At 42.1% G+C, this 144,179-nt stretch overlaps 1 protein-coding gene across 4 annotated transcripts; it reads left to right on the forward strand.

Moving 5' to 3' along the window:
* Positions 1-14,900: 14,900 nt before the first annotated feature.
* On the forward strand, positions 14,901-99,265 carry LOC126088274 (E3 ubiquitin-protein ligase RNF34). 4 transcript variants are annotated; one of them, XM_049906428.1, is made up of 6 exons: positions 14,901-15,015; positions 47,751-47,859; positions 48,453-48,684; positions 77,579-77,991; positions 91,630-91,810; positions 98,880-99,265. In XM_049906428.1, the coding sequence occupies exons 2-6, from the start codon at positions 47,812-47,814 to the stop codon at positions 99,053-99,055; spliced, it is 1,050 nt and encodes a 349-aa protein (XP_049762385.1). In that variant the 5' UTR covers positions 14,901-15,015; positions 47,751-47,811; the 3' UTR covers positions 99,056-99,265. The 4 variants fall into 4 exon arrangements, with proteins under 4 accessions (XP_049762385.1, XP_049762364.1, XP_049762379.1 ...); XM_049906407.1 differs by having other exon boundaries at positions 14,956-15,110; XM_049906422.1 differs by having other exon boundaries at positions 14,968-15,161.
* Positions 99,266-144,179: the final 44,914 nt, after the last annotated feature.

Genomic DNA, 144,179 nt, shown 5'->3' on the forward strand with positions numbered 1-144,179 from the left:
TATCTCTGTCCTCAATAAAAAGTGGACGCATTTATATGGAATTTTTTTATGCATTTCGTCTGTACTACCACCTGCTAAAATATCTACTATTCCTCCTGAAACACCCTGTATATGGATATATGTGTGATGTTTGTTCTTTCGGACATGTCCGAAAGAAAATGTTTCATGGCATTCTGCAACGACCTTCGATCTAGTTGTACGGGCTGATAGAGATTTCAGAGCTGCTTGGCTGTCTGAATAAAAGTGGATGCTACGATTTTTGTAGGGTCTACTCTAATTCTCCTCCGTGCACTTGCTGATAGAAGATGTCATGTAATACTGTGGCCATCTTCCCTAAAGAGATTCTAGGCAGTACGCCAGACCCGGTACATTCATCTGTTCTCGACCTCTCAGCAAACCACTATATTATGTCTCCTGCACGGTTTAGTGGTTCGTTCTTCCACTGCTCCCTGCCTCCAACTGTTACATGGCAGGGTTTATTGAAACAGCTACAAGTTATTGTATAGTTAGTCGGCATTTCCCGAGCCAGCGCCATACTAATTTGGGATTCCGTATATTCTAACTATATCCAGCTATTTCCAATTTTTAGCCTTTATGTCCCTGCCGCTGTCTCCATTTTAAGCCACAGGTGTAAGGCTGGCATGTCTAGCGTAATATCAATCCCAAGAGTGGATGTCCTGCTAATTCCATCTGTTTGTGAAAGCAGATCAGTCTCTGCACTTTGCCAGACTCCCTAGCAGCCACCTTCTGTTCGACTTTGTTCATATTATAGGCCTATAAATTACCAATGGTCTTTTTACAGAGGTGTATATCCAGTAAGTACTGGGTTTAGACCCAATTGTACCCTACAGCAGCTTCTAGTGCTTATAAGATTGTCTTTCGCAGTGGAACAAATTATTTATGTGAGGTGTTCATAATATTTTTCCATCTAGGGCTACCTCTAGATACATTACAACCCAGCTATATGTATGTTCAATAAAAATTGGACACATGTTATATGTCATTGTTTCTGTAATTTGTCTATACTACCATCTCCTACAATAATTACTATTTCTCCTGAAACATCCTGTATAATTATTTGGCTCTCGACGGGTCATCTAAAGTTTTCAGTGCTAGACGCACGGCATCGTCCGAACCCTGACGCACGACATCGTCCGAACCCTCGCGGGAATACAGTGTGGCCGCGAGCGAGTGGAATAATGGCCGGTGAGGAGGGGGGGAGGGGGAGGGAGGGGGGAGTACCGCACATGTGGTATACGGCAAAGATGGGAATTCGCGTCTGATGAGGAGCGTGTGTAGATATGTGCTGCAGAGATGTTGGTTGCTGCGTCCCGACAGTGCCCACCGTCGGAGCTTCGAGTCCTCCCTCCGGCATTGTCCATAGTTTAAGTTAGATTAAGTAGTGTGTAAGCTTACTTGGTCCCATACGTTCTCACCACAAATTTACAAAATTTTAAATCCAAAATACTGCATCTCGGTTCCTACAGTAGTGCAATAAGTGCGCACTGGTTAGATGTAACTGAAGTGAGTCTCCATCTCGGATTGTGGTTAAGGGCGAACCCCAAGCGAATGGCCACGAACAGTTGGGAGCGGAAACTTAATGTCATCGGAACCGTGTTGAAGGACCATGATATGCGATCGTTAGAGTGACTGCAGAAAGTTCAGTTTATAAATACATACATACGTAGCAAAATTTATCATGTCACAGCTGTCTTACCGATACTGCAGGTCACTGCACATAAAATATTAGCTGTAGCCTCTTGGTATGTGTGGAAACAAAATATCTTCAAAGTACCCTTCCACACGGCGACTTTGCACAGGCAAAACAGAGGACTTGGAATTAAAGACGTGCCTTTAAACTAATACATGCCACTAAGACAAGCATCACGAAACTTCTGTTCCTCTCGCTAGATCCTGGAGATAGGAACGCTCCTGTTAATGTAGCACGCCAGCCTAGATTACGTCCGAAAGTACTATGGCGATTGGAGCTGTATAAGACTTCCACCAGCACAAACCAACACTAGAACCGTCTATGATTATATTACCAGACATCGTCTACACAAACCAAATCCGGTGAATTAACCTACAAAAAACTGGAGAAACGTCTGGAAAAATATCAACAATAAAATTATACCAACTAGAGTCAGTGCCGTATGGTGCGACGTTGTAAACGAAACCATACCCTCAGCGGAACGATTATGAAAAATCAAATTGAGACCATCTTCATACTGCGACAAATGTGGGCTTCTAGAAACTGTAGCGCACATCTTCTTATGTGAAAATAGAATCAGAATTTGGAACTGAACTACGAAGAAATTAGCACTATCCACAGAACCGCAGAAAGTCATATACCGATAACTGAAGCTTTAAACCTGACTGGAAATGTTACCCGTCCGCAAAGAATAACAGTTACTCGTGGCTTCTGGGACAGTTTGTGTTGTACGTCGTAATAAACAAAACTTAGAACTTAGAAGAGTGCATGTTTTATATTGCAGAAGAACATTTTAAGCTGAAGAAGAATAACAAATATAAGGAATGTTTTAAAAAAATTTTATCTATTGCTTTATGTGGGCTACAAAGAGATGGACCGTTTTATTGATTAGAAGCAGAATACTATTCTTTCACTTTTTTTTATTCCTGGAATATTCTTTTACGTCGGTTCTTAAATCACAACTGTTCTAATTTGGCAAACCCCCTCCGGCTCCGAAACTTCTTCCATTTGTTGAAAAATATATGGCTTCCTTACAGACTTCATATGCATCCAGTGCATAATAACTTAAATTGTTAATATATTTCTGAATGAATGGTTGTTATTTATTTTTCCGTCACCCTGTTCACTGTTATAAGTTATGTTCCACAAGGATCGCACGCGATTGGAGGCGACAATCTGTAATTTATTTTACCTTAATTACTACTTCAATTTTGTTCAACAATTTAAAGGAATATATGAGTGCAAACATGGAATACATGTGAATAGTGCAGCTGCTCAGTGACAGGTATGGGGGAGGCACTGTGGCCAGGCCTCGGATTTTCGACCCCTGCCCTCTTTGCCTCCGCCTACCTGGTGCTGAAATTCTTCTCAAACTTTAATAAAAAGTAATAGTGCAGTGGTCAGAACGTCTGTCTAGTAAGCAGCAGGTCTAGGTTCGAAGCTCAGTCGGTCACAAATTTTCATCTGCTGTCGTTGCTGTATTTCAACGCGCTGTGACAGTGCGGACGTCGGTCCTTCGATATTTAAGATGCAATTGTTTTTTGAGGCAATAGAGGTGATTTGCGAACATTAGTCTTGCCATCAAAATAACGGGACTCCAACGGAAACCAATCCTTAGTCATACCTTCGTGCCGGAGCTAACCCATGCCATATACATGCGAATTAGATTGTAGTTCATATTTAGTCAAATAACGAGTGGTCAGTATACAAGTATGCGGGCCAGGGTGGCCGAGCGGTTCTAGGCGCTACAGTCTGGAACCGCGCGAGAGCTACGGTCTCAGGTTCGACTCCAGTCTCCGACATGGATGTGTCTGATGTCCTTAGGTTAGTTAGGTTTAAGTAGTTCTAAGTTCTAGCGGACTGACCACCTCAGATGTTAAGTCCCATAGCACTCAGAACCATTTGAACCATTTTTGACGTATACAAGCATTTACAAACAGAAGAAGCAGGATTGCAGCGAACTGATCACTTAACCAAGTGCAACATAGAGTACCTGTGTAATGAGTCATTCCAGCTGCATAGCTGAGGGTAACATTTTTTAAGCAATTCATTGCAGAATTAATGTAATACCCGCACGATGATCTCTGTGGTCATACTGTATCATTAGCAGCCCGCGAATGTAGTACTATGTTCGTTAAATCGGATTACTCAAGCTGAGGCCAAATAAAGACAAGCGACGACGCCACAACACTATCTTTACTTAGGTAGGTAGTCAGTGCTAAATTATGTGCGCCACCATTAACGTTGCCGTAAGCAGTTTGACAGCATAACACCACCACAACTACTGACAACCTGAACCATTATCATCACGCAGTTGTAACTCGCAGTGATTACAAGTTTCTCATGTTTGTCAAGAATAGCGGAAAGCGCCTCTGAAGTTCCGTTTCCATTACGCCTAGGCAGGTGAGAATCCTAAATATCAGTAATAGGTCACCTAGCGAAGAGAAGAGTCCACGTATTGTCTCAAGTTCTTGCAGTTTGATGTTAATGCAGTTCCAGATGGTTTCGCACTAACGGGTTCTTTTGGCTATCTGAATACTCATATTGGAATTATATAAGTGTAATTGCTAGAACGTTCAACTACCTTAATAACACCTCATTCTGGGTTGAATACGACTCGGAAAGAAACGTTAATTTGACGTTTCCATCCATCTCCTGACGTCTTACTGAATGAAGTCTGAAGTGCACGCACAGTTGTGTTGCCCGCCGCAAGGGTTCTGTGAAGTGTTGTGGCAGCTGGCGGTCATTGCTGAATACAGACATGTGCTCCAGGGGAACTCGTCTTTGTTGCATTTTTTCCATACCGTAATTAGCACAATAACATAAGGCTTGTTCTGCTGAAGAACTTGATGCCCACAAGTCCTTAAATAAGAATCTCCTAACGTGAGTAATGCATGAAAGGAAACAGACTTTTGGACAAAACAATGGACAGCTCCCTGCTTTTTGCGTTTCCGATAGCGCCTACGATAAGAATCTGGTGTCATATTATGTTTCAGAACCCTAAACTGTTTATTTTTTTACCTCATACTAAAACAAAAGTTATGATATGAGAAGAGGAAATGACTTATATGCTTCTCAGGAAATTGAGTTTTTCGTGTTTATTTTCCCACTTCATACTAAAACAAGGGCGTTAAAATGAGAAGAGGAAATGAAATATAAGCTTCCAAGACATAATATTTCCTTGTGTGCTACTACTGCATACATGAAAGCCCTGCAGTTAATTTTTGTATGTTGGATAAATTTTGATATCACCTCACATTCCTTTGTGAGAAGGTTCCTATTTTCTTGGGATTCATATAGAGTGGACATTTCATCACTGGTTAATATTCTGATGACTAATGACATGATACCCATTGCAATTGCTCCATGGCTCCTGTGAGTAGAGTCTCACGTTGGTTACTATAAGAACACGCAGGCAGTGATATCCGCTCACTGCGGTCAGAGACAAGGTGATTTCTTTCTGTTTATGGCGAAGCGTCTGCTGCAGTGTCCACGCTCAGCCAACATAAACAAATCGCGGCGGCATTGGGCACTGCTGATCGCTGCGCTTGTCGCGAGCCTCGACAACAAGAGCGCACTGTCTCTGCTAACGATACTATGGAGTTAATACATCTTACTTAACGTAATATGCAGGACGTGGGTTGGGTGAAAATTCAGTTAGTAATTTCCCATCGCATTAAAATACTTTACAGTCATATTTGATGAATTATTTATTGTTGGTTTTCTCTCTAATGTTAATAGTATTGATTCAGATTGTGCATGAAAACGAAAACACCCACCCACACACACACACACACACACACACACACACACACACACACACACGCACGCACACACACACACAGACAAACAGTCATTGATTCTAGTGAGGCTGACAACTACTGTGTGTTGAACAACACATGCACCAGTCAGTTCCTCAGTTGGCGTCGAGTGGATGGGATTTTTCAATTACCTTGCATTGCAAGAATTGTAAGGAGGGGCCTGAAAGTAAATGGACTTGTATGCTAAAGAGCTGCGACAAAGCGAAGCCTGACCGATTATCAGATAATTGTCCACATGGGTTTTGTGGACGAGTATACTTTTAGTAGCCGCGCGGGATTAGCCGAGCGGTCTGGGGCACTCCTGTCATGGGCTGTGTGGCTGATCCCGGCGGAGGTTCGAGTCCTCCCTCAGGCATGAGTTTGTGTGTTTGTCCTTAGGATAATTTAGGTTAAGTAGTGTGTAAGCTTAGGTACTATGCTCCTTCAGAGCCCCAGTAAAAAATATACACTCATCAATGCACGTGTCCCCACCAACATCGAAAATAAGAAAAACACCGAAAATGTCGAAAAATTCTGGTTCAAAATGGTTCAAATGGCTCTGAGCACTATGCGACTTAACTTCTGAGGTCATCAGTCGCCTAGAACTTAGAAGTAATTAAACCTAACTAACCTCAGGACACCACACTCATCCATACCCGAGGCAGGATTCGAACCTGCGACCGTAGCGGTCGCTCGGTTCCAGACTGTAGCGCTTAGAAGTGCATGGGAAAAATTCTGGAACCAAGTCGAAAATACTATGAGCAAAATTCACCAGGATGACGTGAAAATACTAATGGGAAACTTCAACTCTCTATTTGGGCAGAAAAAACATGTAGAAAAATCTTTGGTACAAATTCAACACACCGAAACGCTTAGACCAACGGCACACGTCTGACTGACATTTGCCAACAATTCAACCACAAATGGACGTCTTCCCAGTTTAGGAAAAAACCAGTTCCCAGGTAACATGCTTAGCTAACAGGTGCAAGCTGCTTTCGGTCGCCATTCGCGACTCGCTGAAAGCCAGATTTTTAATTCTTTTGTAGCACAGCTACAAGCAGGCTGATAAAAACTCAATAAGGGAATCGTAAGACAACGCTCGAGCAAAATTCGTCTTGCTACTTTCAGTAACTCTTAGTGTCAGAGCGAAAACCTTACGGTACTGCCAAATTCATAATGCCACTTTTGTTTTCTACCGACATATTTTTTGTTGTTGTGAATACATAATTTTACCTATGAAATGTCACATTTTCATAATACTTGCGAATGGTACAGGAAATGAAGTAAATACAGATCTTTTGGAAGTCACAAGTTGGTAATATCCTACTAATTCGTGTTAAAATAGGTTCAATCGTCTCACAGACACTTCAGGCTTTATTAAGATAGACTGCCGTCGTGATGTTTCTGTAGTAAGCTGAATTTAATTTGTATTAGTACAGTGAATATTTTAATTGCATTTTCCATTAGTTTACTAAACGCAACAGTAATTATCAAAGAGAAATTAATCAGCAGCAGAATTTTCTTTCACGATATCTAAAACGATCTGACAATGCTAAAGTTGTTTACAAATTCTACGCCTGTAGAAACCTACTGGTTCTAACGATGTCATTAAACCAGAGTAGTTTTAAGAGTATTTCCGTCTAGAAATGAATTGCCTTGACGGTTGATCGATCAAGAGCGGGAAAGGTAAAATTTTACAAATATATGACGACAGGTACAAGTGCTTGAGAGAGGACTTCCCTATCAATACAAGTGCCTGACAGACGACTTTTCTATCAATCTCCTGGATTGTTTTGTTTCTCAAATCAACATAGTGCGTTATCATACAGTAGCACAGGTGATGTAGTTTTGTTGCTCGATTTTCTTACACTTCGACCGAAAGGAATGCTCGATGAGTGACCTGATGACGTTCAATAATAGTCACTCCGTTGATTTTTGTTGTTTCGAATTAGAGCATGCAGTACTCCTACACCAGGCTTCTGAACTTTGCCTGTTGAATGCAAATGTCGCATGATGGTTAAATGGTAATCTATCACATATATCAGTAGTCGAGACTTCCTTAATGTGGAAAATCATTCATGCCAGAACGATCTTTGTTGAAACACGAATATCTTTTTCTGGCGTATTTTTACCAAAAGCACTCGCTCTAAACATAGTTCAAATCTTTCTAGCTGCCTCCTCTGCATTCACCCCTCTGTTATACCAAAAATAAACGTTGTGTTTCAGGTATTACACCTTTTTCCACTTGCGACTCAGTTTTACAATGCTTAACTGTAGTTCATGATTTTCAAGTATGCAAAATCGAATGTTTAACTCCAAGATGATAACTAGAACTTCAAATTCGAAAATGACGGTTGATACATACACTGACAGCGTGGCGCCGCGTTCACATGGGCGGCGCCGGATTTCAGGCGGCGGGTGGCGTCTGGCCGGTGGCCGGTAGCCGCTGCAGTGTGAGGAAACGCTCGAGCGTAAGCTGTTATGATCGCGGCGCAGCCACGAGCTGTTCTGCGGAATTGTTTCTGGAATACTTGTCGTTGCTGGTGGGTAGAACGTTAAGCGAATTATCTTCGATGCTCAATCAGAATCATAACTTTAGACCGAAATGTGGTAAAAAAAATAGTTGGACACGAACAGGCGACCATAAGCTTAGAATGCATGACGATTACCATTTTTTCTTTTCTTTTTTTTCTTATTGTTCATTATTGATCGTTGTGTTTGGTCTTTGCGGACGTCGCAGGACATCCTGTTCAAGTTCGGTGGTTGATCCTTCCACTCAGTTTTTTTATTACAGAGGCCAACCGGCTCTCTGACCGAACACGCTGAGCTACCGTGCCGGCTAGCACTGGACCACGGGCTCACACAATCCGAGAACATCTCGGAAGTAGACAACACTTCCTCCTAACGCTTCCGCATCTTACAGTGTTGCCAGATTGTGCAGATGGCCGGTCAGTTTTATTGGCTACGTTAAGTGAATAGACTCGGACTTAGTCTCTGTGGCAGGCGGCCGGCGGTCAGTTTTTATGTCTAAAACTGTACTCCAATGTGTTTCATTCACGTATCTGTGTGGCGCTAAAGTGTGGTTATGGATAATACGTATGCTCAGATTGCGAATGTAACATCATAAGTAAAAAGAGGGAAATGAATTAGGCGTCCTTCGTCTTCCGTAACATCAAATATATTTTAGTTATTCTATCTTAAATGAACTGCGCAGAAAATCATTCACCAGAAGTAAATAACTTGTTAGCAACATCAGATGATATTAACAGCTTTCCGGCGCGGGTTAGCCGTGCTTTCAACGGCGTCATATCGCGGATCGCACGTCTGCTTGCGCCGTCAGTTCGAATCCTTCCCCGGGCATGGATGTGTGTTAAGTTAGGTTGGTTTAAGTAGTTATAGGGCTAGGGACTGATGACGTAAGCAGTTTGGTCGCATAGTTCTTGGAGCCATGTTTTGACCTTTCACGTAATTTTTTTTTCATAAACGGCCGTATCTTTAGATTGCGTTGATATAGAAGCTCACTTTTTTACACCACCAAGGGACCGGTTACCACAAGAAGTGCGATACATTTCCGCTTATTATGTCTACCCGTTCTGGAGGTAAACGGGTTTTAAAGTTTGGGTAGACCGATAGACGGTCAAGAAAGTGAGACTTGTAGGGTTCCGTTTTTACCGGTTTAGGTGACGAAATCCTAACAACGAAAACAGCTACGACAGATACTGAAGATGAGGGCTGCATAAATAACACCCCCTACTCTTTATTCGAAATGTTCTAGTTGCAGTCGATACATCAGCATATTAATCGTAGCTACGCTTTCGATCCAAATCACGTTTACAGGAATGCAAATAGAATCCATTTGCCTATACACGTGGTAGTTCACATCCCAGTATTAATGCTACCACGTTTTAGAAGTGCCAACATTCCCATTGCTAGCTAGCTTAAGAAACACTTAGGCTAATGAACGTTTTCTGGCTGTGGCGAGTCTAGTGGAGAATTCGAAACAGTGTAGAATATGTTTGGCAGCTATGTAGCCGTTTATTTCCTGAGGTGGTGCAGAATTATCCCACTAAATTTACCTTCTAATAAGAGTTTTTTGTTATTTCGATAAACATCCCGAATGATTATCACATAAGCGGTGACATAAAGGAAGAAAATTCATGTTTTTGAGCCCAGAAAGCTCTATGGAACAGAATCTGTAGATCATTTTACCATTTTCATTGCGAAATTGCCGGCTTATTCATGTCTGGGGTAATAATAGAGGGCTGTTTGCCTGGGTTGTCTGCTAGCGTAGTGAAAGGAAGGTCTGGTTTGTTTTCGGTTCTAATCTCGATGGAGGAGGAGGAGGAGGAGGAGATTAGTGTTTAACGTCCCGTCGACAACGAGGTCATTAGAGACGGAGCACAAGCTCGGATTAGGGAAGGATGGGGAAGGAAATCGGCCGTGCCCTTTCGAAGGAACCATCCCGGCATTTGCCTGAAGTGATCTAGGGAAATCACGGAAAACCTAAATCAGGATGGCCGGACGCGGGATTGAACCGTCGTCCTCCCGAATGCGAGTCCAGTGTGCTAACCACTGCGCCACCTCGCTCGGTTAATCTCGATGGAGGCAGGTAGAATATCAGTAAAGCAATTTTAAGAAATTCTCGCGCCCTCAATACTTTTTATCGCTACCTTTATTCTGTACTGCCGCCCTGTGCATGTCAATATGACACTCTTGTAGAATTTCATACATGTTACTGCCTACTTTTTCCGCTTCTGTCAATAATGGAATTGACTTAAGTGTGGCACTGAATGATTTTTAACTGAATTTCGTTATGAATCTTCACGCATTGCTAAATTTGCACACTTTCATGGTAGGTCAGCAACAGTAATCCAGTAGGACTGGTCTGAACGTTGACACAGACCGTTTCGCGGCCGAAAGCGGATAATATTTTGCTAATTCGTAACGATCCGGCGTTCTTTGTCTTACTAAAACAGTTATGTTATCTCGATAAGTTGAAATTCATTTTTATTGGTACAGGTCATACCAATTAGCGTTTCTTCCTTCATTATGTCTTATATTTACGTGTTGTATTTAACACACTAATCAGCATTAATATAGTCTTACAAATTATTGAAAACAGCCTAAAAAAGTTCAGTTAGTTTGTCAATTTCACGCCTGTGCATAGTATGTTGGTAGCACTTCGTCGCCTTGCCGGTTATGCTGTGTAGCAGACTTTAAAGCCGTGCGGATCAGCATAACGAAAAGGCGAGGGGTCTCGCTCGTTTTGTCCACGACTGTACATCCAAAAACTTAGTATGCTCTACCCTGACTATTGATATGTTATATTTATTGAAGGAACTGTACTCTTTGCAGCAGAAAATTTGATGTAGTGTGATTTGTGTAATTTTCTAGCGGAGTTTCTTTCACTGGATTAATAATGATGCTTGTATCATCGCAACCTATGTCAGTTAAGCTTCTTGTTTCGATAAGAAGGGATGTCATTCATGTATATCAAGATCACAAGGAGATACCTGATTGAACCCTGTGGAACACCTAATGGAATTTCACCCCAGTTAGATGAAGTGGCAAACTTCCTTAAATCAACTAAACCACACAAACAAACTTTTTTCCTTCCTGTTCTGCAGATATGACACAAACCACTCACATGCTGTACCATTTGTACCATAGAATTGCAATTTCTGTAACATAATGTCATGGTTTGCACAATCAAATCCTCTGGATAAGTCACAGAAAATTCCTATTGGTGACATTTTACTATTTAAAGACTCTATTAAGTGGGCATTGAAATTGTATATTGTCTCAGTGCAGCAGCAGTTTTGAAATCCAGACTGTGATTTACTAAGTATCTCATTACTGTTGAGAAGGCTAACCACTCTTGGATACATTATTTTCTCAGGGCAGTAATTATTGACATTTGTGGTGTACCATTTTTGTAGAGAGGCTTGACAATGACATATTTTAACCTGTCTGGGTTAAATATCTTGAGTTAAGTGATGCATTACATAGCTGACTCCTAACATCAGCTGTAACTGCTCCACATTCTTCTAATATCTTGTTAGATATGTCATCTACTCAAAAGAGCATTTATTTTTCAAAGATTTGATGATTTCTTCTTATTTCACAAGAGGTTGTTAGGCGAAAATTAATCTGATTAAGATTTCTCAAAACTGACTCTTCCATGTGCTGCTTGGCCTTTTCTTTTGAACTATTCTCACCAATTTTTTACCTACATTTAAAAATGGTTGTTAAATACATTATGTACTTGTGTACTGTTGGTTAAGATAGTCTCATTCTCTTTAATAGTAATACTACATACCCCAGGAGTCACTTTTCCTGTCTCCCTTCTAACAACATACCTTATTTCGTGATTTCCTGACACATTTTCTCAGTATGTTACAATAATTTTTATAATGTAAAATTACTTCTGGTGTTTTATTAATTCTTGCTGTCTCATGCAGTTTTCTTTTTGTTTCTGAAGAGACTGTAATACCTTTGGTAATCCAATGTGTCTTTGAAAACTGTTTGTTGTTGCAGTTAGTAATTTTTTTGGGCAACAATGTTCAGAAAGCGATATAAATTTACCAAGAAATTTGTGTCATTTTTCATTAGCTTTTGACTCATTATATACATCTTCCCAATTAACATTTCTTAAACGTTCTCTGAAGTGCTCTATAGATATCAGATTGAGCAACTTTACACTTTTACTTAGCGGTTTCTGAACTGTACACCCAGCTAGATTTTATAAGTTTATCAGTTGTGCATCATGGTCTGACAATCCATATATCACAGGGAAAGTGTGGGTCAGTTTTACATCCTATTGCTGTGCAAATACATCTATTAGAGTGCTACTATCTTTAGATGTACGTGTAGGGAAAACGATTACTAATTCTGTCATTAATAACACTTCTGGTTCACCACAGATTAATAACTTCTTCTTTCTGTCTGACAGAGAGCATAATGTGTAGTAAGACTTTTTTATGAATAGGTCTGAATCTCCTAATGGGGACATGTATACTATTGCTAATATCAACACTACATTATATAACTGTAGTTCACATGCACGAATTTTAAAGTGCTGATCGACACAGAATTTGCTTACTTTTACAATTTCTTATTTAAATCCTTGTTTTGTGTTACTGGCAACTCCTCCTCTATCCACATTAGATCTGCAAGTGTAAGTTGCTAAATTACACCTATTTTTACTGACAATTTGTATCCCCACAGTCACTACTACTTTATTTTTCATTCCCCACATATTTTAGATGAAGTAAATTGATACTACCCTTAGCTTTATCTCTAATTACTGTACATAAAGCTTCTTTTATACTATTTTTCTTGATTGTTGTCTGTCTGGAGTTTCACTTTAACCTAAAAGACCTACCTGCCTGGTCCCCACTAACCACAGGGATCCTCACTTATGTGACTGTGGCCCTCCCTACAATGGACCACTTGCAACTATGTTACGTTTTGGTCTCTCCTTTTGTCTCTTCATCTCTCTAGCTTGAGTGGATTTTGAGAAAATGTTCCTTATATTCGAAAAATTCTAATTTACGGGAAATGGCTATCAAAGTTTCTCAATACATTCCTGCACTATAGGATGGATTATCAGGGTCTTCATCCTCCAAAAGCTTCCTCTTCTGTCTTCTTTTCTGGCCTATTGTTCAATCATACTACATATGCCTTTCTCTTCTTTCTGCTCCTCTTATCCTTTCTCTGTCAATATTTCTTAGTGCTCATACAGTGTTCACCCCAGTTGTAAATCCTAATGCCTTCAGAACTTCACACTTCACACTGTTCCCTTGGTTGTTGGTTGCTATTGCATCATAAATGCCAAAGTGCAGTGTTTTTATGCTTACAAATGCCCTTTTAGGAATCACTTTCCAAATCAAATTGTTTGCGTTCTCACTAGGATTCTGCGTCTTTCTGTGTAGACATTTGTGTAACAATTCTGGCTGTGAAAAATTGGTTTTATTGCATTTATCACAGCTGCTGGCAAACCACGTTTGTGATCATAGTCCTTTTTTGCCTTATATTTGCACCAGGAATATTTTGGGCGCAGGCTGAGGGTATTCATTGGAAGAGGCAGTATGAAGGAACAATGCCCACACTTCTTTTCGCATGTCACTAACATTACTAGTATTTTGCCTTATAGCATACCCATAGTATCTCTGTAGACGTTCAATCATCTCGTCAGTAAGCCTGCCTCTCCCTCCTATTGTCTTTCCATCACTGAGCTTACTTGAACCCAAAGTTTGTTTGAGCCTTCGAAGCCGTGCACCCATACGCTATTGCACATGCCCAATGCATTCCAACTTTTCAACTACAAATTCATTTCCATATGGTTTCAGTTCCTCTATAGTCTTGAAACCTTTGGAGTCACCATCCCCAAGGTAGTATTTGCTAGAAGATGTCACAGGGCTATGGCCGGCCATTTGTTGTTTAGCAGAAGAACGCACTGTTTCAGTAATTGTAGCATCGCAACTTGGTATTAGTGTTAATTTTCTTTTCCTTACGTTCTTCCTCTTCTTATATACACGGTTACTAAAACGTGGCATCGTAACCAGAACAACGCTTTACACAAGACGTATAATACTACCAACAACAGGCGCAACACTGAACTAATTCGAAACGGTAAACAGCAAAGAGACGATGTTCCGCGCTCTTAGCGCTTCATTTGTCACAGAAAACAATGTATCCAACCCTTGCACACTCGCTGTATGCGTAACATAAGGCGCTGTATGCGTAACAGGCCGAGAAAATCCCAAGCAGTTCGCCAGGAAGTCACGAGAGGATGTTAGATGTATTCAACGGCCGCCCATTTCCTCTGCAGGCGTGGAGGAAAATGGTAATAACTCCACTTCTAGGGCGAGTAGAACAATAATTCAAAGTTTACATTAAAGAGGAATGTTCCAATTAATTTTCGGTAGCAAAAAAAAAAAAAAACGTAATTTTTTGGATTTGACCACCTCCGGCTCCCCTTAATTCAGTTAATGTCAAAGTGGTTCATGTTTCCCCACTGTCCAATTTTACCCCGTTTTACAGGAGGCTTTTAAAATAAACGTTAAAATAAATGTCTTAAATGAATGTTAAAAGGAGGCTTAAAAAGATTAGCTTTTTGCTCTGATACTTTCAGGAATTTCAAAATATCGCTATATAATTATACAATATTATATAATATTAAAATATCGAAATATAATGAGATTTTTGCACCTTTTAGTTACATATGTAGAGACGATTCCATCTTCTGAACAGCATAACACTAAAAGTTAAATTAATAAATATTAAATTAGAGAGTACTCTCAGTTGTTAGTCTTATTGCTGTAACCCAGATAGTATTTAGCATACAATATGTGTCTAATTAGAAATAATGTGGCAGGTGTCAGTAACTAATTTCTCTAGTACTGTGAAACAGCGAAAGTAGTGCAGCTGACCTTTTATATTATGTCGTTGCTTCTTCACTGGCAAGCTATGAGCGCATTATCAGGCATGCTGACAAGTCACGTACGATTTATCAGGAAATATTCATTTTCCTTCTTTATTGTGACGATAGTCTTAATCTTGAAACAAAGTAGTGCTTGGTCTGACGGCTGATTGGGGTATGTTGCCAGAGATGCAAAATGTCATATCAGAACATAAACATTTGACCAGTGAGTTGTGTTGTATGATTGTCATGTGTACTGTACATTTACATTATTCTGCAAGACAGAGTGGTTCTATAGAGAAATGGTGGGTGGAGGGTTTGGGCCGTCGTTAAGTAAAAGAGAAGCGGTACGTTTGAAGGGAGTGAGAACGGGCGGGTTTCTGCCTTAGTATAGCGCTAATATCCTCTCACTGAGTTAACCATTTTTTTATGGACTGTGGAATATTAGACATGGTTTTGTGCTATATTTTTGTGGTCATGTACAGTGTAACCGACTCAAAAAAGCTTGAAGTAACGGTTTCGGAAACAAAACGGATGTTAAGTGGTACTAGCAGCCCAAGATTCATGTCTCACAAAAACCTTTCACATGCCCCGTACATTTTTAATCTATATCTGTTAAATATTGCGCCTTTCCATCATGCGAAATTTATTGTAAGTTGCTTTGACTGTGTTAAGTTCCTGAAACCAATTTTAAGAACTTTCGACCAACTACGAAAACAGTAATTACAAGATCTAAACACGTTTTACTGTGTTAGCGGAATGTGTTTCTCTTTCATATCGGTGTTAGGATGTGGATCAATTGACTTTAAAAATTATGATTTTTGCATACGTTGTATTAAATACGCCCCCCCCCCCCCAAAACTTTTTCAGTTGGAATTTCATGAATTATGGAGGGTTATTGGTTAAACTTATCGAAATATAGTGTCTGCTTGCGGTATTAAGAGTTTTTTATTGTACTTGGCATTATAAATTGTTTCTCTGAGTTGAGAAAGAGTGCCTTTTTTTCCCGCTGTGTATAAATTCAACTTCTTCATTGTACATTTAGGAATTCATTGAGAAGAGTTCATTATTGCGTCTTTCACCCAGTGTTTTGTACTCAATCAATCGATCTCTTATTCATCCGTTAACACTATACATTGAATGAATGTAGTCAATTACAATATAGTTTCTTATCTTTAATGTGTTTCAAAAACTTGGATAATAAATACATTTTTTGTCAGTATATATAAATATTATTTTTCCATATTCAGATATTCTTCAATGCTATAAAAACTATGTGTTACTAAAAATTGTTAAAGATCTACCTTGAATTTAAGAAATCCTTTAATTTTCTTTATTATAGAAGGCAATGCACTAAAAAGTATTTTGAGCTGGTAATTGATGTAAGCATAATAGGCGCACAGCAATGATTCAGTGCAACCTTCCTGAAGCATTCTTAGCACATAGCAGCATTTACTTAATTTTTTACTCAAAACTTCTAGGTGCTTTTCAAGTGCTCATCCACCCATATAAAGAGGAATTTGTGAATGGAGCTTGTGCAATAACATAGTTTGCTAACTCAGCTTCTTCTTCTAGCTTTACTTTTAATATTACTGAAATTCATCGATACTGTTTTATCCTTATTTATGATCTAAGCATTATCGCTAAACCATTTTCCTGTCTCATTTATTGTCCTAGAGACACTGCTATAGATTATCCTCAGCGTATCCTTTTATAAAAATGCTAGTGTCATCAGTGAACATAAATTTCTGCAACTGTCAGATGGTTTGGCAAATAGTTTGCGTACACAAAGGACAACAGAGGGCCTAACACGGAACCCTGGGGCACTCCATATCTAGTTTTCTGAAATCTGAAAGACACTCTTTGCCTTCATGACATATTTGTATTTTCTGCTGTCTATCAGAGAGAGAAGACTTGAAGCATTTGAAGCAAAGTCCCCAGACCCCATTACATTCTAGTTTCATGAGAGTCATGGCTGATTAAATCAAACACTTTAGATAAATCTAAGACTATTTCACATCTTAATTTGTTCTTGTACAAGGCATTTAGAACCATTTTCATGAATTGGAAGACTGACGTTTCTGTGGATCTGTTTTTTCTAAACCCATTTTGAGCGTTAGTCAGTATTTTATTTTCATTCAGGAAGTGAGCTATCCTTTCATACATTACTCTTTGAATTACTTTAGAGAAACCTGACAATAATGGCATTGGCCTGTACTTATTTATGTCAGCTGTACTATCCTTTTTGTGAAGTGGCTTTATCATGGAGAGTTTTAGTTTTGATGTGAACACCCTTGTCCTGAAACAAGTATTAGTAATGTCCGCTAGGTGAGTATCTACACTGGTAGAACTATGTTTGATTACCTTGTCTGGAATTCCGTTAATACCACATGACATTTTCTTTTTTAGTTTATTAGTAGCATTTGTAACTTCACATTGTGTTACTGGGTACAGAAACATTGTCTTTTCAAAAGTTGGTACTTTTATGTTATTGTTGTTTGAATTGCACAGACTTTTAATTAGGTTCGGTGCTATGTTCACATAATGTTTATTGAATATATTGGCTACCTGTTGATCATCTTCTATCACTTTATCCTCACTTTTAATTTTGAAATTATGAGTCTTGGTTTTACGTTTTCCTATTGTTTATAACATTCCAAATCGATTTTGATTGATTGCTTCCCTTATTAATGTATGTATCATTGCTTAGCCATTTTGCTGCCTTTAAAACTTTCCTATAGACCCTTCTATATTTCCTGTAATATGGTTTTATTTTTGTATTTATTTTAGCATGTTTGCTTAGGTTTCTAAGGGTGGTTGCTGATATATATATTAAATCCCTTGTGTTACCCATGTGTTTGTCTTCTCGCTGACTTTAATTTGTTGTGACAGGAATGCTACATTGTAGCAGTATTTATAATCAGTGAGAAAACTGTCATACTTTTTGTCTGCAATATCAGTTTGTTCTATGCCCCACTGCACCCTTTTTAGCATACAATTAAATACCCTTACGTTGTTTGTATTAATATGTCTTCTTTGTACGTATTTTTCAGTGACTGTGTATTTCTTATTGTTCTCATTCCTTACCATTTTTAAAACCATATTGTCAGAAAAGCCTGTATCTGTTACTTCAATGTTGTACTCGCAGCTTTGTTTGTTGGTAAATATCTGATAGTGTTGTTTCAGACCCATCCCCATATCTGGTAATTTCCTGCACTGTAGGTTGCATGTTGTATGTGTTAAACAGATTTAATAATTGTATCTTGTTCTTATTACTTTTGTTATAATTAATGTTAAAGCCACCAAGAACTACTGTGCGTTTTGACCTGGCTCTCAATTCATTTAAGGAACCTATAGATGCAAGCAATGATAGTTTGACAGTCTGTAAGTTCGCAAATACAACATTCAAAATATTTTTCTGCGCACTTCACCTTGGTAAGTTTTACCTCCGTGGATCACATAATGTAGGAGAAACTGCAGTGTTCTCAAACAAGTTAATGAATAGGTTAGTTAAAAAACGTGAAATATGTAGCTTTTAGATGCTTTGTTAATTGGTATAATTGTTGTTGGTCTGCATGAACTCTTACTTTGTACTTGAAATGTCTGAAAAATAACATGTTGTGTCGATATAAAGGAAGGCAACTTTATCACTAATCAACAGTTGTTTTACGTGCTACCATGTTATCTTTATTTAATTAAAATGGGAAATGGGTGGTATTTTACTAGTAATTGAAATAGGAACAACAACAACAACAGCTTTAACACACAAATGTATCAACCCTGTTAAAACTGCCTCTCCATAAGTGGTTAACAATTAGGTGCAGTTTTTCTTATAATTTCATCCTTTGTATTGTATATTGGTCTGAAACTGTATGGATAACATATTCAGCCAAAGAACATATATTAAAATACTGTTGAACTGCTATTGGACCATTTATTTATACTTGAAAGTAGGCCCTACTTGCACAAGTTGTAACTGGAGTTACGAACTATTTTACTTTGAATCATCTTTGAATTTCAATGGATTCGTGATATCCACTGTTATACTGTAAGCTACTTGTGGAGGACTTTTGTAACAGGAAGCTAAGTTGGAAGAAACACAATCACTTAAGAGGTAGTTTGGTCTTTTCAGTCATTCCAATATTTAAATTTCCCAAACAGTCAGAAGCATCAGTGTAAAGGTCATTCTGGTTTTGAAAATGTCTTGAAGGTATGTGATGTTCCTTCAGAATTCTTCTGGTGAACTGCTATCAGATGTTTTTGCCCAGTCCAAGCTGCATGCAGTCGTTTCATGTTACACATTTGACTAAGGGTCATCCATGGCCGGAGGGAAATTTTACTGGAAGTTGTAAAGTAGTAAAATTATTTTTAATTTATTCTTGCACTGTTGTCTACACTACATTCTTCTTGCCAACAATGAAATTTTTGGTGAAAATGGATTTTGTATAAGGTTATAACTCCAAGAAGATAGTGCTACTTCTTGTGATTATTCCATCATTTTCTTTGTTTTCAAGGCATGGTTTTGACAATTTAATAGTAGTGTTTTAATGAAAATGTATAAGAATTATTTTACTTACATTTTAATGTACAAAATAAAATGAGAAGAATGCACTGTGGTACTAATAGTCAAACTATAGGAGCTTTAGAAAAATATTATCGTGATCGTCTTGTGTCTAAAGACAGGTTTGATGCATCCTTCAAGGCTGCTATATCCTGTGCAAGACTCTTTATCTCTGAGTAAGGAATCCTGCTGAATCTGCCTGCTGTATTCGTCTCTTGGTCTCCCTCTACCTTCTACAGTTTTTGCCCTTCTCCATCGTCCACCCTTTTCCCATTTCTCTGAAATGTGATCCCTTGATGTCTCAGAATGTGTCCTATCAACCAATGCCTCCTCATCAGGTTGTGTCACAAATTCCTTTCCTCCCCAGTTCTTTTCAGTGCCTCCTAATTAGTTACAGGGTCTATCTGCCCATCTACTTATCTAATTGTGAGCCTATTTCTGTAGCACCAGATTTAGAAAGTGTTGATTCTCTCCTTGCCTAAACTGTTTATTGTCCATGTTTCATTTTCGTACATGGCTACGCTCCATACAAAGAAAGGTGACAAAAAGAGAGATGTCAGTAAGCACTGACCTGTTTCACTGCTGACATCATTTTCTAAATTTTTGAGAATGTGATGTACTCTAGGATAGTATCTCACCTTCCAACAATAATATCTTCAGCAAATTGCAGTCTGGGTTTCGGAAGGATAGTTCTACTGAGAAAGAGATATTTGTGTACACTCGCCGGATTTTATGATTGCATTAAATAATACAACAGCACTGGTTGGTATTTTCTACCGCTGGGTCAATGGAAGCAACAGATTCCACACAGTAGCTTCAACCTGTGACGTAATGGTAGTGGTGTGTGTGGTATCACTATGGCACGGTGTTTTTGAGTTGGTTATGTTTGTAGACGTTGTTGAATTTCATGATGCACCTCTGGTGTTGGATGTGGACGTGCAGAGTTTAACGTGTGGTATTCGGTTCATTTGATTTGAATTTTGGTTGTTGTTGTGCTGAAGTCATTTTGAGTTTAGGTAACGTTTTGTTATTTGTTTTGGTTTTATTCTATAGTAATTGTGATGTTATGTCTGTTGTATATTTATGGTAGGTTAGTTGTGTTTTAATTCATGAAGTGAATATGGAGTATTTGGGATCTCTAAATTGTTTGAGTTTTTGTTTCCACTTTCTGGAGTTGTCGGTGTTGGTTTTTTGGTATCGATAGCTGTGGTTAAGCTATAAAGGTAAGGAGAATTTCAGATTCCACCTTTCAGCGACGTAGGTGTTGGGGTTGAGTGATATAGGTAAAGGGAAATGTCAGATTGCTGTGGTTTTGTTGGTGTAACGGAATGTTGTAATTTAATTTTTTTATATCATTTGTTTTAGGATGGTGTGGTGGTCTTTTTTATTATTACATCTTTAGCAATTTCCACGGTTGTCCCATTAGCTTCATTTTACTTTTGGTGTGAGACATTGTTTCATTTTTATTTTTGTTAGTGTGTGAATGTAGTGATGCCATCATCACAGTTTTGTATATCCTGCAACTAGCCATTTCTGCCATATTGGTGACATCATGTGTCACAGCAGATAAATAGAATTGGACACTTTTGTAATGCCCTGTGGCCTATCTTGTGTGAATTACAGTATTCTCGCAGATAAATTGAAGTTTCATGGGACTGATGATACATAGCCAACCAATGGATAATATCATCTAAAAAAAAATAAAAAATAAAAAAATAAAAAAATAATGCAGGAAGTTGTACTTAGTAATTCAACCAAGTCTGGGGTCATAATGCTGACTGGGGAGAAGAAATATCGCTGCGGTTCCCTGATGCTCAGTCTTAGGTGAGCTATTGGTCTTCATATCTACACCTACATCTATACTCCACAAACCACAGTGAGGTGCTTGGCATAGCGTATATCCCATTGTACCAGTTATTAGGGCTGCTTCCCATTCCATTCAAGTATGGAGTGCAAGAAGAATGATTGTTTTAATGCCTCTGTGCATGCTGTAGGTATTCTTATCTTATTCTCATGATCCCTGTGTGAGATAAATGTAGGGTACTGTAATGTATTAATAGAGTTGTCATTTAAAGTGGGTTGTTGAAACTTTGTGAATAGATTTTCTTGGGGTTTTTGAGTCCTGCAGTTTACTTCCTTCAGAATCTGTGACAGTCCGCCACAGATGAAACATATATGTGACCATTCATAAGGCCCTTCTTTGTATGTGTTAAATATCCCCTGTTCGTCTTATGTTGTATGGGCCCCACACACTTCAACAATATTCTAGAACCAATCACAAGAGTTATTTGTAAGTAATGTTTTTTGTAGACTGATTGCGTTTCCCCAGTATTCTACCAATAAACTGAAGTTTACTGCTTGTTTTATCCATGACTGAAGCTGTGTGATCATTCTGTTTCATATCCCAATTGTATGAGTTGGCTAATTCCAACAATGACTATTGTCACCGAATACTAGGTTTTTTTTTGTTTTGTGAAGTGCACAATTTTAAAAGTCTGAACATTGAAAACAAGTTGTCAGCCTCTGCATCACTTCGAAATCTTTCAAAGATCTGACTGAATTTTTTTGTACTTTCTTTCTGATAGTACTTCATTATAGATAACTGCATCATCTGCAAAAAGTCAGAGGTTACTATTAATGTTGTCCGCAAGGTCCTTAATATACAACATGAACAGCAAGAATGTCGACACACTTCCCTGGGGCACATCTGAAGTTAATTCTACATATGACGAAGACTGTCCATCCAAGATAACGTGCTGCGTCCTCCCTGTCAAAAGGTCCTCAGTCCAAGTACAAAATTCGTTTGAAACCCCATATGATGGTACTTCAACAATAAGCACAGATGTGCCACTGAGTCAAGTGTTTTTCGGAAATAGAGACATACTGCATCTACCTGACTGGCTTGATCCAGAGCTATCAGTGTATCATGTGACACAAGTGCGAGTTGGGTTTCACATTGTTAATGCTTTCTGAATCCTTGCTGGTTGGCACTGAGGAGGTATATGTAAACGATCTTCCATGTAACCCATGAAAGCAGAATAAGTTCTTTTTGGAGACTACATTAGTATTGTAATGAATCCAAGCATAGATACAGAAACAGAATAAATGATTAGCAAAATTCTTAATAGTACCGTTGACTTGTTTCTGCGAATGGTCTTGCCCTCAATTTTAAAAAGACACAACATACTCAGTTCTGCACATCTAGAGGTGCTACACCAGAGATAAGTGTAAGACATGGTGAGGAAATTATAAATAGGGTGTAAACTTCAGAATTATTGGGTGTCAATACTGACGAGAATTTAAATAGGAAAAATGCGTTTTGGATCTCCTAAAACCACTTAGTTCAGCCACATTTGCACTTGGTCATTGCAAATCGTGGGGAGAGACAAATCATTAAGATGACGTGTTTTGTGTATTTCCATTCAATAATGTCATAGTGAATAATGTTCCGGGGAAACTCGGATAAGAAAGAATCTTTATTGCACAAAAAGATGCAGAAAGAATAATGTGTGATGCTCACCCACGATCGTCTTGTAGACATCTGTTTAAGGAGTTGGACATTCTGACTACTGCTTCATAGTATATTTGTATTTCCTCACAAAGTTTGTTTTAAATAATTCACTACAGTTCAAAAAGAGTAATGATGTACATAATTACAATACCTGAAGGAAAAACAGCATTCATTACTCCACTTTAAGGTTGTCCTTAGCACAATAAGGGGTGCACAATGCTGCAACAAAAATTTGTGATCTTTCCAAGTGACATAAAATGTCTGACAGACAGCAGGGTAAATTTGGAAACAAGCTGAGAAAGTTTCTCCTTGACAGATCCATCTATTCTGTAGAAGCATTTCTGTTACTGTAATGTGTAAAAGGTGGTGGGTAGGAATTACTGTCTCACATCATATGATATCTTTTTGTTCTTTTTGGAAAAAGAATTAGAAACTCAGAATGTAAACTTGTGTACAAATTAATTTGTGATGTAAATGTAAAATAACTCGTTCCTCATCAGTACATCCTATTGTGCAAAATGAAAGTGACTTACTAATTAATTTCCTTCCTAATAGTCAAATCTATATTTGATAAATAATTTCATGCCCAAATTGCAAAACTCATCTACTACTTTGTGTCTCATTTCCTCACCAAATTTTCTCAACATCACCTGATATAATTAGACTGCCTTCAGTTATCCTTGTTTAGCATTTGTTGATGTTCATATCATATCCCCATTTCAGGATTAGATTAGATACAGAATTCGTTCTATAGACCAAGAAAGAAAATGATTCTTGTGGTTGTGCAAGATGTCAAATTATAACACAGAAAACCTAGAACATTTGACTATAATACTCACTGGAACTGCTAATATTTACAGAATTAATCAAATGTCAGAATGGAACACAGTCTTTCAAACTCTGTTTAATCTGTGCTTTATCTGAAACCAAGTTTTTAACGGTTGCTGGTAGTTCATTGAAAATGTATGTTCCTGAATATTGGACCCTGTTTTGGACCAAAGTAAGCGATTTTATGTCTTTATGTAGATTGTTCTTATTCCTAGTATTGATTTGCAACAAATTTCAATAAGGAATAAATATACTGAGAAGCAGTGGTTAGAACAGTCTGTTCCTTGCATTGATTTGTAAATGATGAGCTTGAAATGAGTTTATTACATGCTTCCGCATTTTAAAAAACTTCTGCTTGTTTGATGAGTTACCCCAAATATGATCCCATACGACATAATAGAATGAAAGTAAGCATTATTTGTATCTCCTACATCTGACATCACTTGTGTGCCAAATATAGAGTTATTTAGGCATGTCAGTAATTCAGTGGTATTTGCTTCCCTTCCGACTTTATTTTAGAGTTGTAATCCCAGAAATTTAACAATGTCAACCTCTTCCAACTGCAAGTCTTCATATGTTATACACATGCTGCAAGGAAATCTCATACAGGTTCTGAATTGCATATAATGCATTTTTTCAAAGACCAGCAACAGTGAATTAGCTTTAAACCATTTATTAATGTAAGTGAAAATTTCATTAGCAGTCATTTCTAAATCTGTACTCGACTTAGTATTTATTGCAATGTTCGCATCATCTGCAAACAAAACAAACTTACCCGGCAATGTTACATGCGAGACATCATTAATGTACACAAGAAAAAGCAATGGCTCCAAGATGGAACATTGAGGAACATCACATGTAGTTAATTCCCAGTCAGATGAAGACTCATTGCTTACTCAAGACATTGTCCATTCATTTCAGCATTTCTTCAGAGTCCTTTGCTGTCTCTGACAGAATTACGATGTCATCGGGGAACCTCAAAGGATTTATTTCTTCTCCCTGAACTTCAGCATGGAGAGCTGCATCAGACCAGTCTCAGGACAACAACAACAACCTGAACTTCAATTCCTTCTCCAAATGTTTCTTTGGTTTCCTTTACTGCTTGGTCAGTGTACAATTTGCACTGCTTCCCTTTAACATCTCTCGACTCTTATAACTGTTGTCTGGTTTTTGTAAAAGTAGTATATAACCATTTGCTCCCTGTATTTGACCCCCTGCTACCTTCAGAATTATGAAGCGAATATTCCAGACAACATTGTCAAAAGCTTTCTCCAAGTCTACAAATGCTATAAACATATCATCTAAGAAAAGTTGTAGGGTTAGTATTTCCTCGTGTGTTCCTACATTTCAACAGAATCCAAACTGACCTTTACTGAGTTTGGTTTCTACAAGTTCTTCATTCTTCTGTAAAGAATTCATGTTAGTATTTTGCAGCCATGACATGCTAAACTGTTATATCAGTAATTTTCACATCTGTCTCAACCTGCTTTCTCTCCAATTGAAAATATTACGTTCTTTTTGAAATATGAGGGCATTTCACGCGTTATACATTTTGCATACTGGGTAGAAGAATTTTGTCATGGCTGGCACTTGCAAGGCTATCACTAGTTCTGACAGAATGTGGTCAACGCCTAGGCCTTGTTTAGACGTAAGTCTTCAAGAGCTCTGTCAAATTATTCTCCCCCTGCGGGTCCAGGGGTAAGAATAGGTCCTAGGTATTCCTGCCTGTCGTAAGAGGCGACTAAAAGGAGTCATACACCTTTCAGTCTTAATGTGATGGTCCCCTGTAGGGTTTGACCTCCATTCTTCAAAATTTTTCCGAAAAGTGAGCCAATTGGGGAAGGGCGCCTTACACGGTGCAGCATGTCCATCGTGCCTCGAGATATGTAGCCCGCTTTCTCGTCGGCGCATTCCAGTCCTGCTCATTCTCCATCTCTTGGGCAAGGACACCTTCTTGGGTGTGTTTACCACCATGCACTATGCAGTGTCACTTTCTGTGCAAACGATGACCGTGGACTTGTTCCAGCACAGTAGCCAGTCTGTTGTGGTGGGGCCGCCATGTACCCTGTTGGTTGTAGCCTCCTGACGACATAGGGATTCCTCTGCTGATGCCTGCACTGTTAACTCCCCACGTATGCCAAGGAGTAGATGCCTGTCACCCTGGGACATTGGGACTCCCGGCAGTGACCATACTGCCAGGTGGCCTTTGCTGCGGCTGGCTGGCATCCGTGGGGAGGTCCCCTGGTCGGAGTGGGTGGCATTAGGGCAGATGACGCGCGATGAAATGTACCACATGCTCACACTGGTGATCAAACACCAGCAGTCTCTAAGCGTTCTAAGTCTCAGTACAATGCAAGGAAGTACGACCCTAAATCTCGGCTTCCCTGGCCACACCATGGGAGGAACACCATGCTAAGGATGGCAGCGAACCTTATTCACTCGGGTACCTCGTATGTACAAGAACTGATGGGGACTACTTCGTTTTGATGAAGCCACGGTTTTTGTAGACCATTTAGAAGACAAGTTTGTGGAGGTGGAGGGCTTGTCCAAAATGCGGTCGGGGTCAGTCTTGGTAAAAACAGCATCCTTAGCCCAGTCAAGAGGATTACTTGCTTGTGACAAGCTGGGGGATGTTCAGTTACCATCACACCCCATAAGAGCTTAAATATGGTCCAGGGTATTATATTTCACAGGGACCTTCTTTTGCAGTCTGACAATGAGCTGCATGCAAACTTAGTGATGGGGCATTCATTTTGTCCGGTGCGTCCATCGGGGTCCGAGGGGTAATCGGGTTGTCACCAGTGCCTTCATTTTGGCCTTCTAGGATGACCCATTGCCCAAGAATGTCAAGGTGGTGGTCTATTGCATGATGTAAAGCCATGTATCCCTCCCCCTACGTGGTGCTTTAAGTGCTGGAAGTTCGGCCATATGTCTTTCTGCTGGACTTCCAGCGTCACATGTCGAGATTGTGGGTGTCCATCACATCCCAATAATCAATGTGCCCCGCCTCATATCTGTGTCAACTGTGGAGAGCATCTATCCTCTTGGTCGCCAGACTGCAGGATTTTACAACGCCAAAGGGAAATCATGGAATAAAAGACCCTAGACTACTGACATCTACACTAAGGCCAAGAGGAAATTTGAGCATCTACATCCCGTGGCCATGACCACCTCTTAAGCCCCTGCTATGAGAATAGTTGTAGCCACATCTGATCTGCAAATTCTGGTTGGCTCTCAGAGCCGGAAGACTACACCTGCCCCCTTGATGGTGGGGGGCATTTCCCTCCCTGTTGCTCCCACACCACCTACCTCGGGAGCACTGCCGCCCACACCCCCTCCTCAACCACCAGGGACACCAGTCCCCACTTCCCAGCCGGAGAAGTTTGAATCTTCTTCTTCACCTCTCACTAGGAAGCAGTCCCTTGGGTCACTCCCTTCCCAAGTCTCTGCTAGTGGGAAAGATTACTCCCACCAGTGGCTGAAGTGCCCAAAAGTAGCTAGTCATAGGGCTTCGCGATCATCCTCAGTCCCGTAGACTGAATCAGTGAAATCCTCCCAGCCAGAGAAACCCAAGGAGCAGTGAGAGAAATCCAAAAAGAAGACCCCCTAAGACCAAGGGATTTGCAGTTGCACCCACACCACCACTACCTACAAGCTTTGCTCCTAAGGATGAGATGGAGATTCTGGCGTCTGCTGAGGACCCAGATCTTGCCTGACCCACAGACACCATGGATACAGACTGCTCAGGAAATAAATTGGTGGCAGCAGGTGACCCTGAGGTGTAAACTGCCTCATCGAATGTTCCATGCCTTCTCAGCCTCTTGATCACGTCATCCTCTAGTGGAGTTGGGGTGGTTTTTTCCACTGCCTGGCTCAGCTACTGCAACTGTTTAGCTTTACACCCTCTTTCTGCATTGCCCTCCAGGAAACCTGGTTCCCAGCAATGCAGAACCCTGCCCTCTGCAACTATAACGGGTATTACAGGAACAATAGTGACAACAATCGAGTGTGAGGTGGAGTTTGTGTCAATGTCCTCAACTCGGTATGTAGTGAACGTTGCCCCTTCAAACCTCTCTTGAAGCTGTGGCCGTCAGGATAAGGATGACGCAGGAAATAACTGCCTGCAACATATATCTTCCTCCAGATGGTGCAGTACCCCTGAACGCATTGGCTGCACTGATTGATCAACTCCCTAAACCTTTCCTACTTCTGGGGGATTTTAATGCCCATAACCCTTTGTGGGGTGGCACTGTGTTTACTGGCCGAGGCAGAGAGATCAAAAATGTACTGTCGCAACTCGACCTCTGCCTCTTAAATACAGGTGCCCCCACACATTTCAGTCTGGCACATGGCACATATTTGGCTATTGATCTCTTCAGTTTGCAGACCTGGCCTTCTTCCATGTCTCCACTGGAGAGCACATTACAACATGTGTGTTAGTGACCACTTCCTTATTTTCCTGTCACTGCCCCAGCATCAGGCGCACGGAGGCCTGCCCAGATGGGCTTTAAGTAACGCGGACTGGGAAATTTTCACTTCTGCTGTCACTGTTGAATCTCCCTCACACGGTAATATTGATGTGATCGTTGAGTAGGTGAGTACAACTATTGTTTCTGCAGCAGAAAACGCGATCCCTCACTCTTCAGGGTGCCCACGGCGAAAGGCAGTCCCTTGGTGGTCACCAGAAGTCACTGAAGCAATTAAGGAGCGTCGGCGAGCTCTATAGTGGCGTAAGCGGAACCCGTCCCTGGAGCACCTCATAGCCTTTAAATGGCTCTGTGCCCACGTTCACCAACTTCCCAAACGACGGAAGCAGAAGTGCTGGGAGAGATATGTCATGACCATTGGGTGCCATAAATCACCTTCCCAAGTCTGGGCAGAGATCAAACGTGTTTTCGGGTACCAGACCCCAACAGGTGTTCCCGGTGTTTCCATAAATGGCGTGTTATCTACCGACACAAATGCGATTGCTGAGCACTTTGCTTGAGCCTCTGCATCGGAGAATTACCCCTAGCCTTTCGCACTCTCAAATGGCGGCTGGAAGAGAAAGTGATTTTGTTCACCACACATGACAGTGAATCCTATAATGCCCCATTTACAGAGTGGGAGCTCATCAATGCCCTTGCACATTGCCCTGACACAGCTCCTGGGCCTAACCGGATCCACAGTCAGCTGATTAAATGTCTCTCATCTTATTACAAGCGACATATGCTTGTGATCTTCAACTGTATCTGGTACGATGACATCCTTCCATCGCAATGGTGGGATAGCGCCATCATTCCGGTGCTCAGTCCTGCTAAAAAACCGCTTGATGTGGATAGCTATCGGCCCATCAGCCTCATCAACGTTGTTTGTAGGCTGCTGGAACGTATGGTGTGTTGGCAGTTGGTTTGGGTGCTGGAGTCACGTGGCCTACTGGCTCCATGTCAGGGAGGCTTCTGCCAGAGTCACTCTACCACTGATAATCTTGAGTCCTTCGAGTCTGTCATCTGCACAGCCTTTTCCAGATGCCAACACCTGGCTGCTGTCTTTTTTGATTTATGAAAAGCGTATGACACGACCTGGTGACATCATATCCTTGCCACATTATACAGGTGGGTTCTCAGAGACCCACTCCCGTTTCTTATCCAAAACTTCCTGTTGCTCTGTACTTTCTGTGTCCAAGTTGGTGCCTCTCGCAGTTCCATCCATATCCAGGAGATATGCAGTCCCACAGGGCTCCGTATTGAATGAGTCTCTATTTTTAGTGGCTATTAACAGTCTAGAGGCAGCTGTAGGGCCATCAGTCTCGCCTTCTCTATATGCGGATGACTTCTGCATTTCTTACTGCACCTCCAGTACTGGTGTTGCTGCGCAGCCTCTACTGGGAGCCATTCACAAGGCGGTATCATGTGCTCTAGCCCATGGCTTCCAGTTCTCAGGTGCAAAGTCATTTGTCGTGCACTTCTGTAGATGCCGTACCATTCATCTGGAAGCAAAACTTTATCTTACTGACGATCCACTCACTGTAGTGGAGGCATATCGATTCTTAGGACAGGTTTTTGATGCCAGATTGACTTGGCTACCTCATCTCTGTCAGCTTAAGTGGAAATGCTGACAGCACCTCAATGCCCTCCGCTGCCTGAGCAACACCAACTGGGGTGCAGATCACTCTAAGCTGCTGCAGCTCTACAGAGCCCTTGTTCAATTCCATCTTGATTATGGGAGTGTGGTTTATGGTTTGGCGGCGCCGTCGGCGTTGCGTTTACTCAAATCAGTTCACCACTGTGGCGTTCACCTAGCGACTGGTTCTTTTAGAACGAGTCTGGTGACTAGTGTCCTGGTGGAGGCCTGAGTCCCTCCATTGAAGGTTAGGTGTGCACAACTGCTCGCTAGTTACGTTGCACATGTTCGTAGTTCTCCTGCGCATCCAAATTATCGTCACCCACATCGGCGACCCAGGTGAGGGCTAATGATTGTGGTTCGCGTGCGTTCCCTTCTGTCTGAACTGGAGTCCTTCCCTCTACCACCTCTGCTTGAAGTCCATTCACATACAGCTCGATGATGTACACCTAGGCTGCGGCTTCGCCTGAACCTTCCACATGGCCCTAAGGACTTAGTTAACTCTGCTGTCACTTCCTCTCGATTCTTGACATGTACTGGCGCCATGAAGTGGTTTGCACCGATAGCTCAATGGCTGATGGTCATATTGGCTTTGCATATGTTCATGGAGGACATATAGAACAGAACTCCTTGGCCTGTGGCTGCAGTGTTTTCACTGCAGAGTTGGCAGCCATATTTCGTTCTCTTGAGCGCGTCCGCTCATTCCCAGGCGAGTATTTCTCCTGTGTACTGACTACTGACTCCTTGAGCACCCTTCAAGCTATCGACCAGTGCTACCCTTGTCATCCTTTGGTAGCGACCATCAAAGAGTCCATCTATGCCTTGGAACAGTTCAGTCGTTTGATGGTGTTTGTCGGGACCCCAGGTCACGTCGGAATGCCAGGCAACAAACTTACTGACAGGCTGGTCTAACAGGCTATGTGGAAACCGGTTCTGGAGGTAGGCACCTCTGAACCTGACCTGCGTTCTGACTTATGCCGCAGGGTTTTTCGGTTTTGGGAGACGTAATGGCATAACAGTACGCACAACAAACTGTGTGTCACTAAGGTGACTACAGATGTGTGGAAGCCTTCCATGTGGGCCTCTCGCAGGGAGTCAATGTCCTCTGCCGACTCCGCATTGGCCACGCTTGTGCGACCCACAGTTACCTCTTGCGCCATGAAGACCCGTCTCGGTGTCGGTGCGGTGCCCAGTTGACAGTGGCCTATCTTCTGGTGCACTGTCCCACTTTGACTGCCCAGTGATGGAATCTTGGGTTACCAGACTCGTTGCCGCTAATTTTATCTGACAAAGCCTCATTGGCTGATTTAGTTTCACGTTTTATTCGTGAGGGTGGGTTTTATCATTTGATCTAAGTTTTAGCGCATGTCCGTTGTCTCTGTGTTCTCCAACCTAGTGCTTTTAGGGAGGAGGTTTGAATGTGTTGCAGAGTGGCTGGGTTCTCCTTTTTATTCTCATGGCCAGCCAGCCACGGTCTTCTGCTTTGTTGTTTTTACTCTCTTCATCTCGTTCCTGTGGTTTTCTTGTCCTTCTTGTGTCCATTTACACGTTTGTTGCCCTTCATCATTCTTGTGATTTTTCCTTTCATTCTGTTTTGTGTTGTCAGTCTAGTTTGTTTTATTCTCACACTTGTGGCATTGTTTTATTCAGAACAAGGGACTGATGAGATCATAGTTTGGTCCCTTCCTCCCTCTTTTAATCCAACCAACCAATGAAATTCTTCTTGCAGTATCATGTATTCCATTTCATCTTCATGTACATTCTCTTCCATTTCTATAATATTTCCTGCTAGTTCATCTTTCTTATATAGATACACTATATACGCCTTCCATCTATCGACTTCCCTTCTTTGCTTAGGATTAGTTTTCCATCTGATCTCTTGATATTCACACAGCTGCTTTTCTTTTCTCCAAAGGTCTCTTTAATTTTCCTGCAAGTATGTTTTCCGTAGTGATATATGCTTCTAGATCCTTACATTTGTCCCCTAACCATTCCTGCTTGTTGTTGTTGTTGTCTTCAGTCCTGAGACTGGTTTGATGCAGCTCTCCATGCTAATCTATTCTGTGCAAGCGCCTTCATCTCCCAGTACCTACTGCAACCTACATCCTTCTGAATCTGCTTAGAGTATTCATCTCTTGGTCTCCCCCTACGATTTTTACCCTCCACGCTGCCCTCCAATGCTAAATTTGTGATCCCTTTATGCCTTAGGACATGTCCTACCAACCGATCTCTTCTTCTAGTCAAGTTGTGCCACAGACTTCTCTTCTACCCAATCCTATTCAATACCTCCTAATTAGTTACGTGATCTACCCATCTAATCTTAAACATTCTTTTGTAGCACCACATTTCGAAAGCTTCTATTCTCTTCTTGTCCAAACTATCTGTTGTCCATGTTTCACTTCCATACATGGCTACTCTCCACACAAATACTTTCAGAAACGACTTCCTGACACTTAAATCTATACTTGATGTTAACAAATTTCTCTTCTTCAGAAAGGCATTCCTTGCCATTGCCAGTCTACATTTTATATCCTCTCTACTTCGACCATCATCAGTTATTTTGCTCCCCAAATAGCAAAACTCCTTTATTACTTTAAGTGTCTCATTTCCTAGTCTAATTCCCTCAGCATCACCCGTCTTAATTCAACTACATTCCATTATCCTAGTTTTGCTTTTGTTGATGTTCATCTTATATCCTCCTTTCAAGACACTGTCCATTCCGTTCAGCTGCTCTTCAAAGTCCTTTGCTGTCTCTGACAGAATTACAATGTCATCGGCGAACCTCAAAGTTTTTATTTCTTCTCCATGGATTTTAATACCTACTCCAAATTTTTCTTTTGTTCCGTTTACTGCTCGCTCAATATACAGATTGAATAACATCGGGGAGAGGCTACAACCCTGTCTCACTCCCTTCCCAACCACTGCTTCCCTTTCATGCCCCTCGACTCTTAAAACAGCCATCTGGTTTCTGTACAAATTGTAAATAGCCTTTCGCTCCCTGTATTTTACCCTTGCCACTTTTAAAATTTGAAAGAGAGTATTCCAGTCAACATCGCTTAGCCATTTTCATTCCTTTCCCCACCCGATGTTCACCAATTTTTCCATCTCTATCAGTTCCTACTATTGAATTGGAGTCCCCCATCAAAATTAAATTTTTGTCTGCCATTACTATCTAAATAATTTCTTTTGTCTCGTCAGACACTTCTTCAGTCTCTTCACCTGCGGAGGTAGTTGGCGTTTAAACCTTCACCACTGTGGCGGGTGTGGACTTTGCATATCTTGTCTAAGATATCTTCCTGTCACTGCCCCAGCATCAGGCCCACGGACGCCTGCCCAAATGGGCTTTAAGTAAGGTGGACTTAGAAACTTTCACCTCTGCTGTTACTGTTGAATCTCCCCCACATGGGAACATCAATGTGATGCTTGAGCAGGTGACTACAACAATTGTGTCTGTGGCAGAAACCGCGATCTCTCGCTCTTCAGGGTGCCCCTGGCGTAAGGCAGTCCCTTGGTGGTCACCAGAAGTCGCTGAAGCAATTAAGGAGTGTCGGCGAGCTCTACAGCTGCATAAGTGGCACCCTTCCCTGGAGCATCTCGTAGCCTTTAAACGGTTCCGTGCCCACGTTTGCCAACTTACCAAACGACGGAAGCAGAAGTGCTGGGAGAGAGATGTCATGACCATTGGGTGCCATACATCACCTTCCCAAGTCTGGGCAAAGATCAACGTGTTGGGTACCAGACCCCAACAAGTGTTCTCGGTGTTACCATAAATGCCATGTTATCTATCAACGCAAATGCGATTGCTGAGCACTTTGCTCGAGCCTCTGCATTGGAGAATTACCCCAGCCTTTCACACTCTCAAACGGTGGCTGGAGGGGAATGTGATTTTGTTCACTACACACCACAGTGAATCCTATAATGCCCCATTTACAAAGTGGGAGCTCCTCAGTGCCCTTCCACATTACCCCGACACAGCTCCTGGGCCTGATCGCATCCACAGTCAGCTGAGTAAACATCTGCCCCGACTAAAAGCGACATATCCTTGTGATCTTCAACTGTATCTGGTGCGATGGCATCCTTCCATCGCAATGGTGGGATAGCACCATCATTCTGGTGCTCAAACCCAGTAAAAACTCACTTGATGTGGATAGCTATTGACCCATCAGCCTCACCAACTTTGTTTGTAAGCTGCTGGAACGTATGGTGTGTCGGCGGTTGGTTTGGGTGCTGGAGTCACTTGGCCTACTGGCTCCATGCGAGGGCAGCTTCCGCCAGGGTTGCTCTACCACTGATAATTTTGTGTCCCTTGAGTCTGCCATCTGAAAAGCCTATTCCAGATGCTTACACCTGTTTGCTATCTTTTTTGACATATGTAAAGCATGCGACACGACTTGGTGACATCATACCCTTGCTACTTGTATGAGTGGGATCTCCGGGGCCTGCTCCCATTTTTTATCCAAAACTTCCTGTCGCTATGTACATTCTGTGTCCAAGTTGGTGCCTCCCATAGTTCCATCCATATCCAGGGGAATGGAGTCCTGCAGGGCTCTGTATTGGGTGCCCCTCTATTTTTAGTGGCCATTAACAGTCTAGCAGCAGCTGTCAGGCTCACTTTATCAGTATGCAGATGACTTCTGCATTTTATACTGCTGCTCCAGTACTGGTGTTGCTAAGAGTAGCCCACAGGAAACCATCCACAAGGCACAGTCATGGGCTCTAGCCCATGGCTTCCAGTTTCCCACCATGAAGACGGGTGTTATGCATTTGTCGACGTCGTACCATTCATCTGGTACCAGCACTTCACCTTAATGACGATCCACTCTCTGTAGTGGAGACATATCGATTCTTAGATCTGATTTTTGATGCTTGTTTGACTTGGTTTCCTCGTCTTCGTCAGCTTAAACAGAAGTGTTGGCAGCACCTCAATGCCTTCTGCTGCCTGAGCAACACCAACTGGGGTGCAGATCGCTCCATGCTGCTGCAGCTCTACAGAGCCCTTGTTCAATACTGCCTTGACTGTGGGAGTGTGATTTATGGTTCAGCAGAGCCCTCAGTATTACATTTGCTTGACCCATTGCCCCATTGCGGAGTTAGACTAGCGACAGGGGCTTTTAGGGTGAGTCCGGTGACAAGCATACTGGTGGAGACTGGAGTCCCTCCGATGATCAGACGTGCACAACTGATTGCCAGTTTAACGTTGCACACATTGATAGCTCTCCTGAACATCCTAATTACAGTCTTCTTTTCCCAACCATGGCAGTTAAACTCCTGTGTAAGCGGCCCAGGTCAGGGCTAATGATTGCAGTTTGTGTGCGATTACCTCTATCTGATCTGGAGACCTTCCCTTTAACACCTCTCCTCGAGGTCCGTTCATGTACACGTCCATGGTGTAGCTGTAGGCTGAAGCTTTGTCTGGACCTTTCGCGTGGCCCTAAGGACTCTGTAAACCCTGAGGCTCTCTGCTGTTACTTCCTCTAGGTTCTTGAAGTGTTCTGGGGCTCTGAAGTGGTTTACACCGACGGTTCGATGGCTGATGGTAATGTTGTCTTCGCCTTTGTCCACACAGGCCATATTGAACAGCATTCCTTGCCCGATGGCTGCAGTGTTTCCAGTGCAGAACTGGTGGCCATGTCTTGTGCACTTCAGTGTATCCGTTCATGCCCCGAGGAATCAGTTTCTTCTGTGTACTGACTCCTTGAGCAGCCTACAGGTTATCGACCAGTGCTACCCTCGCCATCCTTTGTGGTGTCCATCAAGGAGTCCTGGACCAGTCCCATCATTCAATGGTGTTTGTGTGGACCCCAGGACATGTTGGCATCCCATGCAACGAACTTGCCGACAGGCTATGTGGAAACCGCTTCTGGAGATGGGCAGCTCTGAACCTGACCTGCATTCTGACTTGTGCCGCAGGGTTTTTCAGCTTTGGGAGACGGAATGGCATAACATATGCACAACAAACTGTGTGTCACTAAGGAGACTACGAATGTGTGGAAGTCTTCCATGCAGGCCTCTTGCAGGGAATCAGATGTCCTCTGCCGTCTCCGCATTAGCCACACTTGTGCGACCCACAGTTATCTGTTGCGCCATGAAGACCAGCCTCAGTGTTGGTGCAGCGCCCAATTGACAGTGGCCCATCTTCTGGTGCACTGTCCCACTTTGACTGCCCAGTGACGGAATCTTGGGTTACCAGACTCATTGCCGCTAATTTTATCTGACAAAGCCTCATTGGCTGATTTAGTTTTATGTTTTATTCATGAGGGTGGGTTTTATCATTTGATCTAAGTTTTAGAGCATGTCCTTTCTCTTTGTTCCTCCACCCTAGTGCTTTTAGGGTGGAGGTTTGAATGTGCTGCAGATTGACTGGCTTCTCCTTTTTATTCTCATGGTCAGCCAGCCACTGTAATCTGCTTTCTTGTTTTACTCTCTTCTATTTCTAGCGTCTCTCTGTTCTTTTCTTGTCATTTTATGTTCCTTTTAGTGTTTGTTGCCTTTCCTTTGTTCTTGTGATTTTTCCTTTCTTTCCATTTTGTGTTATATGTCTCGATGTCTCGTCTTGTTTATTCTCACACTTGTGGCATTGTTTTATTAGGAACAAGGGACCGAAGACCTTGTAGTTTGTCCCTTCCCCCCCCCCCCCCCCCCCCCCTTTTAAACCAATGTGCCACCTTTTCTTCATGCAGAATATGAGAGTTGTGCTCAGACTAGTATCTGCAATTACAGAAGTTTTCATAACCTGGCAAATGAAACAGGTGTTGTCTGACACAAAGCAAGGGATCTAAGTAATCATCAGCAGTTGATGTTCACAGCCAGTTAAAATAATGAATTCTGTTTTTTCCTGATCCTCAAACTACAGCTCCTGCTCTACACCCACACGATAGACTTGTAAGTTCATGTCTTTTCGTACACAATGACATGCTGTGAAAGATACACCAACCTACTGCAGTAATCTCCTTAATGACTTGCGGGGACTTCTCATAATGCAAGTGCATTCTGTCTGTAGGGTCTGGGGTCTTTATTCCTCTGCACTTATTGAACGGATTTTATAGCCCCCCCCCCCCCCCCCCCTCCATTTCTTGTACAGATCCATAGTGCTGGGTGAGGGGAGTTTCCTACCAGGACACTTCAATTGAAATATTTCTTTACATTCCTTGATGGAACCTGTCTTTATCTAACACTCCACAATATCAGTTTGTTTGTCTAGTGCAAGGTGCTCCATTTCTGTGAAAACTCAACAATACGAGCTTCTAACAACAACTGATGTATGAACACACAGTAGCCAGTAGCTCTCAACTTTCCAATAAAATGCAATATAGCCAACTTTCGAGACAGTGTTGCCATTTCATAAGCATTTCAACTAGAGATACTCCCAGGGGGTCCACAACTCTTTTGTGGATACGTGCGTAGCGAGCACGGGACCCCGAGCTAATGTGGCCTTCCTTCCTTTCCGGGCTGCATACCTTCCCTTTCCGCATCCTTCCCCATCCCTATCTTCGCCCCTCCTCCCCTCACCTCTGGCTCTTTCCTTCCCTTTCTCCCCATCTGGGAGTATGGTTTGTGCCTACGTCCGGAGACGGACGCTCGTAAATGTACTGCATTCTTCGCCTTCCTTGCTTTTATGTCTTCTTCCTTCCTTTGTCCTTCCTTTTTCCTTACCTCTTCTCTTTCCCTTTTCTCCGCTGCGGCGTTTGAGACCTCTCTTCTTTCCTTTCCCTTGATCTTTCTTCCTCCCTGTGCGTGTCTGAAGGCCGACCCACGCCTTTTGTGCGTAGCCGGTGACGGGGTAACGCGTAATTTCCCGCCCCGGGTAGACAGGTAGGACACGTACGTACCCCCTGGTAACGGCCAGGCCCAGGGAGGGGTGATTACCCGAGCTGATACCTTCCGAAAGTGCCGATTGGTCCCTCCGTCCGTTTGTCGGGAGGTGTGACCTGAGGTGTGAACAATCACCTAAGGCGGGAGTGCCCTCAGAGAGGGCCCCCACAAGGGAGGAGCGCGCCATCGGAGACGCCGGTAATCATGGGGGATTCTTCCGCAATGGTTTCCTCACCTTCCACTATGTCTGCTCACAAACGTAAGTATACTGAGTCTCAGCCACAGACGATTCTTCCATCGTTGCCACAGTTCCTTGTTGTTTCTCGGTCTGATGAAGGTCACGACTTCTCCACGGTCAACCCTTTCATTATTCAGAAAGGTGTTGATGCAATTGCAGGTCCTGTAAAGTCTTGTTCCAGATTACGGAATGGCACCCTGTTGTTAGAAACACACAGTGCCCTCCAGGCACAAAAATTGCTGCGTACTTCTCTGCTCCACACCTTCCCTATCCGGGTGGAACCGCACCGTACCTTAAATTCCTCGCGTGGAGTCGTTTATACACGCTCCCTCGATGGATTGTCTGACGAAGAAATTCAGCACTATCTGTCTGACCAGGGCGTCACGGCAGTTCATAGAGTTATGAAACGGGTTGACATGAACATCATTCCAACCCGCACTGTCTTCTTGACATTTGATAAAGTTCAACTCCCATCGAAAATCAAAGCAGGCTATGAGATAATTTCCGTTCGCCCTTACGTCCCAAACCCTACGCGTTGCTATCGATGTCAGCGGTTCAATCTCACCAGCCAGTCCTGTTCCAACCCGGCCAAATGTGTTACGTGTGGCAAGGAGGCCCATGAGGGTGCTTGTCCACCTCCATCCCCTCGCTGCATCAACTGTATGGGTGACCACCCTGCTTCCTCACGAGATTGCCCCATTTTTAAGGACGAAAAGCTCATCCAGGAAATAAGAGTGAAGGAAAAGGTGTCGACCTTTGCTGCTCGAAAATTATTCGCCAGTCGCAAGCCCACCGTGCCTCAGACAGGAAAATACAGCACTGTCCTTGCTTCTCCTCGGCCAACAAAGGAGGCGGCCACGCAGACTTGCGACCTCACCTTTAGTGCCACGGTCGTCAGATCGGCCAGCGCAAAGATCGCTCGTTCAACCTCACCACTTTCGCCTGCCCACTCTATGGCTCACCCTTCGTCGGGTTCTGCTAAATCTCGAGCCCAAAAGTCGGATGCCAAGTCTTCGAAAAAAGAGCATACTCGTGAAGAGTTTTTACGTACCGCAACTTCCCAACCATCGGTTCCTCCTTCATCTAAACATCATTCTTCCAAGAAGGCTACGAAGAAACCCAGTTCCTCTCCTTCTCCGCCACGGCGTGTCCCATCTACAGCACCACCTGGCGGAAATCGCCCTCGGCCGTCTTCTGTGTCGCCGAGGCGCACTGCTGGTGGCCAGTCAACCGGCCGATCGCTGGTGGCAGGAGCTGCTCCTGACCAACCTATGGATCAGGATCTTCTGCCTTCAGCTGACTGCCATTCCATGCTGTCGGTCGCTAGCTCTGAGCAGTCTTTGACTTGACAGCAACTTTGGCCACATTCCCCCATTTTCTGTTCACCCCATGTCCATTATCCACTGGAATATCCGCGGCATTCGAGCCAATAGGGATGAATTGTCGATCCTCTTATGATCCTACTCGCCGGTCATCTTCTGTCTTCAGGAAACAAAGCTGCGTCCCCATGACCGCTTTGTTCTCCCTCATTTTCAGTCCATCCGATATGATCTCCCCTCTGTTGAAGGCTCTCCAGCCCATGGAGGACTCATGATTCTTCTCCATGATACTCTCCATTATCACCCAATCCCCTTAAACACGTCCTTCGAAGCTGTCGCCGTCCGTCTTTCCCTTTCCGGATACACGTTCTCTCTTTGTACTGTATACATTCCATCGTCCACCCCAATGGCACGAGCTGATCTCCTTCATCTTCTTGGTCAGCTTCCACCCCCCTATTTGCTGGTTGGGGACTTCAATGCCCACCACCCGCTTTGGGGATCTCCACATCCTTGTCCACGTGGCTCCATATTGCTAGACGTCTTCCACCAAGCGGATCTAGTTTGCCTCAACACTGGGGTCCCCACATTTTTGTCTGCCTCCACGACAACTTTATCTCATTTGGACCTTGCGGTCGGTACTGTTCCGCTAGCTCGGCGTTTCGAATGGTTCGCCCTTGATGATACACACTCGAGTGACCACTTTCCATGTGTCCTCAGACTGCAGCCTCAACTGCCATATATGCGCCCGCGACGCTGGAAGTTTGCCCAAGCCGATTGGACACTTTTTTCGTCTCTCGTGACATTCGATGACCGTCGCTTTCCCAGCGTCGACGATGAGGTCACACACATTACCGACGTTATCCTTACAGCCGCGGAACGTTCAATACCACGCACCTCCGAATTGCCCCGGCGCCCCCCAGTTCCTTGGTGGAACGAGGCATGCCGTGACGCAATACGTGAGCGGCGACGTGCTCTTCGCATTTTCCGTCACCATCCTACTTTGGCCAACTGTATCCGCTATAAGCAGCTCCGAGCGCGATGCCGTCGCGTCATCAGCGATAGCAAGAAGGCAAGTTGGAAATTCTTTATTAGCTCATTTAACACCTTCACTCCCTCCTCGGAAGTTTGGAGTCGGCTTCGACGGTTCTCAGGCGCGCCTAGTTTCTCCCCGGTCTCTGGGCTCACTGTCGCGCATGATACCTTAGTGGACCCCGTCGCAATTTCTAACTCGTTGGGTCAGCACTTTGCTGAGATTTCGAGCTCTTGAAATTACCCGCCAGCGTTTCTCCCGAAGAAACGTGCAGCGGAAGTGCGACCTCTTGCTTTCTCCTCTCAAAATCACGAAAGCTACAATACTGTTTCCTCCATGCGGGAACTCCAACATGCCCTCTCATCTTCTCGCTCCTCCGCCCCAGGACCGGATGGTATCCATGTCCAAATGTTGCTGCATTTATCAACCCCTAGTCTGCGTTACCTCCTTCGCCTTTATTATTGAATTGGGACCGACAGTACCTTTCCCAAACGGTGGCGGGAAGCTATTGTCGTTCCCGTTCCGAAGCCTGGAAAGGACAAACATCTCCCCTCTAGCTATCGCCCCATTTCTCTCACGAGTAGTGTCTGTAAGGTTTTGGAGCATATGGTGAATTACCATTTAGCTTGGTGGCTGGAATCCCGCAGTCTTTTAACACCAGCCCAATGCGGATTTCGGAAGCATCGTTCTGCCGTTGACCATCTTGTTGCTCTCTCCACTTATATCATGAACAATTTTCTCCGGAAACGCCAAACGGTAGCAATATTTTTTGATCTGGAGAGAGCATACGATACCTGTTGGAGGACAGGCATCCTCTGCACACTGTTCTCTTGGGGCTTTCGAGGCCGGCTGCCCCTTTTTCTTCGCGAATTTATGGCAGAGCGCACTTTTAGGATGCGGGTGAACACTACTCTCTCCCGTACTTTCTCCCAAGAAAACGGGGTACCCCAGGGATCCGTGCTGAGTGTTGTACTGTTTGCCATCGCCATAAATCCAATTATGGATTGTCTCCTTCCTGATGTCTCGGGCTCCCTCTTTGTGGACGATTTTGCGATCTACTACAGCTCTCAACGGACCAGCCTTCTTGAACGACGTCTTCAAGGATGTCTCGATCGCCTCCACTCGTGGAGCATCGAAACCGGCTTCCGTTTCTCACCCAGTAAGACCGTTTGTGTCAATTTTTGGCGACGTAAGGAGTTTCTTCCGCCCTCCTTACATCTAGGTCCTGTCAACCTTCCGTTTTCAGACGTCGCTAAATTCTTGGGTCTTATGTTTGACAGAAAACTGTGCTGGTCCTCCCACGTTTCCTATCTTTCGGCTCGCTGTCTGCGATCGCTTAACACCCTCCGTGTCCTGAATGGTACCTCCTGGGGAGCGGACCGAGTGGTCCTTCTCCGCCTCTATCGCGCCTTAGTGCGCTCAAAATTGGATTACGGAAGCATAGTCTACTCCTCTGCTCGGCCGTCTATTCTTCGGCGTCTCGACTCTATCCACCACCGTGGATTACATTTAGTGTCTGGAGCTTTTTACACTAGCCCTGTGGAAAGCCTTTATGCTGAGACTGCTGAACCTCCGCTGTCCAATCGGCGAGCAGTCCTCCTGAGTCGTTATGCTAGCCATCTGTCTTCCATGCCTGCTAATCCAGCCCATGATCTTTTTTTCGACGCCTCCTTTGATGTAGGGTATGCAGGCCGCTCCTCCTCCCTACTACCCCCGGGAGTCCGCTTCCGTCAATTGCTCCATTCTCTTTCCTGCCGCTTTCCGAAAACCTTCTTGACAACTTGGGGTACAGCACCGCCTTGGCTCCGTCCCCAGATCTGCCTGCTCCGTGACCTTTGTCAATTTCCCAAGGATGGTACCCCTACACTTGTTTATCGTCGGGCATTTGCTGCTCTATGTGCACAAATGACGGACGCCACATTTATTTACACCGACGGCTCGAAAACATCGTTAGGTGTAGGGAGTGCCTATATTGTTGGCGACACCCCAAATCGCTTTCGACTTCTCGACCAGTGTTCGGTTTATACTGCGGAGCTTTACGCTGTTCTCCAGGCTGTCCACTGCATCCGCCGCCATCAGCGGATACAGTACGTTATCTGCTCCGATTCTCTCAGCTCTCTCCTCAGTCTCCAAGCTCTTTACCCTGTGCACCCTCTGGTCCACCGGATTCAGGACTGTCTGCGCTTGCTCCACCTGGGGGGCATCTCGGTGGCGTTCCTCTGGCTCCCGGGACACGCTGGTATCTGTGGGAATGAGGCGGCCGATATGGCGGCCAAGGCTGCAGTCTCTCTTCCTCGGCCAGCTATTCAGTCGCTTCCCTTCACCGATCTATGGAGCGGTTTATGTCGCCAAGTTGCTCATTTATGGCATGCGCATTGGTCAACACTTCCCCGTAATAAATTGCGGGAAGTGAAAGCCCTTCCTTGCGCTTGGACTTCTTCCTCCCGAACGCGTCGTCGGGAGGAGGTAATTTTAGCTCAACTCCGGATAGGGCACTGTCTTTTTAGCCATAGACATCTTTTAAGCGGTGATCCTCCTCCACTCTGTCCCCACTGCTCTCAGCCGTGGACGGTCAGACACCTTTTAATTGAATGCCCCTATTTTAATCCGTTACGCTCCCGTCTACAGCTATCGCCTGATCTATCGTTGATTTTAGCAGATGACACGTGCTCAGCCGACCGCGTTCTCCAGTTTATTAGTGACAGTGAAATGACGTCAGTCATTTGAAGTTTTTTTTGGGGGACAACCACCCCGTCTGTAGTGGATTTTTAAGCATTATTTCTATTTTTAGTTTCTCCAATTTTATGAGTTTGTTCCCATTGCTTCTGGTTTTCAATTTCGGTTTTTTACTGTCTTAAGTCACGGGCTGGGCGCTAATGACCATAGCAGTTTTGCGCCCCAAAAAAAAAAAAAAAAAAAAACTAGAGATAATTAAACGGTACATGAAACATACTGGTTTTATGTGGGACACCCTGTACTTATACATTACCACTGAAAAAAAGGAATAGAAGTAAATCCATTCACTGTACTTGAGAAATGTCCCAAAATTTGTGCAACTGCTCACTTTGCAGCCTCAGAAAGAACATAATCTGAGACTTGTAGTTAAATACTCCACACTATTCAGTAATGGCCAAATCTGAACTGTACTTGCTGGGTTGTTAACTACTTACTGTGATGGGTTCCTTGGCATCTTCATCTTTGTGCATAATCTGCAAGCCACCGTATGGTCTGTGGGGGATGGTACGTTGTACCACCATTAGTCTTTCTGTTCCACGTGCAGAGCTAGGGAGAAACAATGGTTTATAAGTGCCATTTGTGCCCAGATTTCTCTTACCTTCATGGTCCTTATGTAAAATGTAAGTTGACAGCAGAACTGTTCTGCAGTCAGCTTCAAATGCTGGTTCTCTTAATTTTCTCTGGTTTTCTTAATTTTCTAGAGAAAGAATATAGTCTTTCCTCCAGGGACTCCCATTTGAGTTCACTAAGCATCTCTGTAATACTTGCATGTTGATCAAATCCACTGGTAACAAAACTAGCAGCATGCATCTGAATTGCTTCAATGTTTTCCTTTAATCTGACATCCTACAGATACCAAATACTTGAGCTGTAATCAAGAATGGGCCGTACTGGTGTTCTCTGTGCAATCTCCTTTAAAGATGAACCACACTTTCGCAGAATTCTCCTAATAAACTGAAGCCAACCATTAATCTTCTCTACTACAATCCTTAAATGGTCATTCCATTTTATATCGCTTTGCAACATTATGCCCTTAGATTTAATTGGCAAGACTGTGTCCAGCAACACACTACTAATGCCATATTCGAAAATTATGGGATTGTTTTTCCTACTCATCTGAATTAATGTTTACAACAAGCAGCCAGTCATCACACCAAATAGAAATTTTGTCTAAATTGTCTTGTATCGTAAGCAAAGAGGCACAAATTGGTGCTCAAACTGTCCATCAGACCATTTATGTACCCTCTAAGGCAAAGACATATCATGAAGAAATTATATGAATGACACAGAAATCAGATGGTGTGACATACTTCAACAGAAAAACAAATGATTACAGTTTCAGAAAAATTGGACCCCCCACAGGGTTCAGAATTCCTTCGTGAGTAGATGCTTGGGTATCACAGGCCTCCAGCCTTTGCAGCATTACTTCCTTTTCATGCTGCATACTTGTACTTCCACTATCCTTTTCCCCCCTTCATCCACTCAGATGGTTTTCTTGGCACAGGCCCAGTTTGAACATGGTTATGATTATGATTATGATTTGGGACTCTGTTTCCCCTTCCAGTGATCTCTGTAACTTTTCATTAAATAAACACATGGTTGTTGGGTTTCACTTACCACCAGTTTTCAAAAGTCTCCAAAAGTGCAGATCATTCAGGGAAGGTTGCCCAATGTGCTGTATGCTGACCCTTTGTGCCTTTCCATCGTTGAACTCTTCCCTTTATTAAGGCAATACACACAAAACCCAGCATGATAGCAATGCCGTGGTGGTGGTGGTGGTGGTGGTGGTGGTGGTGGTGGTGGTGGTGGTGGTGGTAGGGAGGGAGGGGGAGAGAGTCGTCGTGTACCTGTATGGTAGTAGCCCCTGACTGCAAGAATCGCATTGTTTGTACGTGAGCTGAAAACTCCCCATGCCCACCAAGAGTATGTGCCCATTGTGACTGGGGTACAGGGACTCCGAGCAAGGGATTTACTGGCCAGATAGCCATTGGTGAGGCAGGGTGGCACCCATGGGGAGAGCTCCCATTTAAAGTGGGCGGCACCATGGCAGATGAGCTGCAAATGAAGTGGATGAAGTTATCTCCATCTAGTGGTCATACAGCCCCAGCAGTCTGTATGGAAGGAATGTCCTCATTTAATGCAGAAGATATGACCCTAAAATGGTCCCTTCCCTGGCTACACTGTGGGAGGAATGTAGGGCTAAGCAGCAAGCAGAGAAATACTCCCTGAAATACTTGGTTTGCGCAAGGACGGTTGGGGATTCCTTCTGGGCCAAAAAGCTCTTATTCTGCTTGGAAAACACAGAAGACAAGTTTGGGGGAGCGGCAGGCAACTGTAAAATTAAAAGTGGATTAGTTTTGATCCAAACAGCATCCCCTGTCCAATCACCGGTGTTGCTCACTTGTAACAAGTTGAGTGGCATACTGGTGACTGTCACTACTCATAATAATCTAAATATGGTTCAGGGCTTCATTTTTCACCGAAACCTGCTCTTGCAGTTGGATGATGAGCTATGCGTCAACTTGGATTGTATGAGAGTGCACACTTTGTCATGTCCATATGGGGCCAAAGGATTTTAGGATTGTTACCGGTGCCTTCATCTTGGTATCAGAGGGTAATTCATTGCCTGGTCCATAGGGGGCCAGAGGACTTCAGGATTGTTAACAGTGCCTTCATCTTGGCCTTTGAGGGTGATTCATTATCAGAAAACGTCAAGGTGATGGTATACCAGTACAATGTGAAACCCTTTTAAGCACTTTCCCTGCCTTCTGTATTGACCTTCAGGAGACTTGGTTTCCAGCAACTTGTACCCTTGGCCTTTATAGATATTAGGGATATTATAAGAATTCTTACTATTTATGACAGTGTGTTGGGTGGTAGCTTGTGTGTTCTGGACACACTATATATAAGGGCATTTCGGGTATTGCCATCTGCAATGTTCATCTCCCTCCCAATGATGAAATGTCTGAGAACATACTGTTTTCATTGGATTCTCAGCTCTCCCCACCTTTCCTAATCTTGGATGATGTCAACACCCATAATATTTTGTGGGGTGGTACAATGATCACTGGCTGCAGTAAAGACCTCGAAAATTTACTGGCACAACTTGATGTTTGCCTCTTGAATACTGGTGGCCCTACACACTTTATTGTGGCATAGGGATCTTATTTGGCCATGATCTTTCCATTTGCAGCTCTTGTCTCCTCCCATCCATCCACTTGAGAGTCCACAATAACCTTTATGGTAGTGACCACTTCCCTTCCCTCCCTCAGCGTCACTCCCCTGCATGCCTGCCCAGATGGGCTTTCAACAGTGCTGACTGGGGTGGGGTATTTTAGCCTCTGCTGTCACCCTTTCACCCCCTCCGCCGCATGGAGATTTGATGAGGCAGTCCAGAATACAACTATAGCAATTCTTTTTGGCAACTGATTTAGTGGTTCCCAGTTCTACGGACCAACCCCAGTCTAAGACAGTCTCTAGGTGATCATCAGAAATCGCAAAAGCCATTAGAGGCGGTAGGTAGGCTCTCAAATGCCGTAAGTGGTACCCATCGATGGAGCACCTCATTACCTTCAAGTGGCTCTGTGCCCAGGACCAACGCTAATAAAAAGATAGAAGTGAGAATGCTGGGAACTATTAACTTTCAACCATTGCGCCACATACCTTTCCTTCGCAGGTTTGGACAAAGATCAGATGTCTCTATGGGTACCAGATACCCGTTGAAACTATGCTTTGGCGGTATACATGGAAAAAAACTTTCAGGGTTTCTCTTCAAAATAACATATGTGTGACATCTGTACAATGTTTGGTTCTTGTGCAATAAATAATTGAAAGTGTTCCTGGACTTTATGTACACCCTGTATGTTAGAAATGTCACTAACGTTCTTAAGAGAGGTCTGGTTTTCAGTGAGGCAGTTTGAAAAGTTACCTCCTCAAAGTGTTCTATGTAGAAAACAGCAATCTTGGGGGCCAGTTGGGTTCTCCTGGGTACACCACCTGTTCCTCATAAAACAGCTGCTACCTATAGAGCAGGTGGGGCTGAGGTACTTGGTTTTGTTCCCTGTGTAGGGATGCCTTTAGCCAAGCTTGCAAGGTTTCTCAGGAAATGGATCATTAAAGCTCTTCAAACCACTGCAAATGCTGAAAGGATATTTGAAAGAGAAGTTTTCTGTAAGGCTGTAGTTCTTCATGCTCACAAGAAAAGAATTAACATGTTTCTGTGTTATGTTGTGCTACTAAAATCTTATTTACTGTCCATCCTTCATTGTTTCCCTTTACCATCTTTTGCTACCCATATTTAACGAATATCAAAACCAAACTTCCACTACTAGTTGGATATACTGTCTTCAGGAAACAAGGGTGAATCACGTTCTAAGGACAGCAATCATTTGACACCCCTCCCCCCCCCCCCCCTCCTCACCCATTTAAATTTTTCCACTATATGGCTATGTAGCTCATCAATGCTGAGAAGTGAAGTGGTGTGAAATGTGATGTCAATTGACTCTTCCCTGTCCATCCAGTCCATCCATCCTGTGGTATTTTGCTTTTTCTTCGTTATTTGTTTCATTTCTAATAGAGCATGGCATTTCATTAGTAATGGGGCAGAACATGTATGTTAATTTCATAGGAAGAAATTAATGACTGAGTAGTAACTGTTACATATACTGGTATTTTACAGGCAAAATGGATGATAATTGAATTATCCTTCACTTTTATCATTCATTATCAAATAAAAGAAGATGGCTTGTGAGGAATGCTCTATTCGGTTTTCTGTCTTCAAAAGAAAAGTAAGTAGTTGCTACATTAATATTGAAAATATATGTTAGTGTGTGTGTGTTTATGCAGGTAAATGTAAATAATGCCAACAACAAACTATCCAAATACTCTGCATAGCAAAGATAAGTTAAAATAAAACCATATTAACAGTTTTTGAATTTAGATAATTTTTAATTTAGAATTTACCTTGGAAATTCATTTTTTAAAATAATCCTTGTTGCAACTTACCATTTTATCTAAATGAAGAACCAGTTTTCTCTTTTGTTGAAAATTCAGTGATTGTAATTGGTCATGCTATGGAAATGTCAGTTATATAACTATAGTAGTAGTAGTAGTTGTAGTAGTAATTGTTGGAGATTTGATAATGTGAATAGTTTCTCCATTCAGTTCATTGTATTTTTGGGCACATAAAAGTATATACTTCACTCTTGCATCTGCAAGAAATAAAAGCACCCATGGAGTGAATACATTTGTGTGGTAAAAGTCAAAACTGAAATGCTTTTTACATTAAAAGTAGCGTAGTGTGATAGATCTTAAATGATTAATAAACTACAAACTTAAAGTACTCCTCTCTGGGACACTGAACTGATTATATTTTCTTTAGAAACAGTGTGGCATTTGCCTTCGTTACTACTGCAAACACTGTTTACTTCCAAGAAGAGATGACTGTACAATCAAGTCACCATGTATACGATTGTCAGACAAGAAGTACATGTGTAGAAAATGCCGAATTTTGAGTGCTCGTCCACTAAATCGTTCTCTTCTCCTTCAACTAAGAGTGAGAGATTTGCAGCTGTATCTCTCTTCCCAGAAAATTTCTACAAGAGGATGTGTTGGTATGTATAATTTTTTGGCCTTTTCTTTTTGTTGAAGTTGCACTGCGAACTAAGTGCTTTATTTAATTTCTTTGTGCATAAAATTAAACTACAGTGCTTTGAAAACGTGTTCACAAGAAAACAAAAGTCTCACATAGAACTAATAAGTAAATGGGTATTGTATATGTGTCGCTTGCATTATATGCAAAGGTCGTTAGTGGTAGTAGCAGTAGTTTAGTCATTCAGAGAGAGTATAGATTGATTGGATTTCTTAAAAAAATAAAATGTGTATAGTACCCTGCACAATATTCAAAACTACATATACACTGATGGAAAAAAAGAATCACTACATGAAGGAGTAGGTCTGCAACATAAATGAAAGTTGGTAGGCATGTTTCTACATGTGAAAGATGATGATGATTTCCCATTTCGCACCAGTCACATAAGAGTGGCACCAGTAGCACCACTGGGACTACGTAAATCTGGTTTGCTTTAAATATGTGTTGTAATGGTCATGAGCGTTACTTTCCTTAGAGATTGGACACAGTGAATGTATGTTAGTCAAGAAAGCCTTTAATATGACAGATGCCATCAGCAACAGCTCACTTAGTTTGAATGAGGTTGTGTAATAGGGCTACGAGAAGCAGGATGCTCCTTGTGCAATATTGTAGAAAGACTTGGCATGAATGTAGCCACACCATATGATTTGGCAGTGATCATAAGAATGTACAGCTGCAAGATGACTGCATTCCAGAATGCCCTGTGACACTACTGAGAGGGAAGACCATGTTTGGTGTACGGCTGTGGTGTATCATACTGCATCTGCAGAAACAATTTGAGCAGCAGTTGGGACCACAAATGGTTACAAATCGCTTTTAATAACTTTACTTATGTCTTGACCAAGCTTTTATTTTTCGTCAACCTTACACTTTTCCAGTTTTTTTTTTCGAAGTCGTATGTCAGTCGTATAAAAACATTAGATGCATTGTATAACGTTAACATTCTCAAGCATGACACAGTTTGCACTTGCCTTGTGTTCGAGAATGTTGATGTGAAGCAGTGTATCTAATGTTTTCATATGACTTACATAGCACTGTCTTTCAAAATGATAGAAAGTGGAAAAGTGTAAGGTTGATGAGAAATAAGCCTGGTCAAGACATAAGTTAAGTCATTAAAATTGTAACCAGATGGTTGTGTTGTCTCACAGCATTTTCATGCAAATTGCAGCTGTTGCAAATCTGTTACTTCAACAACAGCTCTGAATCAGACACCCTGGAGCGTGCATTTCATTGACACCAAAAAACCAGCGTTTGTGCCTTCGGTGGTGTCAAACGAGAGCTCATAGGAGGGCAGGTTGGAGGTATGTTGTTTTTTCTGATAAAAACTGGTTCTGCCTTGGTGCCCATGATGGCCATGTGTTGGTTTGGAGAAAGCAAGTCGAGGGCCTGCATGCAACCTGTCTGCGGCCTACACACACTGGATTTCCACATGAAGTTATGGTCTAGGATGCGATTTTGTATGACAGCAGGAGCAACCTTGTTTTTATCACAAGCACTATGACTGAAAATATGTTTGTCTGTTTGGTGATTTGACCTTTTGTGCTGCCATTTGTGAACAGCTTTCCAGGGGGCGTTTTCAAACGGATAATGCTCGCCCACATACCGCTGTTGTAACCCAACATCATCCGTGACAAAGTGCAACAGGCATGGAACTCCAGCCAGCAACTGACATCTGGCATCTGTACAACAGAATCCATGCACATTTGTGTGCTTGCATTCAACATTCTGGTATATCACTGGTTGTTAATGTACCAGGTTTCACATTTGCAATGTTTTATCTCGCAATTGCATTAACCTGTGATCTTGCTATGTTAATCTCTTAAAAATATGTAACCTAGCCAAATGTGTTCCCAAAATTTCATTGCTTCACTTTCATTATTTTTTGGTGCTGCAATTTTTTTCATTTTTTGTCCCCCATCAGTATACAATACTAATGAATTACAAAAATTTATTTTTTGAATATGTAGTTGATATTTATTACAAATAATGTGTTGTAACATTTTGCTCAAAATATTAAACGACATTAGAGCAAGCACTTGATGACTTGCAATAAATTAATATAGTTATTTACCACAAGTTTATTGCAGGTACACATTTACATTGTAATAAAAACATAAAGATTTGAATAATGCTCTCTTAAATGAAGAAATCTTGTTTATTTCTTTTATGTGTGCTGAAAGTTTTTGTAAAGTCTGGTACCCTGGATGTATGTATGTCTTTGTGCTGAAGCTGTGCTTACCTTTTCTATATGGATGTCATTAAAAGAATGAAGGTCTACATCAGTTCTGAAACTGTCTGTCTATTTGTGTTAATTACACTTGTTTTGTATATAGAGTCATAGCAAGGGCGGAGTATTTAGTTGTTGACGTAATTGTTTGGAGGGTGTTAGCCTTGAACTGTTGGTAATTATTCAATCAGCTTATTTTTCTATAGTGATGGTAGTTTGCAGGTTTGCCCTACAACCACCCCAAGAGGTGAGGCTATTTGTAATAGCAGAATGGAAGTAAGCTACATTGTCTACTACATGTATTACTAATTATGCATAGGGCACAAAGCAAGCTGAGCTTATCTTAGTGAGATAGAGGATGTGATCTTCCATCCTAAATTTTCTTAAATGTGCACACCTAAAAATTTGGTAACAGCTACTTTCTCAATTCATTTATTTTGAATTCTGAGGTCCAGATCATGATTTAACTTTTTTCTGTAATGAATGTAATTGGTTTTTGAAAGATTAAAGATTAACTAGTACATTTCGAACCAGTTTTGCATGTATTCCAAAACTCTGGTTGCAGATGTTGGCAATACCTGTTTTATATCAGTTCCATCATCTGTGTCATCAGTAAACAAATTTATGAGAGTCCCATTGATAGGAATCTCTATAATTTACGTAAATAAGAAATAAGACATCCTAGAACACTGTCCTGTGGTACCCCTATTGGTAGTCTGAAAATCAGATCTGTAAACAAGTAATTTCTATTGTTTCTGTCATTGCCTTCAGTCCGAAGACTGGTTTAATGCAGCACTCCACACTACTGTATCCGGTGCAATCCTCTTCATCTCCGAATAACTACTGCAACTCGCGTCCTTTTGTACTTACTTACTGCATTCATCTCCGTCTCACTCAACAATTCTTACCAGCCCGCCCTGCACTCGCATAACCACTCTCCCTTCCCTCCTATTCTAAATTGGTGATCCCTTGATGTCTCAGAATGTGTCCAGTGTTCATGTGTTCTTTTAGTCAGGTCATGCCACAAATTTCTTTTCTACTCAGTTCTTTTCAGTAACTTCTCATTGGTTACATGATCGCCCATCTGATCTTCAGCATTCTTCAGTAGCTCCACATTTCAAAAGCAATTATCTTCTTGCGTGAAATAATTCTCATCCACATTTCAGTTCCATACTATGCTACAATCGAGACAATACCTCCAGAAAATACTTCATAACACTTACCTCTGTATTAGATTTTAACAAATTACTCTTCTTCAGAAATATTTTTCTAGCCATGCCAGCCTGTATTTTATATCGTCTCTACTTTGGTCATAATCTGCTACTTTACTGCCCAAATAGCAAAACTCATTTACTACTTGTAGTGACTCATTGCCTAATTTAATTACCTCAGCATCACATAATTTAATTAAACTACATTTCATTATCCTTGGTTTGCTTTTGATGATGTCCCTCTTATGTCATCCTCTCTAGACATAGTCCATTCCAATCAACTGCTCTTCAGGGTTCTTTGCTGTCTCTGACAGTATTACATTGTCATCAGCAAACCTCAAAGTTTTTATTTCCTTTCCCTGGATTGTAATTCATACTCAAAATTTTTCTTTGGTTTCCATCGATTTAATGTCATCAGGGATAGTTAGAACCCTATCTCACTCTGTTCTCAGCGACTGTTTCTCTTTCATGTCTCTCGACTCCTATAACTGTATCTGGTTTGTGTACATGTTATAAATAGCCCTTAGCTCCTGGCATTTTATGCCCTCTACCTTCAGAGAGCATTTTGTCGAAAGCTTTCTCTAAGTTCACGAATGCTAAAAACGTAAGTTTGCCTTTCCTAAGCCTAATTTCTAAGAGAAGTCGTAGGGTCATCGCTGCCTTGCATTTCCCTACATTTCTCCAGAATCCAAACTGATCTTCACCGAGGTCAAATTCTGTTTGTATTTCATTCTTCTGTAAATAATTTGTGTTAGTATTTTGTAACCATGACCTATTTAACGGGTAGTTTGATAATTTTCAGATCTGTCAGCACCTGCTTTCTTTGGAATTGGAACTTTTTCTTCTTGAAGTCTGAGATTCAGTGTTTAGTCAGATTGTTCTTGCAGTACCAAATCTCTAATCTCATCTTCATCTAGATCCTCTTCCCTTTCTACAATATTGGCTTCAAGTTAACGTCCCTTATACAGCCTCTCTATATACCCCTTCCACCTCTCTGCTTTCCATTCTTTGCATAGCACTAGTTTATTATCTGAGCTCTTGGTCTAGGTGGAGTCGGTCGTAACAAATACTGCTCATAACATCTTTCGTGAAACACTCAGTGTCTAAGGAAGGCATCCATTAGTTTCCTGTTTCAATTCAAACTGAGTTTTATAGCTGAACTTCACATGCTCATTCTATAGAGTGGTCGCATATAAGTCCACTCCAATATGTGTTTTATTGGTATGCACTAACAGGGAAAGCAAAATATGAAGAATAACCAGTATTCCAACAGCAATAGCACTGCCTTGGTCCATGGTGACTGCTACAGCTCTACAGCAACATTGGTCAGTCACTGCTGGAGTAATGTTTATGCTTCCATGGTTTACTGTCCCTCTTAATGCTTATTGATAGAATGAATATCACCCTAGACAAATTTAGAATTACTCTATTGAATGGGCATATAAAATTCAGCATTTTCTTGTAATGGAAACAAACCAACGCTCTCCGTCAACACTAGATGTTGAGTGGAAGATATGATGAGCAGTATTTATTTGGACTGACTCCAGCTACACATGGCAAACACGAAATTGCAGATGTCTGCCAAAACATCAGAGAAAATAACACTGATGACTCTTAGGGGGGGACACCTTGTATATGCTTGTATGTCATTACATTTGGGCTCTAGTTGTTCCTGCTTAGCCATTTTGCACGTTTTGTCAGTCTCATTTTTTAGAAGTTTATATTCCCATTTGCTTGCTTCACTTGCTGCATTTTTATATTTTCTCCTTTCATCAGTTAAATTTGATATGCTCTGGGATGCCCTAGAATATCTACTGGGCCTTGTCTTTTTACCTATTTGCTCCTGTGCTGCCTTCATTACTTCATCTCCTGTTGGTCTTCTACTGCGTACGTTTTCTCTATCAGTTGTTGCCCAATTCTTCCTCTGAAACTCTCAACGATCTCTTGTTCTTTCAACTTATCCGGGACCCATCTCTTGTTTTGCTATCTATTTTCAATTTTTTCATTTTTAATTAGAGTTCGTAATTAATGAATTTATGTCCATGTTTACATCTGCCCCAGGAAACATCTTGCAGTTTAAAATCTGGTCACGAAATCTCTATCTTATGTTTAAAATAACTAATCTGAAAGCTTTCAGGTCTCTTTCACAAATACAACCTTCTTTCATGATTCTTAAACCAAATGTTAGCTATGATTAAATTTTGCTCTGGGCAGAATTCTACCCATAGTGTCTCCTTTCATTCCTTTCACCCAGTCCACATTCATCTACTACTTTCCTCCTCCTCAGTTTCCTTTCATAGAATTGCAGTGCCCGTCACAATTAAATTTTCCTTTCCCTTAGCTATTTGAAGAATTTCTTTAATCTTATCATACATTTTTCCAGTGTCTATATCTGCATAGCTGATTAGCATACAAATTTATACTACTATGGTGGGTGTTGCCTTCTTGTATATCTTGGCTACAATAATGCATTCACTATGCTGTTCATCGTAGCTACCGACATTCCTATTTTCTTATTTATTATTAAACCTACTTCTCCTTTACCCCTACTTGATTTTGTATTTATAACCCTGTATTGATGTGCCCAGATGACCTGTTCCTCCTGCCACTGAACTTCACTAATTCCCACTATATCTAATGCCTCTTTTTAAATTTTCTAACCTACCTGCCCGTTTAAGGGATCTAACATTTGATTGTCCAATCTGTAGATTGTCAGTTTCATTTTTCATGATGATGACATCCTTCTGAGTAATCCTCATCTGGAGATCCAAATCGGGGTCTGTTTTACTTAGGAAATATTTTACCCTCATCATGTCACCATACAGTAGTGCTGCATGCCCTTTGCTGTCAGCCGTTTCCAGTACCAGCACAGCAAGGCCATGCTGGATGATGTTATAAGGCCAGATCAACCAACCAGATTGCTGCCCCTCTTTAGGAACCACACATTTGTCTGGTCTTCAACTGATACCCCTTCATTGTGGTTGCACCTATGGTACGGCTGTCTATATTGCGAAGCACACAGGCCACCCCCACCACTGCAAGGTCCATGGTTCGTGAAGGGATAATTACACTACCTGTCTCCTGTTTTGGATATACACTATGTGATCTCCCCCCCCCCCCCCCCCCTCTAGCCTTGATGACAGCTTCCACTCTTGCAGGCATACGTTCAGTCAGGTGCTGGAAGGTGTCTTGGGGAATGGCAGCCCATTCTTCACGGAGTGCTGCACTGAGGAGAGGTATTGGTGTTGGTCGGTGAGTCCCAGCATGAAGTCTGCGTTCAAGAACACCCCAAAAGTGTTCTATAGGATTCAAGTCAGGACTCTGTGCAGGCCAGTCCATTACAGGGATGTTGTTATCGTATAATCACTCCACCACAGGCCGTGCATTATGAACGGGTGCTCGATCGTGTTGAAAGGTGCAATCGCCATCCCCGACTTGCTCTTCAACAGTGAAGAACAAGAATGTGCTTAAATGTAGGCCTGTGCTGTGATAGTGCCATGCAAAACAATGAAGGGTGCAAGCCCCCTCCATGAAAAACACGACCACACCATAACACTACCACCTCTGAATTTTACTGTTTGCACTATACACGCCATTTTAGTTACCCTCCATGACTGAGGTTTTTGTGGCCCTCTTCCAATTTTTATCCACGAGTTTTATCCCACTGGCTCTTCCGGGTTAGAGTTGGCACTTCACTCAGCACTCCTCGGATTCAGGAGAACGGTATCCCAAAGGGTACTGTATTGTTACACTCTTCCTCACAACCATCAATGAGCTTGTAACCTCTTTTGTGCCTCTGGTTATCCCGGCATTGTACATCGACAATTTTTGTGTCTGGTGCAGCTCCCACTTGGCATCATGTGCTCAGCTCTGGCTCAAAGGTGCCGTATGATGGACCTCTGCAGGGCCTGTCTCCCGTGGCTTCCAGTTTTATCCCTCCAAAACACAGGTTATGCATTTTTGTCGTTGACCCACAGTACACCTCGATCCAGAACTTTATTTAGGCAACCAGCTCCTAGATGTTGCAGCAAGAGTCCCATTTCTTGAACATTATTTCTGATTAAAAGCTGACATGGCTACCCCATATTCGCCACCTGAAGCCTACATGCTCTCCGCCTCCTGACCCACACATTTTGGGGTGCAGACTGTACTACTCTTCTCCATTCTTACTGTGCTCTGGTCTTGTCCAGACTACACTATGGTAATCAGGTTTATGGCTCAGCAGCTCCTGCCACTCTGAAAATACTTGAACCTGTTCAACATTGTAGTGTGAATTTGGATATTGGTGCCTTTCGCACTAGTCCTATTGACAGTCAGTCTCTGGGGATTCCTCCTCTGCAAATATGAAGCAGCCAACTTTTGGTTTCCTATGTAATCACCATTTGCAAATTCCCTGACCATCCCTTGTACCCTGTTCTGTCAACAAACAATGGATGTTTCCTTCCCGACAATTGCCAAAGGGTGTGCGGGTGGGATTGCCGGTTCGAATGAATCTCACTTCTCTCTGTCAAGATATCCATGTCCACTCACTGGAATGCACCCCCTGTATTTCCTCTCATCCTCCCCCCCCCCCCCCCCTCCCCTCCTCAGATGGTGCCTAGACCACAGATTAGGACCAACGAATTTCAGGGTCCTAAGGTCGCTATTACCCCTATGGTCATTTGGCGTCTTGTATGTTCCATCCTTGCAGAGTTGCAGGGTGCTGCCATCTTCTACACTGACATTTCTAAGATGATAGATGCAGCAGGATATGCTTTCATCTCTCCTCCTGGCTTAGAACACAATTTATTGCTGGGATCATGTACTGTGTTCACAGCAGAGCTGCTAGTCATTAACAGGGCCCTCCATTTTGCCGCTCGGGCGTCCCTCCATAGTGTTTTAATGTGCACCGACTCGATGAACATCCTGCAGGAATCAACCGATGACTCTCGTAAACTTTTAGTCTCTGCTATTCATTATCTTCTCTCTGCACTTGGCTATGCTGCCTGCTCAGTTATCTTTCTCTCGGTCCCTAGTCATGGGTATTTCAGGGAATGAACTGGCTGACCATCTACATCTACATGACTACTCTGCAATTCACATTTAAGTGCTTGGCAGAGGGTTCATCGAACCACAATCATACTATCTCTCTACCATTCCACTCACGAACAGCGCGCGGGAAAAACGAACACCTAAACCTTTCTGTTAAAGCTCTGATTTCTCTTATTTTATTTTGATGATCATTCCTACCTATGTAGGTTGGGCTCAACAAAATATTTTCGCATTCGGAAGAGAAAGTTGGTGACTGAAATTTCGTAAATAGATCTTGCCGCAACAAAAAACGTCTTTGCTTTAATGACTTCCATCCCAATTCGCGTATCATACCTGCCACACTCTCTCCCATATTACGTGATAATACAAAACGAGCTGCCCTTTTTTGCACCCTTTCGATGTCCTCCGTCAATCCCACCTGGTAAGGATCCCACACCGCGCAGCAATATTCTAACAGAGGACAAACGAGTGTAGTGTAAGCTGTCTCTTTAGTGGACTTGTTGCATCTTCTAAGTGTCCTGCCAATGAAACGCAACCTTTGGCTTGCCTTCCCCACAATATTATCTATGTGGTCTTTCCAACTGAAGTTGTTCGTAATTTTAACACCCAGGTACTTAGTTGAATTGACAGCCTTGAGAATTGTACTATTTATTGAGTAATCGAATTCCCAACGGATTTCTTTTGGAACTCATGTGGATCACCTCACACTTGTCGTTATTTAGCGTCAACTGCCACCTGCCACACATTGTGGTGCCATCCAAATATCGCAGTGCTGTAACAAAGTCGGCACCTCATATTGATACCACAGAAGAAAATAATGTGGAACATTAGTCACTGCCTCTGCATTTTTTTTTTCTGAGTGGCCACCTCCATCCAGACGGTGGCAATACATTCATATTGATTTTGCAGGACCATTACAGAAAAACAATGGTTGTTAGTGGTTGACACTCATAGTAAGTTTCCTTTTGTTGTTCTTGTGAGATCCACCTATCTTTAAGGTCTTCCAGAGGTCACTGTCTTAGAAAATGGCCCACAATTCACAACAGCCAATTTCCACCAGCTTTGTGCCACCAATGGCATACATCATGTGACAACTGCACCTTTTCATCTTCAGTCTAACACTAAAGCAGAACCCTGTAGCATCTCCTGCAACCGCCATAGAAACAATTCATTCCACCAGATCAGACAAAGTTGCAGCCACAAGATGTTGTCTACCACATAGTTTTCGGGAAGAAACAGCATTGGGAATGTGGAGTCATTACCGAAGCAATTGGACATTGTTCATACATCAACCAAGGTTCTGCAGAACTGTAGCGGTGCCACCAAAACCAGCTGTGGCAGGCGTCTGAGGTGTCCAAGATTCTGCCGCAGAGTGTTTAGCCACACTTGGCACGGCACAGAAATCTTGTGTCTCCGCACTCACGGAGTGGCCGATCCACTGTGATGCCCATGGACCTCAACACCCTGCCACTGCCACTAACACTGCCACCGCTGCCAACATCGCCACCTATCCCACAGCCTGAACTGATGTCAATGGACATGCCACCCACCATGTCATCACACCACTCCAATAACTCCCTTTGCCATTCACCTGACCACAGCGTCTGCATCTCTGGTTGCAGATGTGCACTCGGACTGGTTTTGTTCCCAGTAACTCTCATGATGGATATCAGGGTGTGGGCAGGGATGTGCCATTGGCCATCATTACACCTCCCTGCCTCCTGATCTGCATCCACATTCAGTTCCCTCCCCCCTATCCTCCTCCACCTTCTCCTCCTCTGCCACTGTCATGTACATTCGCCCTACATGACAGTGTAGATGTTTGTGGAGTGGGGGAGGGGGAGGAGAATGAGGTTTCATTCAAAGATCACGGTGCCTTAAAAAGCTCAGAACATCGCATCAATACCACAGAAGGTAACCATGTCTGACTACATGCTGTGACAGCGAATGGGAGGTGATGGCAAAGCCACACCCTCACTCAGCTTCACGGTGCCACCACACTGAGATGCCGATATGCAGCCAAGCAGAGGAAGGCTCATCCCAGTTTGTGATCAATTAAGATGACAGCATCATCTCAGATACAGCACCATTGTATTTCCTGTCTTATGCTCAACTCCAAGTGAGAGGGGTCATGGGACTAAATGGCCAGGTTTCAGTCTCACGATTCCAAAGTTACTCATGAAAGAGAGCGGGTCTGCTAAAAGCGGATGGATCCAATCAGAGGAGTCACACTATCAAACAAGAAAGTTAAATACACAGTAGAAGGAATAAAACAGTAGACCAAATCCAAAAACTGGAAAAATGAGCGGTCTTTCCATGGCTGACTGGTCATGGGGTCTCAGACTGAGAAAACATGAAGAGAGGCCCCCAATCACCTAGCCTCTGCTCTAGGAGTAAAGCAAAACCTTATATCTGAAAATAAATACCACTTTCACAGAGGAAACTGAGGACCATCCATGAATCATCTGCTAACATTAAAATTAAGGCATCTGGAAGACTATACTTAGCACAAAAGGCCAAAGAAGGGGACATTTCACCAATATATGGGATACCGTCAGTCTGGCTCCACAACTACATTGAGGAGGTGGTTTGTTACACAAGAGGAAACAATGGGTGAGCCTGGTATGACCAAAGCGTATAAGGCATAAGATAGTGGACTCTTTCCGAGAGGAGTGGAAGGAAGGGCATCAAACCACAGTAGTCTCCTTGATTGTGTGAAGTTCATTCCTGAGAGCAGTAGTGCACCAGATGGGCAAAGAGAGATTTGACATAGATCCACATATCCACACCTGGAATTATGAAAAGGAATGGGGGTTAAGTATCTGCTTCGCTACCCAGTTGCGAAGTTCAGAACAACACGAAATCCCGAAGATTGGCTAAAATTTACAAACACGCAAAATTTGGCACGGACTTCAATGCGAGATGCCTTTAATAGGTTCCACAATGAAACATTGTCTCAAAATTTGGTAGAAAATCCGAAGAAATTCTGGTCTTATGTAAAGTACACAAGCGGCAAGACGCAGTCAATACCTTGGCTGCGCAGTGCCGATGGTACTGTTACCGACGTCTGTGCAGCTAAAGCGGAGTTATTGAACGCAGTTTTCCGAAATTCCTTCACCAGGGAATACGAATGGAATATTCCAGAATTTGAAACACAAACAGCTGCTAGCATGAGTTTCTTAGAGGTAAGATACCTTAGGGGTTGCGAAGCAACTCAAATCGCTTGATACGGGCAAGTCTTCAGGTCCAGATAGTATACTGATTAGGTTCCTTTCAGATTTTACTGATACAATAGCTCCCTACTTAGCAATCATATACAACCGCTCGCTCACCGATAGATCTGTACCTACAGATTGGAAAATTGCGCAGATCGCACCAGTGTTTAAGAAAGGGTATTAGGCGTAATCCATCGAACTACAGACCTATATCATTGACGTCGGCTTGCAGTAGGGTTCTGGAGCATATACTGTATTCAAACATTATGAATCACCTCGAAGGGAACGATCTATTGATACGTAATCAGCACGGTTTCAGAAAACATCGTTCTTGTGCAACGCAGCTAGCTCTTTATTCACACGAAGTAATGGCCGCTATCGACAGGGGATCTCAAGTTGATTCCATATTTCTAGATTTCTGGAAAGCTTTTGACACCATTCCTCACAAGCGACTTCTAATCAAGCTGCAGGCCTATGGGGTATCGTCTCAGTTGTGCGACTGGATTCGTGATTTCCTGTCAGGAAGGTCGCAGTTCATAGTAATAGACGGCAAATCATCGAGTAAAACTGAAGTGGTATCGGGTGTTCCCCAGGGAAGCGTCCTGGGACCTCTGCTGTTCCTGATCTATATAAATGACCTGGGTGACAATCTGAGCAGTTCTCTTAGGTTGTTCGCAGATGATGCTGTAATTTACTGTCTAGTAAGGTCATCCGAAGACCAGTATCAGTTGCAAAGCGATTTAGAAAAGATTGCTGTATGGTGTCGCAAACTTGAAAGGTGCGGGTAGATAGGATGTGTAGGCAGTGCTCTTACTCTTACCAAAGGATTTCGACCTATCATCTGGGGGAACTCCAGTATTATTAGAATGCCAAAATTCTGTAAGTTGTTTCTTATTTTATTTTATTAGTTGGATCTGAAGATGACTGTTATGTATGATCTAAACTATTCATTGATAATTTTTGTTGTTGTGCAACTAAGGCTGTAAAAATAAACTTCTCTTAAAATAGATCTTGTTGGGGTATTTCTAGTGATAAAATGTTGCCCATTATAAGCATCTATTAATCAAAAATAGAAGTCACGTGATCATGCTTTTTTCCAATCACAGAGTTTAGAAATCATGAATGCCTTTGATTCCCATCTTGAATGAACTTTCATATATTGCATGTGACACATGATGATATGATTTAAAATTCATTTGTGTCTGTCTCCATTTCACATAATTTTCTTTGTCGTTGAACAGCACTAGACTATACACACTAAACTCAGTAGCAAAATGTAATTGTGGGGTGCAAATACTCATCTCGGGTTTGTTGTTGGATCATATTGTGAAAATCTCACAATATTTTTGTCAATACAACTGTTAAACATCTTCAGATGGTGCTAGCTGCTGTTGCCACTGCTAAAAAGCATGACTGACTGACATAGGTGCATGCCATCTTCGAAATTAATCAAGCCAGGAGCAGGCAATATGCACTTGTGGGAAGGCGCTTGCAGCTGGAGGAAAGTGGTGCTCTTAGTGCCTCCTGCCAGGAACTGTAGAGACCTTTTGCGCTTGCACTGTGGGCAGTGAATTAAATGTCAGTAGTGTGCTGCGTTGCGTTATGAATAAAAATTCTTGTTTATTCTATTTTGATTTAATGGCAGCTAGTGGTGTGGCCGCATTTAATTGAAAACGTCCATCCGTGTTAAGATTGTATTTAAGGAGGCCACATTCGTGTGTACAGTGGACAGAGTCCCAGAAAGATAATGCTGAGGGTAAAACTTCGGTCTTCCCATAAAACGTGCAATGTCCCATGTACAGGCTATGCTCTTCCACCACTGATTTATCAGGTTGGCCCAGGTGTATATGACAGTAGTGTTAACACAATGTTCTTGCATGGTTTAGCATGTCTGCCCCATATGATTTCCCACATTGGCATGGGTTCTTATGCAAGCTATGTTTCTTAAGAACAAGATCGTCTTTGACCGAGCGCAACAAATTCCTCAATTTTCCTTGTGGCCACACTTGATGTTGTGAGATTCTTTCTATTCCTGAAGACATGTCACCAAAATACAGGAAGAATGCTGTTGTTGTGGGTGCCGCCGCATAGTCGTTTGTGTCCCTGCTTAGAACAGAATGTGTGACTTATCTATCAAAAAAGCCACTCTGTTTCAACACTGTTTTTAGGTGTTGTAGCTCAACAGGTGGATTTTACATATCTGGGGCCGCATGCGCTCTATGCACGAAGGAGCTTAAGGCACCACTGCATCATGCAGGATGATGACATTTTGTGGCCTGTAAATAAAACTCTCTGTGATTTGGTTTGCATTAGACTCTGTCCCAGTGTACCATCGACTTTTCTTCTAACCATGGCATCCAGGAATGGTAAAATGCCATATTTTTCCGTTCCAAGGGGAACTGTACATTCAGATGGAGAAAGTTCAAATGCTAGAGAAACATGGGTAATGTGTTTATTCCATGGAGCCACATGACAAATATATTGTCTACACGTCACCAGAAGCAGGAAAGTTGTGGACTTGCGAACGGCAGCACTTTTTGCTCAGTCTTCCATAAAATAGTCAGCTACCATGAGAGACAGAGAACTTCCCATGGCGACACCATCAACTTGGTCAAAATACTGGTTATTGAATAAGAAATAAGTTGAGGTAAGTTCACGTTCGAACAATGCCACAATGTCTTACCTGAAACTTAATGCTGATAAACTCTAATGAGTCCTGCAGAGGTACATTCATGAATAAAGATAAAACATCAAAGCTAACCAAAAGATTCAATGTTTGTAGCTTAAGATCTTCAGGCATTCTATGAAGTCCTCTGAATTCCAGATATGATGGTCACATTTGCCTAAGAGATGTCCAAACAGTAAAATTAAAAAAAATTACAGAGGAAATAAGTAGTCTCCCCAATATTGCTCACTATTGGAAGAATAGGGTTCACATCCTTACGTATCTTTGGTCGGCTGTACAGTCTTGGGGGGAGAAGTGCAGTCTGTTGTTACAGGCCTACCAAAGATAAATAAGGATGGATCCCCTTTTCCCCCAATAGCGAGAAATATTGGAGCCCCCACGTATTTCCTCGTTAAATATGTTAATTCACTGTTGGGACCACTGACAGGAAAATGTGATCGCCATATCCAGATTTCTGATGACTTTATAGAACACCTGGATGCTTAAGCTACAATTGTTGGATCTTTTGCTTAGTTTAAATACACATAACCTTATCCATAATTAATCATACAGTGTAGGTATCACGGCCAATGTTGTCTTCAGTTGAAACTTCCCAACTGAGAGGCCATGGTCGATGTATAAAATTTCCACCTAACTTTTCGTCTCCATCTGTGGGAGACATCATCTGAGGTCGTCCGGCCATGTACTCTCGCATTTATAGAGCGCATAGAGGGCACCACCATTCGTCACGTGATGCCGACGGTATGCCTATCTTTGGAAGTCGTCGTCATTCTCGATTAAGAGTAATAGATTGTCATTCTGCTGGCACTACGTCGACATCCATATTTTGTCCAACTTTAAAACTTTCTCTTTTCGATTAAAATTATTATGGTGTTTGTGAATCTCTCTTCCTTCTCTATACACGTGCGCATGATAATGAGATGTTCGTGCTAGAACGCTTGTCTCATTAAATTTAATTTTGTGGTTCCCATCTTGAAAAACATGCTCAGCTACAGCCGATTTTTTGATGTGTCCTAAGTGGCAGTTTTTTATGTTTCGCTAAGCGGATGTTTACATTTCTTTTCATTGTTCCAGTATATATTTGTCCACAACTGCATGGAATTTTGTATACCCCAGGTGTTGTTAGGGGGTGTCGGGCGTCTTTTGCAGTTCTTAAATATTCCTTAATCTTCTTGGTGGGTCTGAAGATTGTTTAGATCCCATACTTGCCCAGAACTTTCCCGATACATTCTGTGACTGTATTAATGAACGGTAGGAAAACTTTCCCAGTAGGTGACCGTTGTTGCTCTTGACTTCTGGCTTCTTTTCTTCTTTGATGGAGGGCTCGATCAATTTCCTTACTGGTGTATCCGTTTTTCATGAAGGCTGACCATTAGTGATTTAATTCATCTTGCAAGTAAGCCGGCTCGCAGATTTTGTTGGCTCTGTCCATCAAGGTTTTCAAGACACCTCTTTTTTGCCTAGGATGATGGTTTGATTCTTTGTGAATGTTCTTTCTATATACGTTGTGGCCCATCATCCCATCCACCCGTTTAATTACTGACACATCCAGGAAATTGAGTTGACTGTTGCTCTCTTTCTCCATCATAAACTGTATCTTCAGGTTAATACTGTTCAGATGCACCAAGAAGACATCCAGCTCTTCTTCACCATCAGTCCACACTGCAAATGTGTCAACATAGCAGTACCATTTAGTTGGCTTTTTACTGGCAGTCTACAGTGCTCACTGTTTGAAGATCTCCATAAATAAACTGGCAACAGCTGGGCTGAGAGGGTTTCCCATCGCCACCCTGTCAATCTGTTTGTGAAACTTGTTGTTGTACTGGAAATAAGTTGTCGTCAGGCAGTGTTTAAATAAAGCCACTATGTCATTCGGAAAAATGTTTGCTATATATAAAATAACTTTGTTTACAGGTACCATGGTAAACAATGACAGTACATTGAAGCTCACAAAAATCACTTGGGCTGACGTTAATCTCCCTCAGTTTTTCAATAAAATGCGCCAGGTTTTTAATGTAACTGACCGTTCTGCCAGTGTATGGTTGCAGCAAGCAGGCGAGATATCTGGCCACCTCTTGTGTTGGAGATCCTATAGCACTCACAATTGGTCTCATCGGGACCTGTGGTTTATGTACCTTTGGGAGTCCATATAGTCTGGGTGGATAAACTTCCATTTTTGCAGAGTTCGTACATCGACCACGGCCTCTCAGCCTGGAAGTTTCAACTGAAGACTTACCCATAATTATCCTAGCAATCTGTTACACAAACAAACAAAATAAGCAAAATTGCAAAAATCATAACAAAACAACACGTTAACTACTTTTTTGACCGTAACACTTAGAGCATACAAGGTATATGGACATTTTCCTCCTGTCGTTTACTTTCCTGTTCCATCTCTCTTGCTTTCTTCCTTGTTTGCACTTATATTCCGTCTGGGATTGATTCTGACTCACCTCTAACAGCTGTTGTTGACATCAAGTACGTAAAATTTTTGAAAACTGAAGTTCCATGTTAACATGATTTGTTGCTTGGTAAGGGCCATGGTATTGTCACAAAGTTCTTTGTCCTTTTTTGAGTGTATGGACTTGACAACATTACAGTGGAACTTCGATTTTACATTTTTCACAATTCTACGACATAAATTTTTATCCACTGTGAAAAACCCATAAGATCAATGCTAAAAATTCCCTGATTTTGTGTGTCTTTGAAGTAAAGTTTACTTCAGTTCTGTTGTCTTATTTGACGTCTCACTTGACTTCAGCCTGTTTTCTTCCTATTAACGTGTCATGTCACTGAATGAGTTATAAGTGGCACAAAAGACACAGTTCACACCATGGGTAGTGGTGGAGTCAAGGGAATATTTTTGGCCATTGCAGAGAGAGAGAGAGAGGAGACGTGAGAGAAAATGCTGATATAATCTATGATTGGTGTTGCCAACACAACTTGCAACATTTAGCTCTTACATAACCTCTTGAACACCCTCCTCAGTCCTTGGTGAATATTCTTGCATACAAGTGAAAAAACGTGTAGTCTAAAATATCAGGGAAAGGGTAGATTGCTATTCACTGTAAATATGACCCACTGAACTGCAAAGAGGCACAATGAAAAGACTGATAACCACACACACAAACAAATTCACACAAGCAAGCACACCTCGTGCACAAGTGACTGGTCCTCTCCATTGCCCCCCAACCCACTTCCCAACGCTCCACCTGGCATTCTCGCCATATCACCATCTAGTCTCTGCATGTCCCACTAAACAGTGCTCTTCTCTTCCCCCACCTGTACCCTGCTCCCCTCCTGCCCCATTCCAGATTGTTATTTATGTGACAGTCATATTCCGGTTAGACCTACCTATGATAGCAGTCATGTGTGCATGAGGTGTGCTTGCTTATGTGGATATGTTTTTTGGCCAAAAACTGTCTTTTCGTTATGCCTTTCTGCAACTCAGTGGGTCATGTTTGCGGTGAGTAGAAATCTATCGTTCTTGTAATATTGCCGATTTTCCAACCTGGAGTTTCCATTGTTTAATTATGCAATCTAGGTACACTAGACATTGATGAAGCTTCAATCCTTTCAGCACCTGGCCCAACAAAAGCTGGAAGGCGGCTGGTGCATTCTTTAAACCAAATGGTATTCTTCAGTAGTAAAATGCCCCCAGATGCTGAAAACACACTAGCCACTCTATCCTCTGGAGCCACTTTGAACTTGTACCCACTCTTAAAGTACATTGTTGAGAAGTACAGCACTGCCAAAGACTGTCAGTGTGTGTGTGTGTGTGTGTGTGTGTTTGTGTGTGTTTGTGTGTGTGTGTGTGTGTGAGATATTTGGAATTGGGTAGGTACCTGTTGTAGTCTTACTATTCAAATGGCAGTAATCACAACAGAATCAATATTTCCTCTATATATCTGCGACATCTTTCGTACAATTAAAATTCTCATCCCAGGGGCCTCACAGTAAAAAAGTCCTGAAACTCTAACATCTCTTCCATCTGTGTCCTCTGTTCCCTTAAAATGCTTCACTGTATCATGAAATGCTGTCTTAGCAGCATCCTGTGCCATCTTCTAGCCTACACTTTCCTTGCAGCAATCGTCCATCTCCAGGATTTCTAACATTGGCACCAATATTACCTTTAACAACTTAACTTGTCAGTACCAAAATCATTCACATGGTCGGGCACTACCTTACCTACAGACCTCTGCTGTATGTGGATGATACTTTACTGTAAAACATGCTGCATTTAATAATCACTATCTTCCAGTAGTTCCACGTCGCATAATGTACGTAGCGATCAGTCAGGCTCCATATTCGCCCTTGTGACTTCCCAGCACCACTCGACACGCAGTCCCACAATCATGCGAATTAAGCCTTAATGTCATTGTATGTGGTGTAGCTGTATTACCTTGTACAGCAGATGCCTCACTAGAGATAAACAGCTTCCCCTAGTGGAAATGTTTTCCCACTGAGCTCAACCATACATAATTAAAGGTCGTTTATGGTATGATGCTGACCCAGTATAGCCCAAGGATCATGCTGTAGCCCTCACATAAGACACCACTTCCATACACTTTTTCCATCATTATCGACCCTAATGGCTGTAAATCAATGTTCTATCGCACACAATTTATAATGTGTTGGGTTCCACTGCCTCCTACCTGCCAACTCTCCAGGGACTATAAACACATGCCTCCCTGTGTCTGATGAAAACTTACACTATTACCACCTATTACACCCACTATGGCGCATTCTGCCTACGCATTTACTTACACTGGGAATGCTTTTTGGTGGATCTGGGGTTCCCTCTTAAGTTAAATCAGTGCTTATTACCACCCAGACCACCCCTATCTTTATTATTTTAATACTGTTGCTGGTCTATACTGTGCCAGCTATTGTTCCCACGCGACCACTGATAATTCGTACCTCCACTATTATTAAATAGCTGGCAGGACTGCCTCTGTATGTGCCCCATATGTCCGAAATTAAATCATCATATATTTGCCGAATGCTCTTTGACACTCTCTTCCCTTTATTGCAACATCAGTCTTCTCAAATTCAAATTCCAACCTAATTACTGCATGGGGGAGACCTCTAAGAGCAGCAGTGTGCACCCTGAGGATGGCATTTCTGCATGGAGACCTCTAAGTGCAACAATCTGCACCCTCAGAAAAGCATAGAGTGCCCTTTACTTAGCTTCCTGTATTAACACCTTAATTACAACCTGATTAGGTGTTAACTCATATGTGTATTAGCTTTCTAATTATATCAACAAAATCTTTCATCGCTTTGTTAGGCCTCTTAGAAAAACCATTCAATTGTTCACAAAAAAACCACACACTATTTTGCTTCCTGTATTACTGTACCAGTCCCTGCTGGAGTTGCTCAAGTTTTTGTCCAGTGCCTCTGTGCAACATACAAATGAATTTCTCCCCCTGAAAAGTGCGGCCTTGCTATTTGTAATAACGGTTTGTCTGACTAACCCTCTGTCAGCTGATGACATGAGATCCTCTACAAATGATAATTTAGAAGACCTGCCGGAAAAGAGAGCAACTAGGTTCACAACAGCTGGATCTACCCCCAGACTCTTGTGATTTCAACAATCCTAATTCATCCTCCTCCTCTGCCAATTTATTATACACAAATGTATTGTCTGCCTTCAGTTGCACTAATTGATTAACAATGGCATAACCTCCTCTCCAGTGACACCTTGTCTCTCTGATTTCGCCATTGCCTCTCTCTTACTCATATTTATATCTCAGAAATAAGAACCCAAAAATAATATGAACAGCACACTTGTCAGCTACAAGGGTGGTTTGATAAATTTTGGTAAAAAAGCAAGAAAAAAGTTTGTTTCATAAAAACTCGCCTTCTTGACATTGTCTTGTTTGAGGAATATACAAGTGGTCCAGTGACCTTCCAGGTTTTCATCCCATCAGAAAAATAGGTTCTGTCAAACTCTGCAGAATACTCATTGACTACAAATATCACTTCCTAATTTGATGAAAATGTCTTACAAGCAAGCCAGAGTTTCAAGTGAGGGAACAGGAACAAGTTACTTGGGGCTAAGTCAGGTGAATATGGTGGATGAGGAACCAATTCAAAGCCCAATTCTTGCAGTTTCACCACTTTTACCACTAACCTGTGGGATGTTGTATTATCATGATGAAAGAGCACTTTTTTTTATATGCCAACCTCGGTCTTCTGCAGCCATTGCAAGTTTAAAGCAATCCGACAATGAAGCATAATGGGGTCCTATTGTGTTCTGCTTTTTCCCAAGTAAGATATGAGGAGAATTCCTTGGGGAAAAAAATAGTGGCCATCACCTTACCAGCTGCCAAAATGGTCTTTATCTTCTTTGGTGCACTTTCACCAACCTTTGCCCATTGTTTTGACTGCTGTTCTGACTTGATGGCCCCAGGTTTCAACAACAGTCACCCCCCCCCCCCCCTCCCAGGGGGTCCACAACTCTTTTGTGGATACGTTTGTAGCAAGCACGGGACCTTGAGCTAATGTGGCCCGCCTTCCTTTCCGGGCTTCATACCTTCCTTTTCCACATCCTTCCCTATACCCCATCTTCGCCACCCCTCCCCTCACCTCCGGATCTTTCCTTCCCTTTCTCCCCCTCTGGGAGTATGTTTTGTGCCTACGTCCGGAGACGGACGCTCGAAAATGTAACACATTCTTCGCTTTCTCTGCTTGCACGTCTTCATCCTTCCTTTGTCCTTCTCCTTTCCTTACCTCTTCTCTTTACCCTTTTCTCCGCTGTAGCGTTTGAGACCCCTCTTCTTTCCTTTCCCTTTCTTTGTTTTTCCGTTTCTCTTTTTTCCTCCCTGTGTATGTCTGAAGGCCGACCCATGCATTTTCATGCATAGCCGGTGACGGGGTAACGCGTAATTCCCCACCCCGGGTAGACAGGTAGGACACGTACGAACCCCTTGGTAACAGCCAAGCCCAGGGAGGGGTGATTACCCGAGCTGATAACTTCCAAAAGTGCCGATTGGTCCCTCTGTCCGTTTCTTGGGAGGTGTGACCTGAGGTGTGAACAATCACCTAAGGCGGGAGTGCCCTCAGAGAGGGCCCCCACAAGGGAGGAGCGCGCCATCGGAGATGACGGTAATCATGGGGGATTCTTCCGCAATGGTTTCCTCATCTTCCACTATGTCTGCTCACAAGCATAAGTTCACTGAGTCTCAGCCACAGACAGTTCTTCCATCGTTGCCACAGTTCCTCGTTGTTTCTCGGTCTGACGAAGATCACGACTTCTCCACGGTCAACCCTTTCATTATTCAGGAAGATGTCGACGCAATTGCAGGTCCTGCAAAGTCTTGTTCCAGATTACGGAATGGCACCTTGTTGTTAGAAACAGTCAGTGCCCTCCAGGCACAAAAATTGCTGCGTACATCACTGCTCCACACCTTCCCTGTCCGGGTGGAAGCGCACCGCACTTTAAATTCCTCACGTGGAGTCGTTTATAACCGCTCCCTCGACAGATGGTCCGACGAGAAAATTCAACACTACCTGTCTGACCAGGGAGTAACGGCTGTTCATAGTCATGAAAAGGGTTGACACGAACATCGTTCCAACCCGTACTGTCCTCTTGACATTTGACAGAGTTCAACTCCCATCGAACATAAAAGCGGGCTATGAGAATTTCCGTTCGCCCCTATGTCCCAAACCCTACGCGTTGCTACTGGTGTCAGCGGTTCAATCACACCAGCCAGTCCTGTTCCAACCTGGCCAAATGTGTTACGTGTGGCAGGGATGCCCATGAGGGTGCTTGTCCACCTCCATCCCCTCATTGCATCAGCTGTATGGGTGACCACGCTGCTTCCTCTCGAGATTGCCCCATTTTTAAAGACGAAAAGCTCATTCAGGAAATCAGTGAAGGAAAAGGTGTTGACCTTTGCTGCTCGAAAATTGTTCCAGTCGAAAGCCCACTGTGCCTCAGACAGGAAAATACAGCACTGTCCTTGCCTCTCCTCGGCCAACAAAGGAGGCGGCCACGCAGACTTGTGATCTCACCTTTAGTGACATGGTCGTCAGATCGGCCAGCGCAAAGATCGCCCGCTCAACCTCCCCACTTTCGCCTGCTAACTCTATGGCTCATCCTTCATTGGGTTCTGCTAAATCTCGATCCCAGAAGTCAGACACCCAGACCTCCAAAAAAAAGAGCATACTCGTGAAGATTTTTACGTACCCCAACTTCACAACCATCGGTTCCTCCTTCATCTAAACATCATGGTTCCAAGAAGGCTAATAAGAAACCCAGTTCCTCTCATCCTCCGCCATGGTGTGTCTCATCTACAGCACCACCTGGCGGTAACCACCCTCGGCAGTCTTCTGTGTCGCCGAGGCGCACTGCTGGTGGCTGATCAACCGGCCGATTGTTGGTGGCAGGAGTCCACGCTGTCGGTCGTAAGCTCTGAGCAGTCGTTGAGTTGACGGCAACCTTGGTCACATTCTTCCATATTCTGTCCACCCTATGTCCATTATCCATTGGAATATCTGCGACATTCGAGCCAATCGGGATGAATTGACGATCCTCTTACGATCCTACTCGCCGGTCATCTTCTGTCTTCAGGAAACAAAGCTGCGTCCCCAAGACCGCTTTGTTTTCCCCTATTTTCAGTCAGTCCGATTTGATCTCCCCTCTGTTGAAAGCACTCCAGCACATGGAGGACTCAAGATTCTTCTCCATGATACTCTCCATTATCACCCAATCCCCTTAAACACTTCCTTCCAAGCAGTCGCTGTCCGTCTTTCCCTTTCTGGATACACCTTCTCTCTTTGTACTGTATACATTCCATCGTCCCCACCAATGGCACGAGCTGATCTCCTTCATCTTCTTGGTCAGCTTCCACACCCCTATTTGCTGGTTGGGGACTTCAGTGGCCGCCACCCGCTTTGGGGATCTCCACATCCTTGTCCACGTGGCTCACTATTGCTAGACGTCTTCCACCAAGCGGATCTTGTTTGCCTCAACACTGGGGACCCTACATTTTTGTCTGCCTCCACGACAAATTTCTCTCATTTGGATCTTTCGGTCGGTACTGTTCCGCTAGCTCGGCGCTTCGAATGGTTCGCCCTTGCTGATACACACTCAAGTGACCATTTTCCATGTGTCCTTAGATTGCAGCCACAACTGCCATATATGCGCCCGAGGCGCTGCAAGTTTGCTCAAGCCGATTGGACACTTTTTTTCATCTCTAGCGACATTCGATGACCATCACTTTCCTAGCGTCGATGATGAGGTCACTCATATTACAGACGTTATTCTTACAGCTGCAGAACGTTCAATACCTCACACCTCCGAATTGCCACAGCGCCCCCCAGTTCCTTGGCGGAACAAGGCATGCCGTGACGCAATACGTGAGCGGCGACGTGCTCTTCGCGTTTTCAGACACCATCCTACTTTGGCCAACTGTATCCGCTATAAGCAGTTCCGTGCGCGGTGCCGTCGCGTCATCCGCGATAGCAAGAAGGCAAGCTGTGACTTCTTTACTAGCTCATTTAACACCTTCACTCCCTCCTCGGAAGTTTGGAGTCAGATTCGACAGTTATCAGATGCGCCTAGTTTCTCCCCGGTCTCTGGGCTCACTGTCGCGCATGATACATTAGTGGACCCTTTGCAATTTCTAACTCATTGGGTCAACACTTTGCTGAGATTTCGAGCTCTTGAAATTACCCGCCAGCGTTTCTCCTGAAGAAACGTGCAGCGGAATTGTGACCTCTTGCTTTCTCCTCTCAAAATCGCGAAAGCTACAATACTGTTTTCTCCGTGCGGGAACTCCAACATGCACACTCTTCTTCTCGCTCCTCCGCCCCAGGACCGGATGGTATCCAAATCCAAATATTGCTGCATTTATCATACCATAGTCTGCGTTACCTCCTTCGCCTTTATAATCTAATTTGGACCGACAGTACTTTTCCCAGACAGTGGCGGGAAGGTACCATCGTTCCTGTTCCGAAATCTGCAAAGGACAAACATCTCCTCTCTAGCTATCGGCCCATTTCTCTCACGAGTAGTGTATGTAAGGTTTTCGAGCGTATGGTGAATTGCCGTTTAGCTTGGTGGCTGGAGTCCCGCAGTCTTTTAACACCTGCCCAAAGCGGTTTCCGAAAGCATCGTTCTGCCGTTGACCATCTCGTTGCTCTCTCCACTTATATCATGAAAAATTTTCTCCGGAAACGCCAAACAGTAACAATATTTTTTGATCTGGAGAGAGCATACGATACCTGTTGGAGGACAGGCATCCTCCGCACACTATTCTCTTAGGGCTTTCGCGGTCGGTTGCCCCTTTTTCTTCACGAATTTATAGCGGAGCGCACATTTAAAGTGCGGGTGAACACTACTCTCTCCCATACCTTCTCCCAAGAAAACGGGATACCCCAGGGCTCTGTGCTAAATGTTGTACTGTTTGCCATTGCCATCAATCCAATTATGGATTGTCTCCTTCCTGATGTCTCGGGCTCCCTCTTTGTGGACGATTTTGCGATCTACTACAGCTCTCAACGGACCAGCCTTCTTGAACAACGTCTTCAACGGTCTCGATCGCCTCCACTTTTGGAGCATCGAAAGAGGCTTCCGCTTTTCTCCCAGTAAGACTGTTTGTGTTAATTTTTGGCGTCATACGGAGTTTCTTCCAGCTTTCTTACATCTAGGACCTGTCAACCTTCTGTTTTTGGACGTCGCTAAATTCTTGGGTCTTATGTTTGACAGAAAACTGTGCTGGTCCCCCCACGTTTCCTATCTTATGCCTCACTGTCTGCGATCCCTCAACACCCTCCGTGTCCTGAATGGTACCTCCTGTGGAGCGGACCGAGTGGTCCTTCTCCGCCTCTATCACGCCTTAGTGCGCTCGAAATTGCACTATGGAAGCATAGTTTACTCCTCTGCTCAACCGTCTATTCTTCGGCGTGTCGACTCTATCCACCACCGTGGATTACGTTTAGTGTCTGGAGCTTTTTACACCAGCCCTGTGGAAAGCCTTTGTGCTGAGACTGCTGAACCTCCGCTGTCCATTCGGCGAGCTGTCCTTCTAAGTCGTTATGCTAGCCATTTGTCTTCCATGCCTGCTAATCCAGCCCATGACATTTTTTTTTTTTACGCCTCCTTGGATTTAGGGTATGCAGGCCGCCCTTCCTCCCTACTACCACTGGGAGTCTGCTTCCGTCAACTGCTCCATTCTCTTTCCTTCCGCTTTCCTAAAACTTTCTTAACAACTTGGGGTACAGCACCGCCTTGGCTCTGTCCCCGGACCTGCCTGCTCCGTGACCTTTGTCAGTTTCCCAAGGATGGTACCCCTTCACTTGTTTATCATCGGGCATTTTCTGCTCTATGTGCATAAATGAAGGAAGCCACATTTATTTACACTGATGGCTCAAAAACATCGTTTGGTGTAGGGAGTGCCTATATTGTTGGCGACACCCCAAATTGATTTCGGCTTCCGGACTAGTGTTCGGTTTATACTGCGGAGCTTTACGCTGTTCTCCAGGCTGTCCAATACATCTGTCGCCATCAGCGGATACAGTATGTTATCTGTTCAGATTCTCTCAGCTCTCTCTTCAGTCTCCAAGCTCTCTACCCTGTCCACCCTCTGGTCCACCGGATTCAGGACTGCCTACACTTGCTCCACTTGGGGGGTATCTCGGTGGCGTTCCTCTGGATCCCAGGACACGTTGGTATCTGTGGAAATGAGGCAGCCGATATAGCGGCCAAGGCTGCGGTCTCTCTTCTTCGGCCAGCTATTCGCACGATTCCCTTCGCCGATCTACAGAGTGTTTTATGTCGTCGTGTTGTTCTTTTATGGCACGCGCATTGGTCAACACTTCCCCATAATAAATTGTGGGACGTGAAAGCTCTTTCCTGTTCTTGGACCTCTTCCTCGCGAATGCGTCGTCGGGAGGAGGTAATTTTAACTAGACTCCGGATAGGGCACTGTCTTTTTAGCCATCGACGTCTTTTAAGCGGCGATCCTTCCCCACTCTGTCCCCACTGTTCTCAGCTGTGGACGGTAAGACACTTTTTACTTGAGTGCCCCTATTGTACTCCGTTACGCGCCCGTCTACAGCTGTCTCTTGATAGTGTTTTTTTAAGCTTTCCTTCTGCTTTTAGTTTCTCCAATTTTTTGAGTTTCGTTCCCATTGCTGCTGGTTTCCATTTTCGTTTTTTACCTTTTCCTAAGTCACAGACCGGGCGCTAATGACCATAGCAGTTTTGCCCCCCCCCCCCCCCCCCAAAAAAAAAAAAAAAAAGTTACAAATCAATCCAAAGAGTCTTGCACTTAAATATCGCCAGACATTATGTAGAAATGTTGTACCGGATGTGCTTTCAGTTGAGTGTGAACAATCGTGGCTCTCACCTCATACACAGCTTCTTCATAGCAAATTCTCCATGCAGGTTATTATGCACACTGTTCACTGTGGCAACATCAACTTTCCTGACATTTCTGAAGAGTGCCAGTGACGTTTGCTGGTGTGAGTAGCACAGCTGCAGGCTGGTAGGGCCCAGCAGATACACTGATGACAGGGAAACAAAACTTTATTAGCTTCAGATACACATCAGATCATTAGCAGTGTGAGGCAGACATGTCGCACTTTGATGATACAGTCTGTCAAAGGATCACAGGCAGCCGCTTCAATCTTGGCAAGAAGGAACAGTGTTAGCACACTGTGATGTTAACACGAAGCAGAGCGATGGCCTGGCAGTGGGCCACGTCCTTGATGTCAGCAGCACTCCATTTTATGTTGTGATGGTGTTCCGTGTGGCGTACGCTTACATTTCGGTAGCTCAGGCCTGTTGACATCCACAGTAAAGGCAAAGGAAGACTGCTGTGCACGAGAGAGAACCTTCTGCTCTCTGGCAAGACTCAGACGGTGATAGGTGCAGGCAGCAGGTCAGCAGCACTGTTGTACGAAGTCCTACAAGGAGACTCAATGCTGGCGAAAGCTGGCTTGACCCAGTCTCAAACCCACGGCAGCAGCTGGTGATACCCAGCCATCATGTCATCTGATGTGGCCCTGCTGTCATGGTTGTGCTCCTGGACTCCGAATGCCTCTGCTGCAAAATCTGCTACTTTGCACTAAAACCGTGCACAGAGTTGCGTAGCTCATAACAAGCCTCTTGTCCTAGTGTGATGTCACTGTCCTGCTTGCTCTGGTTGAAACCACTGCATGGTGCAGTTCTCTGCTGAGTGCGGCTAGCCTGTCTCCCAATCCATTTGCGTACATGTTGTAATAGTCCACATGATGCCACAACACGCTTTCTGCTCAGTAGTAGCTTGACAGAACGTTACACTGTGTCTCCATACAAATTATTCAAAGTTGTAATTAAACTAAGTAGTGACACTACAGTATTGTAATCGTAAGATAATCCTGCTACATTATTGTGTTTTGTGACAAGCCTAATTTTACATTTTTGATCATACTATACAGACCTACATTTTTTGTATTTTAAAGTAGGTTCGCAATCTTTGTACCGCTTGGAAATTTTCATAACTTTGAAATCCTGTAAAGATTTGATTTAATATATGTGAGAATAGCTTCAGATATTAAGTTACTTCATTACATGTAACTGCATCTGCAAAAGTCGGATAACAGTTAACTATTTGACTGCTACAGATGTGCTCACAGCATTGTGTGCTGAGTGCAGCTTTGCCATTGCTATACTTCTTGCGTAATTCTACTATCCATGCTGAGAGATGGCATTCTGGCTGCTGTGAAATACCTATCACCTTATTCTAAGAAAACTAGAAGATGAAAAAATTTGAATTTTTTCTTATCTTGCAGTCTGGCATCTTTGCTCAGTAAAGGACTGATTTTATTCTAGTTATTCATCATAGTTAACTGTGCTGCTTCAGATTGAGAAAAAGCATTTCACGAAATTTTAAAGTATTTGCATAAACTTTGCACACAGTTGATTACGGTTCATGCGTTGCTAAATATGAAATGTATACAAGATATTGAAATTTCTCATCAACAGTAGTGAAAGGTCAGCAGAATGGATCATGTAAACACACAAATAGTGCTTAAGGAAAACTAAGGGGGCCTTCTTTAAAACAAGTCCTCAGCACATGGAGAGCAGCAAAGCGTAACGAGTCCACAGTAGTCAAAGAGTTAATACGAAACATGAAGAGAAAGGGACCCACCGTACTTGCCTGCGGCACAGCTTGAAGAGGAATGAATCAAAAGGAATGAAACAATTTTTCCCCTATCTTTCATTTATTTTCATTCATAATTGTTGCTGGGCTTGGATCATTAATTCTTCCTTCTTTCCATGCTATTTCCTTATTTTCTCACAGCAGTTTTCCATTCATCTGTAGGGATGGGGCGTGAAGCCATTTTTATTGGTGCATATCACTTTGATATTATCCTTGTTACATTTACTTTGTATGCAGTTTGTAACATTTTTTTTCCTCCACTACACTGCATATTTATTTATCTCTATGTGTAACCTTAAGTGACATTTACGATTTTTTTCAATTTTACAGAGAAAGATGACTTGATAAATTTGCTTCTTCAACATGTCAATGGTGCTAATAATGTGCCAAGGTATGCAACAACTGGATTTCATAGTCAAACAGATTTATCTTGGAGAGAGGAGAGGCAAGAGCAACAACAGCGTAGCAATTCTGCAGAAGATTTTGCATCTTACACTGATTCTCCTGCTTCTGCCAGTAATGTTATGGCTGATCAACCAGTGAACACATTCCAAAGTAGTACAGCTACAAATTCTTGTTCAAACTTGGGCAGTGATAGTGGCATAATTTCAAATGATAGCAATTTACACAGAAGCAGTAGCATAGATATCAACTCTGAAAATCAGTGGAGTAATACTAATCATGGGTCCATTGATGGAGTGGTCCAGCAGGAAGATACCAAACAGAAAGATACCAAGTTTAAGGTAAATATGCACTTATGTTATGTATGTTTTGTAGTGGGAAATAAGTGTTTGTGTGTATCTCTGTAAAAATATGGTTCAGCTTTTCTATTTTAAAGGGCAATAGTTCTCTCACATTTTTATTTTGTGAGCATAAATCCCATTAGAGGCTTTCCATTTGAAAATGTATACCAGTTGAGAATAAAATAGATGTTACTGAAGTGACATGGTGGTACTTGGAGTTTGATAATTATTATTGCTTTGTAACAACCCTAGTAAAAATACCATCATTATTAATGATTAACACACTGTAAGAACTTGTTCTGGCTGAATGTAATTGGCCAGTTCTGGAAGGAACAAAATAGCTTAATTCTATGGCTAACAAGACCTTATTGATTGTATCAAGCACTTGTCATATGCTCTGGGGCAATTACTAACTGGTCTTACCGTCCCTCTCCTATCTCTCGCCCCCCCCCCCCACCCCCCCTTTCAACAAAACACACAAGAGGTCAAAACTGCTCCGTAATGGCAATGGATTTGCCACCTTGAGAACCCCCTGATTTCCCCATAACTTGTTGGTGGTCACATTTAATAACATGTTATACAGTGGGGGATTTCTCTGTGCATCTAGTATATCAAACTACATAGATAAAATCTAAGAGTCCTGGTATTGCTAACTTTCATGCACCCATAGAGTTGTTGTACTGTGTGTTACTATTTACTGCCTTTTTTATAATGACAATAAGTATCAACTAACAGAAAATAGTGCATCTCTTCTGGGGACCTTAAATTAGTGATTAACTTTTCTGCTATGGTTTAATTTGAAATACTTCACCAGGAAGTAAATCAGGATTACAGAACTTTAATGGTAAAGTAAATGTTGTTATTTTCATGGCTTTGTCTTCATTTCTGCCATATAAATTTTTATATTTAAGCATTTAGAGTGTGTTGCTGTTGGACGAAGTCATGATAGATGTATGAGGGTCTTTCTGAAAGTAATGTCTCCTATTTTTATTCATGGTAACAGCTGGAGGTACATAAATTGCAACAGCACAACTAAATAGAGCAATATTTCAGCTGCAGACTCATTTTTCCACATAGTTACCACCATTTGTTACGCAGTTTTGCCAACAATGAACAAGGACTTTCATGACACACTTGTAAAAATTTGGAATCGGGTGAGACTAACCACTCCTTTAAAGCTTTGACAACCGCATCCACATATTGAAAATGTTCATCTTGTAGCTCATCTTTGACAGATGGAAGTCTGAAGACACTAAATTGAGACTGTACAGTGGACGTGGTAAGACAGTCCAGCCAAATTTTACACTGAATTACATGATTACAAAACTTGTGTGGGGCCTGTCATTATCATGTTGCAGGTGAACGTTGTTCTTCTTTCGGCCTTGCCCTTGAAATTTGGGCTTTCAGTTTGGTCACTGGTGTCTTGTAGTGTGCTGAATTTACAGTTTTTCCAGGCTCCAGGACATCCAAAAGAAACCACACACTGGATATCCGAAAAGACTGTGCACCTCACTTTACCTGCAAACGGCTGTGTCTTGAATTCCTTCTTTGACAGAATTTGCATGTCGCCATTCCTTAGACGGTCTTTTGGATTCCGTCACTTAGTGGTGACACCACATCTTATCTCCAGTGACAATGCTATTCAGAAAATTGTTAGCTTCCTATTGGTCCAGCAGATCCCGACAAATTTCCATTTAGTGAGTTTTTTCTTCTGTAAGCATCCATCTGATAACCAAGATGTCCTAACATTGTTTCCAAGGCATCACAGCTGACATTCAGATCTGCACACAATTCTCTGGTCATTATCTGCTGTTCAGCATGGATGAGTTGGTCAAGATGGACTTAATTGCGAGGGATGACAGCTGTGCAGGGTCAACCAGGCTGTGGCTTGTTATGCACACCGTTTTCACCATTTTGAAAATGCCGTCCCATTGCCTCACATTGCTCACGTCTATTGTTTCATTTCCTACACCTTCAGCAAGCATCAGTGAATTTCAGTTGGTGCAGTTTCTTCAGCAGGAAGGAATTAAAGCACCCATTGCTGCTGTATACCCGCATCCATATCAGACTCTATTTTAGGAGACTCCTCAGCTGGTGCCAACTAGTGCAGAATATTGGGACCACCTGCAAGTGAAAGAGGAAGTTCAGTCATTGTCACTACACCAATGACATCTGGCATGAACATCCAAAGTCACCACAAAAAAATAGGAGGCAATACTTTGGAATGACCCTCATAAGTGCCTATCTGAGACAGTACTACATCTCTAATAACATAATAGTCACCAAAGCAGTAAACTCAAATCTGTGTTGCTTCTGCGTTCCATTGATGTCTGGTGGCCAAACAGTCACTTATCACTAGATGTGTGCCTGGAATAACACTGGCAGTCCTTGACACACACACACACACACACACACACACACACACACACACACACACTCTCTCTCTCTCTCTCTCTCTCTCTCTCTCTCTCTCTCTCTCTCTCTCTCTCTCTCTCCCCTCTCTTCTCTTCTCTTCTCTTTCTATTTGAAAGCTTCATAATTTGGCTAAACCATTAATCATAGAAAAGGATTTTGAAGCAGTAGCCATTCAGTTATATAGTTTAAAGAAGAAAATAATTGTTGCAGCAATTTACAGATCACCATCTGGAGATACTGAAGTCTTTCTTAAGAATTTGGAAGAAATGCTCAACATTTTCTCAAATGAGAACTCTGCCATAATTCTTTGTGGTGACTTTAATATTAATCTATTGGTCCAGAGTTCAGTAAAAACAAGTTTTTAGACATACTAAAAAGCTTCAACATGTTCACCCACATATCAGCTCCCACTAGAACAACAGATTACAGTGAAAGCCTAATAGATAACACCTTCTCAAATGTGGTCACACATGAAGTTGCAGTTACAAATGTGAATATAGGATTAGCAGATCATAATGCACTAACCTTTAATCTCACTGCAACTCCCAAGGAGGAGGAAAATAAAAAGGAGTACAAACGATTTTTCTCTACTGAAAATTGTAATCAGTTCAAAAATAATTTTAAAAATGCAGTTTGGTCAGAGGTCTTGGCACAAACAAACACAAATGATGCTTACAATACATTTGCTTCCACTTTTATGACATACTTTGAAATGTGTTTCCCAAAAAAGCTTTTGAGTTATAGATCATCTGGATCCAAAGGGACCTGGATTACAGCTGGAATTAAAAAGTCAAGTGAAACCATGAAATTACTAAGTTTAAAGTTAAAAACATGTCATGATCAGCAGTTTGTTGAGTATGTGAGGACATACAAAAAGACTCGCCGCAAAGTAATAGCAAAAGCAAAATTATTAAGTAATGATAGATTGATACGGCAGGCTAGTACCAAGTCCAAAATGATGTGGAAAATGGTAAAAAAAAGAAACTGGGGGTCAAACTAAAGAACAGGAAATCAACCTTAAAAATAATGAAAATATCCCCATGGAAAAAGATGCAATGGCAAACTATGTAAACAATTATTTTGTAAATATTCCCCTTACTTTAAGTAGTAAATTTAAGCAACAACCAACAGCGATGACTCCAATGGTAAATACCAGCATGATGGCAATCCCAACAGATGAGCATGAAGTTCTAAAAGTCATTAAATGCTTGAAATTCAAAATGTCCTCTGGGTTGGATGATGTACCTGTATCAATAATTAAGGAAATTGCTCCATGTGTTGTCAAACCTATAGTGCACATAGCAAACTTGTCCCTTAGTGAAGGAATATTTCCAGATAAACTTAAAATCTCTAAAGTGATACCTCTATACGAAAATGGTGACAGACATAAAATAGAAAATTACCAACCTATCTGTTGAGAGGCCAGACAAACGTGTGGTTCCTGAACAGGGGCAGCAGCCTTTTCAGTAGTTGCAAGGGGAAACTACGGCCGTAATTTTTCCCGAGGGCATGCAGCTTTACTGTATGATTAAATGATGGCGGCGTCCTCTTGGGTAAAATATCCTGGAGGTAAAATAGTCCCCCATTCGGATCTCCGGGCGGGGACTACTCAAGAGGATGTCGTTATCAGGAGAAAGAAAACTGGCGTTCTACGGATCGGAGCGTGGAATGTCAGATCCCTTAATCGGGCAGGTAGGTTAGAAAATTTAAAAAGGGAAATGGATAGATTAAAGTTATAGTGGGAATTAGTGAAGTTCGGTGGCGGGAGGAACAAGATTTCTGGTCAGGTGACTACAGGGTTATAAACACAAAGTCAAATAGGGGTAATGCAGGAGTAGGTTTAATAATGAATAGGAATGCGGGTAAACTACTACAAACAGCATAGTGAACGCATTATTGTGGCCAAGATAGATACGAAGCCCACACCTACTACAGTAGTACAAGTTTATATGCCAACTAGCTCTGCAGATGACGAAGAAATTGAAGAAATGTATGATGAAATAAAAGAAATTATTCAGATTGTGAAGGGAGACGAAAATTTAATAGTCATGGGTGACTGGAATTCGAGTGTAGGAAAAGGGAGAGAAGGAAACGTAGTAGGTGAATATGGATTGGGGCTAAGAAATGAAAGAGGAAGCCGCCTGGTAGAATTTTGCACAGAGCACAACTTAATCATAGCTAACACTTGGTTTAAGAATCATGATAGATGGTTGTATACCTGGAAGAACCCTGGAGATACTAAAAGGTATCAGATAGATTATATAATGGTAAGACAGAGATTTAGGAACCAGGTTTTAAATTGTAAGACATTTCCAGGGGCAGATGTGGACTCTGACCACAATCTATTGGTTATGACCTGTAGATTAAAACTGAAGAAACTGCAAAAAGGTGGGAATTTAAGGAGATGGGACCTGGATAAACTGACTAAACCAGAGGTTGTACAGAGTTTCAGGGAGAGCATAAGGGAACAATTGACAGGAATGGGGCAAAGGAATACAGTAGAAGGGGAATGGGTAGCTTTGAGGGATGAAGTAGTGAAGGCAACAGAGGATCAAGTAGGTAAAAAGACGAGGGCTAGTAGAAATCCTTGGGTAACAGAAGAAATATTGAATTTAATTGATGAAAGGAGAAAATATAAAAATGCAGTAAATGAAGCAGGCAAAAAGGAATACAAACGTCTCAAAAATGAGATAGACAGGAAGTGCAAAATGGCTAAGCAGGGATGGCTAGAGGACAAATGTAAGGATGTAGAGGCTTATCTCACTAGGGGTAAGATAGATACTGCCTACAGGAAAATTAAAGAGACCTTTGGAGAAAAGAGAACCACTGCATGAATATCAAGAGCTCAGATGGGAACCCAGTTCTAAGCAAAGAAGGGAAGGCAGAAAGGTGGAAGGAGTATATAGAGGGTCTATACAAGGGCGATGTACTTGAGGACAATATTATGGAAATGGAAGAGGATGTAGATGAAGACGAAATGGGAGATAAGATACTGCGTGAAGAGTTTGACAGAGCACTGAAAGACCTGAGTCGAAACAAGGCCCCGGGAGTAGACAACATTCCATTTGAACTACTGATGGCCTCGGGAGAGCCAGTCATGACAAAACTCTACCATCTGGTGAGCACGATGTATGAGACAGGTGAAATACCCTCAGACTTAAAGAAGAATATAATAATTCCAATCCCAAAGAAAGCAGGTGTTGACAGATGTGAAAATTACCGAACTATCAGTTTAATAAGCCACAGCTGCAAAATACTAACACGAATTCTTTACAGACGAATGGAAAAACTAGTAGAAGCCAACCTCGGGGAAGATCAGTTTGGATTCCGTAGAAATACTGGAACACGTGAGGCAATACTGACCTTACGACTTATCTTAGAAGAAAGATTAAGGAAAGGCAAACCTACGTTTCTAGCATTTGTAGACTTAGAGAAAGCTTTTGACAATGTTGACTGGAATACTCTCTTTCAAATTCTAAAGGTGGCAGGGTAAAATACAGGGAGTGAAAGGCTATTTACAATTTGTACAGAAACCAGATGGCAGTTATAAGAGTCGAGGGACATGAAAGGGAAGCAGCGGTGGGGAAGGGAGTAAGACAGGGTTGTAGCCTCTCCCCAATGTTATTCAATCTATATATTGAGCAAGCAGTAAAGGAAACAAAAGAAAATTTCAGAGTAGGTATTAAAATCCATGGAGAAGAAATAAAAACTTTGAGGTTTGCCGATGACATTGTAATTCTTTCAGAGACAGCAAAGGACTTGGAAGAGCAGTTGAACGGAATGGATGGTATCTTGAAGGGAGGATATAAGATGAACATCAACAAAAGCAAAACGAGGATAAATGGAATGTAGTGGAGTTAAGTCGGGTGATGCTGAGGGAATTAGATTAGGAAATGAGACACTTAAAGTAGTAAAGGAGTTTTGGTATTTGGGGAGCAAAATAACTGATGATGGTCAAAGTAGAGAGGATATAAAATGTAGACTGGCAATGGCAAGGAAAGCGTTTCTGAAGAAGAGAAATTTGTTAACATCGAGTATAGATTTGTCAGGAAGTCGTTTCTGAAAGTATTTGTATGGAGTGTAGCCATGTATGGAAGTGAAACATGGACGGTAAATAGTTTGGACAAGAAGAGAATAGAAACTTTCGAAACGTGTTGCTACAGAAGAATGCTGAAGATTAGATGGGTTGATCACATAACTAATGAGGAAGTATTGAATAGGATTGGGGAGAAGATAAGTTTGTGGCACAACTTGACCAGAAGAAGGGATCGGTTGGTAGGACATGTTCTGAGGCATCAAGGGATCACCAATTTAGTATTGCAGGGCAGCGTGGAGGGTAAAAACCGTAGGGGGGAGACCAAGAGATGAATACACTAAGCAGATTCTGAAGGATGTAGGTTGCAGTAGGTACTGGGAGATGAAGAAGCTTGCACAGGATAGAGTAACATGGAGAGCTGCATCAAATCAGTCTCAGGACTGAAGACCACAACAACAACAACAACCAACCTATATCTCTCCTCCCAGCCTTCTCCAAAATACTTGAGGAATTAATGAAAATCAGGGTTACAAAATATCTAGAAAAACATAAACTAATAAATAAGTCAACGTGGTTTTAGAGCAGGTCACAGTACAGAAACAGCCATTTTGGACTACACAACAGAAATAGTAAGAAATTTGGAGTCAAATAAACAGGTTGTTGGAATTAATCTAGATTTATCCAAAGCCTTAGATACTGTGAACCATGTAATATTACTAGGGAAACTTGAAGCAATAGGCATCAGGGGTACTGTTAAAAAATGGTTTGAATCATATCTGCAAAACAGGTAACAAGTTGTTGAGCTGAGGTCATCCAACAATCTTCACAAATTTAAACTAATATCTGAACCAAAACAAATTAAAATAGGTGTTCCACAGGTCAGCATTCTGGGCCCATTGTTATTTCTAATTTATATCAATGATATACAGGCTCCAGACAGCTCAGCCAAAATTCTACTATTTGCAGATGACACGAGTATCATAATTAGTGATATAAAAGAATCATTGTGTACTACAGCAGAAAAAATGCTCTCATACATACAGTCATGGTTTTATTCAAATAAGTTGACATTCAATACAAACAAAACAAACTTTATACAGTATGAAAGCAAGTGTCAAGGGGAAAATATGTGTGTTATGCTGGATAGCAAACAAATATGAAAAGTGTGCACCACTAAGTTTCTGGGAATGTGAATTGAACAAAATTTAAACTGGAATGAACACAGTGTATCTCTTACTCAGAAACTTAGCTCAGCATGTTTTGCCTTAAGAATAATATCAAAGGTATGTAGCAAGGAATGTATTAGAGTGGTGTACTTTAGTTATTTCCAATCAGTTGCAAGCTATGGCATAAGTTTTTGGGGTAAAACCAGGTCAAGACTGACATTTTTATTATGCAAAAAAGAGATATTCATATCATGACACACAGCCCACCACAAACTCACTGTAGACCCTTATTCAGACAACTAAAGATGCTGACAGTACCATCGATATATATTTTTAAATACCTGGAAATGATCAGTAAAAATAATTGCAATCTCCAAACCAACTCAAGCTACCATGATCACAATACAAGGTATTGTAAAGACTTCCACATTCCCTATGTAGCAAAAACTAGAAGTCAGAAACATGTTCGCCACTTAGGAATAAAGCTTTTCAATGCACTTCCATCTCAAATTAAAGAATTGAAAGGCAAAAATAATTTCAAGCATGAAGTAAAAAAATACTTGATGGAAAAATGTTACTACAGTGTAAATGAATACCTGTCTCAGACTGTGGATTGAAACCTGTACTTATTTATTTTTTTTTAATTTAAACTAATTTAATTATGTTTTAAACTTCGTAATTATGGTACTTATGAAAAATTTGCTAAATATCCATAATACATTTTGTGTATAAGGCGTGTTCATGATCTATAATTGTTTATCATGAGCACATACTTTTGTTTTTGTGTAATAAGTTCTTGTACACTACTTACGTACTATGTCTATGTAATTTGTTTTGCTGTCCATTTATTATGTGTATGTGTTACTTGTAATCAAATGACAAATCCTTTATCACATGTGTGATTTGTTGGATGCTAAATAAATAAATCAGACCAACTGCTGCTCCATGATAAGGAATTCTCTTAAAGTGTTCTTCATTTGCTTTTCTTTTGGAACTCATATGTAAGCACTTGGTTATTGTTGAGTGAAGTCAGTATAGGGTTGCAATCTGACATGCCCTGGTTGATGTAATTCTCTTGGTGTATGCATAAGATTTATTGGATAAAATAGTAGTAGCTTTGCCAAGACCTAGGAGCTTAATGTCAGTGTAAATGCCTGTTATATCAGGGTAAATTGCTCCCCTTGATTACTTCGTATGTACAAGTGTGTGCAGTTGATCTTCAAAGTTTGGACTGATCATAATGTGCATCACATCAGGAGGTGGCTCTACACCTGGGGGTAGGGGACCGGGGAGGCATTTAGGGCATTGTGGAGGGGATGGTGTTTGCTTAGGTGTGATGGCAGAGACTGGTCAGGGACTGTGCGTGTTGCCAAGCCATGTTGTTGCAGAATCTTGAAACCAGTTTTGATCAATTTGTCGTCGAGAATAGACCAATTTTGAAAAACCTTACTTCATGTCTTGACGAAGTAGTGTCAACTGATGAATAACTGTACAGCCAATTACCTGCACAGTGGTAGTCCCCTGACCATGCAGAGATCACACTGTTGGTGGCTGAGTTCGCATGACTGAGCTGCAGTTGACAGTTGACGGTTGGAGAGACATCATTACAGTTACAAGTTAGTCTGTGTAAACCAGTTATGTTAGCCACTGAGACATCGTGTATATGGATGGTGTTAACCCCTTCAGCATCAGCTAAGGCCTGAAGATGGGGCACTGAAGTGCTGAAACTTCAAGCCACACCATAAATGACATCATAAGGACGGCTGTAGGTGGTTTCATTTTCTTAAAATAAGAAATGGCCATACTCCCCCAGGCCTCCAGTAACAAGGATGGACATACAAAGCTTTGCTCACCAAAGGTTACGGAGGAGAAAGAGTAGGAGAATTGGGGCAAGGCTCCTTTGGTGCCCCTGGAGGTGCTGATTGCCCCGCACATTTGGAATCTGAGCTGATGTTTGTGGATGTGGTTGCATCCCCACTGGTAACACACACAGTGAACTGCAGCATGTCCAGTCCTCCAGTCCCTTTCACACCTGACCTGGCCACCATTCATACAACCATTCAGTGGAATTGTAATGCATACTACTGTAACCTGCCAGAGCTACATTATCGTATTTGCTTTTCTTCTGTATTTTGCATTGCTCTCCAAGAAATGCACTTCATTGATGACTGTTCTCTAATGCTCTGTCGTTGCACATTCTGTCGGAACCATGTTGGTCCTGATAGAGCATCTGAAGAGGTCTGTACCTGGAGTTTGTACAGATGTCAGTAAATAGACTCTCCTTTGTAACTGATTGGAGGCAATAGCAGTGCAGGTGCAAACGACTTCAGCTATTATCATTTCCAGTGTTTCCCTACTTCCAGGCAGGCCAGTTCCTTATGTTGAACTGACCACATTAATCAAACTATTACCGCCGCCCCTTGCTCACCCTTTTCTCCTACTTACGGTCTTCAGCACACACCACCCCCTGTGGGGGAGTAGCACTTCAGACTGTGGTCTGTTTCTCCTCAATGGTGGTTCTCCTATGCATTTCAGTGCCAGCCATGGCACCTTTCAGCTATTTATCTAATGGTCTCTTCACCCAATCTTGCGGCTTCTGTACATTGGTCACTACATGATGACATTTGTGACAGTGACCACTTCTTGGTGATACTGTAGTTTCCTTGCCATCACCAGACTGACTGACTGCCATGTTCGGCTTTTCAGAGGCATCTGGCCTTCGTATGCCTCTGCTATTACATTCGATGCCTGTGTTGTGCAAAGCATCTCCGTTCCGATCATCCACACTGCTGGACTTTCTATTCCCCTTTCTACAGTTCTCAACCCAGCCCCCCCCCCCCCTCCTCCCCTCACCCCCATCCATCGGCTGGTGCCATGATAGACCAAAGACATTGCAGTAGCTATTCAGGATCACCGCTGAGCCCTACAATGATTGAAAAGACATCCATTGCAGATCAGCTTTATAACTTTAAAGTTACTTCATACTGAGGCTCGTTATCTAATCAGATGCAGTAAGGAGGATTGCTGAAACTGCTCTCTCTTCTCCTTGGGAACATGTCCCTCTTTATCTAAGGTGTTAGCTCCTTGCTAATACCTCTCCTAACTCCTCAGCTCCTTGGTTTTATGGGCCATCAATGATCAACAGCTATGCCAGGTCTTGTCCTACAGGGTGGTCTGTGTACTGATTCATCCATTCTTGCAGAACACCTTGCAACCTACTTTGCGGTAGCTTTGGCTTTGTCTCCCTATCTAGGTACTTACTGCAGAAGTGACAAGTTGAAGACATCCTATTATGTTTCATTCTCCACCAATCTGAATCCTGTAATGAACTGGGAACTACGTCATGCTCTTGGCTTGTTCCAAGACACAGCCCCAAGCCCTGATTCAGATAGTTCTGAGCACTATGGGACTTAACATCTGTGGTCATCAGTTCCCTAGAACTTAGAACTACTTAAACCTAACTAACCTAAGGACATCACACACGTCCATGCCCGAGGCAGGATTCGAACCTGCGACCTAGCCCTGATTCAATTCAGTCAGATTATCCAACATGTGAATGTTCCCCAAATGCAACATCTACTCATGGTGTTTAACTGTATTTAGCTTCAAGGTGCCTTCCTCTCATGATGACGAGATGACAGAGTTGTCTCAGTCCTTAAGCCAGGCAAGAACACAGCACCTCTTGACGGTTACTGGCTGATTAGACTGACTGACATACTCTGTAAGCTACTTGAGAGGATGGTTGCCCACAGATTATGCTGAGTTCTCGAGATGTGGAGCCTTTTGTCCCCCTATCTTTGTGGGAGTTTCTGTGAGGAAACTGCTAAGGTTGGGAGCTGTAGTCTATCAGGATTTTTCTAAACACCAATACCTTATCAATGTCTGTTTTGACCTGCACGACACTGCTTGGCATCATCACATTTAACTTTTGTCCGTGACTGGAGCTTTCGAGGCCAACTAACAATTTTTATTCATAAACTTTTGTCCATTGGTTGATCCAGGTTAGAGTTGGCAGTTCACTCAACTCCTCACGGGTCCAAGATAATGGCATCTCACAAAGCTCTGTGTTGAGTGTCACATTCTTCCTTTTACTATCAGTGGGCTAGTGACATGTGTTGGGCCACTGGTCTTCAATGTGTTGTATATTGATGGTTTTTGCATTTGGTACAGCTCCCAGTTGGTAGCCTCTACTGCATGCTAGCTCCGAGGTGCCATCCAGTAGGCCTCAGCATAAGCTCTTTCCTATGCTTCCCAGTTGTCTCCTACAAAAATTAAGTCAATAACTTCTGCCATCATGTCATGGTCCATCATGACCTGGAACTTTACCTAGGGTACCCAGCAGCTGGATGTTGTAGCACAGTCATGTATCTTGGGCCTCCTTTTTGATAAAAAGTTGATTGGTTGCCCAGATTCATCACCTGAAGATAGCTGCATGTAGAAGCTTAAAGCTCTCTGCTTTCTTGCCCACACATCTTGGGGTGTGGATCATGCTAACATTATCCGCGTTTACTGGGCCCTGGTTTCGTCCCATCTGGTTTAGGATTGCCAGGTTTGTGGCTTGGTGTCTCCTTCAACTTTGAAACCGTTTGATCCAGTCCACCATTGGATGATGATCTTGGTCACGGGTACTTTTCAGACACACACAGTGTGTTTGCAGCAGAGCTGAGAGCTATTATCAGAGCCCTCCATTTTATTAAACGGACCTCAATTTACCATCTTTTAATGTTTTGACTCAATGTGCAGTCTCCCGCATTATTGACCAATGCTATTGTTGCCACCCTTCGGTCTCCATTATTTATGACCTTCTCATTGATCTCCATCGTGTTGTCTGGCCAGTTGTCTTTCTCAGAGTCCTAAGTCCTGTTGGTATCCCAGGAAATGAACTGGCCAATCATTTGACTAGAGGAACACTTACTTGCCGATACCAGGTGCTAATTTGCATGTGCACATGAGATTCTGCTTGCTTGGAAATGGAGTGACGTCTGGTGGACTACTGTCCCATCTAACAAACTCTGCAAAAGTGAGGAGACTACTGAGTGTGGTGTTCTTCCTCCTGCTTCTCCCAGCAGGACTCCACACTCCTTTGTCGACTTCACATTGGTCATATCAGGTTAACCCTTAATTTTACTGTATGTAATGAGCCTTCCAGACGGTAGCTCGTATCTTGGTGGACTCCCCCTTCCTCCCTCCCCCTCCTTGCCCCATTTCTCTTTCCTTGGTAGTGCAGATTCAGTTTGCCTTCTTTCTGCTGCACCCAGTTTTCTGTTGTAGGTGTTGCAGTCTGTTGAATAGTGGGTGCTGATGACTGTTACGGATCAGGGGTGGGACAGCTGTAGGTGGAACATTTACTGACGCGTGCAGAGCCCCAGCATACCCGTCTGGTGACTTCCCTATTTCCTTTCTCGCTTTGCCAGTATCACATATCTTTTGCTGTAGTATTATTTGAACAGTGAGAAGATAATCCATCAGCAGAATTTAGAACATATCTCAGAAAACTGATGTCATGACCTTTCTGGCCAGTTGCATAGCATTTACTTTCTTCGTGGTGGTGAATCAATGTTTCCACTGCTTTGACTGTTGTTTCATCACTGAGGTATAGTAGTGGACTCAAGTTTCATCTGTTGTCATAAACCAGTGCAAAAACATTTCCATTCTGATGTGTTGCTGGTTAAATTGCGGCACCCATGTAGCAGATAATTTTCACGTACAAAATTCCTCTGTTAAAATGTGATATGCCTGTTCAGATCACATCCCTAAAGCTTCAGCAGTTGCTCTAACTTTGTCAGTGATCCTCCATGACAATTTTATACACGTTTGGAATAATTTCTGGGGTGATAGCACATCTTGGCCACTCGAATCTCGATTTCCCCCCACCTCCCCATCTTCACAAACCATTACACGGGAGCAACAGACACACATCCGCACTCCTCATCTCATCCAGAGCACTGATGCACCCTGTGTTTACTCATTATCTAAATCTAAACATATTTGTAAGACATTCACATTTTTTTTTCCTTTTAGGCCTGCAGTGGAATATCACTTGAAGATATAAAAAGTGCCGAAGAGATGGAAAAACTTTCCGTGAAGCAAATAAAGGAAATTCTGTCACTGAATAGAGTAGACTTCAGAGGGTGTGTGGAAAAATCAGAATTAATAGAACGCTTGTCTCGTCTCTGGCACGATAATCACAAATCAAGAACAGGTACTGTATAATAAGTTGATTTTGTGATAAAAAATAAATATGTTTCTTTCCTTTCAACCTTGAGCTTCTTAGCATAATCAAACTAATTTTCACATTGTCATAGATATTAACGTAATTAGTTTCTTGCACAATGATGTCAATGTTGCTGTTAGTTTTAGGACTGTAGTTCAGATACTTAGGCATTATGCATCCCATTAACTTTGAAGCAGCGTCATACCCCAGGGATGGAAGGCTGACATCATTTTTGTATTTTCCTATTTTTCTGTTGTGAATTATTGAGAAGACTTTTACTCCCAGTGTCCTTCAGTTATAAGGACATTGTCTGGAATATGCTATGTGATCAAAAGTATCTGGACACCCCAAAACTATGTTTTTCATATTAGGTGCATTGTGCTGCCACCTACTGCCAAGTACTCCATATCAGTGACCTCAGTAATCATTACACATCATGAGATAGCAGAATGGGGCACTCCACGGAACTCGTGGACTTCAAATGTGGTCAGGTGATTGGGTGTTTTTTTTGTCATAGGTCTGTATGCAAGGTTTCCACACTCCTAAACATCCCTAGGTCCACTGTTTCCAATGTGATAGTGGACTGGAAACGTGAAGGGACATGTACAACACAAAAGCGTACAGGCCGACCTCACCTGTTGACTGACAGACTGCCAACAGTTGAAGAGGGTTGTAATGTGTAATAGGCAGACATCTATCTGGACCATCACACAGGAATTGCAATCTCCATCAGGAACCACTGTAAGTACTACGACGGTTAGGCAGGAGGCAATCAGACTTGGATTTCATGGTGAAGCGGCTGCTTGTAAGCCATACATCACGCCGGTAAATGCCAAACAATGTCTCGCTTGGCGTAAGGAGTGTAAACATTGGACGATTGAACAATGGAAAAACATTTCGTGGCATAACGAATCGTGGTACACAATGTGGCGATCCAATGGCAGGGTGTGGGTACGGTGAATGCTTGGTGAATATCATCTGCCAGAGTATGTAGTGCCGACAGTAAAATTCGGAGGCGGTGGTGTTATGGTGTGGTCGTGTTTTTCATGGAGGGGATTTGCACCCCCTTGTTGTTTTGAGTGGCACCATCACAGCACAGGTCTACATTGATGTTTTAAGCACCTCCTTGCTTCCCACTGTTAAAGAGCAATTCGGGGATGGCAATTGCATCTTACAACACGATCGAGCAACCGTTCATAATACACATCCTGTGGCGGAGTAGTTACATGACAACAACATCCCTGTGATGGACTGGCCTGCGCAGAGTCCTGACTTGAATAATGTAGAACACCTTTGGGATGTTTTGGAACAAATACTTTGTGTTAGGTCTGCTGACTGACATCGATCTCTCTCCTCAGTGCAGCACTCCTTGAAGAATGGGCTGCCATTCCCCAAGGAATCTTCCAGCATCTGTTTGAACGTATGCCTGTGAAAGTGGAAGCTGTCATCAAGGCTAAGGGTGGCCCAACACCAAATTGAACTCCAGTATTGCCGATGGAGGATGCCACAAACTTGCAAGTCATTTTCAGCTAGAGTCCGAATACTTTTGATCGCATAGTGTATTTAGAACATTGCACCATATTATGAAGACAGGATAGGTGATAGGTTATCCAAATTACTTTCATAATGTTCCTTTGCTTCTTGTTTCCTAAATAAAGTATATCTTCTCTAAGCAAATTATATCACCATTTACAGTGGTCGTATATTGTTCAAGTAATACAGATTGCGCATCACTATTGTTCTTACTATTGTTGTATGAATGTGAGGCAGACAAATTTCAGAAACATATGGTGAAACTTTCAGATTTGCTTTTATCAAGTTTGCTCCCCCCTGCGGGTCCGGGGGTTAGAATAGGCCCAAGGAATTCCTGCCTGTCGTAAGAGGTGACAAAAAGGAGTCTCACACATTCCAGCCTTTATTTGATGGTCCCCTGTAGGGTTTGACCACCATTTTCAAAATTTCCTGAAGAGCGAGCCAATTGGGGAAGGGCACCTTACATGGTGCATAGTGTCAATCGTGCGCTGAGACTTTTCACATCCTTCGTCAGCGTGGATCTGCACTTCCGCTAATTCTCCAGCTGTTGGTGGAAGTTACCCTCCTGGGTTTTCCTCCATCCTCTGTGCAGTAGCGCTTTCTGCACAGTCCGTCGTGGTGGAGCTGCCATGTACTCTGTTGGTTGCAGTCCCCTGACCACACAAGGGTCGCTCTGCTGGAGCCTGCGCCGTTAACTCCCCACGTATGCCAAGGAGTAGATGCCTGCCACCCTGGGGCGTTGGCACTCCCGGCAATGGCCATCCTGCCAGGTGGCCTTTGCTGTGGCTGGGTGGCACCTATGGGGAGGGCCCCTGGTCGCAGTGGGTGGCATCAGGGCAGATGACATGCTATGAAGCGTAGTATTTCTCCTCTTGCTGGTGTTTGACACCAGCAGTCTCTAAGTGGTCAAGGTCTAACTTCAATGCTAAGAAATACGACCCCAAATCATTCCCCTGGCCACACCATGGGAGGAACGCCAGGCTAAGGATGGCAACAAAGCTTATTCACCCCAGTACCTCGTATTTATGAGAGTTGATGGGGAATCTTGTTTGTCAATGAAACCTCAGTTTTTTGTGGAGCATTTAGAGGACAAATTTGGGGAGGTGGAGGGCTTCTCCAAAATGCAGTCGGTTGGTCTTGATCAAAACAGCACCCTCTGCCCAGTCATGGGCACTACTTGCCTGTGACAAGTTGGGGGATGTTACCATTACCACCACGCCCCATAAGAGCCTAAATATTGTCCCGGGTGTCATATTTCGCAGGGACCTTCTTTTGCAGTCTGACAATGAGCTGCCTGCCAATTTAGAGCGGTGAGGTGTCCATTTTGTCCAGTGTGTCCACCGGGATCCAAGGGATAATCAGGTTGCCACTGGTGTCTTCATTTTGGCCTTCAAGGGTGACACATTACCCGAGAAGGTCAAGGTGATGGTCTACAACTGTGATGTAAAGCCATATATACCTTTCCAGATGTGCTTTAAGTACTGGAGATCCTTCCCGCTGTGCTTCCAGCGTCACCTGTGTGGATTGTGGATGTCCTTCACATTCCAATACTGCTTATGCTCCACCTCCCATATGCGTCAACTGTGGAGAACACCATTCGCCTAGCTCGCCAGACTGCAGGATTCTCCAGAACGAAAGAAAGAACAATAATGGAATACAAGACCCTGGACTGACTGACCTAACTGAAGCTAAGAGAAAATATGAGAGGCTGCATCCTGTGTATATGACATCAACCTATGCCACCGCTATGACAACAGTTCTACCATCTTCCGTTCCACTGAGTACAGCTGGCTCTCAGAGCTGTTAGACTCCACTTGCCCCTTGATGGTGGGGGGCACTTCCCTCCCTGTTGCACCTGCACAACCTACTTCAGGAGCAACACCCTCCTCCCTTCCCCCCGCCCAACCATTGGGGACATCAATCCCCACTGCTCAGCCAGAGAAGATTAAGTCTTCTTTCGCTCCTCTTGCCAGGAAGGGACCCCGTGGGTCACTCCCTTCCCATGTTCCTACCAGTGGCAAAGCTGACACCCACCAGTTGCTGCAGCAACCAAAGGTAGCTGGTTGTAGGGCTTCACGGTCCTCCTCAATCACTGAGATTGAATCAGTGAAGCATTCCCAGCCAGACAAACCTAAGGAGCGGCGAGAGAAACCTAAAAATAAGACCCCCAAGAACCAAGGCACTGCACTGGCACCCACACCACCACTACCTACAAGCTTTGCGTCTGAGGATGAGATGGAGATTCTGGTGTCTGCTACGGACCTAGACCTCTCTGGGCCCTCAGACACAATGGATGTCGATCGCACAGGTACTCAACTGGTGGCAGCAGATGACCCTGAGGCGTAGACTACCTCATTGAGTGTTTCATGCCTCCCCAGTCTCACAATCACATAACCCTCCTGTGGAATTGTGGCGGTTTTTTCCACCACCTGGCTGAGCTATGGCAACTGTTAAGCTTTACACCTCCTTTCTGCATTGCCCCCCAGAAAACCTGGTTCCCAGAAATGCAGACCACTGCCCTTTGTGGCTATAAGGGATATTACAGGAACCGTAGTGACTTTAATAAGAGTGTCAGGTGGAGTTTGGGTCTATGTCCTCAACTTGGTATGTTGTGAACCTGTTCCCCTTCAAACCCCTCTTGAAGCTGTGGCTGTCAGGATAAGGACAACGCAGAAAATAACTGCCTTTAATGTATATCTTCCTCCAGCCATGCTTACTGGATGAGGTAGGGAGGTCGAAAATTTACTATCACAACTCGACCTCTGCCACTTAAATACAGCCGCCTCCCCCCGCCCCCTCCCTCCCCCCCCCCCCCCACCACACACATGGCACATACTCGTGCAGTCCTGGCCTTCTCTCATCTATCCACTGGAGGGCACATGACTACCTGTGTGGTAATGACCACTTCCCCATCTTCTTGTCACTGCCCCGGTGTCTTGCCCATGGATGCCTACCCAGATGGGTAGGCTGACTGGGAAGCCTTCACCTTTGCTGTCACTGCAAAATCTCCCCCACAAGGTGCCATCGATGTTGTAGTTGAGCAGGTCACTACAACGATCGTTTCTGCGGCAGAAAACGTGATCCCTTGTTCTTCATGGTGCCCCCTGGCGAAAGACAGTCCCTTGGTGGTTGCCGGAAGTCGCTGAGGCAATTAAAGAGCATTGGCGAATCTACAGCAACATAAGCAGCACTCTTCCTTAGAGCACCTAATAGTCTTCAAGCGGCTCCATGCCTGCATTCACCAGCCTATAAAAAGACGGAAACAGAAGTGTTGGGAGAGGTACATGTTGATCATTGGGTGCCATACATCACCTACCCAAGTCTGGACGAAGATCAGTCATCGTTTTGGGTACTAGACCCCAACAGGTGTCCCTGGCATTAACATCAGTGGCATGTTGTCTACCAATGCAAACGTGATTGCCAAGTACTTTGCTGAGCACATGCTTGAGCCTCTGCATTGGAGAACTACCTCCCAGCCTGTTGCACCCTCAATCGGTGGATGGAAAGGAAAGTCCTCTCGTTCACTTCATGCCACAGTGAACCCCATAACGTCCCATTTACAGAGTTGGAGCTCCTCAGCGTCTATGCACATGGCCTCGACATAGCACCTGATCTGGATTAGATCCACAATCAGATGATCAAACATCTTTCGTCTGACTACAAGCAACATTTCCTCGTCATCTTCAACCAGATCTGGTGCGATTGCGTCTTTCTGTCACAATAGCATGAGAGCACCATCATTCTGGTGCTCAACCTGGTCAAAACGCACTTGATGTGGATAGTTACTGGCCCATCAGCCTCATCAACTTTCTTTGTAAGCTGCTAAAAAGTGTGGTGTGTTGGCGGTTGGGACGGGACCTGGAGTCATGTGGCCTACTGGCTCCGTGTCAAGGTGGCTTCCACCAGGTTCGCTCTATCACTGATAATCTTGTGTCCTTGGAGCCTGCCATTCGAGCAGCCTTTTCCAGGCACCAACATCTGGTGGTGGCTGTCTTTTTTTGACTTATGTAAAGCATATGACATGACCTGGTGACATCATATCCTTGCCACATTGTATGAGTGGGGTCTCTGGGGCCCACTCCTGATATTTATCCAAAACTTCCTGTCGCTCTGTACTTACCATGTCTTAGTCGGTGCCTCCCATAGGCCCCCCCCCCCCCCCCCCCCCCATATTCAGGAGAGCAGCATTCTGCAGGGCCCCATATTGAGTTTCTTTCTATTTTTAGTGGCTATTAACAGTCTAGCAGCAGCTGTAGGACCATGGTCTCACTTTCTCTGTATGTGGATGACTTATGCATTTCATACTGCTCCTCCAGTACTGGTGTTGCTGAGCTGCTCCTACAGGGAGCCATTCACAAGGTGCAGTCATGGGCTCTAGCCCACGGCTTCCAGGTTTCATCCGCAAAGTTGTGTGTCATGCATTTCTGTAGGCATCGCACCATTCATCCAGAACCAGAACTTTACCTTAATGATGATCCACTCACTGTAGTGGAGACACATCAATTCTTAGGACTGGTTTTTGACAACCGATTGACTTGGCTACCTCACCTTCGTCAGCTTAAGTGGAAGTGCTGGCAGCACCTCAATGCCATCCGCTGCCTGAGCAACACCAACTGGGGTGCAGATAGCTCTACACTGCTGCAGCTCTACTGAGCCCTTGTTCAATCCCGCCTTGACTATGGGAGTCTGGTTTACGGTTTGGCAGCGCCATCAGCGTTGTGTTTACTCGATCCAGAGCACCACTGTGGCGTTCGCCTAGCGACGGGAGCTTCCTTCCCCATCCTTTGGTAGCGTTCATCTATGCCCTGGAATGGTCCCATCGTTCAGTGGTGTTTATGTGGACCCTAGGACATGTCGGAATCTCAGGCATCGAACATGCCGACATGCTGGCCTAACAGGCTACACAAATTGCTTCTAGAGATAGGCAACTCTGAAACTGACCTGCATTCTGTCTTACGCAGCAGGTTTTTTCGGCTTTGGGAGACAGAATGGCATAACAGTACGCACAATAATCTGCATGTCATTAAGGAGACTACAAATGTGCGCAAGTCTTCCATGCATTCCTTTCGCAGGGAATCAGTTGTCCTCTGCTGGTTCTGCCGCATGGTAACCTCCTCTGTTGGGAGTACCACCTTGGTGTGTCTGTGGCTCACAAATGACTGTCGTTGACCTCTTGCTGGACTGCCCACTTTTAGGTGCTGTGTGGCAGACTTTTAACTTTCCCAGTATCCTACCTTCGGTGTTGGGTGGAAATGCCTCAACAGCAGCTTTAGTTTTACGTTTTATTCGTGAGGGTGGGTTTTATCATTTGATCTACAACTATTAACCTGGTAGGTCACAAATTCACAGTAAATCTCAGTTGGGTTACTTGGTAAAGTATTTTATTAATTTTAAGTAGTAAACTAAAAGGAAAATAATATCTTATTTAGTTTTATAATTGGCTCTTTTATGTAAAATGCAGTACTTTAAATCTTTTACATGTAAAGTAGTTTGGTTCTAATATACATTTATTCTGTCTTAACAGAGTTGGACAATTTGAGCCTTCAAGAATTATGCAAAATATGTATGGATGCTCCTATTGAATGTGTTATTTTGGAATGTGGACATATGGCTGCTTGTATGAAATGTGGAAAGCAACTAAGCGAGTGTCCTATTTGCCGGCAATTTGTTGTGCGAGTTGTGCGAACTTTTCGAGCATAAGTGGTAATTTTATATTTACTGTTACAAAAATTTACTTTTTATGTGTGTGAATTTTAGTATTACATAAAAGGAAAAGTTTTTGTGTAATCAGATAACTAAAGATATGTGCTTTTAAAAACAATAAAAAAACATTGTAAACTAGTATTTCTATTACCAGTAGCTTAGAAGGCCGTGTACTTTGTTGCCAATAAATGATTGGATGAATTAAAACTGTATATCAACTATAAGCATGTGTACATTGTGCATGTCAGATTTAATAAGAACAAAACTGAAATAGACCTATATTTCCTTACTTTCGTCCTCTTTTTGGTGAAGCACGTTACCCTGCCCATGTGTTCATACAGCTATTATTATTATTATTATTATTATTATTATATTTTGACTCTTACAGGAGCACTGGATGAATAGATTTCTGTAACATAGTAATGATTAGAAGGGAAAAAAATCTCAATTTCTTTAAGCAGATTATTGATAAAGGAACAAGATGCCTGTGTTAATTTTATGATGCAGTTCCATGCAAGAGGATATAATTGGTGGAGAGCCACACACTGTTCTCTTAGCTATGAAAGAGTGTGTTTTGCAAAGCTGCTTAAAACTTGAAAGGTTATTCTTTGTAAACTCATCTAATGTCAAGACATTTAGTGCAGACACACTTAAGTATTCCTTTACCTGAGCACATCACCTGACAAAGGAACCAAGTACCTGCTTGGGGAGCTGAGGCAAGAGATTTGTACGTTGTTGCAGACAGCTCAGATTAATCAAAATTTTACAGTCTTATTACAGTTTGTAGAGTTTGCAGCAGCATCCTCATGCATCACCAAATTATTGCTGACTGAACACATTCTTCAGTTTGTGCTCTGCATTCTTAACTCTCATGCCTGTTGTGCTGTGTAGAAGTGTACAGTACTTCAGTTGGTTTTGTATGTTGAGTGAAAAGTTTACTACAAGAAGACTGTATAATGAATACATAAAGTATGGATTCACATTCTTTGAAACGCAAAGTTCCATGTTATAATGTCCTCAGTAACAACTCGTGGCAGGCTCTACATCTGGAACATCATCTAACATCTCATTTGGCATTGAAAAATATAAAAAAAGCTTTTTCTTGCAAAAAGAGAGTTTTCACTGCACTTGACTTGCACTTTCAGTGCAGCATTCAGTTCCTCAGGTGAAGTGTATGAAGCTAAAGATAGTATGTGGATCTTAGTGAGGGCTAATAGGGTCAGGATTTTTCTTTCTGGAAATACTTAGGAAACCAGATAGTGAACCTAACATGCTCAGTTAAACTGCATGAAACTAGACTCGACTGGGATCTTTCAGCAGGAAAATGAGAAAGTTATTGAAGAATGATTTGATATTTACCTTTTTATATAAAAAAAACCACACAGAATTGGTGAGATGTATACAAATCTTCATTTTTAAAGCAACAAGAATTGGTTTTGGAGAAGAGTGAAAAATGGATGACATACATCTTTCAAACAACAGTGTGCAATGTAGGCTTGAAGAAATGCCACTGAATGTGAAAGAACAGCTAGTTAAGGGGCTCCGGACGCCCTATACTTGCAATGTTAAAATAATGCTTATAAATTACATCTTTCCTCACAAAGTATTTGAGGTAGGAAGTTGAACTTTTTACAGATTATTTATTGGAATATGGGCTACAACTTAACAGGGATTTTACAAAATTTTAGTTCAGTTATTAAAGATTATTTTTTTCAATTGTAATGTAAATTCACAACATTTTTTTGCAATTTTTTATTTATATATTTAAAAATATACAGTTTTTTGGAAAAAGGCTGTGTTAAATTATGCAGAAGGTACTGTGTAACATTTACTGAAAGTTTGAAACAAATATGTTTGGAAGATCCTTAGAAAACATGTAATTAGTATGAGAAAATAAAAGTTTTGGGAATCAAGTGACAAAGATTGGATTAACTTTTTAGTGCATTCCAGGTCCATAGGATGGATTATCTTCATCCTCTGCAAACTCCTCCTCCAGCTTCCTCTTGTTCCTCCTCCTGTTTACTTTTGCTTGTATTTCTAGACGCTTTACAGCCCTGTCTGCAGCCCGAAGGCGTTCCTTGTCTAAAGCAAGCATCGCTCGTACCATGTTAGAACCTATCTTCATTCCCATATTTCTAAATACCTTTGGCTTTCCAACATTTCTCCTTTTCTTAAAAGCCTTCAGAGGATTTCTAATAACTTTACTTTTACTCAATATTATACTTCAACAAAACAGAGACTCAAGAAACAGAATTAATTACGAATATTTTCGAGATAACGACAGAGTAAATAAACATGAAACAATCGACAATCACACCAGCGATATATATTGAACCATCACAGGTTAGCCACAACACATACTTTATCTCACATCACTAAAATGTACCTGATGAACACGGACGTTAATAATAACGCCATTTGACAGCAGTTTAACAGCGCCACAGTGGGTCACGCCCATGTAGAACACATTTCAAAAAAAATTTAAAAGTAGTTGTAGTCTTCGGAATTGAATAAATTATATATCTATTAAAAGGTAATAGTCTGCAGATTCAGAAAACGCAAAAAAGCAAAAATTGAACTTTTCATGATTTTGAGCCTTTCCGGAGCCCCTTAAGTCTGAAAATAGTTCTATTTTTTGCCTTGCAGCCTTGACTAGCTCCAGTAGAGGGCTTATTTCTCAGTTACATTATATGTAAAATTCAGGACCTACCTTTAATGCAGAGACCCGTACAGTGAAACAACTGGAACAATGTTCTCAACAGAATCTGAGGAAGCTGCTGCTGCTGCTTGAGAGTACAGCTAGTGCAGAGTAAGGGCTTCTCGAGCTGATGTGTTTACAGCCTGAGCTGTGGGTGGGTTCATCTCTTCCTTCTTAAGCCATGTATTGTATCTGCCTGAGATGAACTGTTGCACAACATAGATGTGTACTGTGGGTTGCCTCCTTTGTAGGCTGCTGGTGATAACATAGCAGGAGATACAGAATAAACAATACAACCATGACATAAGCATACTGTGTTTGTTGTCAACCACATCTGCTGTAGACACCTTGGTATCAGGCAACGCCAGTTTCACTAGTAGAGGCACAAGAGTCGATGGAGTTAATGCTGCCATTGTTCATCTTCTGTAGTTCACATGCCTGATGGTCACCGCAGCAGTATTCTTCCACTTGGCGGCTCCAAAGGACACCACCAGGCCGACCAGAGCCATATCACACCTGGTGTCACTCCTGGCCAAGCACTAACCACAATTACCGGCCCCTCAGTCAGATGTCCATTTGCCCCACTGCATTCCTTCACACTGTCATGTCAGTCTTCACATTTTGACTCGCTGGTCATCCATGCTGGGCCTGATGTTGGCTGCAGTTGAGAACCATCAGTGCACAACTCATTATCACTCTTGGATCTTGCTAACTGTATCCCATCCATGGCCCATCCAATGGCGCCATGTCTATTCAACAGCCATGCTATCTCCAACTGGACTCTGCCTCACTTGGACCTCGTTCCTGGATCATCCCCAAGTCCTGAAACTCTCCACCGATACACACACAGCGATGGTGCCCTTGTCAGAACTCTCCCAATGCTACAGCAACAATATAAGGAATAGATAGATTGCTATTTATCATAAAGATGACACGTTAAGTTGCGGGGAGGTACAATGAAAAGACAGTTATGCATTAGCTTTTGCCAAAGCCTTCTTCAAAAAATGAAAAACACACACACACACACACACACACACACACACACACACACACACACACACACACACACACACACACACACACCTTCTTTAACATAAGGAAGCACACCTTGCATACACATGCTGCTTACTCCGGCAGTTCTGACCAGAATGCAGCAATCTGGAGGGGGCAGGGAAAGAACAGTGGGGTACACATGAGAGGAGAGAAGATCACTTTGTTTCAGAGCATGCAGGGACTAGACTGCCAACAAGTGCAGTGTTGGGAGGCTGTCAGGCAGGAAGGGTTGGGGATGGGGGAGTGAAGGAGGAGAGGAGTGGGGAAGAGGAAAGACAGGCGGGTGCTTTGGCGGAGGACAGCACACACAGAGGGCGGGAGACAAGAATAGGGGGAAGAAGATAAGACAGAGGGGGTGTTAGATGTTACGTGGAGGGTGTGGAGACAGTAGGTTACCATTGGTTGAGGCTAGGATAATTTCAGAAGCACAGAACATTTCATAAGTATAAATCCCATTTGCACAGTTCAGAAAAGCTGGAAGGGAGGGGAGGATCCAGATGACTTGGGTAGTGAACCAGCCCTTGAAATAAAACATCTTACATTCAGCTGTATGTTGTGCTACAGGGTGATCTACTTTACTCTTGGCCACAGTTTGGCAGTGGCTGTTCATCCTGGTGGACAGCTGGTTGGTAGTCATACCAATATAAAAAGCTATGAAGTGATTGCAGCAGATCTGGTATATGATATGCTTCCTCTGGTGGCCTGGCCCCTGATGTGGTAGGATAAACCTGCGATTGGTATGGAATAGGAAGTACTGTGTATGTGGATCAGGCACATCGTGCACCTGGGTCTTCCACAGGGATACGGTCCCTGTCACAAGGTGTTGGGATTGGGAGTGGTATAGGGATGGACAAGGATTTTATGGAGGTTGGGTTGTTGACAAATAACCACTTTAGGAAGAGTAGAAAGGATCTTGGGTAGGCTGTCTTTCGTTTCAGGGCATGATGATATGTAATCAAAGCTCTGATAGAGAATGTGCTTCAGTTGAACCAGTCAAGGTTGGTACTGGGTGACGAATGGGGCACTCCTTTGCAGCTGGTTCTTAGGGGTGGTGGGAGGATATGGTGTATGAGGGGAAAATGGCATGAGAGATATGTTTGCAGATTAGGTCTGGGGGGATAGTGCCTGTCTATGAAGGCCATTGTGAGACCTTCAGAATACTGGGCAAGAAAGTTACTGTCACTGCAAATACCCTGTCCCATGGTGACCAGGCTGTATAAGAGGGAATTTTGGTGTGAAAGGGATGACAGCTGTCAAAATACAGGTATTGTTGGTGGGTTTAATGTGGCCAGCAGTGTGGAGGGATCCACCACAGAGTAGTAGTTAAACATCCAGGAGGATGGCACAATGAGTTGAGGACCAGGTGTCATAGTCCTGAGTCCAGATCATGAAGATATCAGCAATGAACCTAAACCAGACTTGGGATTAAGCATTGTGGGAGCTTGGAAGTTCTCCTCTAGATGGCACAGGCATCCCAGAACCACATCCGCTCCCTCTGCAAGCAACTGCTATTGCGTAATTCCTGCTACATACATCACATCTGATACTGAATCTCTTGCTGTCCAGCATCTATGAGAGCATTCCAGACAAATTTCATAAGCTATTCAATCTGCTGACATCCTAGTGCTGCCTCTAAGCACTGTAATCAAACTGCTACCCAACCCAGTGTTCCTACTCCTTAACCCCTCGTAGTACACAGAGATCCTCCTAGTTGACCTTTTGAACCTACCACATCCCCCAAAACTCCCTATCAACACTGTCACACAGTGTTTTCCTACATGATGCTTTACTCGGCACTGCGCCGACCCACTTAAATCACACTACCTGACCACTGAGTTGCACAACAGTATGTAACACACACAATTTCTGACTCCCAACATTCCTTCATATTTTAACTAACTTCATTACTGTAAAACTCCTATGTTTAACTAACTTAATCATTCAAATCATTCGATCCTCTACACAACATCCATGAAGGTGGCATGCTGGGTTGAGGAGGACCACTTGAAGCAGTTACGAGAAAAGCTGTTGAGGTTGTGTCTTGGCCCGAGTCCAGATCATGAAGATACCATCAATGAACCTAAACCAGACTAGGAGTTTGGCATTTTGGGAGACCAGGATGGTCCCTTCTAGATAGCCAATAAAAAGGTTGGCATAGGTCGCTGAGACAGGGCACTGACCTGTCCCATTGCCATCACTGCCATGCTCCTCCAGCCACGATCACAGCAGAGGCCCGCAGTGTGTGGTTCCAGATGCCACAGTATAACCCAGCGAGGCCATAGCAGCTACAGTCACTGCAACGGGGGGGACTCCTGTGAGAATCTACCAGCCACCTTCACGGTCAGGCACAGGATATTGTGTATAATATCATAAATTTAGTGGAAGAGGGTAATGAGAGAGATCTGCTTTACCGCTACAGCACAAGAGTCGCTTTCAATGGGATGCCCACCTCTGCGGCTGCCCACTCCCCCATTTAGCTGCCTTCACAGTTTCAGCCCAAGTTGTATTGCAGACACTGTACCACTGGCTGCCAAAGAGCCCATTTCCACCATTAACCCTCATCCTAATGCCAGTAGCTTCTTGACGCTGTCTTTTTATCTTAAAACAGTCCCCCTACACCCAGGCAAATCCTAAATACACACTACTTCCAGACACATGTCTTCAAGCTATCAGCATTGCTGCCTATCTGTTTAAAGTCTGACCCCCTCATAAGGCCTAATATTCAGCCCCCAAATGCAGGTTTAATTGTGCTAAAATTATGAAGAAAGTCCTTTGCTGTACTTTCTATAGTGGGAGCATTTGTTCACGAGCCACCTTACCACAGCCAGCCCAAAGTGCACATTGAATCTTGCCATAACTAGTGCACAACTTCTTCCAGAGATGATCTTGCCCTCCACTTGTTCCTGGAAACTATTCGCAAAATCATCTTTGATTTTCTTGCCATGACTGATTAATGGTGCACTTCTGCTTATATGGCAGAGGTGTTTTTTCCCTTTATTCCACAATATTTGGTGACTGAATCTCCATCTTCAATTGCTGAAAGTTTTGCTGCATGGACTCGGCATTCCAACCGTCCGCCCCCGGTAGCTGAGTGGTCAGCGCGACAGGATGTCAATCCAAAGGGCCCGGGTTCGATTCCCTGCTGAGTCAAAGATTTTCTCCGCTCAGGACTGGGTGTTGTGTTGTCCTTATGATCATCATTTCATCCCCATTGATGTACAAGTCGCCAAAGTGGCGTCAAATCGAAAGACTTGCACCCGGCGAATGGTCTACCCGACGGGAGGCCCTAGTCACACGACATTTATTTTTTTTTAGCATTCCAAATAGAGCACCACTGTTTATAGTCTAGTTTGGCTTGTGATGAACATTCTGATAAACTGTCTTGTAGCATTTCCCAGCTCTGGTGGATGTGATGGGTTGGTAAGATTTTAATAAATTGAGTATCTGACTCCAAACCTTGTTTAAGTTGTAACCTTTGTCCTTGTTTACTACATTTGACACATTTATTTCGATAGACTCTTTAATTTACTGTGTTAGAAATTTTGATTTGCACCACAATACTGGAATCGCCATATTTCATTTCATGATTAATTCAAGGTGGTACTCGGTGACCGCTGATTTGTGTGGTTGTTTGGCATGTGTCACTGTTGTTCCTTGCCTCTATCCTCAATTGTTCTCCCCCTCTTAAGACTAGCTGCAGTCACATGAATGCAGTAGACACCCAGCGTTACAAAGATTATTTTTTAACTTTGTTGATGGGAGCAAAATACAGTGGCTGCCACATTTATGAAGAATCTACTAATCCTTCTGAACATTTGGCCTGGATAAGGTGAACAAGTGGTTCTTTGCTTATCTTTCTCCGTCTCATTTTCAACCTCCTTTTCAGAAGTTCTTGATTTTTTAACTGCAAAGCCGTGCATTTCAGGGAATATCAGTATAGGCTCTGAAAAACGAAAGAGCATCAACGGGAGTAGTGGACATCGGGAGTCGAACTTGGCTATAAATTGCAGCACAGGATCAATGATAGTTCAGTCTTGTTGGAGTGTTGGGAGGCCAGGCAGTAAGTACACACAACACCAAAACATCATTTCAGTTGGCTTTTAAATTTCTTTGGTAGAACAATTGGTGGTACTTTGTGTGTGGTATTTTCATATCTGTATACTATTCTACTTCAACATTTCACTTCTACTCCTCTTCAAATTCACTTTCAAACTGACACTACTAGTTCTTGTGACACTAATAAACAAACCTCTAATTCTACAAATAGCTGTTTCTTGTCTTCTTAATGTGACAACACGTAAAAACTGAAACTATTCACCAATATTGATAACTCCAGATAAATTTGCAACATTTGCAGTCTTAGTACAAAAGTGTTTCAGGATAAAGCTGGTGAACAGCGAATGATGTTGACAAGTCAATGCCACGTGTTTTCCCATTGGAAACAAATATTTTGCACAAAACTATGTTATTCTCAACAGTATTGCAAAGTTGTTTCCAATTATTTCTTAATTGGCCACAGAATTCATTTACGTGGTGGTGGTAGTGGTCTTCGGTCCAAAGACTAGTTTCAAGCAGCTCTCTATGCTACTCTATCCGTGCAAGCCTCTTCATCTCCGAGTAACTTCCGTCCCCTACATCCTTCTGAATCTGCTTACTGTATTCATCTTTTGGTCTCCCTCTATGATTTTTACCACCCACACTTCTCTCAAGCACTAAATTGGTGGTCCCCTGATGCCTCAGAATGTGTCCTATGAACAGATCCCTTCTTATAGTCGAGTTGTGCCACAAATTCCTCTTCTCCCCTATTCTGTTTAGTACCTCCTCATTAGTTACGCGATCAACTCATTTAATCTTCAGCATTCTTCTGTAGCACCACATTTCGAAAGCTTCTATTCTCCTCTCATCCAAACTGTTTATCGTCCATGTTTCATGTCCATACATGGCTGCACTCCATACAAATACTTTCAGAAACGACTTCCTGACAATTAAATCCATACTGTATGTTAACAAATTTCTCTTCTTCAGAAACACTTTCCTTGCCGTTGCCAGTCTGCATTTAATATCCTCTCTACTTCGACTATCATCAGTTATTTTGCTCTCCAAGTAGTGAAACACATATACTGCTTTAAGTGCCTCGTTTCCTAATCTAATTCCCTCAGCATCACTTGATTTAATTTGACCACATTCCATTATCATCGTTTTACTGTTGCTGATGTTCATCTTATATTCTCCTTTCAAGACACTGTCCATTCCGTTAAACTGCTCTTCCAAGGCCTTTGCTGTCTCTGACAGAATTACAATGTCGTCGGTGAACCTCAATGTTTTTATTTCTTCCCCATGCATTTAATTTCCTAGTCCAAATTTTTCTTTTCTTTCCTTTGCTGCTTGCTCAATATACAGATTGAATAATATTGGGAATAGGCTACAATCCAGTCTCACTCCCTTCTCAACCTTTGCTTCCCTTTCTTGCCCCTCGACTTTTATAACTGACATCTGATTTCTGTACAAATTATAAATAGCCTTTCGCTCCATGTGTTTGACCCCTGCCATCTTTAGAATTTGAAAGAGAGTATTCCAGTCAACATTGTCAAAAGCTTTCTCTTAGTCTACAAATGCTATAAACTTTGCCTTTCCTAAACCTATCTTCTATGAGAAGCCATAGGATAGGTACTGCCTTGCGTGTTCCTACATTCTCCAGTTCCAAAAAAGATCTTCCCTGAGGTCAGTGTCTACCAGTTTTCCATTCGTCTATAAAGAATTCGTGCTAGTATTTTGCAACCGTGACTTATTAAACTGATAGTTTGGTAATCTTCACACCTATGAGCACCTGCTTTCTTTGGAGTTGGTATTATTATAATCTTCTTGAAGTCTGAGGGTATTTTTCATTTAAGTAATTCACTTAAATGTTAAGTTTCATTTCATGACAAAAATTAGGCTATACTTTCCCAACGGACTCATTTTTATGTAATTGAAACAGATTTGTATATACAGATTGTTTTTGTGTGACAGGTTTCCTGTGATTTGCTACATCACTGTAACTGACACCCATAAATTAATTGCCTTATTGTCTACCTGCATCAACAACTTTAACATATGTGTTATTTATTATATTGTTTTGTACATCTTCTAAGTGAAATTCCACAAAGCATTAAATTAATTCGATTTGACAGTTTCAATCTAGGTTTTTACAATTGAAAAGTTCAGTTTCTCACTCATTCATCACTTATGAAAGTTTTTCATCAATTTTGGAGTGCTTTCTGCACCTTGGCTACTTAGCTTGCTTTTTTACTCTTCAGTTCTGTTTATTTCAGCTATCTGACTGCCTGGCTCACTTATTGAGACTTTAATTTTGTTACTTAATTCATATTTTGATTCACTGTTAAAAATATTGAATTTGTTGTGTGTTTGGCACTTGAGTCAACTTGCACTTCGATTTTTTTTTTCCCCCTCCATTACTGTTCAAGCATAACATTTTCCCCTTTTGGATGAAAACTTTGTTCATAACTCGAAGCCTCCCCCATCTCTTTGTCTGACATCAGCTCCTGTTTAATTAGTTTTGAGGTGCTTCCTTCAGTTTAGAACTGTAAAAATGTGACTTCACAGACAAAGTACTACAGTCACTGATCAAAAATCACAATGAAAAATAGTACTTGTCTTTTTGCTTTGTAAGTTGTTGAGGTTCCAATCCAATCTGAAATCACTCACTGTGTTCCATTAGGCCTTTCTTTCCTCTTATCCTTCCGGTATGCAGTATGACTGTTGGCTTCCCAGTATGATTTTGTTTGTCCTTGCAAAACATCCCAAATTTGCAGATGATTGCAATCTAAGATACAAAACAAAATATTTAGTACTGAAACTGCATTGTCATCAATCTTAGCTCCTAACACCATTTTGTAACATTTTGATACAAAATAGTATGATCTATTGACAATAAAAACAAATCTTTGTCTTCTAACTGGTTCATGAAGCATCTTGATAGAATTTCTAGCAGGAACTATGCTTAGCATTGTCCCCTTTTTCATGGTAGGGCTGATTGTTAAAAATCTTGCTATGTTGCTATTTAAATTAATCGTGGTTCTTAATACATGTTGGATGTCAGATACCCATTTTAATTAACAAACTATAAACATGTGTTTGATCAATTTTTCACTTTGTATTATTACTTTTCATAATTACATCGCTCTTTACAAAACATATTGCATGTGGCCAAGACTGAGACATGCTGTGCAATAGTGACTGGAACTCAGAAAAATTGAGACTGAGCCAAAAACTGAGACCTGTGGGTTTATTTGTCCAGCTATGTGTAAATGACAATAAGTTCATATAACATTATTAACATGACTTAGTAAATATATTAGCATTTAACATTTACAACTCAGTAAGAATTTGATTACTCAGTTTGGTCCTTAAGAAAGTGTTGCTATGTTTTATATAAGTCATATTATTGTAAACACACATTTTTATACAAAATGTGGGAAAGTGATTATTTGACACAATCAGCTTAAAGAAGTTTTAATTCCTGCTTTAATTACAGTACAATTCGTAATGCTATTGTTCTCATAGAATCTTGCTTTGGTTACAGGCATTATGCCAAATTGTCATTTCCAAAATAAATAGTCAGGATATAAGGAAATGATGTCAAACCGATATTCTGAAAATTTCTTCAAAAGTAAGTTTTCATAAAATAATGAAATTTTGATATCCAGTAGAAAGCCTTTTTTAAGTGTAATGTTAACTGTACATACACATTCTAGTGAAATTAAGAATGTCAATGTTAACAGTAATTTACAAAATATATGTTCCATTGTTTAACCCTTAGGATGTCTGTGGAAAATTTTGTCATAAATATGTATGCTATAAGTCACATGTGAAGATGTAAACAATCAAAAAGCATTGGGAATTGATATTCTGAAACAAAAAAAGAACTGCCCTCTCAGCAAATGTACTAAAATATTGATACCTTTAAGGTGCTAGTAAAGATAAACAGATCGATAAGGACCTGATAATAACAGGCAGACATTGAGAACCAGATTAGATCAGCGCTTTGATTCACAACTGAGGATATGCTTGAACAGATCAGTATTAATTGTGCATAGTTGCACTTATCATTTTCATAAATAAAGCGAAGTTGAAAGTTGTGTACTTTGTTATGTTGGACATCATAACCCAAATTCTGTCATCCAACCAACTTAAAGGATCTCAAAACAAACAACAACAAACAAAACTACAATGTCCAGCTTGTTTATGGGCCAGTCCACTGTTTAGAGTCTCATGTATACAGTTGGGGTTTGTCTTTTCTTACTTCATTAATCATAGATTTTTCACATTTAGCAGAAGCAATGAAAATGCCAAATGCTCTGTGGTATCTCATTAAAGCTGACATGTGAGCCATGTATGTCATATGGGGTGAAAGAAAGTGCCATCCACTTTTTTTTTTTGCATGGAATTACATACTGTTGCTGATAATTTTAGGCTTGTGAATATAATTATTACAATACTAGAGCTTGATGAACAGAGTTAGTACAGTGATGGCTGTATAATCTTGTAATGGCTGTATTTGCATCAGAATAGATTTTCTTAAATGGAAATGTCTCAGTAGTGTCTGCACTAGGTAAACCACAGGGGGAATGTAGGACAAAATGTCATTTGGTATACTAATCAATTCCCAAATTAAAAACCAATACTAACCACCTCAGCATTCTTTTAATACAGATGTTCAAATTTGTAATGTTAAGTGTGTGTTAACATAACCCATTTTGAAGTTGGACTATTGATAAAAATTTTAAAAGATGATGCCTAAAAATAGATTGTCCCATATAACTTTTTTCAGTACACACACAAAATTAAGTTACTGTATACATTTAATACAAAATCCAGATTGAATTGTGTGAATTCAGTATAAATAGAGAATGAGTTATTATGATACAAAATTGCTAAATGCATAATTGATAAATAATAGTGGAAGGTACAGGAACTTAGTTTTTTTTGTTCTTATGTCCAAAATCTGTAGAACAGGATCATACCAACAGATTGCCAGATAATCATTCCGCTTTGGATGAAGCCAAGAATGAGTGATCAAAACATCTGGACTTGTAAATTAATGAAAAGAACAACAGAGAGAATGCCATTGGCACAGGATAAGGAGTTAGTTGGCACTGAATGATTCATCAGGACCAGAATGCAGATCTGGAGCTGAATGGTTTTGGAAAAAATAGTGACCCTCTGATTTCAATGGGCAAAGAGGCTAGACATTGTGACCCACTGATTTCAATGGGCTTCGGGAGATTAGTTGCGGCGGATGAGGTGGGGTGGGGTGGGGGGGGGGGGCACTCAAAAGTAAGAATTTATGTTACTGAACACCATTTTCCCAAAAACTTAGGTCAAAGGTTTTGAAGGATCTTTGGAATCTATACAGTACTTAAAAATAAGGGAAGTTTATTAGTCTTTCAGGCCTGTAACTAATAATTACTAAGAAATCAGTGATTTTTGATCTGTGCTTATAGGTTCTATTCGCCTGTTTTACAATTTGTTTACTTCTTGATAGAAGAATTGAAGTTATATATTGTTAGTTAAAAAAACTTGTGCACAATAAAAAAAAATGAATGGTGGATGTGCATACGTATTTCGAGGTCATGTATTTGATTGTTTGTACACATTGTACTTTCCTCATTTAAAATATCAGCAAAGGATCCAAATCAGTGATTCTTCAATTTCTTGGAAACTTTTAAATTGCATGCTACATATAAATCAAATTTCCTTATTTCTGAGACTTTCAATAACTATACCTTGTCCACTTTGCATTTTGACCTTAAACCATCGTACATTAAATGTATTTTACATTTTACTATAAAGTCGCTTGCCTGGTGTTGACAGATAAATATGATATTGCAGTGTATGTGTTATTTCAAATACGATGCAAAATTCCTTTACACATGCATTCACTGTTGCGACTACAGACATCATGAAATACATTAAATGTATTTGCAATTGTGGATATGGACAACAGTCAGCTGCAGAATGGAATGACAACAATGAAAATTTGTGCCAGAGCAATACTTGAACCCAGATTTCCCACTTATCACAAGCGGTCGCCTTACCATTTGGCTATCGATACACACTTCATGGCCAGACCGAAAGGTCCATACGTCATCAACCATGTGTTGATGTCCTGTACTCGTACATCCATTATGTATACCCCCAGGGGGTCCACAACTCTTTTGTGGATACGTGCGTAGCGAGCACGGGACCCCGAGCTAATGTGGCCTTCCTTCCTTTCCGGGCTGCATACCTTCCCATTCCGCATCCTTCCCCATCCCTATCTTCGCCCCTCCTCCCCTCACCTCTGGCTCTTTCCTTCCCTTTCTCCCCATCTGGGAGTATGGTTTGTGCCTACGTCCGGAGACGGACGCTCGTAAATGTACTGCATTCTTCGCCTTTCTTGCTTTTATGTCTTCTTCCTTCCTTTGTCCTTCCCTTTTTCCTTACCTCTTCTCTTTCCCTTTTCTCCGCTGCGGCGTTTGAGACCTCTCGTCTTTCCTTTCCCTTTCTCTTTCTTCCTCCCTGTGCGTGTCTGAAGGCCGACCCACGCCCTTCGTGCGTAGCCGGTGACGGGGTAACGCGTAATTCCCCGCCCCGGGTCGACAGGTAGGACACGTACGTACCCCCTGGTAACGGCCAGGCCCAGGGAGGGGGTGATTACCCGAGCTGATACCTTCCGAAAATGCCGATTGGTCCCTCCGTCCGTTTGTCGGGAGGTGTGACCTGAGGTGTGAACAATCACCTAAGGCGGGAGTGCCCTCAGAGAGGGCCCCCACAAGGGAGGAGCGTGCCATCGGAGACGCCGGTAATCATGGGGGATTCTTCCGCAATGGTTTCCTCACCTTCCACTATGTCTGCTCACAAACGTAAGTATACTGAGTCTCAGCCACAGACGATTCTTCCATCGTTGCCACAGTTCCTTGTTGTTTCTCGGACTGATGAAGGTCACGACTTCTCCACGGTCAACCCTTTCATTATTCAGAAAGGTGTCGACGCAATTGCAGGTCCTGTAAAGTCTTGTTCCAGATTACGGAATGGCACCCTGTTGTTAGAAACACACAGTGCCCTCCAGGCACAAAAATTGCTGCGTACTTCTCTGCTCCACACCTTTCCTGTCCGGGTGGAACCGCACCGAACCTTAAATTCCTCGCGAGGAGTCGTTTATACACGCTCCCTCGATGGATTGTCTGACGAAGAAATTCAGCACTATCTGTCTGACCAGGGCGTAACGGCAGTTCATAGAGTAATGAAACGGGTTGACACGAACATCATTCCAACCCGCACTGTCTTCTTGACATTTGACACAGTTCAACTCCCATCGAAAATCAAAGCAGGCTATGAGATAATTTCCGTTCGCCCTTACGTCCCAAACCCTACGCGTTGCTATCGATGTCAGCGGTTCAGTCACACCAGCCAGTCCTGTTCCAATCCAGCCAAATGTGTTACGTGTGGCAAGGATGCCCATGAGGGTGCTTGTCCACCTCCATCCCCTCGCTGCATCAACTGTATGGGTGACCACGCTGCTTCCTCTCGAGATTGCCCCGTTTTTAAGGACGAAAAGCTCATCCAGGAAATAAGAGTGAAGGAAAAGGTGCCGACCTTTGCTGCTCGAAAATTATTCGCCAGTCGCAAGCCCACCGTGCCTCAGACAGGAAAATATAGCACTGTCCTTGCTTCTCCTCGGCCAACAAAGGAGGCGGCCACGCAGACTTGCAACCTCACCTTTAGTGCCACGGTCGTCAGATCGGCCAGCGCAAAGATCGCTCGTTCAACCTCACCACTTTCGCCTGCCCACTCTATGGCTCACCCTTCGTCGGGTTCTGCTAAATCTCGAGCCCAAAAGTCGGCCGCCAAGTCTTCGAAAAAAGAGCATACTCTTGAAGAGTTTTTACGTACCGCAACTTCCCAACCATCGGTTCCTCCATCTAAACATCATTCTTCCAAGAAGGCTACAAAGAAACCCAGTTCCTCTCCTTCTCCGCCAAGGCGTGTCCCATCTACAGCACCACCTGGCGGAAATCGCCCTCGTCCGTCTTCTGTGTCGCCGAGGCGCACTGCTGGTGGCCGGTCAACCGGCCGATCACTGGTGGCAGGAGCTGCTCCTGACCAACCTATGGATCAGGATCTTCTGCCTTCGGCTGACTGCCATTCCATGCTGTCGGTCGCTAGCTCCGAGCAGTCTTTGACTTGACAGCAACTTTGGTCACAGTCCTCCATTTTCTGTTCACCCCATGTCCATTATCCACTGGAATATCCGCGGCGTTCGAGCCAATAGGGATGAATTGTCGATCCTCTTAAGATCCTACTCGCCGGTCATCTTCTGTCTTCAGGAAACGAAGCTGCGTCCCCATGACCGCTTTGTTCTCCCTCATTTTCAGTCTGTCCGATATGATCTCCCCTCTGTTGAAGGCTCTCCAGCCCATGGAGGACTCATGATTCTTCTCCATGATACTCTCCATTATCACCTAATCCCCTTAAACACTTCCTTCCAAGCTGTCGCCGTCCGTCTTTCCCTTTCCGGATACACGCTCTCTCTTTGTACTGTATACATTCCATCGTCCACACCAATGGCACGAGCTGATCTCCTTCATCTTCTTGGTCAGCTTCCACCCCCCTATTTGCTGGTTGGGGACTTCAATGCCCACCACCCGCTTTGGGGATCTCCACATCCTTGTCCACGTGGCTCCATATTGCTAGACGTCTTCCACCAAGCGGATCTAGTTTGCCTCAACACTGGGGTCCCCACATTTTTGTCTGCCTCCACGACAACCTTATCTCATTTGGACCTTGCGGTCGGTACTGTTCCGCTAGCTCGGCGCTTCGAATGGTTCGCCCTTGATGATACACACTCGAGTGACCACTTTCCATGTGTCCTCAGACTGCAGCCTCAACTGCCATATATGCGCCCGCGACGCTGGAAGTTTGCCCAAGCCGATTGGACACTTTTTTCGTCTCTCGCGACATTCGATGACCGTCGCTTTCCCAGCGTCGACAATGAGGTCACACATATTACCGACGTTATCCTTACAGCTGCGGAACGTTCAATACCACGCACCTCCGAATTGCCCCGGCGCCCCCCAGTTCCTTGGTGGAACGAGGCATGCCGTGATGCAATACGTGAGCGGCGACGTGCTCTTCGCATTTTCCGTCACCATCATACTTTGGCCAACTGTATCCGCTATAAGCAGCTCCGTGCGCGATGCCGTCACGTCATCCACGATAGCAAGAAGGCAAGCTGGAAATTCTTTATTAGCTCATTTAACACCTTCACTCCCTCCTCGGAAGTTTGGAGTCGGCTTCGACGGTTCTCAGGCACGCCTAGTTTCTCCCCGGTCTCTGGGCTCACTGTCGCGCATGATACCTTAGTGGACCCCGGCGCAATTTCTAACTCGTTGGGTCAGCACTTTGCTGAGATTTCGAGCTCTTCAAATTACCCGCCAGCGTTTCTCCCGAAGAAACGTGCAGCGGAAGTGCGACCTCTTGCTTTCTCCTCTCAAAATCACGAAAGCTACAATACTGTTTTCTCCATGCGGGAACTCCAACATGCCCTCTCATCTTCTCGCTCCTCCGCCCCGGGACCGGATGGTATCCATGTCCAAATGTTGCTGCATTTATCAACCCCTAGTCTGCGTTACCTCCTTCGCCTTTATAATCGAATTTGGACCGACAGTACCTTTCCCAAACGGTGGCGGGAAGCTATTGTCGTTCCTGTTCCGAAACCTGGAAAGGACAAACATCTCCCCTCTAGCTATCGCCCCATTTCTCTCACGAGTAGTGTCTGTAAGGTTTTGGAGCGTATGGTGAATTACCGTTTAGCTTGGTGGCTGGAATCCCGCAGTCTTTTAACACCAGCCCAATGTGGATTCCGGAAGCATCGTTCTGCAGTTGACCATCTTGTTGCTCTCTCCACTTATATCATGAACAATTTTCTCCGGAAACGCCAAACGGTAGCAATATTTTTTGATCTGGAGAGAGCATACGATACCTGTTGGAGGACAGGCATCCTCTGCACACTGTTCTCTTGGGGCTTTCGAGGCCGGCTGCCCCTTTTTCTTCGCGAATTTATGGCAGAGCACACATTTAGGGTGCGGGTGAACACTACTCTCTCCCGTACTTTCTCCCAAGAAAACGGGGTACCCCAGGGATCCGTGCTGAGTGTTGTACAGTTTGCCATCGCCATAAATCCAATTATGGATTGTCTCCTTCCTGATGTCTCGGGCTCCCTCTTTGTGGACGATTTTGCGATCTACTACAGCTCTCAACGGACCAGCCTTCTTGAACGACGTCTTCAAGGATGTCTCGATCGCCTCCACTCGTGGAGCATTGAAACCGGCTTCCGTTTCTCACCCAGTAAGACCGTTTGTGTCAATTTTTGGCGACGTAAGGAGTTTCTTCCGCCCTCCTTACATCTAGGTCCTGTCAACCTTCCGTTTTCAGACGTCGCTAAATTCTTGGGTCTTATGTTTGACAGAAAACTGTGCTGGTCCTCCCACGTCTCCTATCTTTCGGCTCGCTGTCTGCGATCGCATAACACCCTCCGTGTCCTGAATGGTACCTCCTGGGGAGCGGACCGAGTGGTCCTTCTCCGCCTCTATCGCGCCTTAGTGCGCTCAAAATTGGATTACGGAAGCATAGTCTACTCCTCTGCTCGGCCGTCTATTCTTCGGCGTCTCGACTCTATCCACCACCGTGGATTACGTTTAGTGTCTGGAGCTTTTTACACTAGCCCTGTGGAAAGCCTTTATGCTGAGACTGCTGAACCTCCGCTGTCCAATCGGCGAGCAGTCCTCCTGAGTCGTTATGCTAGTCATCGGTCTTCCATGCCTGCTAATCCAGCCCATGACCTTTTTTTCGACGCCTCCTTTGATGTAGGGTATGCAGGCCGCTCCTCCTCCCTACTACCCCCGGGAGTCCGCTTCCGTCAATTGCTCGATTCTCTTTCCTGCCGCTTTCCGAAAACCTTTTTGACAACTTGGGGTACAGCACCGCCTTGGCTCCGTCCCCGGATCTGCCTGCTCCGTGACCTTTGTCAATTTCCCAAGGATGGTACCCCTACACTTCTTTATCGTCGGGCATTTGCTGCTCTATGTGCACAAATGACGGACGCCACGTTTATTTACACCGACGGCTCGAAAACATCATTAGGTGTAGGGAGTGCCTATATTGTTGGCGACACCCCAAATCGCTTTCGACTTCCCGACCAGTGTTCGGTTTATACTGCGGAGCTTTATGCTGTTCTCCAGGCTGTCCACTACATCCGCCGCCATCAGCGGATACAGTACGTTATCTGCTCAGATTCTCTCAGCTCTCTCCTCAGTCTCCAAGCTCTTTACCCTGTGCACCCTCTGGTCCACCGGATTCAGGACTGTCTGCGCTTGCTCCACCTGGAGGGCGTCTCGGTGGCGTTCCTCTGGCTCCCGGGACACGCTGGTATCTGTGGGAATGAGGCGGCCGATATGGCGGCCAAGGCTGCAGTCTCTCTTCCTCGGCCAGCTATTCAGTCGCTTCCCTTCACCGATCTACGGAGCGGTTTATGTCGCCAAGTTGCTCATTTATGGCATGCGCATTGGTCAACACTTCCCCGTAATAAATTGCGGGAAGTGAAAGCCCTTCCTTGCACTTGGACTTCTTCCTCCCGAACGCGTCGTCGGGAGGAGGTAATTTTAGCTCGACTCCAGATAGGGCACTGTCTTTTTAGCCATAGACATCTTTTAAGCGGTGATCCTCCTCCACTCTGTCCCCACTGCTCTCAGCCATGGACGGTCAGACACCTTTTAATTGAATGCCCCTATTTTAATCCGTTACGCTCCCGTCTACAGCTATCGCCTGATCTATCGTCGATTTTAGCAGATGACACGCGCTCAGCCGACCGCGTTCTCCAGTTTATTAGTGACAGTGAAATGACGTCAGTCATTTGAAGTTTTTTTTTTTTTGGGGGACAACCACCCCCTGTCTGTACTGGATTTTTAAGCGTTCTTTCTACTTTTAGTTTCTCCAATTTTATGAGTTTGTTTCCATTGCTGCTGGTTTTCAATTTCGGTTTTTTACTGTCTTAAGTCACGGGCTGGGCGCTAATGACCATAGCAGTTTTGCGCCCTAAAACCACAACCAAAAAAAAAAAAAAAAAAAAAAAATAATCCATTATGTATATTCCTGTACAGACAAGACGTTTTACTTGAAAGTCACTAGGCCGGTGTTGGTGAATAAATACGATATTGCAGTGACTGTGTTATTCTGAATACGGTGCAAAGTTCCTTTGGACATGCATGTAAGTCAAAAGGGACTGTAATATTGTATTAAACCATAATTTTCTTTGAAAACAGAAACAGTGACATAAACCCTTTCATATGGGCTACGTGTGAGTGGCCCCCAACTAGTAAGCTGAAGCTCATCAGATCAGTGGCCTGCAGGGTGTGACTTCTCTTATTAATAAGAATAAGGAAAAAGCTAGTGTCTTCTTGTCAATCTTCAACATAGAAAATGTGTTTGACACTGTAAGGTTTATATTTATTTACTGGTAATCTATATTCATACCAAACAACTGGCAACTTAATACTTACGTAGTACATCTGATGATTAAGAATATTGTGTAGAATGTACAAAGTCCACAAAAGTCGATGAGAGATCATAACACACCAAAGTACAGATCCTTGGCATCAGTTTTATAAATCAGGTAGATCAGCTGTTGTCTCAAATCCCGTCAGTCATTAACTTTAGAATTTCGTTCAGTTCAATCTGTAGTTGCCTTACACTCTCCAGCAGTGCACTGCAGTTGTGTACTCTGTGTGGCCTACGATGATGAACAGCGTGTGGTGGTGTTTTTATCCTTTTCTGAGTTCACTTCACTTCAAATACTATGAGATACACACTGATTGAACTACATAAATTATTTTATTGCCAATTTCATACGATACAGACCACATACATATTTTTTCACACTCTCAGATAACTCACATTCTGCTTGTTATTCTAGATCCAGACTTTAAAAAACCATAGAGCAAACATTGTTTTGTAACAACTCTTCAGCTTTTTCCACATCATCTGTAAAATACAATGTTTGTTTTCTGTAAGTCTATGTCATAAGTTTTACATTTTTAGTTATTCTCACAGTAAACAGTTATCACCTAATATGTATCTAAGTAGTAGTGATGGTAATTGTTTCATAACAACATATGCAAATTTCTCAAACTTTGACCTTTGTAGAGTTTTGGTAAGTATGTCAACCAATTCTTCTTCTGCACTACAGTACTTTGTCCCAAACAAGCCTTCTCTGTACTGTCAGCAACTTAGTTGAATTTTGTATCTATGTCTTTGCTTTGTCTAATTATTCTGATCTAGTCGTTTGATTGTCTGCAGGACATCGTATTTTGGGATAATTCATCATTAAGAGAAAAAGTATTCTTTTGCACATAAGCATGTAATCAGAATAATAGCTGGAGCCTACTCAATATCAACTGGCAGACATTTATTTAAGGAACTAAGGACATTCACAGTACCTTCACAATACATCTGCACTCTGTAAACGACCGTGAGGTGCATGGTTGAGGGTACATCCCATTGTACAAGTTATTAGGGTTTCTCCCTGCTCCATTTGTGTGTGGAGTGCAGGAAGAATGGTTGATAGAATGCCTCTGTGCAAGCAGTAATAATTGTAATCTTATCCTCATGATCCCTATGTGACTGATAAATAGGGGATTGTTGTATATTCCTAGATAAATGTATTCATACATATATTCACTTATGAAATTTATTATATAACCCATCCCAGTTCAAAAATAATAGGAAAGTGCACAGCTCCAACACTAGAAGGAAGGATGATAGTAATTATTCTGGGTTAAATCTGACTTTATCACAGAAAGGGGTGAATTATGCTGCGACAAAAGTCTTTGGTCATTTACCAAATAGCATTAAAAGTCTGACAGATAGTGTACCAGCATTGAAAAACAAATTCAAAGAATTTCTGAATGACAAATCCGTCTACTGAACAGATGAATCTTTAGATATGAAGTAGTATTGCTGTGCTGCCTATGAGCGCAGCACAGACACTCTGTTCTGCGCTCATAGGCGGCACACAGCGCCTGGTACACGCGGAACTCAGGGACCACAGCACAACTACGAAACCTGAGGATGGGCTTATAACAGTCCGAAACGGTCGTGTGAAAATAAGTAATTTACAACTGAAGCGGTATTTTCAACCTCTGCTGAAATTCTCACATTTTAGGTTCTCATAGTTCAATTGATCTAAATAATTTTGAAGAATGTCGTGGGCAGAATTTTTGTTTTTACATAAATATATTTCCACACATTTTACTACATCACACTTATTTTGAAATTTCATGTTAACAAAGCCGAGATTACATTGTTCAGGAGGAGGAGATTAGTGTTTAACATCCCGTCAACAACGAGGTCATTAGAGACGGAGCGCAAGCTTGGGGGAGGGAAGTATGGGGGAGGAAATCGGCCGTGCCCTTTCAAAGGAACCATCCCGGCATTTGCCTGAAGCGATTTAGGGAAATCACGGAAAACCTAAATCAGGATGGCTTGAGACGGGATTGAACCGTCGTCCTCCCGAATGCGGGTCCAGTGTGCTAACCACTGCGCCACCTCGCTCGGTACATTGTTCACCTACAATACAAAAAACACACCCAATCACATCAGAGGTGCACTTAAAACTCCTCACTCTGTGGTAATAACAATATTCCAAAGGGTTTGCAACTTTTTTAACAAATGAATTTCTATTAGTTCAATTATTATTTCAGAAATGAATCCAGAAATAAACATAATAAACAGTACTAGATTGCGTGATTAATTATATAAATTTTAAGTGTGCCAAATAATTTGTAATTTCAAATGTTAAAAAACCACCCCAACAACAACCATTTTAACTGTAAATTCAGAGCTAGTACATATTGATTGTAATAACAAAAATAAAGTAATTCCTTTTCATAAATTTTAGCTTGAAATATAACATGTTGTTGTTGTTGTTGTTGTTGTTGTTGTTGTTGTGGTCTTCAGTCCTGAGACTGGTTTGATGCAGCTCTCCATGCTACTCTATCGTGTGCAAGCTTCTTCATCTCCCAGTACCTACTGCAGCCTACATCCTTCTGAATCTGCTTAGTGTATTCATCTCTTGGTCTCCCTCTACCATTTTTACCCTCCACGCTAAATTGGTGATCCCTCGATATCTCAGAACATCTCCTACCAACTGACCCTTTCTTCTAGTCAAGTTGTGCCAACAAGCTCCTCTTCTCCCCAATTCTATTCAATACCTCCTCATTAGTTATGTGATCTACCCATCTAATCTTCAGCATTTTTCTGTAGCACCACATTTCAAAAGCTTCTGTTCTCTTCTTGTCTAAACTATTTATCGTCCACGTTTCACTTCCATACGTGGCTACACTCCATACAAATACTTTCAGAAACGACTTCCTGACACTTAAATCTATACTCGATGTTAACAAATTTCTCTTCTTCAGAAACGCTTTCCTTGCCATTGCCAGTCTACATTTTATATCCTCTCTACTTCGACCATCATCAGTTATTTTGCTCCCCAAATAGCAAAACTCCTTTACTACTTTAAGTTTCTCATTCCCTAATCTAATTCCCTCAGCATCACCCGAGTTAACTCGTCTACAATCCATTATCCTCATTTTGCTTTTGTTGATGTTCATCTTATATTCTCCCTTCTATCCATTCCGTTCAACTGCTCTTCCAAGTCCTTTGCTGTCTCTGACAGAATTAGAATGTCATCGGCGAACCTCAAAGTTTTTATTTCTTCTCCATGGATTTTAATACCTACTCCAAATTTTTATTTTGTTTCCTTTATTGCTTGCTCAATATACAGATTGAATAACATCGGGGAGAGGCTACATCCCTGTCTCACTCCCTTCACAACCACTGCTTCCCTTTCATACCCTTCGACTCTTATAACTGCCATCTGCTTTCTGTACAAATTGTAAATAGCCTTTCGTTCCCTGTATTTTACCCCTGCCACTTTCAGAATTTGAAAGAGAGTATTCCAATCAACATTGTCAAAAGCTTTCTCTAAGTCTACAAATGCTAGAAACGTAGGTTTGCCTTTCCTTAGTCTTTCTTCTAAGATAAGTCATAGGGTCAGTATTGCCTCATGTGCCCCAACATTTCTACGGAATCCAAACTGATCTTCCCCGAGGTCGGCTTCGATCAGTTTTTCTGTTTGTCTGTAAAGAATTCGCATTAGTATTTTGCAGCTGTGACTTACTAAACTGATAGTTCAGTAATTTTCACATCTGTCAACACCTGCTTTCTTCGGGATTGGAATTATTATATTCTTCTTGGAGTCTGTGGGTATTTCGCCTGTCTCATCCATCTTGCTCACCAGATGGTAGAGTTTTGTCAGGACTGGCTCTCCCAAGGCTGTCAGTAGTTCTAATGGAATGTTGTCTACTCCAGGGGCCTTGTTTTGACTCAGGTCTTTAAGTACTCTGTCAAATTCTTCACGCAGTATCGTATCTCCCATTTCATCTTCATCTACATCCTCTTCCATTTCTGTAATATTGTCCTCAAGTACATCACCCTTGTATAGACCCTCTATATATTCCTTCCACCTTTCTGGTTTCCGTTCTTTGCTTAGAACTGTGTTTCCATCAAAGCTCTTGATATTCATGCAAGTGGTTCTCCTTTCTCCAAAGGTCTCTTTAATTTTCCTGTAGGCAGTATCTATCTTATCCCTAGTGAGATAAGCCTCTACATCTGTACATTTGTCCTCTAGCCATTCCTGCTTAGCCATTTTGCACTTCCTGTCGATCTCATTTTTGAGACATTTGTATACCTTTTTGCCTGCTTCATGTTCTGCATTTTTATATTTTCTCCTTTCATCAATTAAATTCAATATTTCTTCTGTTACCCAAGGGTTTCTACTAGCCCTTGTCTTTTTACCTATTTGATCCTCTGCTGCCTTCACTATTTCATCCCTGAAAGCTACCCATTCTTCTTCTACTGTATTTCTTTCCCCCATTTCTGTCAATTGTTCCCTTATGCTCTCCCTGAAACTCTGTACAACCTCTGGTTCTTTCACTTTATCAATTTCTTCATAATCTGCAGAGCTAGTTGGCATATAAAGTTGTGCTACTGTAGTAGGGGTGGGCTTCGTGTCTATCTTGGCCACAATAATGCGTCCACTATTCTGTTTGTAGTAGCTTACCCGTACTACTATTTTTTTTATTCATTATTAAACGTACTCCTGCATTACCCCTATTTGATTTTGTATTTATAACCCTGTATTCACCTGACCAAAAGTCTTGTTCTTCCTGCCACCGAACTTCACTTATTCACACTGTATCTAACTTTAACCTATCCATTTCCCTTTTTAAATTTTCTAACCTACCTGCCCAATTAAGGGATCTGACATTCCATGCTCCAATCCGTAGAACGCCAGTTTTCTTTCTCCTTATAACAACGTCCTCTTTACTGTGTGTAAAATTATATGAAATTTTTCAGAAAAGCAGCTTAGATCTGTCCAAAACTCGAAAAACATGATTAGTATCGGCTACAACTGTTGAGGAGATGTAATGCTAGAGGATGATGTCTCTTTATAATTGGCAGTTCAAACTGTGGCAAATAATGTCCCCTTAGAGAAATGTCAGCAAGGGATGGGAAGAAACACCTAGTGCCCTCACTATGTATGTGTTGGCCTCATTCCACACATCGAAAAGGCCATTCTGGTACACACTGAGGGAACAGGATGCAACCAGTGGCGGGCCCCGAGGTCATACTAGGTTCATTCCAGCAACTGACAGAGAAGGTTGAGAATACCAGCCTTGCTCAAAGATTTTGAATGAAGTTCAAAATTTGCAGCATTGTCCCCAGAACAACTTGTAGCCCCATGGTTCTGAGTAGAGTGGAAAGCATGAACCAAAGGCTTAGAGAGTTCTGTGACTGGCTAGACTGTGACTTCTTAGGCTTGCGCCATAGGGTCGGTAACTGTAGGTTCTCCCTAAATGGTTCAGGTGTGCACTGTACATCAGAGGCTGGTACCCAGGTAGCTGACTGTGTGACGGTGCACATGAGGTTTTTCTTTAGATTGGGTGATCTCCGTCCCAACCCCCCCCCCTCCCCCACCAGATAAAAGTAGCTATATGAAACCCAGATGTATCAGTACAGGATCAAAATAAACACCCCCAGACACCCCCCCCCCCCCCCCAATCCAATCCAATCAAAATAAACACACCCACGCACCTGTACACACAGAGGTGAGAACATTAAAATAATTGTGGTTAACAGCTGAAGTATTTGCAACAAGGTGCCAGCATTTGAAGTGCTCCTAAAAGGTAGAGAAGCTCACATAATAATAGGTACAGAAAGCTGGTCAAAACCATAAGCTGACAGTAGTGATACTTTTGGGGGAAATTTAGGGATGTATAGAAAAGATAGGATAGTGGGAAATGGATGTGATAAATTTGTTGCAGTAGACAAGAATCCCAAATCCACAAAGATTGGTGGGGCAATACTTTGTATAAAGCATGGGCATGAATATATAATTTGATCTTTCTATTGACCAGCAGAGTCACCTCCTGATGTAATCAAAAACTTCCGAGAAAATGTTGGATTTCCCAATCATACTGTCATCATTGGAGGAGACTTCAGCCATGTAACAATCCCTTGGGATGATTACAGTTTTGGTAGTGGTGGGCATGACAAGACAGCTTGTGAAACTCTATTAAATGCCTTCACTGAAAACTCCACTCATGCTGGAAATATATTAGATCTGTTGGCAGCAAATAGACCTGACCTCTTTGAGGATGTCTTCAACGAAACTGGCCTATAGCAACAATGAATACCAAATTACAAAGGGCAACTAAAACTAATAGAAAATTCTACCTGATCAGTAAAGACAAAGAAGGAGTAGTCTCATAACTCAGTGAAAAACTTGAAACTTCTAGCTCAGAACAGGAGCACTTATAAGAAACTATGGCTCAAATTTAAAAGAACAATTGAATATATACTGGGCATTATATGTACCCAGTAGAACAGTTAATGATGGGAGAGATCCACCATGGTATATAGTCACTGTAAAGGAACTGAGGCTTCTGCATAATAGGTATAAAACAAAGCAAAGTTTATAGACAGAGCGTTGCTGAGAGAAATGCTTTCGTCTGTCAAAAGCAATATGTGAAGCCCTCATGATAACCATGGCAGAATGTCGATGAATGATCTTTCACAAAACCCAAAGAAATTCTGGTTGTATGTAAAGAGTATTAGTGGCACCAAACTTAGCATCCAGTCACTTGTGAATGAGACAGGAACTGAAATTGTGGGTAGCAAAACAAAAACAAAAATGCTTAAATCCATTTTCAAATGTTATTTTTTACAAAAAAACCCAGGAATATTGCCCCAATTTAAGTATTGCATCACTGAAAAGATGAGTGAAATAGATACTAGTGACAGTGCTGTTGAGAAACAGCTGAAATCATTAGAATTGATTGGAACCCCGAGTGGATTCCTCACCCAGTGTGCATCTGATTTAGCCCCCTTGTTCTATGGTCTATTGTAGAACACTTGACCTAAAAACCATATACAAGATGGGTAGCAGAAGGGATCCACAAAACTGACATCCAATATCTTTGACACCGATTTGTTGTAGAATCTTATAATATATTTTGAGCTCAAACATAATGAGGTATCTCAAACAGAATGAACTCCTCAATGGCAACTAGCAACTATTTCAAAAACATCGATGATGTGAAACTCAACTTGCACTCTTCTCACATTACATACTGAAAGTCTTGAATCAAAGCAGTAATGTAGATTTCCAAAAAGCATTTGACTCAGTACTACACCTACACTTACTATCAATTGTAGGATCATATGGGATATTAAGTGAAATTTGTGACTGGATTGAAGATCGGTAGGTAGGACACAAGAAGTTATCTTGGATGGAGAGTGATCAGCAGATGTAGAGGTAACTTCAGGTGTACGCCATGGAAGTGTGATGAGTCCCTTGCTATTCACATTATATATAAACAGGTTGACTGCCATGTAGCTGTCCGCAGCCAAAGCACAACCTCACACCTGATGCCATATGGCTGCCACAGCCACAGTAGTCTCACAGCCAACAGTGTGTACATGGCCTGGCCTTGCCTTGCCTTGTGGTGAAACACTTGTCACTAAGCATGCAGCAGTCTACGTGTTGCAACCTTGTGGATAATATTAAAAGTAACCTCAGCGTCTTTGCAGATGGTGCAGTTATCTGTAATGAAGTACAGTCTGAAAGAAATTGCACATATATTGTCAGAGCTTCATAACATTTCAAAGTGGTGCAGACTGGCAACGTGCTTCAAATGTTCAGAAATGTTTAACTATGCACAAACTGTTAAAAAATGTAGATCCTAAGATTATTACGTTAGTGAGTCACAACTTGATTCGTTAAACTCATGCAAATACATGGGGGTAACACTTTGTAAGGACATGAAATGGAACGATCACATAGGTTCAGTAATGGGTGAAGCAGGTACCAGACTTCAACTTACTGGTAGAATGCAATGAATCTACAAAGGAGATTGCTTACACATCACTCATGTGACCCATTCTAGAATATTGCTAAAGTGTGTGGTACCTATACCAAATAAGACCAGCAGGGGATATTGAATTTAAATAGAGAAGGGCAGCACTAATGATCACAGGTTTTTTTTGACCTGCAGGAAAGTGTTACAGAGATTTTGAAAGAATTGAACTGGCAGATTCATGAAGACAGACGTAAACTAGACTAAGAAAGTCTGCTTCAAAAGTTTCAGGAAATGGCTTTGAATGATGCCTCAAGGAATATACACCCCCCTCGCCCCCTCTCATATTGCTCTCAAAGAGATCAAGAGCCCAAGATCAGACTAAATAACATGACAAATGCAGAGACATTTAAACAGTCATTCTTCCCATATACCATTAATGAATGGAATTTTTGCAGAGTATGGATGTAGGTGTGACATACATTACGTCCTTGAGAGTATAGTTGTCACCTACAAAGTTTCCTGTTGCTACTGTTTTCATTGATCCACCTCATTTGGTAACCTTGACAACAGAATTATAGTCCTTCACATTTATTAAGTTGTCCACCTCATTACATGTACGAGGTGTGATCAGACCTTCAAAGCAATCACCCACGGTATAACACACTTGTGCCAGTGCCAATTTTGGATGCACTTGTGGAACTCACTTTTCATTTTGGTGTTCATGTCCTTAAGCCGTTCTGTTTTTATTTCATAAATGGTGGCAAAACATGCTTTCATAGTTCTCTTAAACATCAGGACTAGAAAGAAATGCAGGGGGCCATGTCCAGTGAATACAGTGGCTGAGGCAACATAATGGTTTTGTTTTTTTGCCAGAAAACCATGAACAGGCATTGATGTGTGAGTGGGAGCATTATCGTGATGCAAGTGGTTTTGCCATAATCCTGCTCATTGTCTTCACACTGCTTCATGCAAATAGTGCATAACTTGCAGGTAGTGTTCCTTATTGGCCATATGACCATAAGGCAGGAACTCGTGGTGCACTGTCCCATTGCAATCGAAGGAAACAGTGAGAATGACCTTCATGTGTGATTGAGCTTGTCAAATTATTATTATTATTATTATTATTATTATTATTATTATCCCCCCCACCCGTTGCTTCATGCGGTTTCCATTGGGACAGTTGGGCCTTGGTTTTGATATCATACCCATATACCAATATACTAATTTTTAGTCACCTGTCATAACCTTCTTTTACAAGTTTTGCATCATTGTAGACTTCATTCAGTGTTCCTGAGAGATGTCATTTTTGTCAAAATTCAACAGTTTTGGAACAATCTTTGCTGCTACACGTTTCATACCCAGAACATTAAAAAAAAAAAAAAAAAAAAAAAAAATTGCTTGGCATGAGCCAAAGGATATACCAATGTCATCAGTAACCTCTCTGATAGTAATTCAGGTGTTTTTCAGAACCATTTTCCATACTTCTCCCACATTATTGTCAGTAACTAATGTGGTAGGGCATCCATGGCGATCATTATCTTTGCCTTCTTGACCCTCTCTGAATTGCATATATCACTCATAAAGTCTTGTCTTACTCATAGTAGATTCGAGTCAACATTTTGAATGCAGTGCTGCACTTGATTCCATTTTCAAGCAAAATTTGATGCAGATTGTTTGATCCATTATTCTGGGTAGTAAAAATTTATCCAGAACTAGAAAGCGAATATAAACTTCTTGACTGTCAACAATAAACTAAATATTCAACTGATCAGGAAGATGTGTACCAACACGATAAAAGAAAAGTTTTGAAAATTGGATGTATAAAGCTTGAGAAACTAAAAGATTCCAGTGACTTCTTGATCGCACCTCATATGTCCTGAACATGCACTATCAACAACCATGATCATTTTTTTTCTTCTTGTTAGTTTCTTCTGAAATCTTCTCTTTGTTTAATTAATAAGCAGTAAATGCAGTGTCTTCCCTCTCATTTTCTTCAGTGATGTCTTCTATGTTTTCTTCAATGACCGGATCTTCTTTGATGTCTTCTAATGTGAAAAATACTATTTTGCTGTTGACTTTGTTCTTAAAACATTCTCTCAAGAGACCTACACCTGGGCTATTCTAACCATGCTCGTTCTGCATGTCCACATCTGATGTCAGATGTGAGACATCTCACCTTTCAATCTGCAGGGGCAACATCCTCCATAAGCTACATTTCTGAACCTACCTGGGTTGCAGAGGGCTACGTTACACTGGAGCAGCCAAACCACCACCCCATAGTTGCTGCCTGCTGCATACTGCTGGGTCACAGTGGGCTCAGCTGTGTATCTTCCATTGATGACAGTGGAGCATCTATTAGTTGGAGACAGCTACAGAGCCATCACCAGGTCTTGCCATCACATTCAGACAGATTCACCACATAAATCACCAGGCACCATACTGCAGCCACTGGTGTGCCCAACTGAGAATGAATGCTACAGACTTGTCATGAAAAATAATGATATTTTCCCTTTTTTCTTATTGTGTTTTCAAATGCTCTGGATGTAAAGTCATAACATTTTGCTTACTTTAGTTTGGCTTTTACTGTTCACGCTTTCTGTAAATATTGGTGATAATAGTGAGAAATACTTACTTAGTTTCTTTCACATAGTGATTTAATGATCCTGATACTGGTCGCAGAAAAACTCTGAGGTGATTTAAATCATTTTCTAATGTAGAATGGTACAAACAAGGTGGGGAGCCACTGACTACAATCCTGTGGAGGTGCAGTCTTATGATAAGATGTCAGGTGCCCTCAGTTGATCTTTGAATGTGCAACCCTTAAAGCATGGTCTTCTGGTGAGAATAGTTGCTTGAGGAGATGTCTTTTTCTTATGGCTCAGCTATCAATTTCCTTTTAAGAACTTAACATAAAGATTTCATAGCTGTTCAAGCTAAAATGCAGTAATAGTCCTCACTTCGATTTTTCTTGCTTTCAATTGGAGCCTTTTGTGCTCCTACACTCAGCTGACAAATGTTGTCTATTGAATGCAGATGGCCTACTACAATTAAATGGTTGCAGTTCATCATGCATGTCAGTTATCGAGACTTCCTGAATGAAGAAAATTAGTCATGACATGTTTTGCCCACTCACAGAGTAAGAGTTCCAAGCTGCCTTGCTGCCTTCACACCTCTGTTAAGCCAGAGCAGAAAATGTTGCAAATGTTTGACTATTTTCCACTTGTGATCTATTTTACAACTCTCGAACAACAATAATAAGTTTTGAGATTGCATAATCCAATATGTAACTGCAAGATAAAAGAACTTCAAATTAGAAAATGACAGTTGATAAACACAATCACAGAGTCCAATTCACCTGGGCATACGATGTCTGATGAAATTGGTGAGTGGCATATGGCCTGTAGCCAGCTGCCAGGGTCCGCTGTAGGGTGAGGAAACTAACGGGTGTTAACTTGGTTTTGACACAGTGTGGCAGTTTTTGTGTATCATCACCATCGACAAGTGCAATGAATACAACTCTCTCTCTCTCTCTCTCTCTCTCTCTCTCTCTCTCTCTTCCCCCCCCCCCCCCCCCCCCCCCCCCCATTGAGTTGATTTTGTAAATGACGCTGACAATATTATACACATGTATAATGCATTATTCAAACTACAACTTCTCCCGGATAATTATTTTGTTCAAATTGCACAAGAATTCCACCTGACGTAGTGTAATAATGTTGACCGTAAGCTGTGTTCATATCACTAAAATTACAGATCGTACATCAGAGCTTCATAATTTCTTTGTCTTTGATGGATTTAATTATTCTTAGCAAATTGATCATGAAAAGGAACCGCAGAATACCACCCACACACAACACTGACGTATGCTACCAGAAATATTTTTCTCCGTGATTCGTACGTAGTTTAATTTTGGCCACATACATCAGCAATGAAATCTTGTTCAACAATAAATACCATCAGCACTGTTAGAAAATGCAGTCTGGTTCGATTAATTTTTTTCTTTTATAAATAAAGTTCAGTACAAACGGTGCACATTTATTTCTTACACATTGGAATATTGAAAGTTTGCAGTTTCAAGTAATTTACATTTGCCTCTGTAATAAAAGTTAAGATGGCGGCCAACAAAAGATAGAGGATTTCTTTTTTAATTAAGATTTTCCTTTTCCCAATAAATCATTTAAATCATTTAAATTGATGCCACCAATAAAAAAATTATTAAATTGTTTTGAAAATTAGTTTAACACAAACCCATGCTATTTTCAACTAGAAGTACAGACGAAGTTGCTATATAATCGCAACTAACAATGGCTGCGCTTCTTGCAGCTATGATAAAACAATTAATACAAAATTATAATTAAAGAAGGAAGTGAATTTTCAATAATTAATCATAAATAGTTTTAACGCATTTGGCTCTATTTGTTTTTACCAGCAAATGAACATAAAAGTACAATAATTTTACATTAAATGTTTTTCAGACAAAAGGGTACAAAACAAAAGAAAAGAATGACATAGATTAACAAAGAATGTGAGACAAATATTGTCTCTGTTTTACATAATTATCATCTTTTTAAGAAATAATTATATAATTGAATGAATATTATCCACATGTTCATATTCCACTCATAATAATATATATATATTGTATACCTAAAAACAAAGATGATGTGACTTACCAAATGAAAGTGCTGGCAGGTCGACAGACACACAAACGAACACAAACATACACACAAAATTCATTGTGTGTCTGTCGACCTGCCAGCACTTTCATTTGGTAAGTCACATCATCTTTGTTTTTAGGTATATTTTTCCTACGTGGAATGTTTCCTTCTATTACAACTATATATATATTGTGGATGTTATAACAGCTGCGACCTGTGTGGTGGAATTGTTGTTGATATTTCTGATATTACACGTAGGTTAGAAAACGAAGGGAATCATTTTGAGCTCCATCAGACTATCTACATTCGCAGACAACTAAAGTCCGATTAAAAAAAAAGGGGGAGGGGGGGAGTGGAGTAGATTCAATCTTATGACTTCGTGGCCACATTGTGTGATGTTTACCACTAGACCATGAGCAGTTGCAGCCTTGTAGCCTCTCGAGGAAATTACAACACTTCCTCCAGACACTACTGCGTTCCATGATGTTGCCAGATTGTGTATATTGTCATACTTCGAATTCTGTGGGGTAATCGACTTCATTGGCCACCTTATGTGAACGACTCAGTCTTAGCCTCTGTGGCAGCCAGCCAGCGATAAATTTTTTTTGTCTAAAACTGTAACCCCCATCTACCTACACAAATGAAGTCAGCAGCTAGCAATAGGCACAGCGGGTCACAGGAGAAAACAAAAGCACGACAATGAGATTTGTGGACCCTGTTGCCACCAGGCAGGTGAGTAACCAATCCAATTTGCTAATGTAGCCACGTAGGTTGTACGTGAGGGATCGTATGATGGGCCATTGCTTTCTTCTTGACACCTGATCAGATGTTAGCACATTGCCAGTCCTTCAGGAAAAGAGAGCAACACCAACTAATCTTGCCCACCTCAAGGTAATCGACAATTCATCATAAAGAGAGAGTGAGATAGAAGTTTATCTCCAGTTTAGTAAAAAATGCCAATGGAAGTTTGTGCTAGTGGATGTAGTGGAACTCATATTGGGTGCAGATTTCATCAGCCACCAGCAGCTCCAGGTAGGCCTCAGTGCAGGGCAAATTAAGATGGATGGATAGGTCGTGAGAGGTTCATTGGTAGAGATGGCTGTGAGTGTAATGGGCTCAAGTCAGAATTCTGAGATACAAGATGAGAACCACAGTAGTGAGAGTTGAGCAAAAAGTGCTGTGCATAACACAGTCCACCATATTAACACTGTAGCAGGTCTACCTATATTGCAGCAGCCAAGAAGGTTAGTGTGTGGCTATTTTGGCATGGCAAAAGCAGAATTTGACAATATGCTGTATGCAGGGATTTTGCACAGGTCAGATAGCTTATGGACATCACCACTGCATCTTGTTATGAAGAAAGATGGCACTTGGAGGCCTTGGTGAGATCATCTCAGATTGAATATGTGCACAATTCTCGACTGGTATCCAGTGCTGAATGTTACAGATCTTACTGATGTGCTTCCAGGGGCCATGATTTTCAGTATCATTGATTGCAAAAAAAGGCTTATAATCTAATACCCAAATGCTGAAGACATCAGTACAAACCCCATTCAGTTTAATCAAATACTTACAAATGCCATTTGGGCTAAAAAACGCTGCACAGAGTTGCAGCATTTCGTAGATGACATACTGCAGGGACTAGACTGCTGTTTTGCATATCTTGATGATGTTTTGATAGTCATGGTAATCCACTGGTACATGAGGAACACCTCAAGAAGGTATTTTGAACAGATCAGCAAGTATTGCAGAGCTGTCAACAAGACAAAATGTAATCCATGACAGGAACAAGTAACATTTCTCAGTCACACTGTGTCTTTGGCTTCAGTGACTGGCATCCATCCTATGAAAGACAAGATTAATGTCATACAGGACATACCTTGCCTGATGGACTGTCATCAGCTAAGGAGGTTCCTAGCAGTCTTAAACTTCTGTCGCCGGCTCTTACCAGGCAGGCAAGATGCAAGCACCTATGATGGCAGCACTGGCAGGTAAAGATACCTAAGGACTTCAACCACTGCCATGGATGAAAGACTTGCAATGGTCTCTTGACCAGTGCAAAGCCAGTTCTTATAGCCATCCACTTCACGAGATGCCCCTAGCAATGGTGGTAGACATAAGCCACACACTGTCAGTTGGTGCAAAACCAATGGCAGCTGTTGGATTTTTTTCCTTGCACAAGCTCACAGAAGGGCAGGACAGATAAAGCACATATGACAATGAGCCGCTAGTCATTTATGAAGTGATAGTACATTTTGAGACTATGTGGAAGTCAAACCATTTACTGTATATATGAATCATGAATCAATAACTTCCACTTTTGGTAAAAACAAAGACAGCCGCTCCCTGAGACAATCCTAACAGCTGGAGTTAACCAGCCAGGATCATAAGATGCACATGTACCATATTTGCTTCAACAAGTACAGAGGCAAGTTGCGAAACTATGTCCAACTCTAACATTATGGCACAGGCACAATGATATTTTCATCCACAAAAACTTGTGAACACACTTGCACATTATGCCCGGAAAGATGCAGTATGCATCCTTTTGTAACCACCATACACTGGGCCTTGCAAAGTGTTAAGAGATGAGCATACCTTATGCATACAGTGTAATGGCAAGCAGCTGGCTGTATCAATAGAACGAGTGAAACTGGCTTATATCCTCACATTTGATGACGAGGTACCGTATTTACTCGAATTTAAGCCGCACCTGAAAAATGAGACTCGAAATTAAGGAAAAAAAAATTTCACGAATCTAAGCCGCACCTGAAATTTGAGACTCGAAATTCAAGGGGAGAGAAGTTTTAGGCCGCACCTCCAAAGCGAAACAAAGTTGGTCCATTGTAATATGAGACACAATTTAGGTCGAATGAATGACGATACAGCTACAGTAGTTTGGTTCGAGACGTAAGCTTAGCAGTTAAGCTTTACCAGGTAACCATTGCTATGCGTCAGGCGCTCCGTCCGTATTTATACGGGTACCCTTCGTTTTTCACGTGCTTTTTGAATTGATTGCTTATTTTTCTTTGATCTGATAAGTGCTGTTCTCTTTGTTATAGGTGTTTACGACACTCTGAGCTGAAAATGCATTACTGTACTGTGTCATGCATTGTTTGTCGCATTCTGATAATGAATGTTTACAACCTGTCGCCGCTCGCGGCATGGTTTGCTTTTGTGCGTGCTACTGCCGCTTATAATAAAATAAAAAGAGGAATTGTCTCAGTAGCGAAACAATGGCAAGAGACTGCTATTTGTTGTTATTTACCCTGCTGCTTTCTTTGTTAATGATCAACAAGAACCAAGTAATAAACTGCGTATGATAGAATATGTTCTGAACAAGAGTTTAGCGAAAATTTTTCTCCGTTTGAAAATCTTTGCAGACGCCTCTTTAGTACATTACTTTCTGCACAGAAATTAGAGTCATCTTAGATTCAAAAATCTAGTCAATTGCCGCGCTTCATTTCTGACTGTATCCCTATTAGGCATAAGAATAATACGAATATAAACATGATATGATATGTGTATACTTCGGCGTTTGCTGTTGTCTCACTCTAGTTTCGTAGTTTATTAGCCAGACTTAAATGAGATAGCAGCAAACACGAAAGAATACATGGCAAAATGTTTATATTCGTATTATTCTTATGGTGAAGACAATACTGCATGTGATTCACAAAAGTTCCCATTAGCAACCATCTCTTCTCACAGGTTGGAAAAAATTCAGAATGTAGAATTGGCCATACTGACAAACATCGCAAACAGTCTTGCCAGTCGGACTTTCGTAGTACATTGAAAAGCTGCTACATTCGAAGATGAACAATACGGAATTTGTATTTACTTCGTTGGATAATGTATGAAAATGCAGTGGTCGAAATTCGGGGCGGAGAAAAAAGCTCGTCTTCTGCCTTTTTTTTTTAATTTATTTACTGACGCAGAGGTTTTGGCGCCAGTATTTATCTTTGTGCCTGCAAAGCATGCCTGTGTAGCGCTACATATATTCAACGGCAGAAGTTAGTTGTGGCGGCACCTACCAACATATTTCAGAACTTCCGCTTACTTTGCACTCGATTCTAAGCCGCAGGCGGTTTTTTGGATTACAAAAACTGGAAAAAAAGTGCGGCTTAGATTCGAGTAAATACGGTAGTTCTAGGGAAGCAGACAAAACCGGCACCTGCTACACCAGTATATAAGGTGCAGATGAAGAGGAGCAAACAGGAGAAAGTGCAGCTACTGCTCCTCCAGACAAACCAACACTTGATGCCAGAGACTCCGTTAACTCATAGTGGGGCAGGGCAACAAATGCACTTCAAACATCCACACATTTTGGGAACTGCACTCTATCACAGGGGAGCTGTGTAGGAATTGTCATGGGAAAGGAAACTTGCAAAGTGATTTTTGTATGCTTTGGATCAGAGATCACATTTATGTTGTTTGTTCTTTGGAATAATTAATTGCTCTGTTTGCTACTTTCTTACAGCTGTAATATTTTTGAGAGAGAATAAAAAGTTATTGCAGAGAAGTAGTGTAATCACTTAATTCACTACGTTAAGCATCATACAAGAGCACTACACAAATAAAATGACCTTTCAGTCCAGTTATCACAAGGAGATCCCCGACATCTAGAAGTGCCGTTTCCAGCTTTCAACTGCTACATGCAAACAGCTGGAAGTGACAACAGTATCTGTCTATAGATCTGTGACAACACTGATGATGTGTTGCCATAGAGATGTTTACAAAATCACATTGTATGATTGGTTGAGGTAGGTGTGTGAAGCTGCCCTGTGGTCAACTGAAGAATGGGATACAACTCATTGGCTTTGATCAATTACATCATATTTAACTCATAGATGATAATTTGTTTACTTCTGAGCCATAGATATTAAATCAGTTATCTTGGAAAATGAGGCATGAAAATCACAAATTTAAATTAATGAATGCAGTACTAAAAGAAAGAAATTGTGTTCATGTTTCACTATTGGTTACCATTTCAAAGAATTTGTGTACACATTTTAATTTATTTGTCATAATTTTCTCTGATACTGAGTGTATGAAGTCTTTAAGATAATCCTTTATAAATTTTAAGTTTCATTCTTAGTAATTTTTAAATATTTGGGTGGAGTTATTATTCACTCTAGGCAATTTTAAGATATTGTTATTCATTTTTAAGTATGGGTATATTCATGCAAGTGAGTAAGGATGGCATGGCTGATGATGATATGGGTGTAGATATTTTATTTACAATTAGTTTTTTACAAATATTAGGATTAATTGCTGAATATGTTTGTTGCCATGAGTGTGCCCAAAATACACAATTGTCGAGAGTGACCCCGTGCCACACTAATGATTTATATGTTTGGAGTTGTAGCAAGGACAGGTTGTGGTGTTCCATTAGAAGAAGAATATATTTTGAAAAATCTAAACTGGCTTTGAGAGACGTTATGAAGATTACTTATTCTTGCTGTTTGAGGTATCCTGTGTTTGCATAATGTCAAGTGAGGGATCATACATAATCAATTGGTACTCATTTTGTCAAGAAGTTGGTGGGTAGTATTTAAAGTGTAGAGGTCATTGTAGAAATTGAGGAAGCTGCTTTAAGGGAAACCAAGCCTGTGATGGGGTTATGGGTTTCAGGGAGGGGCTGTTATTTTAGGGACAGAAAGTTCTGAAATTGCATTCACGTTGGTTCATAATTAAACAAAGAAAGTGTTGGTCAAATTAAATGAGGAGCATGTTGCTGAGGGGCTCTATCACTATGTCTGATAGGTATCCATTGTATAGAGATTGGAGCAAGAGGGCTTTCTTATTTACTTGTTAACCATAGCATCGAATTCAGAAATTCTCATATTGAGGCATGCACCAACACTATAAGGGGTACTGGGGGCCATGACATCTGTTGCAGGGAGAGAAAAATGGGGCATTTCCACATTACAGAGGCATTTGGCTAAATATTCTTGGAGGTTCGTGCATTTGCCAAAATATCTTTGCACAAAGCATACAACTAATACCAGTGTCATAACACAGCAAAAGATCTACATCTACATGACTACTCTGCAATTCACATTTAAGTGCATGGCAGAGGGTTCATCGAACCACAATCATACTATCTCTCTACCATTCCACTCACGAACAGCGTGTGGGAAAAACGAACACCTAAACCTTTCTGTTCGAGCTGTGATTTCTCTTATTTTATTTTGATGATCATTCCTACCTATGTAGGTTGGGCTCAACAAAATATTTTCGCATTCGGAAGAGAAAGTTGGTGACTGAAATTTCGTAGATGTCGCCGCAACGAAAAACGTCTTTGCTTTAATGACTTCCATCCCAACTCACGTATCATATCTCTCACACTCTCTCCCCTATTACGTGATAATACAAAACGAGCTGCCCTTTTTTGCACCCTTTCGATGTCCTCCGTCAATCCCACCTGGTAAGGATCCCACACCACGCAGCAATATTCTAACAGAGGACGAACGAGTGTAGTGTAAGCTGTCTCTTTAGTGGACTTGTTGCATCCTCGCCTTCCCCACAATATTGTCTATATGGTCTTTCCAACTGAAGTTGTTCGTAATTTTAACACCCAGGTACTTAGTTGAATTGACAGCATTGAGAATTGTACTATTTATCAAGTAATCGAATTCCAACAGATTTCTTTTGGAACTCATGTGGATCACCTCACACTTGTCGTTATTTAGCGTCAACTGCCACCTGCCACACCATACAGCAATCTTTTCTAAATCGCTTTGCAACTGATACTGGTCTTCGGTTGACCTTACTAGACGGTAAATTACAGCATCATCTGCGAACAACCTAAGAGAACTGCTCAGATTGTCACCCAGGTCAGATCTGACAGAGATCCCAAGAAAATTCTGATCCTATGTAAAATTGCTAAGCAGGTCTAAGGTTTCCATCCAGTCACTCATAGACCAGTCTGGTGTGGCAGTTGAAGATACCAAAATGAAGTCCGAAGTTTTAAATTCGCACTTCAGAAATGATTCACAAAGGAGAATAATACAAACATACCACTGTTTGATCACTGAACAGACTTCTGTATGGAAGACATAGTAGTAATAAGCATCCCTGGTACATGGAAACAAGTGAAAGAGTTGAAAACAAAAAAGTTTCTGTGTCCGAATGGAATCCCAAGTCAGTTTTACAAAGAGTACTCTATTGCATTGGCCCCTTACTTAGCTTGCATTTATTGTGAATCTCCCATCCAGTACAAGGTCCCAAGCAAACACAAAAAAGATCAGGTGTCTCCTGTATAAATGAAGGATAAAAGAATGGATCCACAAAATTACAGACCAGACCCTGACATTGGTGTGCTACAGGATCCTGGAACATATTATCAGTTCGAATATAATAAATTTTCCTGAGTCCAAGAAGCTTATGTCCACAAATTACCATGGATTTAAAAAGCACCGCATGTGTGAAACTTGGTTTGCCCTTTTCTCACATGATATACTGCAAACTATGGACGAAGGGCAACAGGCAGATTCTATGTTTCTAGATTTCTGGAAAGCATTTGATACTGTGTCCCATTGGAGACTCTTAACAAAGGTACAAGCATGTGGAATTGGTTCCCATTTATGTGAGTAGCTCAAAGACTTCTTCAGTACTAGAACCCAGTACGTTTTCCTCGATGGTGACTGGTCAACAGAGACAAAGGTATTGCCAGGAGTGCCACAGGGAAGTTTGATAGGACCGCTGTTATTTTCTATACACATAAATCAACTGGTGGACATTATTAGCAGCAATCTGCAGTTGTTTGCTGATGATGCTGTGGTGTACAAGAAGGTGTCAAAGTTCAGTGACTGTAGGAGAATACAAGATGACTTTGACAAAATGTCTAGTTGGAATGGCAGCTTGCTCTAAATGTAGAAAAATGTAAGTTAATATGGACAAGAAGGAAAAACAGATCCATAATGTTCAGATACAGCATCAGTAATGTCCCACTTGAAACAGTCATTTTGTTTCAATATCTGGGATAACAGTGTAAAGAGGTATGAAATGGAATGAGCATGTGAGGATTGTGGTGCGGAAGGCGAACAGTCAACTTCGGCTTCATGGAGAATTTTGGGAAAGTTTGATTCATCTGTAGAGAAGACTACATAGAAGATGTTAGTACAACCTGTTCCTGAGTGTTTGGTTTCTGCACCAGGTCAGATTAAAGGAAGACTTCGAAGCACTTCAGACGTAGACTGCTAGTTTTCTTTATGAGTAGGTTCAAACAACATTCACGTTTTATGGAGATGCTTCAGGAACTCAAATGGGTATCTCTGGAGAAAAGCCAACATACTTTTTGAGGAACACTATTGAGAAAATTTAGAGAACTGGCATTTGAAGCTGACTGCAGAATGATTCTGTTGCCATCAATGTATATTTCATGGAAGGACCATGAAAATAAGAGAAATTTGGGCTCATACAGAGGCATACAGACAGTCATTTTTCACTTGCTCTATTTCCAAGTCATACAGAAAATGAAATGACTAGTAGTAGTATAGGGACCAGTCTGCCCTGTACCATATGGTGGTTTGCAGGGTATGTAAGTAGACATAGCCAATACATGTTGCCCATTTAAGTCTTTTCTTAAGCATGTTGCAGAGATGTATAGACCAAAAGCTAAATTGATCTCAGGGAGGGGGGGATGGGAGGTTTAATGTTAATTAGGGAAAGGGTTGGGAGCTGATATTCCTAGGGTATTAATTTGAGATATTTTTATTTTTGATTTTGTTTTAGTTTCTTGTGTTGGGTAATGTTTGATGTGTGTGTTTGGGTTTTGTTATTTTGATTTTGTTGCTTTCTTGTAAATCCAGGTAAGAAGGAAGTGGAATAGTCGATGTTGCATGTTGTGGTTTGGTATACTATTTACATTTTTTTTAAATTTTTATTTTTATTTAGTTTCTTTGTGATTTTGTGTGTGTATGTTTTTGTGTATGTATTTATTTTCATATGTTTGTGCAGTTATTTCTGTTTGTGTGCCTGTAATTATGTGATTTCTTGACGTCGTTCAAGGCCAATGTTTCTCAAGGCCAGCGTAGGTGTTTTCTGGAGGAGTGTATGGTGAGTTTTATATATATATATATATATATATATATATATATATATATATATATATATATATATATATATATATGTGTATGTATATGCGGATGGATATGTGTGTGTGTGCGCGAGTGTATACCTGTCCTTTTTTCCCCCTAAGATAAGTCTTTCCGCTCCCGGGATTGGAATGACTCCTTACCCTCTCCCTTAAAACCCATATCCTTTTGTCTTCCCTTCTCCTTCCCTCTTTCCTGACGAGGCAACCGTTGGTTGCGAAAGCTAGATTTTTGTGTGTATGTTTGTGTGTCTATCGACCTGCCAGCGCTTTTGTTTGGTAAGTCTCATCATCTTTCTTTTTAATTTTATATATATAATAGAGGGAAACATTCCACGTGGGAAAAATATATTTAAAAAGAAAGATGATGAGACTTACCCAACAAAAGCGCTGGCAGGTCGACAGACACACAAATAAACACAAACATACACACAAAACTCTAGCTTTCGCAACCAATGGTTGCCTCGTCAGGAAAGAGGGAAGGAGAAGGAAAGACAAAAGGATTGGGTTTTAAGGGAGAGGGTAAGGAGTCATTCCAATCCCGGGAGCGGAAAGACTTACCTTAGGGGGAAAAAAGGACAGGTTTACACTCTCACACACACACATATGTGTGGATGGATATGTGTGTGTGTGAGAGTGTAAACCTGTCCTTTTTTCCCCCTAAGGTAAGTCTTTCCGCTCCCGGGATTGGAATGACTCCTTACCCTCTCCCTTAAAACCCAATCCTTTTGTCTTTCCTTCTCCTTCCCTCTTTCCTGACGAGGCAACCATTGGTTGCGAAAGCTAGAGTTTTGTGTGTATGTTTGTGTTTATTTGTGTGTCTGTCGACCTGCCAGCGCTTTTGTTGGGTAAGTCTCATCATCTTTCTTTTTAAATATAATTTTATATATATATATATATATATATATATATATGAATATAATAGAGGGAAACGTTCCACGTGGGAAAAATATATTTAAAAAGAAAGATAATGAGACTTACCAAACAAAAGCGCTGGCAGGTCGATAGACACACAGACAAACACAAACATACACACAAAATCTAGCTTTCGCAACCAATGGTTGCCTCGTCAGGAAAGAGGGAAGGAGAGGGAAAGACAAAAGGATTTGGGTTTTAAGGGAGAGGGTAAGGAGTCATTCCAATCCCGGGAGCGGAAAGACTTACCTTAGGGGGAAAAAAGGAGGGAAAAAAGGACAGGTATACACTCGCACACACACACCTGCTTGTGTCTGTGTATATGAGGATGGATATGTGTGTGTGTGCGAGTGTATACCTGTCCTTTTTTCCCTCCTTTTTTCCCCCTAAGGTAAGTCTTTCCGCTCCCGGGATTGGAATGACTCCTTACCCTCTCCCTTAAAACCCAAATCCTTTTGTCTTTCCCTCTCCTTCCCTCTTTCCTGACGAGGCAACCATTGGTTGCGAAAGCTAGATTTTGTGTGTATGTTTGTGTTTGTCTGTGTGTCTATCGACCTGCCAGCGCTTTTGTTTGGTAAGTCTCATCATCTTTCTTTTTAAATATATATATATATATATATATATATATATATAATAGAGGGAAACATTCCACGTGTCTTTCCTTCTCCTTCCCTCTTTCCTGACGAGGCAACCGTTGGTTGCGAAAGCTAGAATTATATATATATATATATATATATATATATATATATATATATATATATATATATATATATATATATATATATATATATATATATATATATATATATATATATATATAATTTTTTTTTGTCGTTATTGGGTTTTGTTGGTGTTTAATGTTTTGGGTAACAGTGGTATTTTCCACTATTTGGTTGACATACATAGGCTAACTGTATAACAGGATACGTATGTTAGAGTTGTTGTTTCATCCACTTTGGGTAAGACTGGTATCCTGTTATTCGTTTGAGATATACAGGTCAACTGAAGAACAGGATACAAATGGTTGGTCAGTTGGTGTTTCCACCATGAGTAAAGACTAGAATACTTATGTCAGTTTTGTAATTCTTTATATCATGGGTGATACCTAGCATCCTGTTTTTCAGTTGATCTATATTACAGGGTACCAACATTAGGTATGTTGTTCTGTTTGGCACTGGCAATACCAATGCTTGGGTGGTCACTTTTTCCTTCATGGTTAACACTGGTATCCTCGACCTCAGTTGGAGAACAGGATGCCAGCATGTGGTACATCTTATTTTTCATGTTGTGTGATTAATTTTCCTACTATTTTTGTTAGTATTGTCTTTTGTAGCAATGTTTGTAGATCTGTTTTTAGGACATAATCATCCAAAACCCCTAATTATTGCATCTGACTTATTAATTTCATTTATTTTACTGACTTTGATAAACTGGGTCTTCTTATTGTTTTTCATCTAATAAGATTCTTATACAATTATGGGTTTATGTGATGTGCTTGTATGATCTCTAATCTCTGTTCTACATTCTTTTGTTTGCATTTTCATTAGATTAAAAGATAATTTTATGAGCATGGGTTTTCATGATGTATGTCTACAATCTCTGTTCTCTGTGCTATAGTTCTGAACATTTGTTCATGCTTTCAAATGTTTGTCGTGTATCATCTGCGGCTTATGTATGACAGCATTAGTCAAAGCATTGCCACAGAGATATTTACAAAATCGCATTACATGAGTTGCTGAGGTAGGTACTGGAATGTTTCCTTGGTCTTTATCTCCATAATGGGAGTGTTAGGAATAGGCCATTGAAAGATTCCAGTAGTCGATCCATAACTTTCATATCTTGCTATGTTTCATACTTCTCTTATTTTTTTCCCTCATGGTCACGATTCAATACCAATGATGAAAGGGTCCTGCTATTCAGTACCCTTGAACCATGACATAGCTTCTCCCGTGTGGACTTCGATCCATTGCATCTAAGATGCTGAAAGGGCCTTTTCTTGTCCAAGTGGGATAACACACTCTGAGAAGTTGTATTTCCTGTAATGTACAACTCTAACTTATCTTAATGAATTGACTACACATGTGTTACATTCCAGATAGATGTTGTCATGCATCCATCTCACATGAGACTCAGAACAACAGTACAATAAAAAACAGAACATCAATGCCATGATGATTTC

The sequence above is a fragment of the Schistocerca cancellata genome, chromosome 1 (assembly GCF_023864275.1).
Source record: "Schistocerca cancellata isolate TAMUIC-IGC-003103 chromosome 1, iqSchCanc2.1, whole genome shotgun sequence".
Classification (NCBI taxonomy): Eukaryota; Metazoa; Arthropoda; class Insecta; order Orthoptera; family Acrididae; genus Schistocerca; species Schistocerca cancellata.

Excerpts from the sequence above, each read along its gene's own strand:
- LOC126088274 (XM_049906428.1), top strand. The coding sequence starts at position 47,812 with ATGGCTTGTGAGGAATGCTCTATTCGGTTTTCTGTCTTCAAAAGAAAA. Across the intron at positions 47,860-48,452 it reads TTTCTGTCTTCAAAAGAAAA|AAACAGTGTGGCATTTGCCT; the intron begins GTAAGTAGTTGC and ends TATTTTCTTTAG. Across the intron at positions 91,811-98,879 it reads TAATCACAAATCAAGAACAG|AGTTGGACAATTTGAGCCTT; the intron begins GTACTGTATAAT and ends CTGTCTTAACAG.